This window comes from Castor canadensis, chromosome 13 (assembly GCF_047511655.1).
Source record: "Castor canadensis chromosome 13, mCasCan1.hap1v2, whole genome shotgun sequence".
NCBI lineage: Eukaryota > Metazoa > Chordata > Mammalia > Rodentia > Castoridae > Castor > Castor canadensis.
Window position 1 is genome coordinate 1,184,880 of NC_133398.1, and position 124,769 is coordinate 1,309,648.

The window sequence follows — 124,769 nt, forward strand, 5'->3', positions numbered from 1 at the left end:
TACAAAGATCCCCTTGCAAGAACCTAGCAAGCCCCTAGTCCTGACAAGACCCATGGTGTTTCAGAACAAGCAGGTGAGAGGCAGGTGGAAAGGGCCGACAGAAGTTGTGTCCATGAAGACAAGCTGCTCTTTGGGGGCAGAACGTCAGTGGATACTCATCCTCATTTTCCCCAAGTGTAAGTGATAAAAGTTACAGCAGCCCTTACCTTCTAATAACAAAGACAGCCAAGCCGACAGTGATGTTCTGCTTTCTGTAATATCTCTCCAGGGGCTCTCTGTTGAAAGTGCCTTCCCACAAGACTGGGGCCAGCCAGTCCGTGGTCGTGATGACATCCTGGCGGCTCCTGTGGGACACACAAGAAGACGTCAAGCAGGGGCCATGGTGTGCCTTGGTGGGCGCCCAGTGACAGCTGCTAACTCTGAAGTCACAGGCAGACTCTGGGTGCCAGGCAGGCATGCTGGGCACTAGGTCACTTTCTTGACCCTGACAATGTCCCCCTCCCAGGGTGAGCACCAGGGCTCTGCTGGATCTTTGTATGGGGAGCCAGAGGCACAGATGGTCTAGCAAACTGCCTAACTGCACCCGGCTAAAACGTGGCTGAGCCGGACTGACGCCCAGCCAGTCTGGCCTCAGGCTTGCCTCTCCTCATCCTTCCTGACTTCTGAGCCCACGGCTGCTTAACTTAAGCTTCGATTGCTGTTTAAACAATTTTAAGCTTCCCGCGGTTAGCACATTCTTGGTTATTGCCCGACGGCGGCAGCATTTGCGGAACCTGCTCTGTTTCCCCTCCTGCTCCTTTTCTTCCTCTTGGCCTATGTGATAGTCTCACACATGCTTTATGCTGTCTGTGTGATCCAGCAGAAATAAGACAATGAGTCCAAAAAGGAAAAGAGACATTAGATTTGCTTTTAATAATAAGTAAATAATGACAGGAATAGATAATTCAGGTTGGTTGGACATATTTTTGTGTGTTTGCATTCAGGACTTTGCACTTCCTAGACAGGTACTCTACTACTTGAGGCTCATCTGCAGGTGGTCTGGTTATTTGGAGCTAGGATCTCACTTTTTGCCTAGGCCAGCCTAGCCTGGACTACAGTTCCCCTGTTCTAAGTTTACCATTGTCGCAGGGATGACAGGCACAAGCCACCATGCCCAGCTATTGGTTGAGATGGGGTCTTGAGAACTCCCTGCCCAGACTGGCCTTGACCTGCAATCTTCCACATCTCGGCCTCCAAGTAGCTAGGATTACAGGCATGAGCCATCATGCTGGGCTTTGATTCAACATTTTTCAATCAACACAAGCCATCATATCCAAAGCTAAAAAGCAACTACATGCCCATATCAAAAGCATTAAACAGAGGCCAATACCCACTCAGGATAAAAGAAAAACTCAGAAAAAATAAGAATGGAAGAATTACCTCATCTTGATAAAGAATATCTACCAAACCCCTATTGCTAACACACTTAGTGGTGAAAACTGAATGTTTCTGCCCTTAGATCAGGAACGGGCAAGGACGCCCACTCACACTCTTATCCAACACGGTGATGGAAGGTCAAGCCACTGCAATAAGGCAAGAAAAAGGACCAACTGCATCAGATTGGGAAGGAAGACAAAATAACACTGTCCATAATACAATCAGCTACTCAACTGGCTACCTGAAAACTCCTGAGCAAGCTAAGAAAAATCTCTTGGAACTGATAAGTGAATGCAGCAAGGTTTCAGGATACCACAACAGACAAAAAAATTCTAAAATTAGAGACAATGCTGTTTATAGCTGCTCCAAAGAAAATGGCATACTCTGATATTTCTCTGCGCCAAATGGCGCCACGTCTCTCCCACCTCCCTGCAACCCCCGTAACAACTCATCTACTTTCTGCCCTTGTAGATTTGCATGATCTGGAAATATGACTGAATAATTAGTGTTCCACCCATGGCTAGACCACATTTTGAGTTATGAATAATTCTGTGTGAACATTCAGAGATGAGTTTTTCTGTGAACATATGCTTTTAATTCTCTTGGGTATATATACCTAGAGGTGGAGTTCTGGGTTACTCAGCTAGCAGTTTGAGGACCTGACAAACTGGCTGTACAATTTCCATTCCCATGGGGGACGACAGGGGTGACAGTTCATATTTCTCCAGACCCTAAGCAGCACTTGTGGCTCCGTTTGTGCTCTGGCTGTCCTGTAGTCTTTCTGTGTTGCAGGGGGACTCCCTGTGGCTTTGAGTTGCATGGCCCTATGACTAGTGATGTACAGTGTATTGCTTGTGTTTCTTGGCCACTGGTGATCTCTTCTTTGGGGAAATGTTAGCTCAAATTCTTTGTCATTTTTATTGCTCTTTGTCTTTTTTCTGTGTGTGTGTGTGGTACTGGGGTTTGAACTCAGGGCCTTCACTTTGAGCTACTCTGCCAGCCCTTTTTTGTGAAGGGTTTTTTCGAGATAGGGTCTTGTGAACTATTTGCCGAGCTGGCTTCGAACTGCTATCCTCCTGACCTCTGCCTCCTGAGTAGCTGGGATTACAGAGGTGAGCCACCACACCTGGTTTTCTTGTTCTATTTTGTCTGGCATTACTTGGTGTAGCCATCCAGCTCTCTTTTGATAAGTTTTTGCCTGGTACATTTTTCAGTCCTTTAGTTAAACCTGTTGGTGTCTTTGAATCTAAAATGTCTCTTGCAGGTAGCATGGTTGGCTCCTGTGTCCATCATTCAAATGATCCCTGCCTTTTAACCGGAGAATTTTATCTTTTTTACAAACTGTAATGGCAAGAGAGTCATTCTGTCATTTGTTTTCTGTTTGTCACACATTTTTGTTCCTGTTTCTCCTTTAATGACTTCTAATGTGTTCATAGTTCTCATAGGTATTTCCTAGAGTGCTACTTTATTTCTTTTACATATAGAAACATTTTATATACATTTATACACACGCACACACAGAGAGAAAGAGAGAGAGAGAGAGAGAGACAGAGACTATCTGGCCTTGGCTGGCCTTTAACTCACAGTTCTCCTGCCTCAGCCTCCCAAGTACTAGGATAACAGGCATATCCCACCATGCCTGTGGCTCTGACCAAAATACCTGACAGAACAACTTAGAGGAGCAGGGTTTTTTTTTTTTTTTGGCTCACGGTTCCGAAGGTTTGGGCCACCGTGGCTTGCCCCATGCACTTGGGCAGAATGTCGTGGTGTTGGGAGGGTGACGCAGAGGAGGCTGAGCACCTTGTGGTGGACAGGAAGCAGGGACAGGGACCAGGGACCAGGTCTAATCTTCAAAGGCACACCCCAGTGACCCTCTCCCTCCAACTAGACCCCACCTCCCAACGTTTCCTGCTCCTCACAGCTGAGGACCAGACCTTCAACATATGAACCTGTGGGAGCATTTCATGCACAGACCATGAAATCTCACAACAGTCACTGAGACACAGCACCCACGCTCAGTTGAAGAAAACACTGTCTCCTCCCTCGCGCGTCTCCCTCCCATCCCTTAAGCTGCTATTGTCAGGCAAGTTACACCTTGGCACACCTGCGGGCTTTATGCACTGTCTTGTCTTTTAAATAAGGTAGGATAACAGAGCTCAAGCTAAACCACACCCGGCCTGCCTCACCTGTCTACCGGTCAGCCTGAGCCCGCTGCAGTGCTCCTCGGCAGGCTGCTAGCGATGGTTTTCTGTGTTGCTTTTCTGGAAATGCTGGAATGTTTTTTCCTCTTCTAAAGGGGCTTACACTCTGGACTGGTGGTCTTTTGTCTTTCAGCAAGCTGGATATTTCGTTCTCACTTCAGGTCTTTGCGATGACTGAGGAAAAGACAGCTGTCATCTTTCTGAGGACGACAGATCCCTCCTCTTTGGCTAGTTTGATGACCTGGTATCTGTAGTGGGTCTCAACTCACCCTGCATGGACGTCACTGAGCTTCTGGGATCACCGCTCTCTCTCCTGCCCTACACCTGCTGCTGAGGCCCCCATGTAATATTTAACCTCAGGTTGTACACTTTTCAGCTCCAGATTTCCTACTGGGCTCTTTTTTATGATGTCTGTAACTTTATTGATTTTTTTTATCCGGTCCCTCAGTTTTCTGCATGTATTTCAAATAGCTGGTTTAAACTCTCCGTCCAACGTCCGGGCTTCTTCAGGGATAGGTTCTATCGTTTCCCTTTTTCCTCCTGTACACAAGGCCATATTGTCTTGTTTCTTGGCATGTTTTATTTTTGAAGGTTGGGTATTTTAAGTAACATGATGAGGCAACTCTGGAGACCAAATTCACCCTCCCTCCCCAGGGATTCTTTGTTTATTTTACTTTTGTTATTAGGTTTCTTTGCTTTATAACTCTTTTGAATTAATTTGCAAAGTCTGTTTGTTCATGATTTATGGCCACTGAGGTCTCTGCCCAGTTTACCTAGCAGTCTGCAACTGGTCCAACACATTTCTACAAGTGACTGGAGCCAGTAAGTCCCCCACTCTCTGAGCGGCTCTGTGCATGAGCTGAGCCATGCCCTTGTCACTCGGCCAGGCAGTTGGCAGCAAACCCTGCCTTAGCCCTCACCTCCTGCTCGCTTAGAGAGGTGAGAGTCTGGAGCCTTCCTGGGCCTTATTTGAGCATGCACACCGCCCTGCACATGGTGGCTTTCTAGATTCCCAGCTATTGCGTATCTGGCTTTTCAAAGCCCCTGTGGGTCTCTCTTTCCCCTTAAACTTGGTTCTGTCCTTTACTTGCTCCATCACTACCTGCCTCTGACAGTGGTGAGTCAGACAATCGCCTGTACTTGTTTTCAACAAATGCCCAGGCAAGCTCCTGGTTCGGTCAATGCAGTCAGACTAGCAGATGGGGAGCCACTGACAGGTCAGAGCTTGACTTTTCTGGGCTCGAAGGGCTCCAGGCCCACTGCACTTCCACCAGGGCCTTCCAGAATGCGGATTTTAGCCAAGTGTCCATGGTTGGTCTTCAAGGGCACAGCAGAGGAGGAGGGTGGTTCTGGGACCAAGGCAAGTTAAACACCAGAAACCTCACTGTCCTCCAGATTGCTGCAAGCCTTTGGATAATTTCCACAGTTGCAGAAAAGTTGGTTCCATTTTTCTCACTGTTCTCATTGTTTTTATGGAGAAGAGAGGTTAAGAAAGTCGTTACTCCATCATTTTTGCTGATGTCACTCAAGAGATACTTTCTATGGCCATTGTCTTGATAGTATCTACTTTGGGAATTTATACTGGGGTTACTGCTGGGGAAAACTGTTCCCCACTGCTATGGACTGAATGTTTGCATCCCCCAAATTGCTATGTTAAAACTCTATCCTCCCTGTGATGGTGTTTGGAGATGGAGCCTGAGAATTAAGTCAAGAGGGTGGATCCTTCCTAGCAGTGTAGCAGGCAAGGGGGGAGAGAAATGAAACAGATGGATGGGGGAGGGGATGGCAAAGCAGAGAGATAAAACAAAGAATTGAATCATGAAGGTTACAAAACACTGGGGAAATGAAATAGCCAGTGAAGTCACATGCAGCCCTATGTGGGTTGAGCTTTGCTTTTTGCTTCTGTAACCTGCTTGCAAGGGTCTATAAGGTAAGAGCCCTTTGCTCTTGAGGCTCAGCCTTTGGACATGAGTCACTGAGTCTGTGCCGGCACAATAAACATTGCTTCCTGCCAGTCTGCCTCAATGTCCCATATCTCAGCTCGTAATTTCCCACAACAGTAGGATTCATGCCCTGGTAAGCAGAGGGTTTGCTCTCTCCCTGTGTGTCTCTGCTGTGTCAGGACAGAGTGTAAAGGTGAGGCAGGAAATTCAGGGAAAGTAAGTATCCAAGTCAGGTCATGGGAAACACATGGCCTCCTTGCAGATCGTCTCGTGGGGGAACAGGTGATCTAGCTCCAGCCAAAACCACCCCCAAAACGCCCCTTTTAAAACACCATTTCCATCTGGACCCAAACTGGGACATGCTCATTGGATTCACACGCACGGTCCACCCAATCTCCTCCCCTCTCTGTGTCAATGCCCATCCAAACCAAGGCACTGGTGCTCTTGATCTACAGATGCTGCCCCTAAAACCACTTTCCTCAGAGCCCCCCTTCCATGAGGAGTGTTCTTTCCTGCTTTCACCCACTCTCTCTTCCTCTTAACAAACTCTGCCACTACTTTGCAATCTGTGTCTACTTTTTTAAAGTAATTTTTATCAGGATATTCATTATATGGGGAGATTCACAGTGACAATTCCGATTAGACTTATATTGTACCTTAGTTACATCGCCCCCATCGTCTCTCCCTATCCACCCCCTCCCCACCCCACTTAAAGCAATTGCAAGAGGTTTCTTAGTTCTGTTTCATATAGGTACATGAAGTCCATCTGCCATATACCATCACCCTTAATCTCCTTCACCCTCTCCACTCTAATTCTTTTTTAGGATGCCAAGGATCTGATACCCCAACCAAGGTGTTGTGAGACGCCCACTGGTAGCAAAGGTAGCTGTCTGCAAGCCAGAAAGAGAGCCCTCACCAGAATGCACGCTCCCAGAACATTGAAAAATAAATTCCCTGTTTAAGCCACTAGTCGGTGTCTTGTTAGAGCATCCAGAATGGACTACAGCCAAGTCCTACCTCCTAGGCTGGGCTGTCCCATCTGTTACTGCCCAGTGGGTCCAATTTCACCCAACACTTTACCCAGGAGGTGTGTGTGAGAATATTCACAGCAGTGCAGGTCCTACTAACAAAAACGACTCAAGGTCGAGGAGCAGGGCGCTGGGCGGATAAGCTGGTGTATTTCCACACTGCGTGGTTGCACGGGTGTTGATGTATTACAGTGATGTGAGGTCTTGGGGGACTCTTATCACATTAAGGAAGAGGAAAGTTGCAGAAGATTGTTTAACTACAATGTCCTCTTTGTAAAGTCATAAACTGTCACCTTTGCAGAATGCAGATAGATGAGGTGAAATTACATAAAATGGAAAGGAAAGCAAACTGACCAGGATCATACGATCAATTATCAGGATCGAGGATGGCGATTAGTTCAGAGATGGGTGGGGGTTGGGGGCACACATGGGGAAGGGAATGGGAAGGACAGGAAGCCAGTTGCAAGTATGGGAGGCTGTGGTTTTGGCTTCATTAAAAATAAGCAAATTAGTAAACAATACGAGTGGGCTTTGCATGAAACCTTGATGAGCCACAGGTGATGATTATTCTGATTCTATGCATCTGAGGTCAAGTTGAAGTACATTTAAGAAAAAGGAGTCCACAAAAGATGAGGGATACACATACAAAGAGTCCAATCCTCTCAACAATTACAGAAACGCACACTGAATGGAGACTGTTTAGCAGATGTGCCAAAAGTAAGAGCTGATTAAACTTTAGTTTACTGACTGTAAATAAGAAAATAATGTGTACAATTACTAAAGGGAAACTTAGCAACTTCACATCAAAACTTTTAATGTCTACATTCTTTGACCTAATGGCTCCATTTTAGAAATTTATCCCACAGCTAAACACACATCAACGTAAAAAAAAAAATGTGTAAGATCAGTCACCAACTGCAAACAACCAGAGACCACAGGGAATTGGCTAATAAATTGCAGTTGACAGCCCAAGGTGGGGCACTGGAGCACTGGCACTAAAACAAGGTTCCTAGTGGCCTTTTCCCACAGCATCCAAATGAAGGCAAGGGAAAGCCTGAACGAGCCTCTAAACCTTGCTTCTTCTCCTGCTCTCGATTACAGGCTTTTTAAGAGCACCTCTAATGTGCGGGTTGAAATGGTGATAGCTGGGGACTTGATGACACTGCACAACACTGGTAACTTCTTTCCTGATCTCCAGTCACTCACTCCCCCTCCCCCAACCCCGCCCCAAGCCCACAAATGTCCCCAGACCCTGAATAAACTTTCCTCTGCAACACTGTCGTCTGGGAGGTGGCATCCATCCCAAGTGCAGGGCAAAATGGGCCTGGTTTGGTAGCCCAGAGGGTCTCTTGCACTGGAGAGCTTGGGATGAAAACCCAGCCTTCTCCCCACTGCGCCCCTGGGCTGGGAACGGCCAGGTTGTGCACACTGCTGGGAACAAACACCCAGCTCTGGATGCCCCGGGAAAGACAGTTGAGAGATGGGAAGAAAACCTGTCCCTTCAAGGTCAAATCTATTGTTTTTGAGACAGATGCTTTGGTCTTACCCAGGTTTAAACCAGTTTGAGAGCTGAAGTTCCTCTGCTTTGTGACTCCTGGTACAAAGGGAAAACTCAGTTAATACAGGATCCATTTGTTCAGCAAATACCCATGAGCCCACTCGGCACATGTCCACAGCTGCCCAGCCCTGGCCTCAGGCGGCTTTCAGGAGAGACTCCACCCCCCAGCAGACAGAGACAGCCTGAGGGCAGTGATGGAGCTGGGGGCAGGGGTGGGAGGGGGGGAAGCACATGCAAGTGGCCATTGACCCAAATAGGGTGAGGAGAAGCCACCGAGAGAGGAGGGGTCTCTACTGGGCCTGGAAGGGGACAAGCTGGTGTGGGGAGAGGAGGTCATGACCAAAGGCAGAATGGAGGGAGACGGTTGCTGGGAGGAGGAGGTTAACAAATTAAACAGATTGGAGAGCATAACAGCCAAAACGTTTGTTGATCACGCGTGGCTTTGCTGGTGTTGATGGAAAGAGGTTGGGAGGAGGAGGCAGAAGCTCCCCCTCTGATCCTCTTTTCATTTAAGTACACGTTTCTCAACTTAGGATGGGTGACATTCTGCTAAACCTGTTGCGAGTTGAAACACTGTAATTAATGCACTTAATACCCTACCTACATCATCGCTCAGCCATGCTCAGAGTGCTCACATAGCCTATGGTCGGGCAAAGTCGTGCTGAGTGCCAGTCATCCACTGTTGAACGCCATGCTCAGCGTGACGACGGGATGCCAGCGTGTGAGCCTTTGCACCAGCAAAAGGCTGAAAAGTCTAAGGCAAACCATTGTAAGCCAGCGTCCGTCCTGGACCGACTCAGCTAGCACTCTTGTACTAGTTAATTATCAGTCAGTAATTGCAAGCTAATTATCAGTCAGTAAGCTTATTACACAGCTTTCCTTCCACCCCTGGGGCTTTGTGAGAGAGAAATGCCTTCAGAGCCCATCTCTCGCAGGCATGGCCTGACATGTCCTCAGCATAGCTGTCTGGTCATCGGGCCTCACCAGGACAAATTGTCAAAACCCATTGCCCAGGCCACACTTTATCAAAACCAGTAAATGACAAGTGGGGAACTTCCGAAAAAGCAATCTTTTTCTTTTTTATGAGGCAGGGTCTCACTTTGTATTCCAAGCTGGCCTGGAACTCACAATTCTCCTGCCACCGCTGGGTGCAGGATTACAGAGGTGACCATCAGGCCCAGCTGAAAACGTGGCTGGCTGAAGAGTCACCCTGATCGAAGGAACAACACTGTCCCCACAGAGACAGAAAATGTCACACCCTGGTCCCCGACTTGTGCCAGGAGCTGGTGGCAAGTCCAAGTGCTAGGAAGCAGCAAACCAAAATCCTTGCCCTAAGGGAGCTTTGCAGTCTAGACAAAAGTGTTTAAAATTTGTGACTGGGATATCATGTCCACGAGCCAGTGGTTCATGTAATCCTAGCTACTCCAGAGGCAGAGGTTAGGAGGATCGAGGTTGGAGGCTAGCCTGGGCAAAAAGTTGAGCAGAGTTCGTCTCAAGCAATTTATGGCTGGGTGTAGCCTATCACCCCAGCTACACAGGGAAGCACAAGTAGCCTCCTATTTGTTGTGCTGGCCTGGGCGTAGAGTGAATCCCTATCTCAAAAATAACCAATGCAAAAGGGACTGGTGTAGTGGCTCAGGTGGAAGAGCAGCTGCCTAGCAAACACAAGTCCTTGAGTTCAAACCCCAGTGCCACAAAAAAGAAAGAAAAAGAGAGTTTTCAAGAGAAAACTGGTAGGTTAACATGCTTCTCTAGCAACTCGATTTTAGTCTTGTTTACATGAGATACAATGTTGGGACACTGAGATGGTTTACAATTGACCCAAAATAGCACCGACTTGGGGCTGAGGGTGGCGAGGCTCAGTAACAGAGCACTCGGCTAGCCCTGGATTCCATCCCCAGCACCACAACAAAATAAAATAAAATAAAATAAAATAAAATAAAATAAAATAGCACTCTCCCTCACCTGATGGCATTGGTTATGTAAGATATGATATCCCGGTCACATATTTTAAATATTTTTGTCTAGACTGCAAGGCTCCCTTAGGGCAAGGATTTTGGTTTGCTGCTTCCCCACACTTGAACCTGGCACCCAGAAGGTGCTCCATAAATAATTGTTGGGTGCCTAAAAAAAGAAGAATTAAAATATGTGCCCTTTAGACAGGAGGTGACTCCTGACAAATGAGTGTTATTGATCTCTTTGGACAAGATTGGCAGTTTCAACTACCTCTGCCCCTCACTGGAGGTTGTGATGAATCAATATCTTATATTTACCCGAAATAGTGCTTTGCTGTCATCAGTAATAAAAGGAATGAAGTCAGCAGCAGCAGCCTTTTTGTAGGGCTCATTCTCTCCTAGGGGAAAAGGGAGGGGAAAGTAGGTTTTAAGCTGTAAAAAAGCTACATCCCTGTCTCCTCTAGACATCTGGGCATCACCTCAGGGTTTCTTCTAGAAGGTCCTGTCCAGGAGGCAGCCAGCAACTGGAGCTGGGGACACTTCTGTTCTGCCTGAGGTGCCTGCAGAGCCTTCTGCGGGGCTGAGCACTGTGACTCGCCCTGTGTCCCCATGGAAGTCCACCTTGACCACATAAAAGGAACACAGCAAGTGTCCCCTATAAGGTTGTGACACAGAATGGGGTCGCCATGAGGAGGTTTTCCTGAACTGGGTGGATGTGCTCTGCCCCGAGTTGGCTTTTTGTTCTTTTTTCCTCACAGAGATGGGAAAATGGACTTTTGATCTGAGGTTTTGGATTGGTGTCTACATTAAAGCAAGAAGCTCCAAAGAGGACTCTGGCTTGCCTTGGCAGCCTCACCTGGGTCTGTTTGCAAGCTGTGGGGACCCCGCCCTGGTGACATGTCAGAGCGAAATGGAGCTCTCATGTCTCCTTGTTCAGCACTCAATAAACTCGTGAAATGTGGCTGCTTGGAGCTGAGGTGGGCTGTGAGAGAACAAAACATGTTGGCTTTAAAAATGTTTTCAATCGTACAAAATGACGAGTTTCCTTATGACATCTTGACACACATATGCAACGTACCTTGATCATATTAACCCGCTGTACCCTCCTTTGTCTCCCTTTCCTTAAGTGGTCGCTCTTCTTTAATGTCATTCTTAAAATCTAAATTCTGCACATGGGCGTGGACACCATTTGTCTTTCTGCGTCTGCCTTCTTTCACTTAACAGGATTATCTGCAGCTCCATTCGTTTTCTTGCAAACATGATTTCATTCTTCTTTATGGTCAAATAATACTCCTGTGTGTGTGTGCGTGTGTGTGCGCATGCCTCTCTCTCTCTCTCTCTCTCTCTCTCTCTGTGTCTGTCTGTCTGTGTCTGTGTGTCTCTGTGTGTGTATCACATTTTCTTGATCCATTCGCTAGTCGATGGGCCCCTGTGCTGGTTCCATAGCTTGGCTATCGTGGACAGTGCTGCTGTAAACAGCAAGTATCTCTTGTATGCTTAGACTCCTTCCGGTGTGTATCGGACGGACGCAGCAGGACCACGAGGTGGTGTGACTTCAGTATTGAGGAAACTCCATAATGATTTCTCCAGTGGCTGGGCTAAGTGGCAGCCCCCACCCCCACCCCACACCCTCATCCCCCGTGCTTGTTAATATTTGCTGCTTGTTTTCTTGGTGATGACCAAGCTGACCGGGGTGAGATGGAATGGAGTTTGGATTTGCATTTCCCCGATAGCTGGGGATGTTGCAAATTTCTTCACGCATTTATTGGCTATTGTGCTTTTGAGGACTGTCTGCTCACTTGCCCCTTTATTGAATGTATTATCCGTTCTTTTGGGGTCTAATTTTTGAGCTCTTTCTAGATTCTGGACATGAATCCCTTGTTCGAAAGTAACTGGCAGAGATTTTCTCCCATTCCCCAGGCTCTCTCCACTTTCTCGCTTCCTTTGCTGCAGAAGCTTTTTAATCAGATGCCATCCCATGTGTCACTTCTTGCTGTCACTCCCTGTGCTATTGGAGTCCTGGTCAGAAAGCCATTGAGGAGTTTTCTCCTAGTAGCTTCAGCCTTGACTCTTGCATTTTAAATTTATTCCTTGGTTCTGTGTAGGTATTGTATTACATTTACTCATTTGTGCATGTTGAACCATCTTTGCTTTCCTGGAATGTGTGAGAAAGCAGTCTTTTCTATCTCTGTGTGTCGCCATTTTCATTGCCTGTATTGTCTGCAGTTCCAGGTTCTTCTTTTGGATTCTTGGCTGAGCCTCTTTGCCTGTGAAAATTGCTGGTGCACCACACTGTGTATCTTAACCCCTGCCCCAAGTTAGTATAGAATTTCAGCCCATTGAGAAGATTGTGAACTTTTGATCTGGACCAATCCAGGTCAAGAGGCAGGGCCAGTCGTGTCAGGAATATAAGGAGGGACAGACTGCCTGCCCCTTGTGTACATGCTGTTCCAATGTGCCTGCACACTCTTCTGCAGAAGTAAATTTTGCCTTTCTGTGTCTTCAGTTAGGATCCTGGTGGTCTTCGGGGGTCTTATTTGTAACAAATAAAAGCAACTTGATCATGGCATCTGGTCTTTTTAATGTATTGTTGAATTGAGTTTGCAAGTATTTTATTCTTTTTTTTTTTTGTTCTATTTTACTCTGTGTTCAACAAGGAAATTTATCTGTAGGGTTTTTTGTTGTTTTGTTGTGTCCTTATCCAGTTTTGGTGTTAGGGTATTCTTGGCGTTATAGAATGAGTTTGGTAGTGTTTCTTTCTTTTCTATTTTATGGAACAGTTTGAGGAGCTTTGGTGGTGTTAGTTGTTCTTTAAGGGTCTGGTGGAATTCAGCAGTGAATTTATCTGGTTTTGGGCTTTTCTTTTCTTTTTTTAAAAATTTCTATTTTATTCATATGTGCATACAATGTTTGGGTCATTTCTTCCCCCTTCTCCCCACCCCCTTGGGCTTTTCTTTTTTGGGAGACTTTTACTTGCTTCAATCTCATTGCTTGTTATAGGCCTGTTTAAGTTATTTACATTTTGTTGGTTCTACTTTGGAAGGTCATATGTGTGTAGAAGTTTATCTATTTATTCTAGATTTTCCAACTTATTGGATTCTGTTTTCAAAATATTCCCTAATGACCCTCTGGATCTCAGTGGTACCTGTGGTAATATCCCCTTTTTCTTCTCTAATTTTACTGACTTGGGTCTGCTTCCTTTCTTCTGTTCATTTAGCTGAGAGTTTGTCAGTCTTGTCTTTTCAGAAGACCATCTCTTTGTTCCACCGATCCATGTGCTGTTCTTTTTAGTCTCCTTCCTTATTTTCCACATTGATTTTTGTCATCTCTTCCCATCTACTGATTTTGGGTTTGACTTGTTTTTGTTTTTCTAACACTTTGAGATACATCATTAGGTTATTTATGTGAGATCTTTCTGATTTTTTAAAATATAGTCACTCATAGCTATAAAACTTTCGCCTTTGCTGCATCTCAAACATTCTTGTTCATTTCATTTCATTTGATTCCAGGAACTTCTGAATTTCCTCCCTGATCTTTCCAATGACCCATTGATTATTCAAGCATATCAGTCGATCTCCATGTGTTCATCTCTTCTCTTGCCTTTGATTTCTAATCTTACTCAATTATGACATCATAAGATACATGAAATTGTTTTTTAGGCTTTAGGCCTAAAACGTGGTCTATTTTGGAGAATGTTCCACGGGCTGCTGAGAAGAATGTGTGTTCTGGAGCTCTTGGATGAATTCTCTGTGGATGTCTGCTAAGTCCATTTGACTGAAATTTGACCTCATTGGTTTCCTTGTTTAGATGATCTGTCTATTGGAAGGAGTCGGGTATTGAAGTCACCCACTGATTTGTATCTGGACCCCTCTCAACCTCTGTGTCCAGGAACATTTGCTTTATGAAATTGGGTCCACCAAGATTTAATGCATATATATTTATAATAGTTACATCTTCTTGGTGGATTGTTCCCTTTATTAATATGTAATGACTTTCTTTATCCCTTCTAATTTTGGTTTGAAGTCTGCTTTGTCAGATATGAGCATAGGTACTCCTGCTTGCACCAGGACAGCATTTTCTGTTCTTTCACTTTCAATCTGACACACTTTCTTTTGAAGACAAATATAATATGAAAGCAAAGAAATTATCTACTTTTGAATTTAATTTGATGGTACAGGGGTTTGAATTCAGGGCCTTGAGCTTGCTAGGCAAGGACTCTACCATTTGAGTCACTCCCTGAGCCCTTTTTGCTTTAGTTATTTTTCAGATAGGTCTTTTATACTGATTCTGCTCTGACACAGTCATAGTATGTGTTTAGACTTAAATAAAAATAAACATTTAAAATTAATTCACCTGTTTCTTTTTCCCCCTTGTCATGTGGCTACTAGGAAACTGGACATTACACATGTAGCCCACGTCCTGTTTCTACTGGGCAGTTGTTTATAAAACACCACCCTGAGCAGCAGCTTCAGCTGGGCACAGTCTTCGTGCCCTTGCAGTTGGAGACTGACCACCTCAAGATCATGGGGAATGCCACATGGACAGGTCAGCTGTGGTCCTTGCAGACAGCTCCCCCCCAACAGCATCATCCCAAAGGAAAGTTCCCAGAAGTACAAAGTGTACTTCTGTCCTGCCAACACCTTTCTGAGGTCAATGTCAGGGGGTGAACCCTACTGGAGATTTCACCACCATCATCCAGACATCCCTCCTTCAAGGCCCTTTACCTTGGGTTAGAGTGATGTAAAAAGGCAGCCAAAGACGTCCCACAAGGACAGGTATTTCCCAAGGATTTTATCTTTGGGAATTTGTCAGCCCCAGGCTCTGTGAACCACTTCATGGTGTGCGAGTCTTCTGCTGGCAGTGATGTCACCAGACTCCTTTGATGATGCAGTTGTCACAATGGAGGATTGCTGGCAGGTTCTCCTATTGCCAGACAACAGGACTTACTCCCCTTGGAAAAAATTAAAGGGTCTTTTAAAATACTCTTTGGGTTTCCATTTCCTTTGTTGTCGCTCTTTACTTCCTCGTGACTGATTCTTATAGAGATACTTTAAACGATGTGTGTGGCGTGTGCTGATGTGTATGACAGAGAAGGGTCACACCTTGTCCCCCATGTCCCCTCGTTGACACTCGTCAGTTACCCTGGAGAGAAAACCCCTTCTCATGACTTCTTAGACTATTGTTTACCTACTTATTTTCCTGATGATAGAAATATGTATCTTCATGGGCATGGTGGTACACATCTATAATCTCAGCTGCTTGGGGGGTGGAGATCAGGAGGACTGTAGTCTGAGGCCAGCCTGGGCAAAAACATGAAACCCTTTTAGGAAAATACTGACAGTAAAAAGTGCTGTTGGAGTGGCTCAAGTGGCAGAGCACCTGCCTAGCAAGTGCAAGGCCCTGAGTTCAAATCTCAATATCACCCAAAAAACCACCAGAAAACAAATAAATGAATATTTTCGTATTATGCATTATAGTACAAAGAAAAGAGTAACCACGTGTAGCCCCACCATCTTGAGATAGCCATGTTAATTTGTGATCTTAGTCTGAACCTTTGTTTACTTGGACAATAAAGTTTTTCTTACCAAGAAGGTAACATAGATCTTCGATGTTAGTTTCCCATGGCTGCCATAACAAACTCCCCCAAGCCAGGTGGCTTTATCCAGCACATGGACCCTATCACAGTTCTGATGGTCATAAGTCTAGAGAGGATCTGGCAGGACAGGTCCCTGCATGGTCCCTGGCTGTGCCTTCTGCCCTGACCTAAAGGACTCCTTTCCCCTCTTATAAGGACACCCATCAGCTTGGATAAGCACCCACTCTGCTGCAGGACAGACTTCTTAATTTACATCTTAACGACACCTACCATTACCCCATTTCTAAGAAAGATTGCAGGCGATGGCACGGGCTAGGGCTTTGGTGAGTCTTTCTAAGGGATAACCCACAGCATGTGGTGACAGAACCACGCTTGAGCAGTCTGGAGGGTGATGCTGTCCAGCACACAGAGACGGAGGGGCCCTGGCCATACACGCAGGACATCCAAGCCCCATCAGCACCCCGAATTCTCATTCAGCATATTGTGAAGGTCATTCTCTTACTTCTGCAAATTCATCTCATGCTTTTTCTTACAGCCATTTTATACTCTGTTATATGAACAGTCATAAATTTTAAGCCAGATTCCTACTGGCAGGTATTTCGGTTGTTCCCCATCTTTGTTGTTACAAAAAAAATACCGCTGTACCCGTCCTGGGAAGCGATCCATGACTTGTGGTGGGCTGAGCTACAGGATGGAGCTCTCCTAGTGGAACAGACGGGTGGGAGGTTGTGCCCATTTACAAGTGAGTGGCACGGTGGCACCTGCCTGAAATCCCAGCACTCGGGGGATGGGGACAGGAGGATCACAGGTTTGAGGCCAGCCTGGTATACATAGTGGGACCTTGTTTCCAAAATCAAAACAAAACTGAGGAGCTGCTGTTGAAGTTCTGTCCAGAGGCTGACAATCTTCATGCCCATCATCATGGAAGCAAGTGTGTGACAAGTACCCAGCAAACAACAAAACCAGCCATTTGTTAACTGTAGCAGTTTAACATTTTCTGTCAGGTTCTTTTTTTTTTGTACATTATTTATTGATTTAATGGTGCTGGGGATGGAACCCGGACCTTGCACGTGGAAGGTAAGTGCTTTGCCACTGAGCTGCACACCAGCCCTCGACTTTTTGGGATTGTGTCTCTCTCTGTACCCCAGGCTGGCCTCAAATTCACAATCCTCCTGCCTCCACCTCCCAAGTGCTGGGGTTATAGGTGAGCACCACCATGCCTGGATTGTGTCTTCAATTTATACCTTTTTTTTTTTTTTGGTGGTTCTGGGGTTTGAACTCAGGGCTGCACACTTGGTAGGGCAGGCGTTCTATCACTTGAGCCAACCCTCCAGCTGTCTTCATTTTAAAAGCTCCCCTCCCCCTGGTCTCCTGAGCTACTCCCATAACAGCATCCAACTTTGGAGAACCCGTCCTCCAGGCTTTCCACAACCAACAAGTTGCAGCCCTGGATGCCCACAAGTGACCTTCCGGCTTTTTCAAGGTCAGAGTCCATATTGATTGTAGTGTTCATGAATTCCTTAGCCATTTCCCATGTGTGAAAAGGCACCGCCATTTTTACCAGGTTCTTCCTTTTCCTAGTGTGTCACTGATGGAGGTTTTGAACCCTGTGCTCCCCCCACTTTTCTCACAACCATGGGGTTTTTTGTGGGCTGCTCTGCAGTGTGGTAAATTTTAGGAACTCACATCACAAGGCATCAGAATGGCTTTTACAGCAAATGGAAATATGAAACAAATCGACAGAAATACATTTATTATGGTGTAGTTATGACAAACGAGAGCTGATGACTCTTCCTAATTTAATGACAACTTGGGTTAGATTTCAAAAGCTCTATAATACAGTTTGTGAGAGATACACTCGAAAGACACGAAAAATGTAAACATTGAAAATAAAATGGAGAAAACTTGCCTGACAAATAAGAACCTAAATGATGAGGTTTTTTTTTTTTTTTTTTTTTTTTAATCTTTGTAGCTTTCAGCATGCAAATCCTAAACAGATTTAGCTAAAGCTTCATACCTAAGTATGACTTCTGGTGCTATTTTAAATGGTGCTGTTTTTAAATGTGCTTTGTACGTGTGCCTTGGAGGTGTATGGAAATGCAATTGCTTTGCATGGATCTCCATGGCAGCTACAGCCAGTGTGGTGTAATGGTGACTCCTAAATGCAGGTCAGGACCGCTGAGTCCTCACAATGCCCTGCAAAATCCCCCTCCATGGCTGCCCTGGGATAACAGGGACAGCCCTGCTGCCAGGCCCAGCCAGGACCTGTAAGGCCAGGGCAGCCACATGGCCCCACCCGCTGTCCCCCACCCGCAGCCCTGGACTGACACCCAGACCCACTGGGGAGCCAAGGCCAGCAAGTCTGCCCAGGATTCCTGGGGGTGGAGGTGTGCAAAGGCAGACTGAGCCGTGCAACCTGACAGGCAGCAAGCACCCCCCACCTGCGGCCTCACATGGCTGGGACACCCTTGCTTGGCACTTCCAGGACACTGAAGGAACACAGTCCCTATAAATGGGGTTGCCAGGTGATTCTGAGTGTCCCTCTACCCGTCCCCAGTGACTACGACATCATTCATTCAGTCAGTCAGTACTTTTCCTATTTATTGAGGCCTGACATCTGCCAGGAGCTCAGTCAGACCCCTGGACTCCAGAGGTGCCCTGCTCACCTCCACACAGAGGCCGACAGAGATGGTGATGGGCTGAGTGGGGTCTGGTGGGACGGGAGAGGTCGACTGATGGCCGAACCTCAGTGAGTGGGTCTCTTCCTCCAAAACAGATCTGTGTCAGAGAGCCCAGCAAGGAAAAGAACTGCCAATTGCAGCCAGAGAACATGGGATGTCACCTTAGTTGCAGATCTACTGCAAAGCCCCTCTTGCTGTGATCAAATGAAGGACACTACTCAGCTGGACACACTTATCTCCAAGCTCCCACCATGGAGATCCCCTGTATCAGCTGACAGCTGCCCCAACCTACTGCTGGCCCCTGAGTCTATCTAGAACTGTCTGGCTGCAGAGTCCTTCCCTGAGACGCAGAGAGGGAACCCCCAGGTGACAGGTGCCTGCTTGGCCTGCTCCCAGGTAAGGAGAGACACTTCCATGCTGCTCATTCTAAGCAGAGATTCTGCCCCCTTCTGAATGGTCAGGTCTTAAATCTCTTAAAAATACAGCAGGTGGTCCAGAAGAGCAAGGCTTCACTGGGAGAAGCCTTTGTCCAGGAGGAGCCCAATAGCTCCTTCCTGGTTGGGTCCCTCTGGGACCCATGCATCTGGGAAATGTGGCTCCCTTCAAGCTCCTGAAGCCACCAGGAAGAGAAGAAGGTGCCAGGGAGCCTTGGGCCGAGGGGCAGGACGTAAGCATCTGTACACTCATGATAATCTACTGCTGTGTAAAGCAGAAGTGTTTCCCACAAACCCGTAGCCCAGGCCCACTCACCTCCCTTCCCTGGAGAAGGACTGTGGCAGACACCTTGTTTGGGGCACCTGGACCCTCACCAGGCCAGAACCGACAGGCAGCAGAACTGGCTTCCTTCATGTGGAATGGCAGCCTGCGGGTGGTGCCTCTGGATCTCCTGGAGATGGGACTCTCAGCACAGCTGCCTGGCTCAGTTTTGCTCCCACAAAGAACAAAGACCCTCCCCCATGATCACCAAAATGCCTTGTGCCTAAGACCAGAGTGCCCTGTGACATGCACTGTGGGACTTTGCAGTCACTGCCTCCCCAGGTCTCCAGGCAGGAAGGGGACAGAACAGAGGCCAAGCCCAAGTCTGACCCCATGTCTGTGTTCTGGAGATCTTCCCTGCTGGCCCCTACCCCTGCTGCCATTTTGGGGAGGCTGCCTTCATGGGCTCCCCGTGAGCTGGGTTCTACTCCAGGAGTTTTGCAGCTATGTCCCAAATTCAGTGACAGCCTCTAGGCCAGGGCGGTGGCTCAGGGGCAGACCTGACTTGCACCCTGCACAGGTGGCTACATCAGGAACTTTAATGCCCTGGAGTGAAAACAAGGAGGCCCAGTGGGGCTGGAGAGCAGGGCTTGGATACTTGGGCTCTGGGTGCAGATGAGGGGCTGTGAACAGTCCTCCCAGCTTGGAAAGACCGAGCAAACCCATAGGGCCTGCTAAGGTCCAGGACCCCAGTGCCCAAACACCCTGCCTGCCCCGATGTCCCCTGTTGCTTTCTGCCTGCCAGACACCAATTCAAGTGGATTCTATAGCCAGCTCCAGAACAGGTTGTGAATGATCAAGGGGCTGCTTTTGGCTGCCTCCCCAGAAGGCACAGGATGTGTGTGGACAGACTGGAGACTGGGCCATCCCACGGAGCTGGGAACCATAGCGCAGACAAGGGTATAAAGGGGTGGGTGGCCAAGGCACCCACCAGAGAAGATGGCGCTGTTCCTGCTGGGCCTGGTGCTGACCATCGCCTCGGCCCAAGTGTTCAATCCCAAGGAGGTTGTGCGGAAGAACTACAACATGGCCAGGGTGAGGCCAGGCTGGGACTTCCGGGACTGAGTCATGCTTTGAAATCCCTGTCCTCCCTTGACCTGGGGTCTCTGACCTGTGAGAGGGGTAACTGAGCTACTGGGAGCCCCTCCCCCAGCTGTGACAGCAGCAAGGGCAGAGGCCCTGGGAGGGCTGAGGTCCTGGGGAGCAGATGGTAGTGGAAAGACAAAGATCTTGGGAAGGCAGGAGGAGTCCCTGTTGGGAGTTGATGCCCAATGACTGGCTCCAGGATGAGGCCCTGAGTGCCAATCAGTGCCAGGGCGTTCGGGGCTCCCCACCATCCGGCCTTTCTCTCCAGGTTTCAGGGGTCTGGTTTTCTATTTCCATGGCCTCAGACAATCTGACGAGAATTGAGGAAAACGGGGACCTGAGGGTCTTCGTTCGCAGCATCGAACACTTGAAAAACAGCAGCCTGAAGTTCAACTTCCACTTCATGTGAGGGCGGGGGGGTTCCCACGCCCCTCCCCCCCTCACACACATGCACCTGCTTGCTCTCACAAGCACCCAGCCTGGTGCATGTGAAGAGCCTCTGGCTCATCCCTTGGGGTCATGATGATGGGGCTGCAGGGAGGGGGAGGTGCCCTGGGGACGAGAGAGGGGCCCCTGAGAAGTGAGCTGACCTGCCTCCTCCCGAGCTGGGAGGACCAGGGAGGCAAGGATGGTGGGGCTGACTGGTGAATACAGAGGGTCCTGGGAAGAAGCCTGTGCCTTGGAGCAGGGATACTTCTTGCCGTGGACCCCTTGGGAGCTGGCACTCCGCTCTGAGCATCACCCTAGGCTGGCTTCCAGGGTACAGGGGGAATGCGTGGATGTGATCATGGTCTGTGAGAAGAGGAAGGATGGGGAGTACTCTGTTACCTGTAAGTGGGAGCTGATTTTTCCTGTCTGACAGCTAGGAATCCTTCTATCAAAGCCTTGTCCACGTTTTGGTGAATGTTGATTTAGGGGATTTTTCGGGACCCCCTGATGCCTGACCCCAACGCAAGAGGACCTGGCCTGGGAGCAAACTGGGGTCTCCCAGCACAGACCCCTCACAGGATGTCTCTGGCTCAGGCCCATGGTGGTGGAAGGGCGGGGGGCTCGGTGAAGCATCCGGCAGAAGACCCTCAGGGCTGCAAGTGGACAGACAGGGGACCTTGATGCCCTACTGCCAATAACGACACACAGGGGTCTCCACCCAAGCCCTCCTCTGACGGTCACCTGACTGTGGCCACCCAGATCCCATCCTAGAAGCAGGCAGGGGTGGGGGGAGCGCGGGGCTGAGTCACATCTCCATGCAGATGAGGGAGAGAACAAGGTGCTGGTCTCGGAGACCGACTACAGGCTCTACATCACCTTCTACATGCAGAACATCAGGAACAACACTCAGACCAGAGTGCTGGCGCTCTACGGTACCCGACCCCTGTCTGCTGAGGACCAGGACAGGCCCAAGCCCGGGTGGAGATCCCCCATGACCCCAGGTCTGGGGAGGTGGTCCCAGACACATCATGGGATGGGCCTTTAGGACACTCCACCTTGCCTGGCATAATCCCTGTCTCATGTAGGCACATAGTCCTCCCCTAGTCTCCCTGGGCCTCGCCACAAAGTCCCCAACCTGTCCTCAGGGCGGATCCCACAGCTCACTTCTCCCTTCCTGGAACGATTTAGAAAAATCTGCAAAAGATATGGAATGAGTCCAGAAAACATCATCTATCTGGCTGACCAAGGTAGGGCTTCGTGATTTGGGCCCAGAGAGGGACTAGAGAAGTGTTCCAAAACACCTATCTGGCTCTGAGACCCCAAGGGTCAGCTCATGGAGCGCATCTGAGAGCCCCTTGTCTATCTAGATCCCTGCTACACCTAAACCTAGAGGAGCCACCCAGGCCTTCCGGTGTGTGAGTATCCCCTGGGGCACAGGGAAGGGCAGTACAGAGGGAGCTGGGCGGCATGGCATGGGACCCTGTCCTGAACCGTGTGAGTGCCACTTCTGAGAACCCACCCCCGTCCTTCGCTGGGGGTTCCTGTTGAAGTAATAGAACAAGGCGGTCTTTGAAGTCATGCAAGGCATCCCTGAGCTGGGATTTTAATGGGGTCTTACAGGGTGGGTCTGAGCAGCACACGGAACCTGCCCCATAGGAGCATCCTGGGCACAGAAAGGGTTTACTGTCTTGCAGCCCAGAAACCTGAGACCTGGGCATCACAGGGCCATGGCTTCCCATCACCTACCCTGAGGGTTCCCTGGAAGGCCTTCTGGGCCCCTCCATCTCTGTCTTCACCTGGCCTTCTCTGTGTCCTTCTCTTCTGTCTCTTGTGATGTCACTTGTCATTCAATTGAGACCCACCCAGGAATCCCAGCTGACCTTCTCAGCTCCCGGTCCTTAACTTGACTGCGTCTGCAGACTCTTTTCCAAATAAAGTCCTGGGCATGAGGACGGGGTCTGTCTTTTAGGGGTCGCCACTCAGCATCCCCCAGATCCCTTCTTGGAAGCGGGCCTCAGCTCTGGTAAAGACCACCCTCGAGTCCCCCCTCTCTTCACAGAGACTGGCTCCCCATTCAGCTCGTCTGGGAAGCAGGATCCCAAGGGCACCTCGGCATGTGGGTACATGAGGTTTTAAGGAGGCCAGGGGCCTATAGGGCCTGACAGTCCCAGGATGAGCAGCAGGGAGGGGCCAAGCCTCCACCCAACCCCTTTTCCAGGCTCAGACTCCTTCTTGGGGGATGATTGACAGCACCACAGTCTCCAAGTTTTGGTGGAGGGAGCAGCCAAGCTATGGTTATTAAAAGTGGTTTTCTCTGGGCATTTATCAGACATATGAAAACCAGGCCAACTCAAAATGCAGCTCTATTTATGGCCTCCAAAACCTGGGCACAGGCAAAGTCCTCCAACAGGTGGGTGGCTAAGCAAACCATCCATCCATGCCAGGCCCACAAGTTAGGAACTGCATGGGTGGATTCCAGGCAATTGCCTAGGGTGGAAAAGCCAGCCCAAAAGGGTCTGAATGGCACAGCTCTGTGTTCACAAAATCCTGAAAATGGCAAAACTAGAGGAAAGGGGGATGATTGGAGACTTGGGGGTCAGGAAAGGGAAGTGGGTGTGACCAGAGGAAGCAGGGGATGGTGCTGCAGTGCTGGAATGTTCTGTGTCTGGACACACCACCCTGCACATGTAGCAAAGTGTACAGAACACTCACACACACCCGCTCACACGCACACGCACCCAGTCCAGGTGAAACCAGGAACAGCATCACGGCAGGGCCATGTCAATTGTGTCTTGTGGGACGCTGTGCTGAGTTAAGTGGGCTGGGGGAGCCTGGGCCTCTCTGCATTCTTTCTCACACTGCTTGTGGATGGATCCCAATTATCTCCAAATAAAAGGTTAGAGTGAAAAAGCATTTGTTCTCATATTCAGCCAAGGAGTTGGTGCTGACCAGTGCATCCCCTGCCAGTCTCCCCTTGCTCTGCACTGCCAGGCCCAGGAGCCACCATCAGCCACTTCTGTTTTACCAGGAACCCAGGTCCCATGGGTCAGGGGTTGCACATCCTGCCGTGTGCTGGGTGGCTGAAGGTGGGGCAGCCGGGAGGATGAGAAGGGACTCCCAGTCCATGGAAGTCTGAGGAACAGCTGGATACCCCAGAGTCTCTGTAATGAGGGTCTGGGCTGTACCACCTGGCTGGAGTCAATCCAGACCAGCCCTCAGTGGTGGACGCAGGGGTCACCTTGCACCATGAGTCTCCAGCACCAGTGACTAGCAAGCTGCTTCAGGTTGGCTCCAGAGGCTGCCCCATCCCTTGGGCACTCTACCATGGGGGCAAAGACCTAGCAGAGGTTAGTACCCATTCCAAGGAACCGGTCACCTGCAGAGGGGTTCTGTTGAGACACCCAGCAATCCCATGGGCTGCCAGCCCCCTGTTCTGACCCTTGGTCCAACCTGCTGAGCCATGGCAGAGGACACCCAGGAAGATGGCCATGCAGCTGGTTCAGAGAGGTGGTATTGGGGAATAGAGTGGTGGCTGCCCAGAGGAATGGTGAGAGGTGGCTGACCAGCAAACAGCCCCATCCCAGAAGATGACAGGAAGGAGCTGATACCAGGATGTGGGGCAGGTCCTGGCCTGTGGGCTCTGCAACCCAACCCCATGGCCTCCCTGTGGAAAGGGCTCAGAGCAAAAGGACACTAGGGGGAGTAATGAAAGCCACCAGAGTGCATCACCACTGGTGTGGTGCCATTCACTTAGAGGCTCAGCAAGTGACTCAGACAAGAAAAGAGGGGGTTCAGCAATACCAAGTCAGAGTACTTGTCCAGAGAAAGTCCCAGAAAAACCCCCTCACCCCAGAGCACCAGCAAGAGCCACTCATGTCGGGAAGGACCTGCTGCCTGTGCCCTGCAGGATTCAGCCCCAGCCGAGAGGGCTGCACATTGGGTGTGGTAGTGGGCTGAAGAAACTGCTAGTGTTTGTCAAAGACTTGTGGGGACCAAGGTGGAGGCCAAGTGAGCTTCTCAGGGAGCCTGACTGTCCAGGGGAGGGGGGTCTTCATCACACACACCTCCGTATTCAGAGCCTGTCCAGGCGTGCCTGCCAGGACACCCCTAAAGTAAGAACAGGACAGAATTTCTCCCCAAGGAGGCATGGCCCAGGCACTGGAGGACAAGGTCACAGCTGACCAGATCCCTTGCTGACTGAGGCTTGGAGGGGCTTTGGACCTCGAGGAGTCCCCATCAGTGGATGCATCTGAGCGTGGATCCGTCCCAGTCCCTCACCTGCTGCAGAAGATGTGAGCAAAAAATATCAACCTGCCCTTGCCCTGGGCCCACGGATCAACACCAGGCACCTGAGAGCAGAGAACCGGCCCCCAGGCTGCTCCCGGCTTCCTCCACGTGCCTGGCGAGTGAGCACATCGCCAGGAGAGACCACCATCTGCTTCCTCCAGTCCTCAAGGGTCTGTGACCCAGAAAATAAGCTTCTGCACATTTCAAAGGTTTGCTAAACCTTTAAAAAATCTCAGTGGTGGGTTTCTTGCTTTTTTTTTTTTGTAGAAATATAAAATCCCATCCTAAAGTTTGTATGGAATCTCAAAAGACCCTGAGGGATCAAAATCTTGTAAAAGAACAAATTGAGAGGACTCGGACTTCCTGACTTCAAAACATATCACAAAGTTACCATACGTACCCAAAACAGTATGGCACTGGTGTGAGACAGACACGAAGACTCTGGAATAGGACAGGGAGCCCGGAAAGGCCCCAACAAAGGTGCTAAAGCCACTTGTGGGAAAGGATATCCCTCCATGGATGGTCCCTTCAATCCTCACATGCAAAGGGAAGAGGTGGGACCTTTATTTACACCATATCCCAAAACTTGACGTGGATCAGAGATAGAAACGCAAACACTAAAACTATCAAAGCCTTAGGGAAAAAAACCAGGAAAAGCTTTGAGATGTTGGGATTGACAATGATTTCTTGGGTATGACATCAAAAGTGCAGGCAATGTTTTTAAGAAGCTGAACTGGATGGACTTCACCAAAATTAAAAGACATGCGTGAGAGGACTTGAACCCGAGGGCAAAAAGATGACTCAATGACTGGGAGGGAACATGTACCGTTTGTGTCTGATATATTCAGAACATATAAAGAACTCCTACAACTCAACTGAACACCCAGCACCCTCAAAAACGGGCAAAGGACTTGAACAGACATTTCTGCAAAGAACCAGTGACCTATGAGCCCCAGATGCTGCCAGTCACTGTTACGGAATGCAAATGAAATTTGACTTCACAGCCATTCTGATGGCTATTTCCTTAAAAACTAATTCAATTAAAACATTTAAAACCAAAACCAGCACGTGTGGGTGAGGACATGCTGCTGATGGGAAGAAAAAGTGACACGGCTGCTGTGGAAACGGCACAGCGGCAGCTCAAAACTTAGACACGGGATCACTGGTGCACCACCCTGCATCTGTGCATATAGATGCCCCAAAATCAAAGCACTTTGTAAACCCATGTTCTCGTGCTGGCAGCAGCATGGGTCACAAGAGCCAAAAGTGAAAGCACCCGAAAGTCCACAGACGGATAAACATGGATAAACAGAATACCCAGCGCTCTCTCACACACATACAGTGGAATATTAGCCAGCCTTGAAAAGGAGGAAAATTCTGACAAACACTACCCCATGGATGAGGGCATCACAGTAAGGGAAATACATCAGCCACTAAATGACAAATCCAGAAAGACAGGACTCTTCACTCTTGATTCTAGACACAAGGCTGAGAAGCAATGGAGGGACAGAACTCTTACCAGCAGCCGTGAAGTAAACACAGGTTACTCCAGAGGCACCTGCACACCCATGTTTATTGCGGCACTATTCACAATAGTCAAGTTATGGAAACAGCCAAGATGCCCCACCACTGACGAATGGATTAAGAAAATGTGGTATTTATGCAGCCATGAAGAAGAATGAAATCTTATCGTTTGCAGGTAAATGGATGGAACTAGAGAACATCATTGTGAGTGAGGTTAGCCAAGCTCAGAAGACCAAAAACCATATGTTCTCCCTCATATGCAGACTTTAGATCTAGGGCAAATGCAGCAATGTGGTTGGACTTGGATCACATGATAAGGGGAGAGCACATTTCGGTGATATAGAAATAGGCAGAAAACCCAAAACATGAAAGCATTTGATGTCCCCACTCCAGAGGAGCTACTACAGAAACCTTAAAGCAACAGAGGTTATCATGAGAAGGGGATCAGGAACCAGGGTAAAGATCAGTTAGAGATGAATCAACATGGATCATAACACGTGTACACAAAAGCAATGCTAGGAATATTTCTGTATAGCTAGCCTCAACTCAACGAGCAAAAACGCTTCATCTTCCTTATTAGGCTTGTCTCTTTTCTTCAACAAAACTAGTGATAAAGGCAGAACAGGACCTGCCTGGAACTGAGGGAGGAAGGGGAGAGAGGGTCGGGGAGGGGGACAGAGGGGAGAAATGACCCAAATAATGTATGCACATGTGAATAAAAAATAAATAAATAAATATAAATTAAAGAAGAAAAAAAAAAAAAAGGGACTCAGAAGCAGGCATGGTGGTGGTGCTCCCCTGTAATCCCAGTTACTCAGGAGGCAGAGGTAGGAAGGGTCAAATTCAAGACCAGACAGGGTCTCTCTCACTTAAAAACCAAAAGGGCTGGGGGTGTGGGTCAAGTGGTAGAGTGCCCTGGGTTTAATCTACAGAAAGAAAAAAATAATAATAAAAGGAAAGGAAAAAGGTAACCAAAGCTGTAACTCCCGAAACTACTCACAATAAGATACAGTACACGTCAGTCCGGCCAGCCTCACAGGTGGGTGAGAAGCTGGCTTTCCTGTGTCTGTCACAGTGCTTCAGGGCTGGAGGTGAGCAAGGTCTGAGGCCACCATCCTGCTAATGAGTGGGAGGAGGAGGAAGAGACAGGGGTGGAGCGTGACCACCTGGGCTCCAAGGGGAGCCTGCAGGGCTCCTGAGGTGACCTCCTGCCTTAGGTATGAGCTGGCCCATTTGACCGCGGGCCACAAGTGTGGGGTCCCTGGCTGAAGAGGTGTGTCTGCCGCCCTGAACAGCTCCTGACCCCAAAATTCCTCTCCTGCCCTCATACCTGTGAGCTCCATCAAGCAACAGGAGGTGAGTGAGGCAAACCCAACATAGGTGGTAAAGTGCTGACCAGGACCCCCCAGATGCTCGCCACATGCCTCCTCTCAGATGGGCAAGCAGCCCTTCCGCCCTCTAGGGCCTGGACCCAAGCCATTAGGAGACCCAGCCCCAGAACTGAACAAGGACAGGGCCAGCTGAGCCCCAGGGATCAAGGGATAGTGGAGCCATATGACGGGGGAGGGTCTGGAGCAGCATGGGGACGAGGGGAAGGACATGGAAAGCTTTAAGAGGTGTCACTCGCCACTGCCTACCTGGCCATCTCAGGTGACCACAGCACCTGCTTCCACATCTGTGTGAAAATGGGAAACTGGAGGAACCAACACCTGGAAGTGCCCTCCCTCAGGCAATCGACTAACAGGAGCCTGGGCTTAAACAACAGGAATGTCTTTTCTCCAGTTCTGGAGGTTGGCAGTCAGAAATGGAGGCGTCTGCAGGCAAGGGTCCCTCTGGAGACCCCCAGGGGGACCCATCCAGCCCTTCGCAGCTCCTGGTGGCTCCCACAGTCCTTGATGGCATCACTCATGACTCCCTGCTCCTCATCACATAGTCTCTCCTTTTATAAGGACACTTGTCATTGGATTTACAGCCACCTAACTCCAGGATGCCCTCATCTTAAGATCTAACTAATGACATCTGCAAAGACCCCACTTCCAAATAAAGTTCCATTCAGAGATTGGAGGAAGGTGTGAATTTTGAGGGCCACGTGAACTTTGGGGACCACTGCACCACAGAAAGGCAAAGATGCCCACTGGCCTTCCAAGCAGAGCAGAGACAAAGGGCCAGCTCCTGAATGTGGGGCTCAGGTGCAGCTTCACAGTGCCTGCCTGTAGGAACCTGGCCACCGCTGGGCAGTGAGGACTCTACACAGGGGTCCCCTGGGACTCCTTATAACACAGGGCCTCAGGTCAGACCCAACATGTCTGCTCTGCACACACCCCAGGAGCTGCAGGTGTCCAGGAGCCCAATCTGCCAGATTAGGTGAGAAAGAAGGGGAGCAGGAAGGACATGGCGACCATGGGCCCCAGAGACCTGAGTGACCACCTCAAAGGGATCCCTAGAAACACCATGCATGCCACAGGCCCCTAATCAAGGGCTGTGGAGGGACCTGGAAGGTAGAGCCAAATAAACTTGGGAACAGAGCAGACGGAGGCCCAGGGCAAGGAATGCCCAAGGTTGACACCAGCTGGTGGCCCAAAGGCAGGATGACCAGGCAGCCCAGGGATAGGGCGTGGCACTCAGCTCCACCTGAGGAGTCTAGAGCTGCCAATAGCCAGCCACCAGGACAAAGCCAGCCACCAGAACCCTTGAGGCAGGGCAGCATGCTCCCGTGTACACACCCTCACCCCTCCTCACCGAGGGGCACACCCTGAGTCTCCGAAGACTCGGATATCCACTCCTGTTGGTGCCTCTCAGGTAGAGGCGGGTGTCTGGCCCACAGTCCCCCAGGGCTTCTTGTCCTGAACTTCCTGGGCAGAGGCAAACCTGGGCCCTTCCCCACCCCATCTCCTCTCTCTGGGTGCCATGTACAAATCCAGTGCGAATGCACGGAAAAGGATCCTACTCCCAAGAGGGCAGGTGGAGCACTGGCATCATAGTGCTGGGGCTGCCAGCACCTGGTAGGGGACACGACAACCTGAGCTGCCTGCAGTTCATGGGCTGTAGGAAGTGGGGCACACTCATGTCTGCACCCCCTTCCCTGAAGCCCATGTCTGCCAAGACCCTGCAAGATGGGCCTCTGGGACCCCACTCCCCACCACACCGTGACATGACCCAGCTTCCCTGACCTGGGCATGGCATCTCCCCAGGAGAGCCCTGAGCCCCAAGGGCAGAGGGATGACAGCCGCTGGTCTCCTCCAAGGAGTCCCCAGGCACTAATGAGCCTGAACACGCTAGGCTGAGGACACAGAGACCCTGCCCTTCCTGAGTCCTGGAGATCCACAAAAGGAGTCCTGGGATCCAAGAGGCTCTGGAAGAACAGTTGCTGGAGGCAACACATGTAAGACTTGAAGGGTGACCCACTGGTGACACATGGCTCCCGGAAAAGTGTGAATTGCAGCACTGACCCTCTGCTCATCCAATGGCCTGGCCACACCAAGCTGCTTAGGCCCCACCATGGTACAAGGCTGCCCACTGTGCACCCTGAGACTACCTCCATGCCCCTGAGCTCAGGTGCCACTTGGGGGATGACGGTGGCCATGCTGGAAAAAATCCAAGACCAGCTGTCCACTCCCCAGGGTTATAACAGCCAAAGTCCAGCCTCCAGGGCAGGGGCTGCCTTTCCCCTGCCCAGTTATCCCTATAGGGTGGGTGCCAGTGTGTGTGTGGGTTTTGGCGAGAGAAGCAAGGTCCACTCTCACTGGGGCCTAGGCAGGATCTGGGTGAAGATTTGTTGCTGCCCTACTTCCCAGGCCAACTGGATGCCCTAGGTGTGGGAGAGTGGGGAGGGGAGAACAGGCTGGAGCCCAGAACCAGTCTGGAAGGTGGCTGTTCATCTCCTAAACCAGCTGAACTGGTTGGCCTCTTGCAATCTGGACCAACAAAACCTGTACTTGGTTCAGAAAGGAGGTCCCAGAAGTAGAGGGGGCAGAGGAGAACTACACAGGAACTTACCCCCATAGCTCCTCGGAAGCAGTGGCCTGCACAGCCAAGCCCCATGGCTAGGTAGCCCTTTCTCCTGTGCTCCTGGTGAGAAGTAGATCGCAAGTAAATCTCCAGACCTCCACCCTCCAGTTCACCTGGACTGCCTGCTGTCACTGCCTGTAGGGATGACAGACACTGGCACAGCCAGCCTGCAGTGGGCCCTGGAGACCCTCCGCCCAGCTGCAGAAGGACTGAGAGCAGATCGTCCTCAGTCTCAGGGTTCAGGAAGGGGTTGGAACTCTAGGAGCTGGGGCCCCTGAAATTCCAGGCCCCTCTGATCTCCCACGGCCTGTAACCAGTCACTGCCCTTGTTCACAGCCAGGCTAGGTCTCAGAACCTTTAACACTGGCTCAGCAAAGAGAGCTGCCTGCCTCCTGGAATGGGGTCCAGGAGGACCCCACCGCACAGTGGGAACTCTGGGAGGGCAGGCCAGGGCCCCCCTCACCCAGGGCCTCACAGTTACCACAGGTAATGCTGGATCACAGGTGGACTGTTCGAGGCAGGTTTCACGTCAGCTTACCTGGAACAAAAGGCTTCCTGGAGGTCACCAGGGGCTTTGATGGGCTGTGCATCTGACCACCATGGGAGCATTTGGCTGGGCCAGCCTGCCTATCTGCTCTGAGGGGTGGGTGGCGCACACACAGCTCCAAATTTTTCTCTGAGACCCTTTAGGCTGTCAGAACCACAAACTCCCAACAGCAGGGTAAGAACCTGCCTCAGCCCAAGGCCCAAGTCAATCACAGACTGCGCTCGCTCGGCAGGCCGGGCCCCGGGACCAGCGTCAGGGCAGTAGTACAATGAGTACGATGAGTCGACCTCACCCCCAGGGACGGTGGGAAGAGAGCAATGGGGGTGTGCATATTAACACCAAGAGCCTACAAAGTCTACCCTCCAGACACAGCATGCCTGCAATTAGGATGCACACACACCAGCACATACGTGTGCCCACACACGCACACATGCACAATCCAACACGCGTGGGTGCACACGCCAGCATACCAATATGCAAATGCACACTGACACGCAGTCTTCCAGGAGACGAAATCCAGTTACTGGAGGACTGATGAGCCAGAACGGTACAGACAGACCAGAGAGCCCCTGAGTCCCCGAACTCTGGGAACCTGGTGTGTTTCTGGGGCACTGGCAGCCAGGCCCTGACCCCTGCTCCACCAGAGCCTCCAAGGCTCTTCCCTCCTCTGCTGAAGGGTCTTTGGCCCTGTGAATTCCAGTCAAGTCCTGAGGATGGTAGTAGCCAGCCTCACCCTGGTGTCCATCTGCACCTGGGTCCCCTCCCAAGGGACACTCGTGGACAGTCCAGAGCCTGTGCCTTGTGATGATTTCACTCCTCACAGCTCCCACGTGAAGCGCTCCTTCCCACGCCAGCTGCTCTTAGTCTTTGTCTGCAGTGACTCACGGAGAATGAATGGGACATTCAGCCGGTGTGGGGGTGGGGGTGGGCACATATGGGCCCAGGGCTCTGAGCCCACACTCAGGACTCTTCTTCTCAGGGGAGATTGTTCTGCCTCCCGGAACAGACTGACCAGGAGGAGGGGTCACACTGACCTAAGCCTTGCCTCCAGGTGGGGGCAGCAGGGAAAACTCCCACCCCTGCCAGCCCATGAAGGCCCGATGCCCATCTTCGATATGACAAAAAGGTAGGTGGGGACCATCCCTCAGTGATGTCCATCACTCAGTGCCCAGTCTTTCCCCAGATACTGAGGACGAGGGGCCCAGACACTGAAGGGCAGGTGGCCTCTGTCCAGGATCCCCTATAAACCCAAGCAGACTTCAGAGATGCCCGGAAGCAAAGGAGGAATTTGCCCTTCCCCTGGGGCACCCTGGACTGGGAGACGGGACACCAGGGTCCTCCTGAGCACATGCAGTCCAAACACCTGGCCCTATAGCTTTGAGGGACAAAAAGAAGAAAGGAGTGGCTCACAGAGCACGAAGCTTGTGTTCCCGCATGACTTCTCTGGGGTGTGTGGCACAGAACTGGGTTATTTAGGGATTCCACAATGCTAAGAACCTCCCAGAACAAGGTCCTGGGTAGCTGCCTGTGCTCTGAAAGGAGGTGGCGCGATCTGCCCAATGAATCAGATTAATTACACAAAAGCTACAGAAATTCTGCTTCCTCCAGAATTGCTTTTCCTCTTTAATATTCAGCCTCACTCAAATTAGAACACAGCTGCAGCCCAAACCCAAAGTAACACACCACGAGCAGGACAGGAGCACAGGTCGCTCCCCGCCCAGCCAACGGAGGCTAAGAGGCAAAGAAGTCGGAGAAGATGCTGTCCACGTCATCCCTGAGGGCCAGGCCCCAGCTGCTCAGGTCTGACACCCACGGCTCCAGAGAAGTATCTTGGGTCTCTTGGGAGCCAGACTCAGGATCCCCCAGAAAGCTCAGCTCTGCCCTATCCACTGGGCTGTTCCTGGCTGGGGCTGCACCTCCCCTGCCCTCCATGGGCCCTGGAAGCAAAGGACATATCAGCGCAGCAGGCAGGTGCCCTGGACGGTGATCAGCAGCAGGGTCAGAGTACACAGGGGTCATGAACGTTGGGGGGACTCCCGCTGCTGTTTCTGCCTGCCCCATCCTTCTGGTACAGAGCCCTGTGAGGAGAAGAGAGCCCAACCCTGTGGCTTTGCCCCCAGGCTTGGGGGATCCCCATCAGGCCAGAAAAATGACAGCATTCCTCCAACACCAAATGCTACAGAAGGAGATCGACACACCCCATGTGACGTGTCTAGACGCCTTTGTGAGCCAGTGCAGCTGGCACAGGGACCTAGATGATAGAGGGACACTGGGTGTAGAGAAAAGGCACTGGACTCTATGTAGTGAATGGCATGTCACATACACTCACATTACTTCTGACTCTCCCTGTCGGTCATCTGATGACCACCACCAGAAGAGGTGGAGGCCCAGAGACATTGTGCCATATAGTCATCTCCCCCAGGTCCACATCAGAGGAATGGAGGCCCCAAAGTCTGGGCTGGTGTGGATGAAAGTAGCCTGGATTCACAGTCCCCACTCACCCAGCCACCAGTCAGGACTGGCAGTCAGCAGGAAAGATGTTCCATCCTCTACGTTGGACCCTGACACAGACCTGGAAGTAAGGAGACTCCTGAGTGGCACACAGGTGGACCCAGGCCCTCAAAGCTCATGGGAAACACCCAGGCCCCCCGACCTGAAAAGACTACCTTGGATTTGAAGGCACGGGAGGAAGTATAGAGGCCACCTTGTCACTATAGGCCAGGCTTAGCCACAGAACCCAAGTCCTGTCCTCCTGAGCATCTGTTGGTTTCTCTCCAGCCACAGCCTCACTCACTTGCTCCCTGCGCCTCCCACGCCCCAGCTGGTGTGTGCTCCCCAAACACAAACTCATTTTATCATCAGCCAAAACAAGAGACAATTAGGAGACAAAAGTGTTTTCAGAAACACATTAGAAAGCCACATGGCGAGCTGGCTTGGGCTCGCTGCCTGGGCCTTCCTCCCCAATGCAGAGAGACAGAGGCACAGATGCTTCCAGATGCAAAGAAGGGAAGGGTCTGGAGCAGCGTGGAAGGCAAGCATGTGCCAGTTCACACAGGGGATCACATGAATGCACACTCCGTCAAGGTACCTACCTTGCATCCAGCACAGGCATCAGACCTGTGTTGGCCTCTTCAATCATCCCACCTGGAGACTCAGTGCCCCTTGTCAGAGACCCCACCTGGCACAGCCTTCCAGGGACCTCTTCCCTCAGCTTAGGGGAGGCTGACTGTAGTGGGTGAGGTGGCCAGGGTGGAGGCCGGGACACCAGGTTGGAAGGCTCTGAAAGGAGGAGGCAGAGATGGGGTCAGTTCTCTTTACCCGGCCTGCAGACTGCCCATAGCCTCATAATTCTGACCACAGGGTAGCCCTGCCACATCTGCCCTGCAGCACAGACATGTAGGGGAAGCCCAGAACAGGCATCCAACAGGTAACCTAGGCAGATGACCACCCACAGACAGGTGCCCAACACCTGAGTCAGGGAGACTTCTAGGAGAGGTGCCCACTCTGCCTTGGGTCAGATGTGGGGATCCCCTTGGCACTGCTCCATCACCTTGGGCTCCATCCTCAGACCTGCTTCCTGACCGTGACCTCATCTCTGCCCCAGCCCTGCCAGCAACTACACCCCTCCCGAGGTTGGCCCTGGCAGTCAGCTCCCATGGGTTTTTCACAAACAGAAAACAATATAAAACTTTGAGCCTCCATTCAGGAACAGACCCCACTGTTTTCAGAGTTAGAGGTTGCCTAACTCCCCCCGGACATGGTCACTGCACTCTGGGTGCTCACTCAAGCATACCAAGGAGGGAAGGCGGCCTGTTCCTCTCATCCACATGGAGCACTGCACAGTGCACAGGGTCCTGCCGCCTGGACAAGGGGAAGACACGAGGCAGAGCTCTGAGCCACGCAGCGGCAACAAAACCAAGTACCGCCTTCCCTCCAGCACCTCAAAGGCTTTGGACTCAAGTGTGAAGCCCTCAAGGGTCAGCTTGGCGACCATCTGAGTGAGCAGGAATGGTAACACCACTGGTGTGTAACAAGCCCTCAGCAAGCTGTGAGTTGTGGAGACAAAGCCAGGCCACCAGATTCCCCTCCCTGGGATGGGCTAGGGGCTTGGTGTGTGCTGCCCCTGGGGTCCCACGGCCTTGCAGGATGGGCCGTGGCAGACACTAACAGATTCACACCCGACACTGCTGTCCCCAGGTCTTGTCTGCCAGCTGGACTCCGACTCGCCAGGGTCAACTGCAGAACATCCTCCTGCCACGCATGCCAGGTCTTCCCAGAGGAAGTGGGAACCTGAAATTTGAACAAACACATTAGCTGGATGACCAACTGCCTTACCAGGTACCTGGGGAACCAGAGGTTCATCTGAGCCTGGTCTATGCTCTGCTCAGGATGACGGGGCAAGGGGGCAACCGAGGCCAAAGACTCACTCCTCATCCAGGGGCCTTGCCACCGACATTCAGCTCGGACCCTTACAGACATAAGGTCAGTTCCACTCACCAAGCGCAGGCCCATGAGACACCCCTCACAGGCTGTGCCTTCTTGGGAGACCAAGATACAGGGAAAGGACCTAGTGGTACTCAGCTAAGGCAGCGCAAGGGGGGTCGACTCTCCCCATAGATTGCATGGAGCATCAGGGTGGCTGATTAGTCATTAGGATTGTGGGGATGTGACAGCCATCAGGGCAAGCTGTCTCCTCCCAGAGGAGGAGGAGTGGCGAACAATAAGTGCATTTTGAACACATCAAGGAGCACCCTGCAGAAGGAACGCACAGCCAGCTTGGGCTCAGGAGGACAGGGGCCCAAGGAGGCAGCAGGCGAAGCTGGGAGGGGACCCCAGCCGCCCCCAAGCAAGGATGCCAGATAACACCGACCAGGTCCACCTATTGACAACTCACACTGTGCTGCTCCCAGCCGGGCACCGTGGTGTGGACAAGCTGGAGGAACTCAACAGCCATCTCCAGGATTGAGACCATGTCTTCCCGCCGGCCGTCAAACTGTGGCAGCAGGGCCCGCAGGCGCTCACAGCTTACAGAGATTCGCTTCCTGCTTCCCGACAAGTGACAAACATCCATGACCCCATCTGGCCTTTTGCCAGAGGCACAGCAGCTGCTGGAGCCCCCACCACCAATAAACTCCAGGGCTCCTGGGGCAAAGCTGCTGGTTTCCAGCAGTCTGAGTCCTTGGATTCTGCATCGTCAACTCTGACCCCTGTCACAGGCTGTCCACGTGCCCACCCAGCCTCACATCCCAAACATCACTACTTTGGGGTGTGGTAGGAGGGTCTATAGGATCCCAGATACACAGCTTTTAGCTCGAGGGAGCTGCAGAGGTGGCCCCTGAATGACCTCCTGAGTGGGTCTGGGGACTCGCTGTTAGTCCCGTCCTTGCTGCGTAAAACCTAGACAAACCACAAATCTGAGCATTGTCACCAGAGAGAACTAGAAGTACCTGCGCTCCCTCTCGCTGAGCACATTCCTTGGCAGGCAGGAGCCGGTTCCCTTCACCAAAGTAAGGGTCTTCTCTGGTTCAGACACCCGGGAGGGGTCCTTGAATCTGGCCAGGGCCTCAAACATTGAAGAACCGCTACAGAGAACAGAGCCAAGAGCGCCAGGCTCTGTGAACCTCAGAAAAGCACCAGGAGCCCCAAATTAATTGAGCACCTTTGGTGGGATGCTGGGGAAAGTGGAAGATAAAAGCCTGGGTCACCAGGACCAGGACCCCTCCACCCCTCCCACCAGCTCGACCCCCCCCCTCCTTCTCCTCCCCCGGGATATGGAGGGGACTCTGAACCAGAGTGAAGATGGTAGTCTGGGAAAAGGACCTTAGGCCTGATACCCTCAGAGCCCCCACCCAATTTCCTACCTGCAACCCTCTAAGCTGGGGACTTGAGGTTCCTCCGCGGCAGGCTTGAGGCCCAGGGACGCCATGGACGCAAAGTAGAAGTGGGGAGAGCAAACTAGACCCCACGCAGCCAGCCCCAGCTCACCAACCTCACACTCGCACGTGCTCTCCAGCCAGCCCACACCTGGCTCCCCACCCCCACTAGGCCACTTGCCCTGCAGGCTCCGCCCCCACCACGTGTTTGACGCCCTCCCTGCGCGTGCCCTTTCTCCCAACCCCCCTCCCTCGCAGTGACCACCTGAAGCCAAATTCCTCTCCCAGAGAAGTTGCCATTAAGTGGCCAGGTGGTCCACCCACCCTGGATTCCCCAGCAGGACACCCAGAGGCTGGGTGGCCCTGCCTCCACTCACCCTTCCTGGGGGTCAGCTCAGCTCCCACTCCAAATAGGCTCTGCTGCTCACTGCCCTTAGGGGGCCCCCAGGGTAATTTGGAGCTGTGGGCTCTGCCCTCCAGGAGCCCACAGCCTAGCTGGGAGCAGAAATAGTTGAGAATTTTCTAGTGGATACCTATGCCCTGGGAGGGCTAGAGGGCACCCATCTGTCCTTCCTGTCCCCAGGCCCACCCTCCCCAGATCATTCCCTCTGGCGGGTGCTCCACCCCAGGGCCAGGCATCTTTTGCCCTGCCACCCTGTGTCTGGCTCACCTAGTCAGCACCCAGCAGAGTCCCCGTCTACGGGCCTCCTTCATCTTCTGGCCCCGCCCGGGCCATGTGCCCTCTGCCTGCATTCAGGTTTAGTCCCAGCTGCACAGCCTGGACCCCCTAGCCAGCCTCTCTGTTGTAGTGTGGGTCCTCACTTGTGCGCCCTCCCTGCTGCATCTCAGTTCCCTCCTTGGTAGGTAAATGGCAGTTGGATGAATGCAGAAGGGGAAAGCAGAGACCCTTCTTTCAAGGAGAGGGCCCTGAGGGGAGCATGGCAGTAAAGGGGAGTTGCTAGGGTTGTTGGCATTCCAGCTAGGCCCATGTCCCTGGGCTTGTGCTGGGGACAGTTGCTGGAGGTCACAGAAGTGGGGGACACAGCTCCAGAGAGGTGGCCAGAACTAGGTAGGGCCGGTGCTACAGTAGAGGGGAGTCTGCCCTGGGTGCCAGAGGTCCTGCCTCTGACTCCAGAGGGCCTCGGTCTGGGGTCCTGGAGAGACTATGGGTGCTCTTTGTGTGTGTGCTGGGTGTGGCAGGGGATCCCTTTCTCCATTCCTGTTCTGCTCAGGTTCCAGGGGAGGCAGGTAGTCAGCTCAGCCAGGGTATAGGATAATAAGGAAGGTTGGGAAGGTGGGTGATGGCAGGGATTTGGGCACGTGACCTCAGGCCACCTAGGCAAGGAGGCAAAAGCCTGAGGAGCCACAGCCTGGCTGGCTCCCTGGGAAGGGATCTGGCAGGGGACAGAGAGTGGGGAGGGGGCCTGAGGCTGGTTCTGGAAGCCAGAGGGCTAGTTCCTATTTCTACTGGAGGCTCGGGGCCAATCCCCCACCAGACCCAAGGGACAGCTTCAGGGTGCATGTCGAGGCTCACATAGCCCTGTGACTGTGGCTTCTGTGAGTGAGCGAGTGTGTGTGTGTGAGAGGGAAGGTGGGAAAGGGGGGAAGAGAGTTAGAAAAAAAGAAAGAAAGAGAATGTGAAAAGGAGCCAGGAACACTTGGGACCTTTAGATGTGGCATTCATGTGGGAGGTGAGGACAGGGCAGTCCTGCCCCTGGAGGGTCTCAGTGCTCAAGAGAAAGTTATGCTGGGGAAGATTCAGTAGAGCAGCCTGGGGGTGGGGGCATCAGGATCACAGTGGTCAGGAGATGCTGCAGCAACCCTGTCTAGGGGACTGCTCTTTGGAGGAGGTGGACTAGAAAACAGGACCATGGGTCCTCCCTCCCTGCTCCTGGCTGGGAGAGGGATGGATGGGCAGATGCTCTGGAACCTGGCTCTTCCATGGTAGAGTGAGACCAAGTTTTGGTCTCCTTCAAGCCCTCCCTCAGAAATGTCACTGAGGTTGTCAGTTTCTCCCACGGCTGACACCTGACAATTATGTCTGATCAGCCAGCAGTGCTACCTCCCTCCAGGGCTCCTGTCAAATGGTGATAGACCCAGGCAGGGTGTCCCCTACATGGCCATCTCTGAGTTCCCACGTGAGAGGGGCCTGACAAAGGAACAATTGGCTACCAGGCAGGTGAGGGTCCTGGCAGAAAGACCAAATCCTTCTGGGGGCAGTGCCTGAACAGGGAAGGTGAAAACCAACAGCAGCATCTGGTGACAGAGACATGGGCCACCTGGATCCCTTCTGGATGAACAGAACACTCCTACCTGCCTCAAAACCATTTATGTTCAGCTTGCTGTGTCCTGAAGGCAGATGGGGAAGGGACCATCACACCCAGAGCTGAAGCCTGGGCCCAGCTCTGCCCTGGGGAGCCCCTCATACTGACCACAGCCCCCAGGGGGAGGCTAGTGCCCCAGGCCTGGGAATTGAGGTTGGCTTAGGGTTCACCCCAGTCTGATTTCTAGGCTTCTCCATCTCTGTGTATCTGTTCCTCTCCTCCTCTGAACAGCACTGGACAACAAAGGGTCCAGTGATCCAAGAGACCAGACTCTAGTTTTCATACCTGAATCAAGACGTCGTGTGCACCACACGCGTCCCTGATGTCTTCCTGGGTCCTTGGGGTATAGCACCTGAGGGTGGTACACCCCCCCCCCACTAGCTGTTTAAATGGTCTGTGTCCATGTGGCTGAGAGTGGGGGGTGAGAGCCAGTTCCACAGGGGACCAGCTGCAGTCACTCTGCTGCCTGTGGACTAGACAGCTCCCCATCCTGGTGAGTTCCTGGCAGTGTGGTGCCCTAGGACAGCCGCCCAGGGGCTCTGGGTGCAGGCTTCTGTGTAAGCGACCAGTGCCCAGCACGCATAGCAGTGGTCAGGGGACGTGCTGATCCAACACTACGCAGCAGCAGGGAGCTGGTGGGACCCCCGCAGCAAAACGGGTGCATTTATGGTGCTTCCTCACTTTAAACCTGAAAGGCCCCAGATCCCTTGTGTCCCACGGAGGCCCCTGTGGGATAGAGCCCCCTCCCACTAGGAAGCCCCCAGGGGCGCGCAGCCGGGTGGCGTGTGTGGGGTTTCTAGCCATTAACAAGCCCTCTCCTGCTTTTCGGATGTGGACCGACCCTCGACCCCAGCTGGGTCCCAGTCCTGGCGACGCCATCGCGGTGCCGGCTCAGCCTGCAGGGGGCGCGCGCGGACAGGCGCCCGCACCACGACCCTGGAACCGGCTGTTTATCCCCCAATCCAAGAGAAAAAAAAAAAAAAAAAATCTCGTTTCGGGAGCAAACCGAGAACAGAGGCGGCAACGGCTCCCGACTCGTTTCTGCCTCGACGCGGATCCGAGCCTCCCGGCCCTCATGCCACTCCCGGACGGGGCGCGCAGCCCTGGGGGCGCCTGTCCACCTTGGGGGCGCGCAGCCCCAGGCCGCTCCAACCCGACCTTGGAGAGGGAAGTGGGCGGACGCGCCCCCAGGTGCGGCCTGTTGCGTCTCCTGCTCAGGGAGACCGGGGCTGGACTAGCACCACCCCGTGAGGACACCCCCCGCCCCCACACCAGGACACCCACCACCACTCCGCACCCTGCAGGACCCCCAGCCCCGGGGGCCGCTCATCCTCGGGACTCGCGAGCGCCCTCCCCGGCCGCCATGGGGAACGGCGCCGCAGGTCCCAGGCTGGAGCGCGCGGCTACGTCCAGGTGCGGGATCCGAGCTCCTCCAGCCGGGCGGGGCTCCTTGCCCCGCGTGCAGGCGCCTCCCACTCCCTGATGCCCAGCCTTCGGCGGGACCCGTGTCTGCTCCCACATGACAGTGGCAGCGCTGGGACAAAGGCACCCCTCCCCAGAGGAGCCCCAGATTTGGAAGAGGGTGTGTGTGCGCTGTCAGAAGACGACAGTCCTGGGTTGGAACCCAGGAGATTTTCTGCTGGTCACTTCTTTTGGGGTAACTGATTGCCATCCCTGTGAGACAGAGTCAACTGAGAAGGGCTTTCAGGTGACCTGGACACCAGCCTTCCCTGTGCAGTGTCTATGATACCATACCACTCCTGCCCACCCAAGTAACCAGTATCGGCCCAGGGCAGCAGCTCTGATGGAGGGGCTAGGACCAGTGCTACCACCTTGTCCGCTCTGCCCTCTTTCTTACCCTGTCTGCCTGGAGGACAGGTATGAGTGTCCCTTACTCTGGTATGAGTGTGCCAAGAGGCCAGACTCCAGGGACCTTAGATGGAGTCACCTCATGCCTACTGGGCAACCACCTTTCCTGGGTGCAGCTGGTCTCTGGCTGTTCTAAGACCATCTTTGGTCTCAGAGGGGTGACAGAGCATGCCTGAGGCAGGAGACACCACTGTGACATTTTCTTATGGGACTCAGTCTCCCATATGTAAAATGAGGGCTAGACCATCTAGGTGGTCTTTAAGGACCTTTTCTAGTGGGGGACCAGGCTCAAGAGGGCAGGTTTCCACTTGGTGCCTTGAGGGGCACACTGCGGGGAAGGGTGCCAGAGGACAGACTGGGGTGAGGAGCAGCATCACTGAGAAGTAGGCACAGCCTGAATGTTCCATGACTGCTCTGGGGTCTACCAGGTGATGACTGTCAGGCACAGAGTAAGTGACTCAAGGAGGGCTCTCCACTTTCCGTCATCTTCCCGGTCTGGGTGTCCTCTGCCATCTCCTCTGTGGTCTGGTGTCACCCTCCCTGGCCATTCAGCTCCAAGTCCCTTAGCTGCCCACTTGACCTCCTGCTCCAGTCCAGGCAGGAGCATTATGTATGAAGGCTTCAGCCCCGGGCCTGTTGGCATCTTCCTTCTGGCACTGTTCACCCACCTAGGATGGCCCTTCTTCCCCCTCTGGTCTGAGCTGGCCTCTGATCCTGCAGAGGTTCACTGTCACACTGCAGGTAGAGCTGCTGTCAGACAGACTGGGCAAGGACCACCAGGAAAGGACAGGCGGGGATGGGGAGGCTGGGGAGGTTGGGGAGGTGGAGGCTGGCCACCCACAGTGACCTCAGTGTGGAAAAGGAGGAGCCGTCTCAGGTAGAACTACCGGACAATAGACTGGAGTTCTGCCAGGCAGATTCCTGAACTGGGCCCCATGGGTGGGAGGCAGCCTTGTGGTAAGAACCTGGACCCAGTAGTCCAGCCACTCTGATGCCTGACTCTGCACCCTCTAGGGCCTTGTATGCTTGTCACTTATAGGTGTTGAGAAAGCATACCTCAATATCTTGTCAGCCCACAACCCCAGCCCTGTCCAAGAGAAGCCTAGGCCCTCAGGCTGGGAGGCTGAGAAACGGAAGTCCAGAGAGGAGCTCCCAGTCTTCCATGCCCCCCGAAACTCTTTCCTGTCTCCATGCTTCTCCACCCTGTACCTCCTGCTATGTAGTCCCAGGTCCCAACCACCTCCTCAGAGTCATTGGACACTGTCCTTCTCAGCCTTATCTGTTCTGCCCATCCCTGGGTCTGGAGTGCCCTGGAGCTGACAGCTGCTGTGGCAAAAGGAGGGGCATGGCCCAGCTGTCCCAAAGCCAGGAAATCTCTCTCCCCTACACCCAGCGCACTTCCCTCCAGAGCCCCAGCCTTTCCTGGAACTGCTGGTTCCCAACAGCCCCACTCCCAGGGGTCATGTGATCCTCTGTGCCCTTATGGCCAAGGCACAGAGCTCAGCCCTGGTGTCCTGCCAAGGTACATGCCTGGAGCCTTCTAGGCCCATATTAGGGAGCCGTGCCTACAGGGCAACAGGAAACCCACGCCCCATGGGAAAGGTTTGAGGGCCCAGTATAGCCCAGCCCTGGCCATCAGGAGGGACAGCCACACTGCTCCCTGGGGGACTGGAGGGAGCCAGGGCTCTGCCTTTGCCTGGGGAAGGGGAGGCTTCAGCAGCAGATCAAGAGGACAGAGGTGAGTAAGCAGGGAATGGCAGGGCTCCCAGGATTCCTGCTTCTGTGGAGTGCTGGCCATGGGGATTGCCTTTGTCCTTATCCAGCAGCCTCTGAGTGTGCTGGCCTTGGCTGCCCACCATGTGAGTGTCTCAGACCATCCTCAGTCTGGATCTTAACCACCTGATCACTTGGTAATGTCCCTTGGGCAGTCCTGGCATGGCAGCATTGTATTTTGTTGTCATGACACCTGGTCTCTTAGGAGACTTTCAGGATGGAGTCATACCTTCTTCCCTGAGATGACTTGACCTGCTTCCTGGGATGGTTTTAGGCCCTGCCCTGACACTGCTCTGTGTCCCCACAAATAATCCAGGTTTTTCTGAACTGAGACTCCACGTGGATGAAGGAGATGTGTGCCCCATCCCCAAACACACACGCTGAATGTTCATATATACCTGTATATCCCTGTGCATGCTGGCTGCCTGGTGTGCACACTGTGCAGCTGGAACCCACCAGCCAACTGTGTGACCCCCAAGGAAGGTGGGAGGGTGTCACCCTCCTGGTGTTGGGCCTAAGAGTTGATTTGGCTGAAGTTGGTGAGGCTGGTGCTAAGTGTCAGCACATTTAAGAAGAGGACAGAAGCTGGGTATGGTGGCCCATACCTGTGGTCTCAGCCATTTGGGAGGCTGAGGCAGAAGCATGGATTGAGTCCATGAGTTTGAGAACAGCCTGGGTAACATAGCAAGACCCAGTCTTAAAAAAAAAAAAAGAAAGAAAAGGACAGAGGCACAGAGGCAGCAAGGGCAAGGGGCGAGCTCCCTGGGGTGGGGGGTAGGGTCCCTGAGCCTTTCTCAAAAGGGGGCCTGGAGCTATCTGTAGAACAGGGACAAGGGGAAGGTGAATGAGGAGGCTGGCCTCTCAGGAACAGAGATGGAGGGGACGAACAGGGAGTCTGGCCTGGGGTTGGGGTGGGTGGAGCCTCTTGAAAGTCACTAGGAACTAGAGGGGTTGGGAGCCTGGAGGGCCTTGGGAGGTACAATGCAAGGCTGGCCATGTGAACCTGGCAAGTCATGTCACCTCTTGGGACCCCAGTGCCCCCATTTGTAAGATGGGAGCAATAACTCCAGGCATGTGGTGTTGAGGCTTGATGGTAGCAAGAAGATCAGCAGTGTTCACAGAGCCATGTTGACACTCCTGCAGCTAGCTCCTGTTATTTCCAGTAGTTCTTCAAGGCCACACCTGGAGCTGAGCATTTACCCTGTTATTTTCCTTGGTTTGGGTTCTTAAGAAAGAGGTTGGTAAGCCCAAAGATTTGATTAAACATTGTTAAGGTTTTTGCCATGTGGCCTGGAGGTGGGGCCAGCTGCCCATCCTCCAGGATACAGTGGCCTTCAACTCCCAAACCCAGGTGTGAGAAGTGGCAGCTCCTGACCAGGGAAGCTGGGCCCACACACCCGTTCCCACAACCTCACAGGAATGCTTCTGATTTTGTAGTTTGCACCAGCTATAGATGGTGGGCAGGATCTCTTTATTACTTTACATTTTTCTTTGATCACAGGTGAGAGCATATCAGATTCATGTTAGTTGATCTTTAGCCCCCCCTTTTGCAGTTGCATATCCAATCCTCTTTTGATTACCCTGGGTAGGTCAGGCCACCCATCCTGGAGCCATCTGACCTCCCAAGCATGACTTGAGCCAGTGAGAACTCAGAGAAGAGCCTCTGTGTCCTTCCATGGACCCCTCCCAGGGCTCTGCCTAGGAACTTCCTCCTCCATAGCTTCCCTGCCTTTGAACCTCCTGTGGGAGGACACTCTGGAGCAGTGTGGTCCAGAGGCCAGAGGATGTGCTGACCAGCCCAAGCTTCCATCTCACGGAGGGGCTCCCAGTAACCTAAGCATCCTGTGACACTGCCAGTTGTATTGAAAGTGACAAGGCTTATGGCTTCCTGCTGGGGTCTTGGACCACAGCTGCTGCTTTGGGAGAGTAGGCTGGCTGGTGAGGGCTGCCCAGGACACCAGGGACCCAGCTCTGGGCAGAAGGCTCAGAAGGGAGGTTGGGCTCAACCTCTGCCTTTGGCATCTCAAACCACTACACAGGACAGTATAGCATAGGGCACTGTGGCAGCAATAAGAGGTCCTGATAGTCCTCATCAGGCACCAGCTGCCAGAGATCCAGAGGACACTGGTGGCCTTGGGGACAAGGGCAAGGAGGGATCCTTCCTTTGCACTATGGCACAGACACACTTAGGCTGTCACAGACACTCCCACTCCTGTGTACTTAGGGGACACAGTGAAGCCTGGAGAGGGTTCCGAGGAGGGGACACCCCATTCTCCTGAAACCCCCAGCCAAACTCAGGTGGCCCAAGGCCCTGAGAGGTGGCAGCCTCACTGAGAGCCCTCTGGAGCCATTGGGGCACCATGGCGATGACTTGGACTTTTCCATCTCTGGGGATGACAACCTTGGGGGCACCTAAGGAAGACTGTGACTCTCAAGTTGTCCTGGAAGCAGGTCCATTCCCCCCTCAGCAGGGCCACAGGATAGGGACCCCACATAAGCCTGTAGAAATCTATGGAGAGACCCCTGTTGCTGGATGGAAGACCAGAGACTGTTGCTGGACAGGCTTCTCTGTAGGTGTGAATCCAGACAATTGTCAAGTCCCACTCACTGGCATGGGAGCCTTTTGCTGAGGGAGGGCAGGGCGATCAGAGTGAGTCTGGGACCAGGCAACAGGATGAAAGATAACTGGGAACACTCTCTGGGAGGGACAGTGGAGAGTTAACAGATCAGGGATGGCCAGCAGTGTCTGGACAGGATCAGAGTGAGAGTGGCATAGAGAGGCCAATAGGTAGGCCGTCACCCCAAGCCTTCAAGGCAGGCCAGATGCAGAGAGAAGAGACGAGTCAGGCACATAGGGTTGGGGCCACAGATGGTAGTAGGTCTGGCCACTAGCTATGGGAGAGGGGCAGAGAGGGTCAGGCCTGTGGTTTCTCCGGCTGTGATGTGCGTGTGCAAATTGGCATTGAGGCTCCTTTGACTTTTGGAGCTGGGATTCTGTTGGATGTAGAGGGGCATCTGCTGCTTATGTGTAATGAAGCCAGGTTGTCAGTGAGTGTTGCACATAGAGGTCAAGTTCCAGGGAGGCTGCTCTGCTGATGTAGGGGTGAGAGTTAGGACTGGATGAGGCAGAGAGTCCACAGAGCTGGGAATCTGCTGGGGCAGAGGTGGTGCAGAGGCTGGCACAACCAGAACCCCAGTTTGAGGGGCAGACACTCCTCTTGGGAGGTGAACATGCACCAGGTGCCTGTTGGTCACCTGGATGGAGCTGAGGCTCTGGTACTGCAGCTCAGGGCCTAACCAGAGCCAGGGTTCAGGTGAGAGCTGCAAGAAATCCACTGCAGGGGCCCCAGGTCCTCAGCACCTGGAGCCTTCATGGGAGGCCACAGAGAGGAGTGAGGAGGGACAGTGCAGGATTGCCAGGCTGGACTCCAGGGAGGAGCAGCCCAGCCGATCCTCTTTGGCCAGCCCTCCTAAGCTGGGTCATCTGGGTCCTGCCCTAATGTGACTTGGACCTTGAAGGCTGAGATTCAGCTGGCTTGTTTGATGGCAAGGCTTCAGCCCACCTCTCAGCCCCAGCTGTCCCTCCTTGTGTCTGTTTCCAAATTAGATCCAGAACACCTGTACAGGCCAAGCCACTCCTCAGATGTGTCTGCAGCTACCCAGCATGGCTAGCATGGGGGGCACCATGGGTCTCTGTGGACTGAGCAGGGGCATGGCAGTGGCTCCCATGTGTGAGTGGGGCTCTCCAGGAGCAACCCCCACTGAACCCCATCCTCAGGCTCTGTGCTGACAGGGCTGTCTCTAAGGACACCCTGGCCCTGGGCTGGGCTACTTGCTGGAGTTGGGACTTCCCAGAGGCTGGCTTGGCTCTGGTGGAAGACTGGGAAGACTGGGTATCTGCATGTGTGGTCAGCAGGTATCTGTAAGCAGTCACGGCATTAGGCTAGAGTGGGGCATGTGGTCCGTATCATCTGCAGGCCTGTGGGCAAGATCATCCAGGGTCCTGGACACTCAGGGTGACCAGGATGTGAATATGCTGTTCCCCTCTGACTGGGGGGAGGGTCAGCAGGGAACTCACCCAAGCCCAGGACAGGTCTAGGATAAGAGCCACAGTCCCCTCCCCACACCCTTGGGGGTGGATCCAGCAGTGAGTAAGGCCCCCAGATTCTCATGAGGCCTTTGTGTAACCATGGCTGGTGGGCCTTCTCTCTTCCTGGGATGGGTGGTGCACAGAGACAGCTGACCTGAAATGTCAGTCCAGATTGACTCTCCAGTGCAAGTGCACCTCATCTGTGAGCTCTGAGCTTCACTTTGGAACTCGGTGTGCACGTCTCAGGAGGCAGCAGTGAGCAGCCACCTGTGATGTCGATGTACAGGTCCATTCTTTAGGAAGAGAGGGCGTCGCCCAGTGTTATCGAGCTGGGCAGCTCGAACGGATCTACCTCTTAACTGTTCTGCATAGGAAGCAGTTAGTCTCTCTGTTGTGGTCAGCAGAAAGTTTCTGCCACTTCCCACTCATCAGACACCAAGCCCAGGTGCTCAACTGTCCCCACCACAGTGATGCTGTGGTGCTGCCTGTGGGATGGTTCTAGATGCCGGGTGGGGGATGCCCAAGAGCACACAGGTGTACGCACACACAAGCATACACATGTCCATGCAAGTGCATGTACACTTGTATGTGCACACGCATGTCCATGCATGTATACACATGCGGGTGCACGCACACAAAAGTACACATCTCTGTGTGCATACACGTGCACACGCATGCACACATCTGTGCACAGCTTACCAACACCCGTGCACACTGCATAAGCACACATGCGCAGTTCCTACGCATATCTGGGCACATGCATGCACCTGTGTGAGCATTCATGTACAATGCCATGCTTGGACACGGCACATCCTGACCTCTCTGCCGAACATGTCTCTGCAAGCTCCTTGACACTTGTGACCTGAGTGTGAATAGAGGAAAGGTGAAGCTTAGCAGAGGAATTGCTCCCCTCGGTGGAAGGTGGTCACACCTGAGTTGTTGGGTTGGCCACTCTGAGCACTAGCAGCCATCGGGTTCTTAAAAGGAGTCCTGTCTGGGAGAACACATTTGCCTGGATTCATCTGCCCGTCCTGAGAAGCAGGTCCCACCTGCTGTGAGACCCACCTGGGGCCTGGCCTGGTAGGCTGACTATTCCCATCCTTGCTCCCTTCTCAGGCCCAAATCCCAATGTAGATGGAGCTCGGTCAAGAGCTCTTTGGTGCGGTTTGTCTTTTCTTGTTCCAGCCTGGAGGGTCACTGTGGCTGTAAATCTGTGCTGACAGCTGGCAAGACAGGTCCCTTCTCTGTGTTCTTTTTCGAAGCCCTTGTGGCTATTCCTGCCCATTTATTCTTCAGTATGAATTTTTGAAACAGTTTGTTAGATTCTGAAAAGAACAATGCTGTGCTCTTCCTTTTCTCCTCCTCCTCCTCCTCCTCCTTCTTCTTCTCTCTCTCTTCCCCACTCCCCCTCCCCTTCTCCCTCTCCCTCTCTCCACTCCCCTCTCTTCTCACTTGATCCCCCAACCCAACATGCTCTTGACTGGAGTTGATTAGCTCAGTTTGTTGCAGAATGGGCTTCTGAGCCCACAGGGACCTGACCGTTGCTTTCTATTAAGCCCATCTGCGGGGAAGTTGTGCGCTCCACAGGCAAGAGACAGAGGAACCCTGGTTCAGTGCTCTGCAGCTGCCATTGGGAGGATTTTTTCTCTGGTCTCCCTGTGGCCCTTTCTCTTGGTCCGTGGTTAGCACTCAGGGCCTGACTACTTCATTGACAGAGGCCTGTATCTGTTCTTATCATTTTTCACTTGATTCCTCATTAGATGGGGACTGAACTCCTGGTGTCTTTGGCAGAGAAGCATATTTCTGACCACCTTGTTGACCCCGTGGTCAATAACGGGAAGGGGGGTGGGCACAGAGAAGAGGCTGTGCTGGCCCTCAGCAGAGATCCACTCAGCTGCCCAAGGACAATGCAGAGAATTGGCTGAACTTGTTCCCAGTAGGGGCCTCTGAGAAGCTCCTGAAGCTCTCTGAGCCCAAGAGTCCTCAGCTAGCATTAGGGCCGGTGACAATCCTGTGTTTGTAGGATTCTGTGCCACCATATGGCTCTTCAAAGTGTCTGGCACTGTGCACAGCTGCATAGGGGGTTGGAAGGTCAGGGCATGTGATTCCATGTGCCCAAAACTGCAGGGTGGCTTATCTGTCCTGTGTGCCAGGCTGTGGACCACCTCCTCAACATGGCCTCTCTGGACCCTGTAGGCCTGTGCTCCAAGGCCAAGCTTCCCAGAGGGGCCTCCAGCTGACCTGCAGAGGGCTCTCTTGGGGCCTGACACTGAGTCGTGGCATTTGCACACCAGAGCTCAGCCCCAACCTAAGAACCGTCGTAGATCAGGCGCCTGTGTTCTGGGCACTGCAACTTGCACCCCATACCTCATGCCTTTCATCTTCTTACTGCTCAATAATCACCACATAAGGATAGAAGGCATCAGTATATTCTTTTCCAGATGGGGAAACTGAGGCTCAGAGAGGCGAAGTGACTTGCCTGGGGCCACCCAACCTGGACTGATGGCCTAGAACTGAACCATGCTTGAGCCATCAGGACCCTCAGCTGCCACCAGTCCTGGACAGTCCCTGAGAAGAGCAAGGGGATCTCTATGCCAGCCCCTGGGCTGCCCTAGGCTTGCCTGAGGAGGATACTCTGTCCTGTTGGCACTGCCTTGGCTTTGTGGCAAATTCCACAGGTTGAACTCTCCACACTTGTTCTGGAGGCGCCGTCCTTAAACCACAGAAGCACTGAATTCTTGTGGAAATTGTCAGTTCTTTCACGGATGTCAGGAAGATAACAGGTGTGATCTCATGGGTTTCAGGCTTTGTCCTGGGGTTCACTTGGATCACATAGGAAAGAGTGGGAAGAGGAGTAGTAGGCGTGGGCCCCTGGGTCCTGGCAACTGGATCAGAGCCATGCTTTTGCCCCACCTGGTCCACCTTGGGACACCCCCTCTCCTTCCCCACCCCCTGCATGCCCCAAAGCTCTCCCTGACCTGCCACCTGCCTTGGCAAGCTCAGCACTCTCCACCAAGCCCCACCACCCAGGGAGCAGCAGCTTAGTCACGTCCCTCCTACAACTGGCACCTTTCCAAGAGGCCCTGGGACCCCTGGCCCCTGTCCTGCATAACAAACAGGCAAGTTCATGGGTTTGGGGGTTGGGGCTGTGCTGAGGGAACAAGGCGGGATGCCAGGAGGTCTGTGGGAGGCCATTCACAGTGTGTGCTCACTCAGATATCACAGCAGGTCGAGAGAGCAAGGGCAGCTTGCCCTTGTCACTCATCTCAAGTCACATCTGGGGTGGGGGAAGGGACAGGTCTCTGAGCTCCTGGCACCCTTCCTTTCCCTGTTTCCCCCTGAGGCACATGGAGGCCCCATGTGCTGAACCAAGGGTGGACCTTCAGGAAAGAAAATCCTGCATGTCCAAAAGATGGGGGCAGCAGTGCCTGGGGACTCAGTGGTTTCTCAGGGTTTTGCCATCTACAGGGATTTTCCGTAAGAAAGGGGCAAAACTAAGAAGATAGATCCCAACCCCGGGCCACGTGGTTCCCCACCTGCCGACACCTCCCCATGAGCCAGCCAACTTGTGACTAAGGAAAAACAATAGCCGCACTGATGCAATTAGGAAAATGTTATTTTTCAAATGCTGCCAGATCCCTGAGGTTGGACCTGTGACCTGAGAAACAGGGGAGGTATTGGGCTGGTGCCTTCTGCTGGCAGCCATGGTGTGGGACAGTTGCTGAGGATGAGGTGCCAACCTCGGCCTGCTGTTTCTCTCAGGGTGAGTGCTTGGGGAGAGCACTTGGTGAGGCTCAAGGAATGTGCCCACCTGGTTGGTGCCCAGATGAGGGGCTTCCCGGCCTAGACTCCCAGCACCACACAGTGTGGAGTCTGATCAGCACACTTCTGCACCTGCCTGAGTCGAACCACCCTCCCTGTCTTCCTCTGCCCTCCTGCCGGTTGCACGGCCTATGATTCACAGGGACAGGTCTGGAAAGGGTGGAAAACTTTGAGAGAGGTGTCCCTCTGTCCTTCTTCAAAGCAGCTTAGGGCCCAACAGGCTTGTCCTAAGTCCACCCAGGTAAAGAGTCACAGGCTGCCCTTCTGGGGCTCCTTGCTGTTGGAGGAGCCTGGTGGGGGTGTTGCTCCATCAAACAGGTGAAGCTGATGGCTGAGGGGATTCCTGCCTCCTCCACCTCCTGTGAGCTGTTGGAAGGACAGCACCCAGGACAGGATGGCCTGGGGGTGAGATTCCCCTGGAAGCGCAGCCAATGGCAGAGGATGGTGAGCCCCAACACTGGTTGGGGTTGGAGCCCAGGGCTGAGGCCACAGCTTCCCACCTGTGCCAATTCCCAAGTCCAGGGTGGAGTGAGAGTCTGCTCACTTGGTGGATGTAAATGGTGCTGCTGTGTCCAGTGCTGCCAGGGCAGGGCTCCACAGGTGGCTGGCATGGGTAGAGCAGGCTTGGTGCAGGTGGCCAGGGGCTGCTGTCCCAGGAGGGTGAGAACGGGGAGCCTGGGGCAGCTCCTATGGTCCCTGCTCTGGGTGCTGCATGTGATTACGGTAGCTGATATGGAGCCGATGTGGAGATGGAGACAGGAAAGGTCAGAGGCTGGCAGATGAATTCTTGGCCCCAAAGGACTGGAGACCACCAGGAGCCTCAGGTGTAACTGGGCTGCACCCACAGACCTGCTCTGCCGCTGCTGGGCGTCTGTGACTCTGGTAATCAGGGCAGGAGTCTCTGTGAGCCTAGAGTCCTGGCGACATGGCAGGGTAGCTAGGAGCCCAGAGGGCCTGGACTCCCCCTACATACACACCTCAGGATCTGATCTGACCTGAGCTGCCTGGCCCTAGGGAACTACAATCAAGGGTCTCTTGACCGCCCCAGGGACGGTGTGGACGCCTATCCCGGAGTTTGCCATGACGGCTCCCACCTACAAAACGCCCAGGGTCCGCTTGAGCAGGAGCCCCGCCCCGCGCCGCTAGGCCCCGCCCCGCGCCGCCAGGCCCCGCCCCTCCGCCCCGCCCCCCGGGGGTCGCGGAGGCCGAGCTGCGCGGCTCCGGCGGGGCGGGGGGCTGCGCGCGTCCGGCGAGGGCGCGGGCGGCTGAGGGGCGCGGGCGGCTGAGGGGCGCGGGCGCGTGCCCGCAGGCGGCCCAGCGCGGGGGACGGCGGCCGCGGGGACGTGCTCCTGGACACCGCCAGCCTCACGATGAACGACCTGGACACGGAGGTGCTGCCCTTGCCGCCGCGGTACCGGTTCCGGGACCTGCTTCTGGGCGACCAGTCCTTCCAGAACGACGACAGGTAGGTCAGGCCCGGCCGGGGTCCGGCCGCGGGCCGCGCGGAGCTGTCCGCGGTGCTGAGCCCCGCGCGTCCCCGCAGCCTCCGCGCCCTTCAACTTTCCCGGAAGGAGGAGAAGTTTCGGGTGGGCTGGGGCAGGGGGAGCATCTCTCCTGAAGGGGGGTTGGAGGAGGGCGCGGGATGCTCGGTGCTGGGGAGTCGTCCTGGAGGCCGGCTTGGGGGTCCCTGGGGTCCGGAGCGTGCTTCTCCCAGCCACAAACCCCAAGGCTCTGCTGATTTGGGGGCTATGCCAAGGCCAGAAGAGCCGGGTGGCGGAGCTTGGCAGTCTGGCTGAGGGCCGGTGTCCTCCAGACTTAGGCTGTGATCGTTTATTAATTATTCACTGAGGGACAGCGTCCTTCAAACCCATGCGTGGTCACCTACTTAGAGTGACAGCGTTCCCTTGCTGCAAACACTCTGGTGCAAGAAAGCAAACTGCACCCTGTCTTTCTGTAAAGGACGCAGATGAGACCGTGGGAATAACTCATGGGCTGAGGGGCTGACAGGAAGCTGGAAAGAAATGTTGCTTTTCTCTGCCTTTTCTCCAAATAGCTGTCTTGGGTAAACACCCAGTGTTCTGGCTCTGTCAGCCTCCAGGGAGGCAAAAGGCTTGCATGCCTGCAAGTGGAAGACTCGGCAGACTGGAGCTTCGAGGGTCTGGGATCAGAGCCTCTCCTTCAGTGTGTGTGTGGGGGCCCGTCTGTCATTCTCTGAAAGGCTTGATCACACACACACACACACACACCCCGTCTTGGCCTGGGCTGCACTTTCCTCCAGCGATGCACTTATTCAACTTAGCACAAAGCACAGGAAGCTGCAGATTGACAGGGCACAAGCTGAGCTCTCAGAACAACCCACTGCCCAACTGCAGCTGGAGAAGAAATCGTGCCTGTGAATAGGTCAGTGTGTGGAGACTGCTTACGGAGGCTAGCTGGGTGAAGAGTGATCTTGAAAATCGCTTTGCCGGCTGGAAATGGAAGGTCCTGACAGACCTCCCGTGGTGTTCGGTTGTATTAATCCAGTCAAGCCAGGAGGAGAGACAGATCCCAAAGCCTTTATCCACTTAGAACCTAGGAGTCAGTGATCTTTTGTCTACTGAACTGAGTGCGGTAATAACAAACTCATCTAAGAACAGATTCCCTGGTGAAGAGATTAGTAACTCCCTTCTCAAGCAGAAGGAGAGACCGACAGGCTGGCCCTAGTGTTTGTGACTAGGGGCTCTTCCGCCTTCCCATAAAGGGCAGGGTTGGGGCTTTCCAAGGCCCAACCCATGTGCTGGACATCTGGCCATGTTGGCATTAACCCCCTGGGTGACTGCTCAGCCAGGATTTGGTTAATTTCTGGGAAATTCCTCTGAGGCCAGGAAGAAAACGTGTTTTCCCGATGATGCCCTGGTTTCCTGATCACTGGTGACGTCCAGGAGTGGAGGGCAAACATTTCCACTACCAGCCATAGGGTGGCATGTGTCTGCCTGGTGAGAACTGTCCCTTATTCCAGGGCATGGGAAGTTGCCATTGACTCTGTCTCTGAGTCCTAGACCTGTCTGTGGTTTTTCAGTTGTGATAAAACACGTGAAACATACAATTTACCCTTTGTGACACTGAGTCCCTCACAATGCTGGGATGACTCCAGAGCATTGTCGTCACCGTGAGAGGAAGCCCCTGTGTTTTAGAACTTCCTGGCTTTCTCAAACCATCCCCTCCCCTGGGGGCTGCTGGAGGACCCTGCCAGCACTCCTGCACAAGGAGCCTCATCCATCTTCTCCTCGCTCTCCTTTCTCATCCTTGGCACTTGTCCCTTTACCCTAGGTAGCATCACTGATTCCCAGAGTGAAGGATGTAGTCTATACAGTCCTGTCTGGCCTATAGGACCTCTCTATAAGTATGGCAATGACCTGGGCAGCAGTGGTGGGAGGTGCTGAGGACACTTTGCCTGGGATGGGGAAGGGGCATGAATTCAGCATCTAAGAGGGCATGGGGAGCCAGAGGAGCCAAGAAAAGCCACCTGTCACACCTGCAGGTGAGCCCAGTGTGCTCTTAGGAACTCTCCAGAGCTTCCAGGAGAGTGAGAGGCTGGGATGGGGCCATTGTGCTAAAATAGAACAGCACAGAACCTCTCAGGACCCTGGGCAGTGGTCTCAGCCAAGGGGGTGTCTGGGGAAGTGAGCTGTGCTTGTTGTCTCTCTCGCCCTCCCCCCCAGAGGCAAGGGGCAGAAAGACTCCTTCCCTCAGCACAGTGCAGGTACAGAGTGAATGCTCAGCATGGAGCTAGCCCTGTCCTCTCCCCTGCTGTAGCCCAGGGTGGGTTCTGTGAGGTGTGGGGGAGCAGCACCCCAACTCCTGGCAGGTTGTGAGCAGGCGGCAGGGCCGTGGGCTTCCTGTTCTCCAGGGGAATAAAGCCACTTGCCATGAGTCACCACAGCCTCAACGGCCTTGGGGAGGCAGGAGCTCAGCCGCCCACGTGGGCAAATGAGGCCGGGCTGCCATGCTGGCCTCTCCTGAGGGGACTGAATGCTCCACACAGCCTGTGATGGGAAGTGTTGAGAAATAATCACCTTCAGGAGGCTAATGCAGTCCTAGGTGAACCCTTGTCAGTCGGGCCCTGTCCTGGGACCTCCCGGGGAGCAGCAGTCGGAGGAAGCTGACTGGACCCTGCAGGGTCAGGGCTCTGGGGCCCCTGCCCTTCCTAGACATTTCATCACCCTCTGCCCCACAAGCCCAAGGGGCAGTGTAAGGAGGCCCTAGCCCCCTCCCTGTCTAAGCTACCCCTCCTGTGTACCCTGGGGACCTGCAGATCATGGGGACTATAGAGCCACAGATAGAGGTGAAGTCAGGGTCCCCCTCCAAGTACAGGCCAGGAGGGTGGTGGGGAGCTCTGCCCACTGCTGGGCTCCAGGCGGACGAGAAGCTTGTCCCAGGATTTGCCCTATGTGCTGCCCCAGGGAAGCTTCCTCAGGGGTCTGAGTCCCCCAGGAGTTAGAGCAGGCCTGCAGATGGGACGCAGTCCCAGAAGACCCCATCCCAGCTGTCTTCAGCACTCTGACAACAGAATAGAGCTTGACTCACTCCTCTGGAGGTGATAGCACTGAATATTTCCTTGCAGCCAGTAAGAAGTGGGAAGACAGGCAGGGCCAACATTGTCAGGGGCAGGGCCAGCAGCCCTGCTGATGCAGGAAGGAGCAGGTGGGGCTTGAGAGGTCCTGGAGCCCCTCCACTGGCCCTGCTGGCACCCTAGCTTACTGCCTGGCTAGTAGAAACAAAGTAACTCAGACTGCCCCACAGGAACCACCCCACCCTCTCATGGGATGAAGGCCTGCCAGGCCTCCAAGCAGGAGTCATAGTGGGGCATCTTGAGGGACAGCCAGCTCTCAAAGCCACTCACGATTGTTAATAACGAACAGTTTCAACACTAGACGTAGCTGGGTGTGGAGAGGAACTTGGTTCTCTGAGGCCTGCCAAATGCCTCAGATAGCTGGATGCCCATTAAGTGCCCTTCCCACCCACTCTTGCCTGTCTGCCTCTTGGGAGCCTCCATCATCCTGGCCATGCCCACACCTCCTCTCTGTCCCCACCCCTCCTGCACCATCCTGCCCCATCCCCAGTTCAGCCTGCACCAGAGTGGGGAGCCTGGGCCCTTCCTTAGGAGAGCTTTGCCCAGGCTCTGCCTCTGCTGGGCAGCCCTGCTGGTGCTCAGCTCTCTGGACATTCCCTCAGGACAGCTAGCTGGTATCAGGGCCTCAGAACCAGCCCCAGGTGCCCAAAGGATGCCAGGACCAGAGTGTGTGAAGGCCTTCACAGCTCTGGGGGGCGGGGGGCACTGTTGGTGATCCTTTGGATGTGCTCTGGGGATGCTGGGGGTGGGCCAGTCTGCACCTGCACCATCCCGCCAGCCTTGGGCTCTGGCTGGGAGCCCACCTGCCCCCAGATTCCCCACTGGTAGGTGCAGATTATCAGGCATGGTCTGGGCTTTGACATGGAAAAGGGACTGGCAGGAGGGAGGACAGGGGTGAGGGTAGGATGTGGGGGAGGACACACAGCTGAGAGCACAGGTGGACAGTGATGATTTTAGGGGTAGTGGAGGTTGGAGAACAAGTCACAGAGTTGCAGGGGGTGAGGGCTGAGGCAGGTAGAGAAGGATAGAGGTACGGGATCTGCAATGCATGTCCTGTCCTGGGGACCCCAGGAAGGGCTAGAGTGTCCCTACCACAGTCTGAGCCTGAGGTTCCCAGTGGCCAGAGCCTCACATGTGCCATGGCATAGTGGAACAATGGGACCTGAGATGGGATCTGTCACAGCAAAGGACAGCCACGGAGGGTGACAATATGCCAAGGATCCAGGGTAGGACTGGAAGCTGAGGTGAGCTGGCCTGGGAAAAGGCTGAGTGTCCCTGTTTCTGCCCCTGTGGATGGCACCAGCTCCCTGGCTTTTATCCCACCAAGGACTGCTGAGCTCAGGAAAATACCAGGTGGTGTGACCTCCCCAGGGGTTATATTTAAAACTCTGCCTAGGACCTTCCTCTGCTCTGCATAGGCCTGACAGGCAAGGCAAGGCTGGTGGCTCTGCCTAGATCACCCCAGGAAGCCTGGGAGCAAGGTAGAATCCAAATCCTGACGCTGGCCCTTCTCACCTGCAAAGGCTGAGGCCTGCCCAGTACAAACCTACAGGCCTCAGGGACTCAGTCAGCCAGGGAAATGGTGTGGGAAGGCCCAGGTGAGGCTGAGGGTTGCCTGGTTGGAGGATAGCCTTGCTGTATGGACTCTGAGAGCTAACCCTGTGTGCCCTGTCCTGCCGTCCTTCTTGGATACCCTCTTCGTTTAGCCTGCATGATTGAATCAAGGCCCAGTTTGAGCAGGAAGAATGGGTATGTATGGGTCTGAAATGCTCTGGACTATTCTATGTGTTCTCAGGCATCCTGAGTGAGTGAAATGTGTGTCAGGACTTTTGCAGTCACTCTCCAGGTCCAGGGCTGATTCAGCGTTGGGGCTGTGTCTGTCCTCCATCATCCCCTGGGGCCTTAGCAGGGAGCAGGGGCTTGTGGGTGGGCCTTGGCTCAGGGCGGGGGATGCAGAGGCCATGTAACCTCTCTGATGTGGAGTTGTGGAGTATGGGCCATCGATTACCTCACAGGGCTGTGGGCACTGAGCTGTGCCCTGGGACCCATGTCCTCGGTTGCTGGGAACCTAGGAGGTGCACAGAGCATACTAGTGCTTCTGTGAGGGGAAGCAGCTCTGGCTCCCCCATGTCCACTCTGGGGATGCTGAAAGACACCTTGAGAGGGCAGATCCTGTGTCTCTAGGGACTGTGTTCCTCATCTCCTCCCCTGGGGTGATGCAGCTGGACACATCACTTTGCTCCCTAAGCCCACACCCCAGGGACTCCTGTGCAAGATTCAAAATCAGATTCCTCCTGAATTGGCATAGAACAGAACTCAGGTTCCTCCGGTGAGAGGGGGGCCGGCATCTGCCAGGTCATGGAGACCGTGATTGGGTGTGGAAGTGTAGCTCCCATGATTCCGTCCTGCAGAGTTCCATCTGCACCATCCTGGGCTCCTCCATTTGGAATACAAACAGGAGGGGACCATCTCTGCAGTTTGTCTTAGTCAGCTCGGGTGCCATCACAGAATGCCACAGGTGGGTGGCTCTACCACAGACCCTTATTCTCATAGTCCTGGAGGCACAAGTCCAGATTGGGCAGATTGGGCTCCTGCCACCTGCTGGCTGCACTACATGGGAGAGACTGCTCTCCCGTGTCTTCCCTCAAGGGAACCACCTCAGGACTTCATCTAATTCTAATCACTTCCTAGACTATTCCATTGGGAGTCAGCACTTTGGCATATGAGCTTGGAGGGACACAAGTCAGTCCGTAGGAGGCCCCAAAGGAGAGACAGGACACCACAAGAGAGCTAGTGGGAACCCCTCGGGACTGTGTAGTGCTTTGGTTTCAAATCCTTTGACCTCACGGGCTCTACCAAATGCTGCCTAATCCCAAGAGATCCTCCAATTATAGCTCTCTCCTCCCCACACTGCAGCAGTGATCAGGTGGCCCAGTGTTGGCCCCACACTGGCCTTTATTAAATCAGCCACACACATAAGGTCAAGACTACAAGCCCTCTTTCGGGCAGCAGCCTCTCGGGCTGCTAAGGGGACAAACACAATTGCCAGCATAGGGACCAGCTCTCTGAGGCAGACCTTGCTGAAGCCATGTAGCTGAGGGCTGCAGAGCTAGAGTGGCCTGAACCAGCTAGCCTCTCGATTCTGGACCTCTGACCTGCAGAACCAGGAGAGAACAGTCCTGTTGTTTCAAGGCATTGGGGTTGGTAGTACTTTGTTATGGTGGCCCCAGGATACTGAGATACCCTCCATCAAAGGGTGCAGTGTCTTGGGGGGCAGCACCGAGAAGCTGGTGACCCAGGGGTCACTAATGAGATTTCCAGCGTGAGGCTGTGGGAGCGTGCTGCATTAGACACCATGCAGGCAGTCCTTGCCCTTGCTGGGTTTGAGATATAAATCCAGTTCTGGGAGATAGCATCTACTAATGAGGCAGCCCCGTCCTTGGGCTGGGCTGTCTTCCTGGGTGGGTTCTAAGTTGATTGGAAATACACTGGAAAGCAGAAAAGAATGAAGAGAGGCCTTGGAACTTGCTGTGGGAGTCAGGAGAAGGGAGCAGCCTGTGCTGGACAAGGTCAGATCAAGCAGGAGTCTCCCCCACTGGCCACCTCATAGGAACAGCGGGTGAGGGCCACCCTGCTGGGGATGGAGGCTGCATCCTCCTGACCTTTACCCCGTGATAGTCCTGGAAGGAAGTTGTTCTGCAGCCAAGGAAAACCCCCATTCCTTAAACCCCCAGGGCCTTCCAGGGGGTGGGGAAAGGCCTGCAGTTGGGGCGGGAGGTCAGGAGTTGTCCAGGCTTGGAGGGGAGGGGTAGATGGAGGTGCTATAGGGCAGACTGAGGACAGACACAGGACTCTCATCTCCATAGCTCTGTGCTGGGCAGGGCAGCCATCAACCAGTAGGTCCAGGGTAGACCCCAGCCTGGCAGGGCCCTGGGTAGCTGTCCCTAGGCCTCAACCCCAATGAAGAGCTAGACACCCAGGGACAGGAGTCCCCTGAGAGCAAAGCCAACTGGCCTGGGAAGGCTGCCAGGTGAGGATCTGAGCCCAGGAGTTTCCCCCCTCCCAGCTTCTGTTGCTTAGTACATGGGTAGGGCTGCACTCTGGGACCCCAAGCCTTTGAGTGCTCCAGTCCGAGCTCCACCTTCACCACTCCCCCATGCCAAGCCCAAGTAGGCTCCTCTTCCTATCTGCATGTGCCCACCTCACAAACCCCAGGAAGGCAGGTAAAGCTCTCCTCCAAAACCCTGGTCAACTCCAAAAGCCTCACCCCAGCCCTGCTACCTAGTTAATTAATTCACTATTTAACTCTTTCCTCCTCGTGAGTCCCATTGTTCTGCAGGGGCCTCTTCCAGAGAGACTGACCAGGACCAGACAGAGGGGAGGAGAACCTGGTCCTATGTCCCCTCCTGTGCCTGGCTGTGACTGCAATGCCCTTGGAGGGACATGTGGCATCAGGCCATGCAGCACCCCCACCCCCACCCCCATCCATGCAAAAAGCAGCTCTGCCTTCCCACCTCACTCCCCATAGCACAGGGTGCCTAGCCCTACAAGGTACCCTCCTCAGCAGGTCATGCCCTAACATCCGCCTGCAGCCAAAAGCCACCCAGGTTGCTGTGGAATCTGCCTAGGACCCTTCCCAGGTCCCTGAACAATCCTTAGAAGATGTCCACATCCCTAATCCCTGGAACCTGAGTCTGTGACCTTGTATGACTTTGAAGATGTGATTCAATGAAGGATTTTGAGATGGACAGATTACCCTGGTGGGTCTCAAAATGCAGTCACAAGTGTCCTCGTAAGAGGGAGGCAAAGGCTAGGGGTGTCTCTCAATGGTAGAGCACTTGCCTAAGAGGCATGAGGCCTATCCACAACACTGAAAAAAAGGGAGGCAAAAAATGTCTCTAATGGTAAATTCTATGTTATACATATTTTACTCCAAAACAAGTATGAAAACCTTAAAACAGAAACCAGGGAGATTTAACACAAGCAGAACAGGAGGCACACTCTGAGATGGTGATGGATTTTGAGGCCTTCTGACTTGGGTCAAGCCTTGCTGCTGGCACCCAGGTTTTCCAGCCTGCAGATGCCTGTAGGGGAACTCAGCCTCCATAATCATGGGAGCCAAGTCCCTAGCAAACCCCTGTCGTGGGCCTGTGTACTACACATGTGCTGACTGTATACTCTGGCCCAGGAAAGTGGGTTCTTCTCCAGAGTTCCTGGCACTTGAACTTCAACCTCATGAGACCCTAAGCAGAAACCCAAGCTTAGCCACACCTGCCCTCTGAGGACAGATCCATGAAGTAACAGTGCCTGCTTCAGGGCAGGGAGAGGTTTGCTATATGGCTGTGTAGCAAACGCTCCAGCCTCCAGCCCTGCAGAATGTCCTGCTGTCTGTGTGTCGAGTGGCCTCTTCATGGTGGTTCAGCTTGTTCCTCTGACTTCATGTTGGACCAAACTTGCCTGATTAGGCAAAAGAATATTGTGTGATCTGCACATTGCCTCTGGGCCATTAAAGATGACAGGATGGGCTCACTAAGCAGTTCACCTCAAGCTGACCAGTCACTGTGAGAACAACCTGTTCCCTCTCCACCGTGCATCTGGGGATTTTAGCTTAGCTCCTTTAAACATCCTTATCTGAGCCCGCCATTCCCCAGAGGCCTGAGATGCTCTTGGTGTTTCTCCCTCCATGAATTTTAGCCTTGTTTTTCTGGAAGTAGTGCTCTGGCTTCCTCAGGGAGAAAGTGTGCACCCCCAAAATGTAGTTACTCCTGAAACACCATCCACCCTGTCTTTAATAGCTAGTTCTCAAAGAAACGACGTTTAGTGACCACCTCACACTGCAGCAAGAGGTGTTTTTCTAGATTCCTCTTTCAGAGCATCAAGTGTTGACTCTGGAGTTACACAGAGTGGTGTCCATGTGCTAATCCTGCAGACTTGTGAGTCCCTGACCAAGCATGGCAGAAGCACTTTGCAGTGGATTAAGTTAAGGCCCTTGAGATGAGATATCACCTTGGACCCTCTGGGTGGCCCACTGCCATCATGGGGACCTTATAACAGGGAGGCAAGAGGGTCAGAGCAGAGTCAGAGGGGAGAGGTGACAATAGAAGCAGAGGTCAAAGTGAGGGGAAGCAGGGGCCTCAAGCTGAGGAATGCAGGTGGAGACTGGAAGCTGGAAAATGTGAGAAACTTTCTCCTCTGAGCCTCGGGAAGAAGCCAACCTTGCTTATACCCAGATTTCAGAATTTGTGACCTCAGAACTGTACAATGTACATGTTTTGTTTTCAGTCACTACATTTGTGGTGATTGGTTATAGCAGCCAGAGAGGCCCGTGCGTGAGTGAACCATGTTTGAGTCATTGTCTTCTCCCACGCTCAGTTGTCCCCACCTTGGCCAGTGGGGGCCCTTCCAGCTGGCCTCTGGACCCTTCCACAAGTCCCAGTGCCAAGCTGAAGCAACGCCCTTGCTCTCTGGTGAAGCTCAATCATCCGTGCCCGCAGATCTTCCCTGCCTGAGTATCAATCAGCCCTTCCCCAAAGACTGTCCTTCCAGTGGGGAGGGTGCTAGGTCCACAATCCTGGCTCAGAGCATCTTTAGTTTGGATCACAGCACCCTGCACACCCCCAATGTTTGCTAATTATATTGTTCTCTTTACTCCGCCAAGGCTTAAAATCGTTACAATCTGTTCAGTAACCAGATTCTGTATAATTATCTAACACTTGCTGTAAATCCACTTACACGAGATCCTGCTGACCACACAGCCATTCACCATGCCTTCTCCATCCTGGAATTCCTTGCTTTTGGTGTTTCTTTGAGTTGGCTATGACTCACCTGGGAGGTTGTTTTTCCCCCCACGAAGGGCATCTGTGTGTGTGCCTCATTCTCGTTTGTTACCCCACTTCAGATATCTCCTTGTGTCTATGAACTTGGGTGACATCTTGGCTGGGTATAACAGTCCTCGTCTCACCTTCCTTTTTCTTAGCACTTGATCCTCCTGGGACCATCATCCACTTGTGCTTAGTTCCTTGCAGCTCACGCTGCCCCTCACAGGTGATGCCTCTTTCATCTTGCTTCCCTGAAGCGCTCTTTCTTTTTCCCTGGAGCTCAGTAGATTAAGGAGAGTCAATAACTTTGAGTAGTGTGTCCTGCAATTTATTTCACTGGAACTCAGCACACAGTTCTCCTTTGCTTCGTCAGTATGCTTCTAAATGCTTTCTGAATGTATTTGAAGTGCTTCGAGCCCAGAGGACCCTTCAGCAACAGTGGTCTCCACTTTTCTGTGGTGCCTGGATCAGTGTCTGCCTCCACTGTGTGGTCACAGCCATCTGTCTGTCTGAGTCAGTAACACGATTCCAACTGTGTCTCTTCTGGTTCTGGTCTGGATTCACATGGTGATAACAGGGATGACGTCTGTGCTCTCCTGGGATCCGGGGCGCTATATAGTCTTCCGTATACCTGGGTCCGTGGCGATGAATGCACTTAGCTCTTCTAAGTGCTCCTTCTATTGAACCTGGAGATCGTTGGGAATTTTCTTCTGCCTTGGGGTTAGATTTTACTGACAGCCTGGTTCTCCGTCTTTCCCTTTTCTCTTCTTTCTCCTTTCCTTCCTCTCCTCCTTTTCCTCCTTCCTTCTTTTCTTCAAATATATTTATCTTAGTTAAGGCAAAAAACAGAACATTTTAACCACTTTTAAATGTACATTCAGCGCATTAAGCACATTCAGTGTTGTGCAGCCACCACCACCATCCATCCGTAGAACTTTCTGAAATCTTCCCAAACCGATGTCTGTCCTCATCAACACTGACTCTCCCCGGCCCCTCCCCAGCTCTTCCTGTCTCTGTGGATTTGAGGACTCTGGGGAGCTCATGTAAGTGGTATCCCCCGGGGTTTGTCCCTCTGTGACTCACTCATTTCTCACCATGATGGCCTTGGGTACATCCCTGTTGGCTCAGGTGTCAGATTTTCCTTCCTGCCTTGGGCAAGGCACTGATCCATGGTGTGGATGGACCCCATTGCCTGTCGTTACCTATTATGGCCACTGGGATTCTTCTACCTCTTGGCTGTTGTGTCCCCACCTCTGTCCCTTTTCCTTCACCACAGCCTGCATGTAAGCGCACCACCATCTCAGAGCCTTGAACATAGGGAAGGCTCCACACCATGCAGCCAGGAACACCCTGGAGCTCCATGCCCTTTTCTGGGGGTGATCTGGGATGTGGTCTTATTCTGAGGAATAGCCCAGATGTCTCCCCAGCAGGATGAAAGTGCAAGTCAGGACATGCGGTTGTGAGTGAGGATTGCCAGGACCCTAAGTTGTTCAGTTTGGCCTCCAGTGGTGGGAGTGGGGTGGGAGCCATATAGCCTGCCTTTCCCCTATGTCTCCTAAATGGTTTGGGGATGTCTGTGACACTGACCAGGCTGCGCTGTCCTTGCTGGCGTCTGAGTTACTGGTTGCTGTCTTTTACTACGTTCATTTATCTCCTGTGAGTTTGGGAAGCTCCTGGGGCAGATCTTACACCTGGGGATGTCACACCTACTCTCACACCTGTAGCCATTATACTGCCCAGCCCTGTGGTCCTCACCCACTTGGGGCAACACCAGCTGCCTTGGGGCTTCCTTCCTATCCCAGTGCTGAGCAGGCGATCAGATGGGTCCCTCTCCAGCACAGCAGTCTCAGGCATCCAGCAGACACTGGGAGAGTGTCCAAAATGGATGCCTTGATCCACCTCATACTGCTCCCGTCCTCCCCATTTTGTTGCCTCTGTCATCCACTTCCTCACAGGACAGCCTGAGGCTGTCCCTCCCTACCCCATCTACAGGAAGTACAGTCAGTGCCACCTTCCCATGTGCTACAGTTCCCTGCAGCTCTGTCCTCCACCAGTCCCCGTCCCCCTCAGCACAGGAGGCTGGACAAAGCTGCTCCCTGTGGGGCTCATACAAGGGCGATTAGCATTTATTCCTGGGCCTCTAAGACGTCTTGGGGAGCCTTGGGGCTCAAAACTGTCCAAGGTCCATGGACCTCAAATCTGTGGCCGGATGCCTGCCCTCCTTCCTTGCCAAGCTCCAGGCTGCGTGCCCTGCCTGATGGACACTCCCCACTGTGCCCAGATGCCAAAGAGTCTGAGGCCACTGCTTAAGAGAGAGAGAGACAGAGAGAGAGAGCTGACTCTGTGGCAAGAGGGGGCAGTCATCTTCAAAATAAACCAGGCCTAACCCTCATGATGCAGCAGTAAGTTGAGAAGGTCCCCCATCCACCTGCCCCAGACTCACCTAGCCAGCCCCATTGGCCAGCCAAAGAAATGTCAGCCTCCTCTTCTCATCTGTCGCTTGACTCTAACCCCAGACCCATGAAGAGCCATTGCACTCTCAGAAAACAAGATGGAAAAAGACAGCACTCCATCATGGACAGGCCAGCTGAGCAGACCCTCTGGGGACAGGTGGTCGGCCGCTACCCTCCTGTGCTCTGCAGACATGGTGTCCATGTCCATGGTGGATCACTGCTGTTGCTCAGAGATGCAAGCACATTCTCTTTGTAAATGTGGAGCCCTGCAGTGCTGATGCTCTCACACATTATCCCCCAACCCTGCTCCTGGGGTGACTGTGGGTGAGCACCCTAATATCCTTCGAGCGTTTTCTCTGCACTGCAGCCCCATGTAGACAGTGCTCTTGGTTGTGCCAGGCTCTGCTGTCTTTCAGTTTTGTTTATGTATGTCATAGTGTGAGTCTCATTGAACAGCACACCATTGGGAGGCCCCAGCTTCTTTGCTCCTCAGAAAGTGTGAAGGGGGCCTCCCTGTGCTTGGTGGGCACAAACACCTCATTCCTCTGGGGCCAGCAGGAGCCATAAAGTGCCTTCTGGGCAATGCACACATGAGTTTTTGCTGACCCCAAGCAGTGGTTTTCCAGGAGGGAACCTGGAGCTGGGCCAGGTATTGGGAGAGCCAGCTAGTTGGTCATTTCCTGAACACATTGGTAGCACAGTGTATGGGTCCCCTGATGGAACAGAGCACAGCCTGTGCCTGGATCTCCTCACAGGAGCCCAGCTCCTGCTGGAGTGTTACAGCGGGGGTGACCACTCCTTGATGAGCCTGAGGCTACACTCAGAATCCTTTCTGGATGTATGGGCACATGAGGAGAGCTCTGGGCTCTTGTCTGGTTTTGCACAGACCCTTGGGGCTCAGGGAGATCAGGGATAGATGGTCCAGCTAAAGGTGAAGCATTTCTGGGGGGGAGTGACCCCCATTTCTTGAAAGCTCTTGGTGTAAGTTTGTGGCCAGCCAGGACACTCCCCCAGCAGTGCAGTAGTTGTTGGCAGGTCACAGGGTGAGCCTGGGGTCAGAGTCTGGGCAGGTTAGTTGTGCCTTGGAGCTGCAGCAGCCAGCTGTGCAGGACAGGTGTGGATCTGTCGAAGCTGGTTTTCAGGGCAGCCAGATCTCCCAGTGCTGACACCTGCTGGTTTTTACCTGCCTGTTACCTGGGCAAGCCACTTGGAGCCTCACCTGTGAAGAAAAGCCACAGGACAAGCCATCTCTGAATCAGCCAGTCCTGGGTTCAAGTCTTTGCCCTGCTCCTTCCCGCTTCAGTTTCCTGGGGAAACCAGCACCTGTTTCTCCACTCTGCAAAATGGGCAAAAATCTGTATAGCCTGCTCAATCTGCTTGTGTTAGTGGGCGGCTCTGCTAGGTGCCTCAGAGTACACCAGAAACTGAGTCGTCACCCCCCACCGCCACCCCATCCCCATCCCTGCTGGGTGCTGGACAGCTCTGGGGGTAGGAAATGGGGAAATGGTGAGGACGCTGAGTGCCTGTAGGAGGGAGGATAGGCACCCCCCCCATTTCCCACCTGGTAGGGATGGGAGTACCCATCTCACCTGGGCAGGCACCCAGACTGGGGACTCTGAGCCTCCCATCATGAGCAGCAAGACCTAGGGCCCACAGGAGGGCTGTGATGTGAGCACATGCCAAGCAGGCATGGCTCCCCCCACTCTCCAGCAGCTCTTGCTCCTGAGGTGGGCCACCAGTTGTCACCTGCCCCATTCCTCCCATTCCCCCAGTGAGGTAACTGTCATTATCACCATTGCTGTTACTCCTGGTGTAAGGCGGCCAGGTACCCGGTGCCCCTGGTGCCGCGTCCTCCTTGGAGTATCCTGGTCGGGACTGAGTCTGGGGCCTGCTTGGGGGCACAAGATACGGAGCCGGCGCCCTCCCCACCCCCCCGGACTGTTCCACTGCGGCGCGGGGGGGGGACGCGTGCGGAGCGCGATGGTTGCGCCCGGCGCCGCCCCCGCCACCGCCTCCCGTGCCGAGCGCTCCCGCAGGATGGCGCGGGCCAAGCTGCCTCGCTCGCCGTCCGAGGGCAAGGCGGGCCCGGAGGGCGCCCCGGCCGGCGCCTCGGCCCCCGAGGAACCGCACGGGCTCAGCCCCCTGCTGCCGGCCCGCGGCGGGGGCTCCGTGGGCAGCGACGTGGGCCAGAGGTAGGGGCGGGCCTGGGACCCCGCAGCGCCGCGCCGGGAGGGGCTTTGCATCTCGCTCGCAGCATCTCGCTCGCTCGCTCTCGCAGGGTCTCTGCTCACCTCACTGCACCTGCCGCTCTGCCTGCAGCCTAGGAGGGGGTGGGGTGAGGCTCGGATCTGCCCTCCCAACCCTCACCCAGGTGCCTTGACCACCTTGGCTCCAGCCAGTCCTGGGGAACCTCTGAGACACCCTGCCCCCAGTCCCCTGCTTAGAGGCTGAGCACAGTGGGCCTGCAGGTAAGACGGGAGGAAGTGGACCTGAGTTATGTACCAGGTGGCTCGGACCCTGCCCGTACTCTGTCCCACGGGAGCCCCACTCAGGTTGGTTCCAGGGCACTTGGTGGGGAGACAGGCACTTCAGAGGTGAGCAGCATAGGCCCAGGCAGAGCAGGGGGCTTGCAGAAGGCTGCACAGCAAAGGGTGCTAGGAGGCTGTCAGGCATCCTGTGGGAGCCCCCAGGGGCATGCCCAGAGCCAATGCCTGGTGCCTGGAGCCTGCAGCAGCCAGAGTGGAGGAGGCCAACCTGGGAGGGGGCCCACCCCACAGAGACAGGGACCACTCAGCCCCTTTCCAGCCTTAGGCAAGCACCTGACAGGACACAGCACCCCATTTCACGGATGAGGACACAGAAGTCTCATCTGCAGCAAAAAATCCCTAGCCAGCACCTGCCTGTGCCAGGAGCCCTGCCGGATGCTGCGGGGGAAACGAGAATGAATCAGACCTGGCCTGGTGTGGGCACATAGTGGCATGAAGTCTGTGCCTGGTAGAAAGGAGAGGCCAAGCCAAGAGAGTTGGGCTTCCCTGGTGCTGGTCCTTCAGGAAGGAGCAGGAGTTGTTAGGGCCTTCCAGCCACAGGGACAACAAGGGACAAAGCTGGGGTGGGGGTTTGCAGGGCTGAGTCAAGGCTGCCAGAGGTTGGCAGAGGCTGGGCCTGACAGATGGCTGGACCAAGGGCCTGGGGCGCCTCTCTCCCCTCCCCCTGCCCACGAGTGTCCTGGCCTTCCCCATCCCGTACACCCAGTTTCTGATCTTCACAGCACCTTGGGAGGAAGGCTGCTTCCCCATTTGCCAGAAGAGACTGTTCAGGGTCTTCCCACAGCTAATGGATAGCTTAGGGCAGGAGAGCAGTGAGTGCTGGCCAAGGCCCTGGGGACCCATTCCTCTTCTCTCCCTCCTTTTCCTGGACACCATGGGGCCAGTGATTCCTAAAACTCCACTGATGGCCAGCCTGGCTCTGGAAGGGCAGGCCACAGGGACTGCCATCCTGTCCAGTCTGCATCTGAGCCCCCAGTGAGCATGGAAGCCTCCGTCACCTCCCCCAGGAAGCCCTCCCCTCTGCTCACCCTGCCCTTGTCCCTATGGACCACAAACCATGCTGCTGACCCTTTCTCAGGGGTGGCCTCTTTCCATTCCCAGCAGCCACCAAGTGCAGGGCCCTTGCCAGCCTCCTTTTGAGGGTAGAGAGAAGGGAGCTGCTGCACAGCTGGGCTGGGGAAGCACCTGCCTGAAGTTTGCAGCTGCAGTGTTTGCACTGGAGATGAGCAGTAGAAAGCCAAGGCAGGTTCCCAGCATGGGAAGGACTTCGTGCTTTAGGAACTTGGCAGTTTCCAGGCCAGACCAGAACAGGGAGGTTCTGGTCCTGCTGCTGCTATCCCTGTCCTGCATGCCTGTGTCACCCTTCAGGACCAGTCAGGGTTAGCGTTCCCTACCTAGTCACAAGTCCTTGGCCCTTTCCACTAATGGAAAGGCAGCAAGGCAGAAGGAGGTCTCTGCCACCACCAGGACTGAACCACTGGTGGATGGGAGGAGCCTGCTGCCTGTGTATGTCCACAGTGAGGGACACAAACCTGCCCAGAGTGCCCCTAGTGGGCCAGCCTTGGTCTCTCCCACCTCCCCTAGCTGGGCTCCCCAAATTCTTGGATCTGCACCTTGCTTCTCCGTCTCCATGTGAGACTGAAGAATAGTTAGAATATGTGACCTGGGTGGGTGGGGGCAATGAGGACCCTCATTCTAGACAGAACTTTAGAGCCCAGGAGCCTAGTGGGTAAGGTGCTAGGGCTCCTTCTAACTCCTCAACACCCTGGGCCCAATGGCTCCTTTGGAACTGGCCAGGCAGTGAGGGGTGCAAAGGAGACATTTCCAAGCAGAGGGAGCTGGGGAGAACCTAGAGGGACAGAACCAGTGAATAGGCAAGCCACACCTAATCTGTGCCCATCTAAGCTGCAGCCCAGAGAAGGCAGGTGAGGGGATCCAAGGTGGAGAAGGCCCTGGGCACTGCCCTGCAGAAAGACCTATGAGGTGTACTCCTGGGGCTTTGAGGTGGGCCCCTGGCGTCTTGAGCTCCTGAGCAGAGGGTGGGCTGTGGAATGAAGATTCTACAGACCAAGTTGGAGGCACCTGGAGACCCAGTCGGGCAGTTTCAGGGATAAGGACCAGGGTCCTCAGATGTGCCTGGGGGTCTTAGAAGGTCTAGAGGTGTGGCAGGGCCTGTTATAGATCTGGCTGGGGTTCTTGAGCTGTGCCAGACAAGCGCTACAGAAAGTGGCCACTCCCACTGCTCATCCCCAGCCCATCCATGCAGCCCCTTCGAGCCTGATTTGACAACAGCTCTGTGTCCACTGAGGATGGACCCGAGGAAGGGCGGCTGGCGGGGAGGGGGGAGCAGTGTCTGGAGGGCCTCTCTCCGTGGCATTCTAGCACCTGTCAGCCCATGCCCTCTGGGCTACTCCAGGATCAACTTGGCTTCTGGGCCGAGTCTGCCCTACACTTGCACACCTGCAGCAGCTGGCCCAAAGTGTTCTGAGGACAAAGCCCCTTTCTCCATGGCTTTGGACACCCAGGACTTCCCAGGGCCCTTTCCCCTGCTGCCTTCCCACCAGCCAACACACAAGTGCCCTAAGCCTGCCCTCTGAGAGCCCTCCTCAGCCCCATGTGACACCTCGGGAAGCTGTCCACTTGCTTTCTGTCCACTGTCTTACTCAGGACACTGCTGCTTTAGCCTCCAACTCAGCCTCAGCCTCTATGGGGCCTCTCCTCTTACAGCCAGCCCTTGACTGCCTGTCACACCCCTTTTCCTCCCGTACTGTACTGTGTCCTCTTGTTTCCATTCCAGGCTATCAAGCCATCTGCTAATATCTCCCCCAAAGCCCGAGACCTCTATAGGGTGGGTCCTTGGGCTTCAAAGTGGTCCTGTGGCTCTCCCCAGGACCCTGGGTTTCTTGGTGACCCTGGTCTGGCATAGCCCAAATGCTGTGGGCAGAGCCCCTCCCCTTCCCCAGACACTTACTTGCCCTGGTATTTGTGGGCTCAGGAGACGGTCTGCTGAGCCCCCTGTCCCCCTTGCCAGGACCCTTCCCCCTCTCTGAAGCTCTGGACCCTTCCAGCAGCCCCTGTATCCCCCCCCCAGGGGCCTGTCTCTTCCCCCTGCCCCACCAAAGTGGACTCAGTCCTCCACACTCCCACACAGAGCCTCTCACTCCCTCATGCCCCAACATGCTGGCCTTTCTCATGGTTTTCAAAACCCCACTTTTGCATGCCCCACTCCACCCAGAGCACCCCTGTGGAGTGCACTCCAGTGGCTCTCACACTGAGATGGCCCCCTGAGTTCAAGTCATCTCTGAAGTGCCCCATCTCCATCACTATGCAGCTTCCTGCTTCAGTGTCCTCCCCACCCCTACCTCCACTTCCAGGATGGGCCTGTCTGGATGGCTGGCTTAACCTGATGGGTGGGTGCACTCCTGCTCCTTTGGAGAGATACAGGGCTCTTCATTAAGTGGTGTGTGAGTAGGCTGAGGCTGCGTGGCTGGGGGGCCTAAAACACAGAAATTTATTTTGTTGTAGTTTTGGAGCAAAGTCAGGGAGTGGGCAGGGCTGGCCTCTTTCCTCAGCCTGCTGGCCATCTTCTCCCATGTCCTTGTGTGGCCTTCACTCTCCATGCCTGATGGTGTCCTGAGCTCTTTCTACCAGCACTCTATCACAGTGGGTTGGGCCACTTACGGGACCCCATTTCAACTTAACGACCTCTGTAAAGATCTGTTCTCCTATTATAGTCACTGTTCTGGGGAGGGGGTCAGTGCTGCAGTATGGGAACTTTGGGGTACACAATTCAGCTCAGAATAAGCAGATTCCTTGGTTGCATGTGGGACCCCACTGAGACTTGCAACTATTAATCAGATGTTCACTGTGCACCCCCAAGGCCCGGAATTTGGAAGTTCCCAGACTCAGCACAGAGCCCTCTTCCCTAAAACATTTCTTGGGACTCAGGGCTCAAAGGGTACAGAGGAAAGGGGACAGCCAGGCACTCTGGCCCTCACTGGCTCAGAGAGGTTCCTAGAGAAGCTGCTTCTCTAGGGCCTGGTGACTGAGCCTGCTTCTTCCAGGCACAAGTCCCTGCTCTCCTGGGGTCCTGCTGTCCCCCAGTTCAGGCTCTGCTGGATTCAGCAGAAACACAGGGCTCCATCCTGAGCCTTCATCTGGCTGCTGTCACCGGCTGCTCTAGGTAGGGATGAGACCTTCTCTTGTAAGCCCAGTTTATGCTGTGTGTTGACCCAGCTATTGGCAGAGAGAGGAACCCAAGGTGAGGCCCTGGCTCTGAGTCTGAGTTTGTTAGGTCTGCACTGTGGCCAAGGGAAGTTCCAGGTGGTTTGTGGGTCACTAGTTGCTGGGACAGGTCCCACTGGGCCACGGGCTTAGGTGCTCCAGATGGAACCCCATTTCTCTTTCCTCACCTCCTCACTCAACTGGTAGGGTCAACCCAGGAGGCTGACCTCATTCTCATGGGTCCAGTCTGCAGCTGGGGTCTGCATGGGTGGGGGCAGAGCACTGTGTTCCTTTGCCCGCAGGCATTTGCATTCCTGGGGGGCACTTGGGCCCCTTTACCTGTTTGCATGGCAGGCCCCTCCCAACACGAGCCTGGGCCAGGTAACATGGCAGAGGAGGGGCCCTGTCAGGGCAGTGCCTGGTAGAACTCCATCCGGGCTTATGGAAAGAGGAGGGATGTGCTCGGGGGAGGGGCTCAGCTTGGTCACCCCCAGGCACTGCTGTGAATGCAGGGGGGGGCTCAGGAGGAGATCAAAGTGGCCCTGTACAGAAAGGCTAGTCTGTCCTAGGGAGCAGAACCAGGGCTGTGGGCAGGACTTCCCCTCCCAACAGACCTGGACCTGCAAGCTGGCAAGTTGGTTCCTTGTAGCAATCCACACTATGCCAGGGTCTTGCAACCCCAGATCAGTGCTTGGTCAGCACTGAGGCCAGTGAGAGGAACCCCAGCCAGACAAACATGAAGAATCTGCTGGAAGTACTCAGTGGCCCTAATGCTCAGGTCCAGTTAAGCCTTCCCTGTGCTGTTCAGAGCTGCCAAACCACTGCCACACCCAGCCAGGGCCTCAGTCCTCCTGGAGTGTGTCCAGCCTCTAGTTTGCTCACCCAGGGACCAGCAGCTGCTAGGGCTGGGGTGCTAGGAGGGAGCCTGATCCCGTAGTGAGGGCCCAACACAGGCCACTGCAAGATGCTGATTGAACCCTGCAGGCCAACTCCTTCCTTCCTGCCTGAGTGACCTTGGGAAGTCAGTGGTCTTCTCTGAGGGCCATGGCTCTCTGAGTGGTTACTTTGAGGATTAAAAGAGAAAGGCCCTCTGAAGTCTTCTGTGGAGGAGCTGGGCCAGGACAGCAGACAATCAGCAAAGGCAACCTTGCCCTGACTGGCCTCTGCATAGCCTAGTCCTCCAGAGTCCTTGGTCCCTTCAGCCTCTCCCTGGGCTCCTGATCAGTGCAGGCCACACCAACCTTGATGTCAGTGCCCCCTGGCCAGTCTGAGAAAACCCATAGCCAGGATGCCTGGGGCTGGCCTAGTGGAGGGGTGTACCTTAGTCCTCAGGAAGCAGAGAGTCAGGAATGAGGCTCCTGGCCATGTGTCCGACGGGGATAGAAGAGAAGTCTGAGCTTTGTGGGCAAGAAAGCCTTGTGCAGGCCAGGCAGAGGTGAGCCTGGTGGGTTGTGTCCAACTGTACAACCCTATCAACCCTATGCAAGGGCTGCTTTTGCTGCCCTGAGTTTCCTTGAGTGATCTGTGGCTGACAGGGCTATTTCTGGATGCTGAGGTCCCACATGGGCCTGGGGCAGAGTGGTGACTCTCCAGGTGTACCATTACCTGCTGCCTTGGCTGCAGGCAGGAGTCCTGTCCTCACTGCGGTTGTTATGTCCATCTGGCTGAGGTGCAGGGGCTGCATGAGTGGGTTGCTTCCTCAGTACTGAGGGAGAGGGCCCGGCTTACACCCGCCCTGCATGCTGGGCTTCCTGTCCTGACACCAGCTGCTGTGGCAGGGGCTCCACAGGTTAGGGGTGCGTGGGAGCCAAGTATGCCTTGCTGCCCTTGGACTCTGCCTGGACCGCCCACCTGGTCTCAGGGCCCAGCCCCTCGGCCCACTTGCCCACACACGTGTTCTGTGATGGGTCCACTCTGCATCCCCAGGCCACACGTGGAAGATTTCAGCCTGGACTCCTCCTTTTCTCAGTAAGTGCTTCATGGGAGGGGGCTGTCTCAGGTACAGATGTGTCCTCACACTCCTGGGCGATCAGTCCCTGTGGGACTGTCCACTCTGCCCAGTACCACAGCCCTGCAGCCAAGCAAGGGAATGGCATAGCTGGCTAGCACCTCCTGGCACCAGCAGGTGCTTCTGGGTCTTGGGGGCTTGGGTAGAGACAGGATGATAGGGGGTCCCTGGGAAGGAGCCTCAGAACAAGAAATTGGCTACCCAGAGGTGGGTTCCCCAGGCCCCTGCAGTGGTGGCCAGGCCCTTAGAAGCAGCTGGATGCAGGATGCAGGATGGAGACTGGAGACCTGCCACTGTTCCCATACAGGGACAGGCGTGCAGACAGCTCTGGCTCTCAGGGCTCTCAAAGGGAGCAGTCCTCCCCGCTGTGAGTCCCAGCTGGGGCTGGGGGGCTCTGCTGTCTGTCTGTCTGACTTCAGCTAAGATTTAGGTCAAGTGGAGGGAGGCAGCCAGAGCCCGCCCCCCCCCCCCCAAGAGCAGTTGTATCCTGGCATGTTGCTGGCGCCCAGGTTTATCGTGTTCAGCATGGCCTCAAATGGGGCCTGTTCTTTATTGGTTTTATTAATTAACGTTGCTGGTAGCGGTAACCACCACTCTCTCTGTGCTTCCAGCTGCTGAGCATTCAAGACACTTGCCTGTGCTGTGTTCAGGCTTGTAATTACACTAGAGTCATGGCCTGAGCCTCCATCTCTGGCCTAGCATTCCAGTGGCACGCCCCCCCCCCCCCCACACACACACATAGGGCTTTCCTGAACACCCCCTGCATCTGAGGAGTTGGGTCTCACGTCTGTGGGAGGATATAGACCTGTGTGTGGCCTCCTGAGTGCCCAAGGCCATGTCACTAGTCAGAACAGATGTCCCTGGCCTTGTTCTGGTCCCAGGGGTCCAGGAGGGCTGGCTTGTCAGGGGAGGGCCAGGCCAGGGCCATCTGCTAGACTGAGAAGTCTAGACTCCCTGTCCCCTCCTCCCCACAATCCCAGCCAGGCTGCTACTGTTTTCTAGCCAGGGCTCACAGGGCCCTAGCTGCCCTGCCCCTCCAGGCACTGAGGAAGGATGGATGACTCCCAACTCCCCTACCTGCCCTGTGGAGCCAGGGCACCCCGGCCATGGGCTAACCTGGGACAGCAGGCCCACCTGTAGGAGTAGCCTCTGTCTCCTAGGAAAGTGGGTGAGGAACTAGGAAGGCCTTGGGCTCTACCCTGGCCTTTGAGCTGGATCCACTGTCACCCAGGTTCATCCCCAGAAAGGGGGTTGGGGGAGAACTCACAGATATGGGTCTTTGCTTAAGCCCCACAGGTGAGGTGAAGGCTTGGGGCTAAGGGTAGCAGGCCTCTCCCCACCCCTGCCAGCCCCAAACAGCCAGCAACCTTGGGCCGTGTGTCTGCTCTGTCTAGGCCCCAGGGCTGGTCATGTGCTCTACCCAGGTTCAGACTGGTGGTTGGGCTTGGGTCCTACCCAGGTGGATGGCATAGCTGGAGCTGTCAGTTACAAGGCTATAGGTTTGCTTCATGGAGCCCTTAGCAGCCCAGGCCTGCACTGGCTGTCCAGGCTGCCCTGACATCCACACGATCCCAAAGGCAGTGCAGACCACCTCCATACTAAGAACACTGTCATCTCACTGCATTCCTCCAGTGGGCGTACACAGAGGGAGAAGCCTGGGTCACAGCAGGGGTCATTTCAACCTCAACATTGACAAAGCCCCTCTGCCTACCAGGCACCCTTGGTGACACCCATGGGGGCCAGCACATGTCATTGTTCCCACTCCCCCATGAGGAAGCTGAGGCCAGGATATGTAGGGGACAGGGTCCATGTCTGGCTTCCCAGTGGACTCCAGGTCTCAGTCCTGGGCCTCTGACTGCCAGGCCAATACGTTTCATGGCCTGCTTCAGGCAGGCTGAGGGTGCCCATGAGCCCCAGGCGCTGCTGGAGATCAGGGGTAGCTCACAATGGGGTATTTCCTCCACTCCAGCAGGGTTACCCAAGCTGACCCAGCCAGGTACCCTCCAGGGTTCTGCCTCTGCCCATGTGTGATTCATCAGAGCAAATCTCACCTGCCTCCGTAGATACTTCAGTGGACAGTTTTAATCTACTGCTTGTGGTGGTGACGGAAGAAGTGGGTGGCTGCAGTTCATTAAAAATTAAAAGTGAGGGAGCTTCATTAATTACTTTGGCACTGCAGGGCTCCAACTTTGAGGGGAGCCAAGCTGCCTGGACCCACAGGCTCTGCGTGGACAGCGCCTCCCCCAGTAAGTGGGCAGTGTCACTAAGCACTTGAGGACTGACTAGATGCATGTCAATATCTCATCCTGCTGAGAGGCAACTCGGTACTATGTGGGGTGTCAGAGCAGGGCCAAGGCAGGGTCAGCAGCCCTGACCCCACAGTGCTTGGATAGGGACAGAGACCTTGCTCCCCAAAAGCCCCAGAAAGGATGCTAACAGGAGCACACTTGTTTCTTTGCTCCCTGGCTATGAAGACAGAGCAGCACACTGGCTCTCCATGGCTTTGTGGTTTTTTTTTTTCAGGAGCCTGCATTTTCTGAGCTCAAGGCCAGGTCCTGGATAGGTGAAGGATAGGAGTAGGCGTTGGCTCTGAGGGGCCTGAGACACAGCTGGAAGTGGGTGTGGGTATGAAATGGAGGGCTGGGAGCTCCAAGTGGGGCAGGGTGGTCAGGGAGGAGCCAGGTACCCACCCTAGGAGGGGAGGCCAGGCCCCCTCAGGCCTGATGGTGGAAGGTCAGAGGTGATCCCAAGTTGGAGACAGGGCAGGTGGACAACAGGAATGTTCCACAAGGTGGCATGTGGCTGTCTAGTGAGACCAGGCAGGAAGGGCTTGAGTTCTGGCTTCCCTCAAGGTGGGCCACTGGAGCCAGTGGTTGGTTAGGAGGGTGGGGAGGTTGAAACCCCCAAGGTCCCCAGGGTGTCCCAAAAGCTGAGCTGACTCTGACCTGGGGAGAGAGGTGGGACCAGAGTCTTGAGGGTCTGATGTGGGTTCGTAGAGGATTCTGCCCAAGAAGAGTGTAATGGTCGTGTTTCTGTTGCAAACAACACGTCACAGACTGGCCAAGTTGTGAAGACTTGGTATTTATTTTGGCATATGGTCCAAGGTCAAGGATGCATCTGGCGATAGCAGGTCTAGCTGGCAGAGTATAGAGGTGGCACAGGGCACCACATAGGAAGAGATAGAAAGCACATGTGGCTATCCTGTTCTCTCCCTCTGCCTGTAAGGTCATCAGGATGCAATCATGGGGTCGCTACCTGATGACCTTATTGCACCCAGAGGCCCCACCTTTTAGTACCTCACGGTGGGCATTAAACTCCCACACATGCAGCCTTGGGGACACTCAATCCTCATCCCCACTGTGGCCAGAGGACAACAGAGCAGAACCCAGCTGGGTTAAGTCACCTGTGGAAGGTGGAATTTAATGCCTGGGGCTGGCAGGTTACAAGAGGCATCTGGGACCCTCACATTTTGGGTGGGGACAGAGCCATGGAGGATGTGGGAAGAGAACCAGAGTGGGGCAGAAAGGGTGTGTGTGGGGGTCATGGCCAGTGATCTGAGAAGCCCATGGGAGAAGAAGAGAGACTGGGCTACTACACTGCCCTTGAGGGGCCCTTGGTCACCTGTAGAGGACCCAGTGGGGCTGAGACTGAGTGAAGAGGGTGAGGGTATGAGGAGACCTCTGTAAACCCTTTGCTATGGAGGAGGCAGGCATGTGGGAGAGAGTTGCTTATGAGCTCCACACATGACTTTAGGACCGAGTGGTCCCTGGGGACCCCTGATAGTGAGAGGAGGTGGACGCTGGGGGGAGGCCCTGGGCCCAGGCCTGAGGGACACTTCCCCACCTCCACCCCTGCCCTGCCCCACCCCACCTAGACGAGACCCAGCATGTCCTTGGCCTCCAGCCCATCCCACCCCACCCAGCCTCGGGGTCCTTCAGAGAGAAAGGGATTCCAGACTCCTTGGGGCACCGCATGTACAGAGCCTCTCCGGGCTGGGGCTCATGGCCGCACAAGAAAAGGAGAGTGTGCCGGGTACCGTGGGCTACGTGGGGGGGTGTGGGGGACAGTGGGGTGTTCTGGGGTATGGTGGGTTGCAGTAGGACATGATGGGATATGCTGGGGTGGAGAGGCGGTATAGTTGGATGGTACGTTTGGGGGTATAGTGGGGCATGCTGGGCACTGGGGGTGCATTAGGGTGTGCTGTGTGCTATGGTGTACAGTGGGATGTGCTGAGTACTGGGGGTGCAGTGGGACATCAGGGACACTGTGGGGTGCAATGAGGCATGCTGCACACCCTGACACTGGGGTATACCAGCCACTGGTACTGCCTCGGCCCCACTGGTCTTTGGGAGGCTGAGCCTGCCACCTGGCCCTAGAATCCAGAATGAGCCAGGTGACCACCTGCATCGGGACCCAACCAAGCCTTGTCCTCAGGGAGGAGGGCCTAGGCTCCCCCAGCCCTTCCCGGGCTCTGTGACTATCAGAGCCTCTGTCACTAGGCCCCTCCCTCCAGCCCACCACAGGGCGCACAGAGAAGGCTGCTATGCACACAGTGGGTCTGCACCACTTACTTGGTATTTGGGAATATTGGGGTGGCCAGCCCCAGCTGGGCAGTGACAGACTTTCAGACTGCCTTGATGGAGCCTGTGCCTACTCAGAGCAGATGTCCATGGCCCACTGCCCTAGTGGACAATCACAGAGAGAGGAAAGGAACAGGGACCCAGGCCAGCAACTCCACCTATGCCTCCTGCATGCAGTCCTCCACGATCCTTCCAGGCAGCAGGACTCTGCCTGCGGGGCACTTGTTCCTCTGCCCTCCAGCGTCATGACCCTGCCCTGTACTGTGGTACCTGGACTGTGTGTTGCCCCACACCTGAGGGAGGCTCAGCCTGTGGTAGAAAGTGCCAGGGATCACATCTGAGGGTGGCCCATCACCAGGGAGCAGCAGGTGCTTTTAGGGGACACATGACTCCCCCAGTTCCCAGAGGGAAATACAGCAAGCTGGTCACACCTGCAGCTGGACCTTGTGTCCACGCTTAGTCTCCTGCCACCCTTCATGTGTCAGCACAAGCGCTTTCAGTTTGGTGGGACGCGAAGCCCTGCCTGGCCCAAAGTTAGGCAGAGTCAGGCACAGGAGACCCTGAGTCCAAGGCTGGTACAGGAGAGGCAGTGGCCTGTCCACCCTCAGGCACCATGTTATTCTCAGTGACCATATGGCCCTTCCTGGGTATGGAGATGGGGCAGCAGGTGGTGGCCAGGTGCTCACCCCTGTTGGCAGCCGGGGGACTCCTGCTGGGCCCTCAGTGCTCCGTTCACGGTGGGGAGACCAGGCAAATGAGGGGCTTGTAAGCAACAGCATGAGGAAGGGGGTCAGTAGCCACAGGGGAGTCTGAGGAAAAGAGCCTTGACTGGAAGGGCTCCCCTGCTGGCCTTCAGGGTGACTCGGGGTGACTACTTCCTGCCAGTCTCTCTGGCCCTACTGTCTATCCTTGAGGCTGCAGTGAGTGCAGCCTCAGAACACAGCCACTACTGGATGCCACCAGGCACATCATTGACCACCAGCTCCTGGACATTTCGTACAGGTCTGTGGCATGGTTTGAGAACTTGGTTCTATAGCCCTAAGCCTCTTTGGGACCTGGAGGGCCCTGGACACCAAGCAGGTAGTAGCCATTGGCTCCAGGTATGCTGAGGGAAGGCTTAGGGAAGGCTTTGGGAAGACCACAGGCAGGTGAGCTGTTGTCCAGGGCAGGCGGCTTCTTTGGACCCAGGCCTCCCAGGTCTGAGGTGTAGGTGCTGGCCCTTCTGAGTCCATCTGTTGCTCTCTCCCTTGTGAGGGAATCAGATTGGCTTGGGCTTTGGGCTTGCCTCTAGGCTTGAATCCCATAGCTCTCTCCTGCCCCCAGGGTCCAGGTGGAGTTCTACGTCAATGAGAACACCTTCAAGGAGCGGCTCAAGCTGTTCTTCATCAAAAACCAAAGATCCAGTGAGTGGGGGTCGGGGTGCTCCCAGGCAGGGGTGGGGGCAGGGCACAGGAGTTAATGCAGGGAAAGGTCCTGGCCACACAGCTGGGGTTTTGTCAGAGTGATAGAAGAAGGGGATGGTTCATCTCAGCTTCACACTGCCTGAGAGCAGCACACCCCCAAGATGGTGAAGCCAGACCTGTGGGGACCCTGCCCCTCATGCTGGACACTGGGCTGGGCTAGACCTGCCATCCACAGGTGCCAGCTGGGCCTCCTCCCTCTGCAGCACCCTTCCAGTTTCACTCCCTCCCAGTTTCAAGCTTCGCCATCCTGGACCACTCCTGAGATACAGGAAGGGGGCTCTATGTCCCCAGTATCCCCCCAAAGAATGGAGTGGCCTCAGGAATCCCTACACCCTGAGCCTCAGGGTTGCATTTGTATGGTGGCTGGGATGGGTACTGGGGAGGAGGCTGGCTCAGATGCACCTGTCCTCTCCCTCCAAGGCAACCCAGGATGGGAGGGGAGGCCCAGCCAGGGAACTCTAAAGAAGAGCTATTAAGAGAGACCCTGGTGGGCCCTGCTCCCCACAGCCTCTGCCCTGACACCCACACTCCCACAGGCCTGAGGATCCGGCTCTTCAACTTCTCTCTGAAGCTCCTCACTTGCCTGCTGTACATCGTACGAGTCCTGCTGGACAACCCAGACATGGGCATCGGCTGGTGGGTGATCCACAATCTGGGGCCCAGGGTCCTGAAGCCAAGCCTTCCTATCTGGGTCCCACAGTCATTACAGGGTCAGTGTGTAGGACTGTGACCAGCATCCAGCCAGGCCTCTAGGAAGCCGCATGCCCAGGTTCTTAGGGAGTCCTTCCTTCCCAAGTGTAGCCCTGGTACCAAAGCCATGCCCGGAATACTGTCCCCAGGCTCCCTCTGACTGACTCAGTGTAGGGAGAAGGGCCTCCATCATACAGGTGCACACACAGCTGCTCATGGACACAGAGGTCATGGTAAAGCTGGAGGGCCAGTGCTGCCCGCATGAGAGTGGGTCTTCCCATTCTCTCCAGCCCCTGCAGGTGGAAGCAGGGGACACCTGGCCTCTGGGGAAACTCCGTGCAGCAGGAAGTCAGAAAGCTGGCACTCTGGGCTTCTTTCTGGAGGCTCCACTTGCTCCACTTGCCCCTCCTGGGCCAGTGGTGTCCATTTCCTCAGTTGCTCACTTACTGTCAAGTTGTGCACATTCCAGCCACTCTGAGCTGAAGACAACTGCTGTCTGAGGTGTCCTCAGAGGAGCCTACCCAGGGAGGGTTGGGCACTTAATTTTCTGAAGTCTCTGTGGTCTTCCTGCTGCCCTTGCTGCTTGGAGATGTCGGTATTGTTTCCCACCCCTGACCCTTGTAGGACATGCATTTTTACTTCCCTGGATTCCGCTGGGCTCTCTGTGCCCAGGGATGACTTGGTGTGGCTCCAGCTCATCTCTGGCTTGGTCTGGTGGCCCTCAGTGCTGGGATTGTCTTGAACTGCATCCTTGCCGATGGCTTCCCCTCAGTCATTTGCTCTGGGCTCCCTGGAGTTTAGAAGCTGGGCCTTGGGCCACCTGCTTGCCCCTGTTCTCCCAACTCCTCATTTTCTCTTTCCATCCTGCTCAGGAGTTCTAGAAGTCTCCTTTCTCAAGGTCTGAGTCCTTGCTCCTGGCGAGCCTGGCTTCCCTCATTTCTCTGAGGATGCTGTCCCCTGGCCCTTACCTCTTTTACTCAGTCTGTTTCTTCCAGGATCACTCATGTTGGCCAAATTCTCACACCAGAAGATTTCCTCAGATGTCTGGCTATCTGAGGATAAACACCATGGGGCTCCACAGTCAGGGCCTGTGGTGTGGGTCCTACTGCTAGGCCACCTGTGGACCCTGCCAGAATTTGGGTTTCCTCTTGGGCCCCTCAGAGCAGGATCTTCCCTGACTGCTGGGTCCTGGACACCAAACCCAGAAGGAGACAGGACCCTGAGCTTGTGCACAAACTTTTGTATAATTCCCCTTTTATGTCTGTTACCCATTGTCAGGGGGTACCTGGTGTCCCCAGGTCAGCAACCCTCACCTGCTATTGAGAACAAGCCCCTCTCTTTGTCCAGGTCAGAGGAGGGTAGAATGTCCCACAGTGATTTGAGAAAAAGAAATGGGGGCTATCACTGACTTTTCCAACCACTTTTCTGGGTCTCTCACACCTCCAGTTCCCAGAGGTTCCTGGGCTTCTGGTTCTAGCACCCCAGAGGACCCAGGTCCATTGTATTCATTACTTATCCCTAGCATGGTGTCTGACACAAAGATGGTGGGTGCGAGGATGGGCAGATGGGTAGCTAAATGGATGGTGAATAGGTGGGTGAGTGGTTGGATGGATTGATGGACGGATTGGTAGATGGAAAAGTGAATGGATGGGTACACGGATGTATCAGTGAATGTTGCATAAAAGAGGATGGATGGTAGGTAGGTGAGGGGTTGGATGGATGGGTGATGAATGAGATATGGATGGATGGTTGGTGGGTGGATGAATGGGTGGTTGGTGGGTAGTTATATAGATGGATGGGCAGATGATTGGGTGGATGGATGGAGAGATGGAAGAGGATATGGATAGGTATATGGATGGGTAAGAGTTGAGATAATGTATGGATGTTAGGTAAAAGGAAGGGAGGATAGGTGGGTAGATGGATGGAGGATAGATGAGATGGTGGATGAATGGGTGAGTGGATCGATAGTAGGTATGATGAGTGGGTGTTTGATAAGAGGATGCATGGGTGAATGGATATAGTAGATGAGGTCACAGATGAGTGATTGGTTGGATGGATGGATGGATGGATTGATGGATGGATAGCAATGAGATGAATGGATGGATGTTGGGTAAGACGATAGAAATGTAGGGGAGTGAATGGATGGGTGGGAAGGTGGATGGATGGTTGGGAGGATGGAACAATTAGACAATTCTGTGGGCATTAGTACAACAACCCCAAGAAGGCTCAGGAGGAAAGTAGGTCAGTGAAAGAGGAGAGGGGATAAGCTGCCCATCTTGTGGGCACTGTGAGCAGTGAGGTCCCTTTAGTGACTGTGGAGCTGATTATGGTCTGAACCAGAACTAGTATGTCAGCTGTGCCGTGCCGCTTCTCATCAGCTGGTTCTAGGTGACTTGAAGATGCTTGTCCTCTAGAGTGGCTTGGGGACCACCATTGTTCAGTTAGCATTTTAGGATGGGAGTTTTGTCTATTTCTCAAACATTGTCCCACCTTTGTCAAGGGAGCTCTGGCTTCTAGGAGGCCCCAAATGCCTCATGTTTTATCCCTAACTGCACAGGGCCTTCCCTATGGAGCTTATCAACACAGGAAGGACCCTAGCTTTCTCCTAAGCAGTATCTCACTATTGGGCCCAGATCCCCAAGACCTGGGATAGGTTCCCAGCTCATCCTCTGGCTGAGCAGGCAAACCCTCCTCAGTTAGAGACACACCCTGTGGGTTACTACAGCGTGGGTCAGGCTCCTCCTGTGAAGTGTTAGAGTCAAAGCACCTGGGGTGGGCCCTGGGTGAGCAAGTAGGTACTCCTCCTGTGCACCCTGAGCCCATGGCAGCCCCAGAAAGAATCTTTGGAGTCAGCACTGGTGGGGTTGTGGCCACTCTGCCTCTGTTTCTTCACAGCTGGGGCTGCACAAAGTATAATTACACTTTCAATGGTTCATCCTCTGAATTCAATTGGTGAGTTCACTCTTGGCTTCCATTTGCCAGGCTGCTTGGGGTCAGGGCCAGGTGGGGGTGGGCAGAAGGGAAAGAGGAGAAGTTGGGGGTGAACGGAGACTCACACTGCCCAGCTCCTGAGGGGCAATGGCCAGCCTCAGCCTGAAAGCCTGAGTTCCCTGAGGACACATTCAGCTACACTGGATCCTGGCTGGGGTCAGTGCCAGAGACGGTGCTTTCAGAGAACAATATCTGGCTGTGAGGCTTCTTTTGCCTTTGACACTCTTGCAGACCCTGGCTGGGCTGAGCCTGACTGAGGGGAGTGCTGGCAGCTGGGGCCCTGCCCAAGGCTCACCTCCCTTCTCTCCACAGGGCCCCCATCCTGTGGGTGGAGAGGAAGATGGCTCTGTGGGTGGTCCAGGTGAGTGCCCCACCTGCCCCTCCTCCCCTTTGGTGACTGTGGAGCCGATTATGGTCTGAACTAGAACTAGTGTGTCAGCTGTGCCCTGCTGCTTCTCATCAGCTGACCTCCCCACGGTGAAGGGCTGTTCACTTGGCCAGGCTCAGTGAGCACTTAGGCTGGAGCTAGACTTAGTAAGCGGGGAACCCAGGCCCAGTGACTTTTCCTACAAATTTCCCAGAGACTACTGAGGGTACCCTGTCCCCTCCATGTGTTTCTCAGTCTGAACCTCTCCTTCCTGCTGACATGCCCTATCCTTGCTGTCTTCCTGCTAAGACCTTCGTGGGTGGCCCCTGCCCTTGGCCCCAGATCCACCAAAGCCTCTGTTTTCTGCACTCAGGTCATTGTGGCCACAATAAGCTTCCTGGAAACCATGCTCCTCATTTACCTCAGCTACAAAGTGAGTTACTCCAGAGTCTGCCCCCAGCACTATTGCCTGACCTCATGGGTGGGTTTTCTCCATCTCCTGCCCTGGGGCCCCCATCCTCCCCACACCAGCTCTGAAGCCCTCTCTGGCCCCCAGGGCAACATCTGTGAGCAGATCTTCCGAGTTTCCTTCATCCTGGAGATGATCAACACACTGCCCTTCATCATCACGGTAGGTGAGCCCTGCCCCAGGAGCACTGCCGCCCGAGCCCAGTCCTGACCTGTCCCCCTCCGCAGGTCTTCTGGCCGCCACTGCGGAACCTGTTCATCCCCGTGTTCCTCAACTGCTGGCTGGCCAAGCACGCACTGGAGAACATGATTGTAAGTCAGAGTCCATGGGCTTCTCCCCACCCAGCCAGGCAGCCTGCCAGGAGGCCAGCCATGTGCAAGCAGAGGTGTCTCTGCCACACTGATGTGTACCAATCCAGCCTTAAACTTCCTCTTTTCAGGAAGAGAACTTTTCTTGACCTGGGAAAGAAAGGCTGGGGAGGGGACAGGACAAGTTCAGGTGTGAGCGAGCCCAGCCCTGAGGACAGAACCAGGGCCACAAGAACCTGGGTCCCACGCAAACTGGTGTAGTAGTCAGACCCTCTGCTGATTGTCTAAGCAAGGTCTGTCTCATTAAATGTCAGCACCAGAGGGACAAGTGACCCTGTATACATGCTTGATGTCCATTCTTGGGAGGCCAGTGGGTGAGCCCAGACCTGTGGTAGCCCCTCGAGGAGGGTCTCCTGTGAGTTTGTTGAATAATGAGGAGGTGCTTGCCAGTAAGCACTGATGGAGCCCCAGGATTATAGGTTCTTCCTTCCAGGGAGACAGAGGGTGTCCAGGGTGCAGAGGACTGTGGGGATAGATGGTAGTCCTGTTTCCTGACCACAGCTGAGCACAGCCCACCATGGCCTGCCCCTCCTAGTCAGGCCCTTGACTCACCCTCCCCCAGTCCTGTCCTAATTGCACAGCGCAGTTAAAGTAAAGTACCTCTCAGCCTTCTGATGTGAGCTTGACCCTCACCCCTAGGGTATGGGTGGGCAGGGACCATCCTGAGAGGGGAAGTTGAGGCCAGGGTGACCTGCCCAGGTCAAGGGTGCCCATGGCCCTCACCTGGGATGGAGTTGTGGCCAGGAAGTTTAGTTTCCAGCATTTTTCTCTGTTGACTTGTGGCAGGACTACAGGCCCCCCGCCACTGACAGCTTCCTCTTCCGCAGAATGATTTCCACCGTGCTATCCTGCGGACACAGTCAGCCATGTTCAACCAGGTCCTCATCCTCTTCTGCACCCTGCTGTGCCTTGTCTTCACGGGGTGAGTACCCTGGACTCTGGGTGGGCTCACTGGCAGCCAGGAATAGCCTGTTCCTTGGGCAGACCCAGAGCTTGTTGCAGACCCTGCCCCCAGACTCTTGTGTCTAAGAGGTCAGGGAGCAGGAGGATCACAGCATCTGGGCTTCCAGGTCCAGAAAAGCCCCCAGTGCACAAGAGAGCCATGAGTCTAGCTCTTCTATAGGCTCATCTGTGCCTGTAGTTCTGAAAGGGGACCAGCCCCTGGCTGGGCAAGGCTCTTGGGTGTGAGGTCCCACTGTGAGCAAGGTCTGGAAGCAGCAGGGTAATGTGTAGGGTAGCCCTGGATCTGAGAGCCTCCAGTTGTCTGAGCAGACCCTGCCTGACCTCCTGCATCTGCCAGAGCTCTGGTCCTGCTGCGGATCCTGGAAAGGCCTGGTCACCACCTACTTTTCTCTACCAAGCCCTGGGCAGAGGAAGATCATGCTGGATGTTTCCCACGTCCCATTCCTCTGCATTCCCCTCACCCCCACACGCAGACCTCAGGGAAGCTGGGCAGGACATCTGAGGCTAAAATGCTCTGGTGACTCAGTATGACTGAGCCTAGCTATCTCCCAATAGTCCATGTATCCACCTGTCTGTCCATCCCCCTGGTGGTGGTGGGGGGTGCTGAGCACTGCTGTGCCAGGCATCATGGAACCAGGGAGTGACCCTAGGCCTCACTCATCAGACCCACCAGTCTTGAGCTCTGAAAGGAGGCAAGATCTGTACTGGACAGGAGCCTAGGAAAGGGCCCCTGGGTGCAAGGGACAAGGCTCTGAGAAGTTGGGGCGCCGGCCTCACCAACCCAGAGTCCACAGCTGAGAGCCCTGCTCTCTACCCGACTTCTGGTAGCTTTCCAGGGTCCTAGCTACAGCTGCCAGGAAAGCTCAGGGGGAGAAGGACACAAACTGAGTCCCAAGGTCAGGCCAGGGGGACCTGGGGTATCAGCCAGTGTCAGGCTGGGAGATGGCCGGGAGGGCTTGGGGGCAGATTAGCAAAGCCAGGGGCTAGGTCCCACTTGGACCAGGGGTTGGCTGAGTGGCAGCCCCCCATACTTGGACTCAGACTCATCATCAGGAAGCTGGGGTTCACCTGTGGGTAAAGAGCATCTGGTTTAGCACCCACCCTCATCTGGGGACGATCCAGGACATGTCATTCAGATCCCTTTGTGATGGGGTCCCGAGCGCTGGCAGGGCCCCCTGCTCTGCTGGAAAGGGAACGAGGTCCTGCCTCCCTGGCCTCAGTAGCAGTTCCCCAGCAGTCCTGCCCCTAACCACACCAGCCCCACCCCCTGTACTCCCAGGACCTGTGGCATCCAGCACCTGGAGCGAGCAGGAGGGAACCTGAACCTGCTGACCTCCTTTTACTTCTGCATCGTCACCTTCTCCACGGTGGGATACGGTGACGTGACACCCAAGATCTGGCCATCCCAACTTCTGGTGGTCATCATGATCTGCGTGGCCCTTGTGGTGCTCCCACTGCAGGTGCGTCTCCAGTCCTAGCTCACAGCCAGCCCCCCCAGCCCCTGAGCAGTGACAGGCAAGGGGACAGGAGGGAGCTATGAGGGCTGTGTATACATGCTTGATGTCCACTCTTGGGAGGCCAGTGGGTGAGCCCAGCCCTCTGGTAGCCCCTCGAGGAGGGTCTCCTGTGAGTTTGTTGAATAATGAGGTGGTGCTTGCCAGTAAGCACTGATGGAGCCCCAGGATTACAGGTTCTTCCTTCCAGGGAGACAGAGGGTGTCTAGGGTGCAGAGGCAGAGGACTGTGGGGATAGATGGTAGTCCTGTTTCCTGACCACAGCTGAGCACAGCAGCCACTGTCAGGGCCACAAGGGGCCCCCAGAGGTGCCACTGCTGGCTCTCAGCTCCAGTCTCAGCCCTGTCCCTCTTGCATCTCCAAGTCCCCAGCCCCAGCTGGCAACACTCTGCTTCTCTTGGAAAATGCTGCCTGCCTCCCCCTGCCCCTTGTCCAGGCTGTGCTGAAGGCCTACCTTGAGTCAGGATACCTAAGGTGGCACGGGCCCTCACCACAGCTGGTGTGGGCCTGGGTGATCCTTGGCACATGGCACCTCCCCTCCTGGTATCCAAGGCAACGCTGCCGTACTGGCGGGTCCTCCCTGCACCCCACCCGAGACAGCACGCAGCATTGGCAACTTTCTAAGTTTTTCTAGTCTATGTTCGTCTGCTTTCCAGAGAAGTCACACCTTTTCATCACACCTTTTCATTTTGAGATGCTTCTGCTGGACCTCCTGCTCCTCTCTTCTGCTGCTTCCCTTCGGTGGTTTCTCTCCCTCACCAACTCGCTCCCATTTTCCTGTCCAGAAGCCAGTACACATCCCTCTCCTGGTCTTTCCCTCAGTGCTTTGCTTGTGGAGTCTTCCCAGCAATAGGCGGCATTGAGTTAATGTGGTCACGTGTGCTGATCTGGCTCTTTATGGCTTCTGTCTTGCGTGAAAGATTGTTCTCTCTTACTGCCTTACAAAACGTAAAGCTTGTTTCTCACTTGGAGGACTTTGGCCCACCCAGAATGGACTTGTGTGTGGTGGATCCTAGCCCCATCCCCTTTCCTCAGTCCTTGGTCCTTACCGCACTGGATCCTGGGAAATGGGCCCCCACCTTGTCCCTCAGGTCCCCTGGTTTCTTGGCTCTTCACTCTTCCATTTAAAATTGCTAACTTAGAAGCCAGGCATGTTAGTACATGCCTGTAATGCCAGCCTCTGGGAGGCTAAGGCAAGAGGATCAGAAGTTCAAGGTCAACCTAGGCCACATAGCAAGACCCTGTCTTAAAAAAATCTAATTCATTTATCAAGTACTTCCCTTCCCCAGGACTTGGGATTTTTGTCAGAATCATGTTGATGCACATTGATTAAGTGGTGAGGACCTGAGTCTTTGTTTATTCGGGCCGTTCACATCTCCCAGCAAAGCCTCCAGCTTCCTCGTTGTCTCGCACAGATCTCGTTAGATTTCTTGCTGGCCATGTTTTGTTTCCATTGCTCTTAGAACACTGCCTTTCTCCTTCCAATCTCTGCTTGCTCTGTATGCAGAGCACGCGTCTGGCAGGCCTGTGCTGCTCGTCGGTCAATCCTCCATGTAGTGCTAGTGTTATCCCTGGATAGTGACAGTTTTCTCCTATGGTGTCCTTTCCTTACTCTTCCCCTCCTTTTCCCATCTCCTCTCCTCTCCTGACACTTCTTGTAGTGTCAGTGTTAGGGCCCACATCAATCTTCACCATAACTATGTCTGCAAAGACCCTTTCCAAATCAGGTCACATGCCTAGGTTCCAGGGAGTCACCTTCAAATAAAGCATGAGCAAACTTTTTCTCCTCTGTTTACTCAGAGAGGCTCTAGGCACTCAGAGACCAAATTATTCCCAGAGCCCAAGGCTGCAGCCCAAGACCTGACCCTCCCTTCTGTAGGGCCTGCTTGCCTTTGCAGGCTGAATTCACACTGTAGCCATTACACCCAAAAGCATCTTTCCCACCCCAGCTGAGATCACTGGCCAGAGAAACCCCTACAGCTGTGTGTAAGGAACCCAAATGACACCAGTTCATTCCCACTTCATTAGATTCCGAGTCAGAATGTGGGCACCAGCTCTGTGTGTCCCTCTGCTATGTCCACACCTCTGAGCCAGGGACTGCTCCTATTCTGTCTTGAAGCATTAGAGAGCTCCTGTCTTCCTGATCTTCATTGAGAAGCAAGACCAAGTTGTCATCCAAGTTTCCCCTCTTCAGGGAAATTCACAAGTTTGCCCGAATGGCGGGAGCTAGTGACACAGGTCAGCTTTGCCTGAACAGTAGACCCACCCCAGCAGCCCCCACAGGAAGGTTTACCTCTTGCTCAGGGTGCATGTCCACTGTGGGGCCCTTCAAGTCAGCTGTGGTCAGCCTGTGTACCTTCTCTCTCCTGTGACTGAACAGCCTCTTTGGGGACATGCCCTGCTCACAGCAGGAGCAGCAGCCACAGCTCTCAAAACTGTTGTGTGGAACTACATGACATCCTTCCTGCTATGTCCTACTAGCCAGGCCAGTCCAGGTACCCAGACTTACAGGCAGGCAGGGGCTCTGATGAGGGACATCAGGAGGGCATGTACTCTGTCCGCTGCAGGGCTAGGGGAATGGCCAGGACAGATGGTAGGCTGAGCTCAGCCTGCTCCCAGTGCCTCAGGAAAGACCGAGGCATCCCAGGTATGAGAAAGGGGTGGTGCTGATTCTTACTCCCTTGAACTAAACTCTGATCCCCGCCCACGATCGTCCTTCTGGAACGTAATGGCAGCTGATGTCTGTAAAGCACCTTCTCCTGGCTCTGGGCCAAGTATTGGGGCATCAGTATCCGTGTCTGGACTGACACTGAACACATCACCTCACCAGGACCCTGGAGGTCAGATGTGGTAGGGCTGATCCAGCAGAGGCTTTGGGTCCCTCACCAGCCTCCGTGTCCAGAAAATCCTGCAAACCTGGTGACCTGCCGACTACGTCACTCCAACCTCTGCCCATTGTCAATCCCGTTGCCTCTTCTGTGTCTCCTCCTCTCCCTATAGGGACTCTAGGCATTAGATTTAGGGCTCACCCTCATGGAGGATGATCTCACACTAGGAAACTATATCCACAAAGTCCCTTTTTCCAAATCAGGTCACATCCTGAGGTTCTGGGAGGCTGTGAATTTTATCAGACCCTTTCCTCAGCTTGCTCCTCACGGCAGCCCTGTGAAGCAGGCACTGCCTGACACTTTTCAGATGAGGAAACTGAGGCTCAGAGCCACGTGGCACATGAGTTAGAACACAAGCCCAGAGGCGTCCTGCAGCCAAGCCCCATGCCGCCCTTCTTTAGGGGACTTATCTGTTCTGCCCCTGGGGGTCTGAGGCACCTCCTGGCCACAGGTCTTGTCAGTGGGACTGAGTAGGCGCTCAGTAAATTCAGGGATTCAACCTTGCGGTGAGGTCACACGTCACCTGTAGTCAGCCTTCTGCTGTCCATTCAGAAACCTGTGTGTTGACTCAGTGCCCCGGTGGGAACAGGCCCCAGGCCTTCACCCTCAGACCCTGGTGTAGATAGAGCTCCAGGTGAGGACAGCACAGGGCCCCCACAAGCATGAACCTGACCCTTCCAGCAGTGAGGACTAAGCAAGGGGCTGCTACATTAGGCATTTGATTGTCAGTGTAACAATTTCTGACCCCATAGCTGAGAAATTCCTAACAGTCAGTTTACTGCAAAATCACTCAGGAGCTGATGGGAAGAGAGAGAGCTCTTGTGATTATGTGGATGTCCAGAACACAGCTCTGGCACTTACTCACAGCCACTTGGCTTCTGCAGCAGGGAGCTGCATCTTCATGCTGCCCACACACTGGCCAATCTGTCGTCCACTCTGCCCCCTCCAGTGGCCCTGTGCTCATATTCCCGTGGTTTCCAACATGGCTCCAACCACGCCGGCTCCTCGTCCTGCTCTGTCCTCTGCTCAGGCTGCCCTAGCCATCACCCTCACACACCCTGCCAACTGGCCAGGCCTGCTCTGGGCTGTCCGGGTTCTCAGTGCCTGCCATTTCCACATGGGACATTTTCCTCCCTCATGTCACCACCACCCCATGGCCAGAGCTGCTTCTGGCTTGGCCACCTGCACTCACCTCTCTCTCCCTGCAGTTCGAGGAGCTTGTCTACCTCTGGATGGAGCGGCAGAAGTCGGGAGGCAACTACAGCCGACATCGGGCCAAGACGGAGAAGCACGTGGTCTTGTGCGTCAGCTCTCTCAAGATTGACCTCCTCATGGACTTCCTGAATGAGTTCTATGCCCACCCCCGCCTCCAGGTGAGGCCACCTGGTGCCCCTCCCAGGCCTGGGGTTCCTTTCTGGCTCCCAGAGCAGTCACCCTGTCTCCAGGCCTGCCACATGCCTGGGCAAGGCCCCCCCGCCGCCCCGAGTGCTCTAGGAGCTGCCGTCTCATCCAATGGGGGTGGCAGCCTGCCCACTGGGGATCCTGTGGGAGTCCTAAAAGGCCTTGGGCATTAAGCACCAGGAAAGCAGATAGGCCAGGGTGGGCAGGAGACTGCTCTGAGTCTCTGACCCACAGCCTGGCCAGCAGGACTACTATGTGGTCATCCTGTGCCCCACCGAGATGGATGTCCAGGTGCGCAGGGTCCTACAGATCCCCCTGTGGTCTCAGCGGGTCATCTACCTCCAGGGCTCTGTCCTTAAGGATCAGGACCTCATGCGAGCTAAGTAAGTTCGGGCCAGGGTGGGTACAGCCCCACAGGGAGCTCAGGTGGGCAGGTGGGTCCCCAGGGTGGAGGCAGGGCTGGTGGGGATGGGCCAGTGGGGCCCAGGCCCAGGTGAGCACAGCCACCCGCTGCTGGGCAGCCTGCAAGTCCACCGTAGCCAGGCCTCCACCTCCCTGCGGGAGGTTTTCCTCCCCTGCTCCAAGTCTAGGAATTTTCTAATTTTCTATGTCAAGTTTGAGGGAACTCAAAATAGACCAGGGGCGGAAGAGCCGGCTGCTGTGAGTTGGTGGGGAGTCACGAGGGCTGAGGGTGGATCTTGCTTTAAAGACAAGCTGACAGAGTGACTTGAGGTGACAAGAGCATGCCACTCCGTGGAACTTTCCAGAATGTGCCAGTGGACGTTGTGGGACTCTCTGCAAAAATCCCTCCCACCCCATTTCCATCCAGGAGTTTCCTGTCCCCTTCGTCGTGTGGCCTGGGTCATTCAGAGCCGAAGGGAGTCAGGGCATTTGGGAATGCACCTGCCCGTTTGCAGCTAGCTCCAGGCTGGCAGGCTGAGGAGAGGAAATGCTGGCCAGGCAGGGAGGAGCCCAGGGCCCATGGAAGTGGTCAGTGGTGCCGGGGGTGTGAGGAGCCAGTTTTGGACAGGCTTTCAGCAGGACTGAGCTGATTCTGCATCAGGCTGTTGACTCAGGGAGGGTTGCTGGGTGTGGTCACTCGTCCTCCACCTGTGGGCAGAAGAGAGGACAGGGTCTCCATTCTGCTCCCAAGTGCTTGTCCCCTTCTGTGGCCAACCCAACAGGGGCACAGGGGATGGGCCCCAGAAGCTTGAGGTGCACAGTCAGGTGGAATCTCAATGGCCTCTAACCCTGGGCCCTGACAACTTGTAGCCCAGGCCAGAGTGTGGACAGATCTGGCAGAGTGTGGTTCAGAGCTCCTTACATGGCACCCATCAGGCTACAGCCTAGAAAAGCTAGGTGTCCCAGAATGCACTGTGGAGGGGGACACTGGGAGGCCTGTTGAGGGCAGGCCTGACCACCTAAGCAGGGCCCTCTGCCCGGCTCTGTCCTTCCCTCTTCCCCTTACCTTCACATGCTTCTGCCTCTCCTGGCCTCCTCCTGGGGAGGCCTCCCCACTGCCACCTCCCTGGCTGTGCTCAGCAGCTGATGCCTTGCAGGATGGACAACGGGGAGGCCTGCTTTATCCTTAGCAGCAGGAATGAGGTGGACCGCACAGCCGCAGTGAGTCCAGAGCACAGCCCCGCCCCAGCCTGCAGATGCCTGCCTACTCGCAGAGGCAGATGCTCCAACGCTCCCCCGCCTCTCCCCAGGACCACCAGACCATCCTGCGAGCCTGGGCTGTGAAGGACTTCGCCCCCAACTGTCCCCTCTACGTCCAGATCCTCAAACCTGAGAACAAGTTTCACGTCAAGTTTGCCGGTGCGTCTGGGGGGGTGTGCGTTGTGCAGGCTGGGAGGGGCAGGCACTGGACCAACACCCACACAGGCTTGAGAAGGCGCCCATGGGACGCAGACCCTCCACGTTGCTGCATCTGAGGATGGGGAGCCCCTGTGAGTGGGGACTGCAGATGACCAGGCCTGCACCTGGGGCCAGGGTCAGTGAGGGCGGGGGTAGGGAGGTCAGCAGGAGCAGCGTCTGATGAGCATCTCTATGGGCAGGGCTCAGCTGGGTACCCAAGGTGTGTTGGATGAGCAGGGCCCATGATGGGCAACTGGCAGGTCATGTGCTGGCCTGGCCAGCCATGGAGCTCTCAGTAGAGCTGCACAGACTTGAGATGCTCCATGGAGGTTCAGACAGATTACTGGGCACCCAGAGGCTCCTGGAGGTGCTGAGCCAGATGGGTTGAGCAGGAGTTTGCCATGCAGAGGGGGCAGGGGTGCCTGTGTATGAGGATGCTCAGGAAACCGTGGGTGCTGCAGGAGAGGAAGGGTGCAGGAGGTACTAGTCTGGACCCTGACTCTGTCTCCTCAGACCATGTGGTGTGTGAGGAGGAATGCAAGTACGCTATGTTGGCCCTGAATTGCATCTGCCCGGCCACCTCCACTCTCATCACCCTTCTGGTGCACACGTCCCGTGGCCAGTGAGTGCCCTACGCCCGGACCGACCGCCAAGCCCCTGGCCATCCCTGGGAGACAAGGCAGGGCCCGTATGGGGCGGGGCTCACTACTCTGTGGGCGGGCTTCCTGGAAGAGGAGGGCATGCAGTGGACAGAGGTGCAGCACAGTGAGGGGCTGCTGGGGGAAATGCAGGGCTCATTTTGCAGACTGGACAGGTGGGAGGGGCAGCCCTGGCCGAGGGTGATGGTCCCCTCCCCCCACCCCCCTGGCAGGGAAGGACAGGAGTCACCGGAGCAGTGGCAGCGTATGTATGGCCGTTGCTCTGGCAACGAGGTCTACCACATCCGTATGGGCGATAGCAAGTTCTTCCGGGAGTACGAGGGCAAGAGCTTCACCTATGCAGCCTTCCACGCCCACAAGAAGTACGCGGTGGGCTGTCCGCGGGGTGGAGCCTGTGTCTCCCACACACCTGTCCGTCATCCTCATTTGGGTCCAGACCAGGACGGGCAGGTCCCTGGGTCAGGGGACTACAGAGGCCCAATGGGGACAGGGCTGCTTGACTGTGCCCACCTTGTGGGGACAGCCAGGTCAGGGCATCTTGGGGTTGGGCATCACGTGAGAACCTGCCACGTGGTCACCCCTCTCCGAGGCTCTCAGGAGGCTGACCTGGGTCCTTGGTCCCTGACCCATGAGGGGAGGACTTGGCCCTAAGTGGGATCCTGGAGTCGCCAGCCCCAGAAGGCTGAGGAGGGCGGCCTGGGCCTCCCGCGGCTGGAAGTCGGGGGCGGGGGAACGGCAAGAGCGGGAAGCGGCCCGTGGACCTGCTGTGGCCACGTCTGCCAGGTACGGCGTGTGCCTCATCGGGCTGAAGCGTGAGGAGAATAAGAGTGTCCTGCTGAACCCGGGGCCGCGGCACATCCTGGCCGCCTCCGACACCTGCTTCTACATCAACATCACCAAGGAGGAGAACTCAGCCTTCATCTTCAAGCAGGAGGAGAAACAGAAGAGGCGCGGCCTCGCGGGGCAGGCACTGTACGAGGGGCCATCTCGCTTGCCTGTGCACAGCATCATCGCCTCCATGGGTGAGCCCCGTAGTGGCCCAGTCAGTGCCTCCCGGGGTGGGGGAGCAGGAGATCCGCCACCACCCAAATCTTCCTCCAGCAAGGCGAGTCTCCCTGGGTCTTGGTTTTTTAATTTGTCCCATGGGGCAGCACCTCTACCTGTGGGGCCTCTGTTGGCATCAGTCTGTGTATCCAAGCACCTGCCTGAGGTCACCTGGATAACTAGAAGTCTCTGGCCATGGGGCGCACAGGCCAAGTGGCTGTCCTGGTGGGTGACCTAACTGACCAGAGGCTCCCGGTGGCCTCTAGCCCAGTGGTTCCCTGTGTACATGGTTCTTGACCAGGCCAAGGCCCCAACGTCCACTGGGCCTGAATGGTATCAAAGCTGGCAAAGGCTTTTTGGCCTTCAGGGCTCCTCCCCAAGGCTGCTGCAAGTGTGCTGCAGGGGATGGGGATGGGGCTGACTCTGCCCAGACTCACCTCCATCGGGAATGTGCTCATCACCCCCTGGTGTTCCCAGGAAGCCTTTACACCCCACCCCACCCCACCCCAAGTTCTTGCCCACAGAGGCCGTGGGCTGCATGCCTAGGCCATCCCCCGGCCCCACCTGGCAGCCATAGGCTGTAGTGGAAGCAACAGAGACCAGCAGGTGCAACACAGCCAGCTGCTCCTGTCATCTCCAGTGTGGACACCCTCTCCCGGCACTGTCCTCAGAGCAGACTGACCACCTGCCCATGAGCCTGTGAGCTCTCAAGAGCTCTTTCCTCAGGCAGGGGACACTAGAGCCTCAGCAGCTGACACAGGAAGTGTCACCCAAGAGCTGGAGGCTCCTGGGTCTGCTCAGCATCACTGTCACCTGGAAGGCCACTGTTCTTGTCCTGAGGGGGAAACTGAGGCTCAGCGAGGCACTGACACACCAGGGCTAAGAGATAGGACATCAGCTGGGGATGTCAAGGCCGGCTGTGGGAGCTGCTGGCCCTGGACAGTGGGCGTGGGAGGGGTCATGGCCAAGCTCAACCGCTTTCCCCAGGGACAGTGGCCATGGACCTGCAGAATGCAGAGTGCCGGCCCTCGCAGGGTGGCAGTAGCAGTGGGGGCAGCGGAGACAAGTTGATGCTGCCTACGGAGAACGGGTCTGGCAGCCGGCGCCCCAGCATTGCCCCCGTCCTGGAGCTGGCGGACAGCTCAGCCTTGCTGCCCTGTGACTTGCTGAGTGACCAGTCGGAGGACGAGGTGACGCCCTCAGACGACGAGGGGCTCTCTGTGGTGGAGTGAGTGCTGATGCCAAGTTGTGCGGGGGAGGGAAAAGTCCCAAAGGTGAGGCTGGCTCAGCCTTGTGGAAACCCTTGCCAGGCAAATGGGGTCTTCTGGGGTCCCCAGTACACAGGCATTCAGACATGTAGACATCAGAGCTGGACACCCCTCCCCCAACACCGATGTCAACACTGGGTGTTCCCCCCCCAAACACATGTAGATATCACAGCTGGACATCCTCCCCATGCAGACACCAGCGTTGGGTGCCCCCCATACACAGGCATCAGAACTGAGTACCCCCTCTCCCCATACAGGGTGCCCCCCTTCCTCCTCCCTTCTCCCTCCCTTCTCCTTCCCCCTCCCTCCTCTCCCCTCCCTCCTTCTCCGCCCTCCCCAGACCTGGTCCCTGGGAGTCCCTTGAGCAGCGCCAGTTGGGCTCACGGATTCCATGTGGGGCTCTCAGAAGCAGGACCAGCACTGTGGCCTGTCCTCGTTCATCTTAGTAGCCCATAACTGTTTGGCCAGCTGAGGTCTCTTCCTCATCACCCCACAAGTCACTGTGAAGTCAGTACATGACCCACAGTCATCCCTGTGCCCACATCACGGCCGGTTCAGCCTCTTCAGAACCACAGGGCACAGCCCACCTGGCTGGGTTGGGTGCCCTTCGAGGACAACTTCTGAGCAGGGTCTCCAAAGGTCACCAACAGGTGGTCCCTGGAAAGACCCTGCCCAGGACTGGAGGTCACAGGTCCACCACAAGTGGCCATGTTGGCCTGAGTTTGGGGGCAGGTCTTCCTGTTTGGGATCAGCACCTTGGCCACCTGGCCTAAGCTAGGACATGGCAGTTGTCAGGAGCCACTCTACAGTTGAGGGATCACTGGCTGAAGCTCCTAGATACCATAGATTAGCCCCCAAGGCCATGTCCCTTAAGGCACCTGGTGGCAGAGCTAGAGGACTGTGGCCTAGTGGCCTAGCCATAGTGTGGTATGTGCTGGGTGACACTGGGATAAGGAGAAGAGTTGGCAGCCTGCTGGGGTGACCAGCCTGGCATAGGGAGGTCCCAAGGCCCAAGCATCTGCCTGTCACCTTGGCAGGTGTCTGGGTAGTCAGAGCCCTTGGGCCCAACACTTGGTGTCCAGGTCTTATCTAGGGAGCGAGCGAGAGTGAGTGTGCATGTGTCCACTTCCGTGTAGGCATGTGTGTTGTGAGCATACTGTGTGTTGCATTTTCCTCAGGGAAAGCATGGCTCCCAGAGTATACTCCATTTTCTTGTCTTACCCTGAGTAACTGAGGGCTGACCATTGGTGGGTCCAGCACCATTTATTCCCTAGATTTGGAATCTAGGGAATAGATTTGGAATCTGTGTACCCTACTTTTGCTCTGAGCTGCCCTAGAACTTGGGTGGGAGCTAAGCCCACCATCCCCCAGCCCAGGCCTTGCAGCAGCCTGTGACCCATGAGGCAGGGACAGGTCCTTGAGGTCTTGTCCCCCATATGGCTGTCCTGGGCTGGGTGCCTGAGGCTGCTGGTGGCCACAGGCCTGTCTCCAGAAGTATTTCCTCAGGTGCAAGTGGCCTAGGGTAAGGCAGGCTACCTCTGCTGGCGGCAGTGGGTGACCTGGGGTGGGGGTGAAGTGGACACGCTTGCATCCCCCAGCCCTGCAGAGCTGAGGGCCCCCATCTCCACCCAGGTACGTGAAGGGCTACCCCCCAAACTCACCCTACATCGGCAGTTCCCCCACCCTGTGCCACCTTCTGCCAGCGAAGGCCCCCTTCTGCTGCCTGCGGCTGGACAAGGTAAGGCTGGGCTGTCCTGCCACTCTGTGCCACTCTGAGCCTCTGGACATTGGTGCTGGGCCCACCACCTCCCCACTTCCATTTTGGTGGCTCACTGCAAACTTGTGGAGGAGCTGCAAGAACAGAGCCTTCATACGACTCTCCAAACCTGTCCTCTGCCACACCTGCCACTCACCTCCTGATGTCCGCCTCAGGGGCACGCTTTATCTGGGCACTGTGCTCTTCAGCCCAGCCACATCCATGTGTGCTCCCGAGAGTGAGGACTTGTCTCGTCACCATGGCCTGGCGTTGGTGTCTAATTCAGCCCACATGGTCTTTTCTTTTCTTTCTTTTTTTTTTTTTGGTTGTACCGCGGGTTGAACTCAGGCTTGGCGCTTGCTAGGCAGATGCTCCACCCCTTGAGCCACTCACCTCCAGCCCTTTTTGCTCTATTTTGAGGTAGGGTCTCACTTCATGCTCAGGCCAGCCTGGACCTCAATCCTCCCATTTGTGCTTCCCTTTGTAGCTGAGGATGACAGGCGTGAGCCATGGGGTCCAACTGTTGGTTGAGATAGGGTCTTGCAAACTTTTTGCCCAGGCTGGCCTCAAACTGTTATCCTCCCAATCTCTGCCTCCCAAGTAGCTAGGATTACAGGCCTGAGCCACTGTTCCCACCTTCTGTTTGCTTTCAGTTTATTTTTCAAATAGGATCCCTGTAGGCCTCAAGTCTCCATCCTCCTACCTTTGCCTCCTAAGTAGATAGGACCACAGGTGGGTCTTGTTTTTCAGATAGGGCCTCAGTAACTTTTGCTGGGCCTGGCCTCAAACCACAATCCTCCTGTCTCTGCCCAGTGGTCTTTGCCATCCTTTGTGGCTCCCAATGGGAGTCACCCAGCCTATGTGCTGCAGCCTGTAGCTGCCTCTCTGGGTCTGGAATGGCCTCTTCCTCCCCTCCGGCCTCCTGACTCAGACTTTTGAATAACTCAGGCCACAGTCGGTGATAAGCCTCAGTCCTGATGAGGAGATCCAGCCTGACCACTAGGAGGCGACATGGGGCGCCTGCTGGCCCCATCACCGGCCATGTTGCCCCACTGTGAAAATCGCCCCTTTGTAGTTATGTCCCTGAGGGGGACTTGGTGGGAATAGGGTGAGTCATTCAACCTGAGCCTCTACCTGCTGCTTTTGGTGTCAGCTGATGCTCTTCTAGTTTCAAAATCCAAATGGCGCTTGTTAGCACACTGCCGTGAAGAAGGCGCCCCTGCACCCGTGTATGCTTTCCCTCTCTTACACGTGGTGGTGTGGCACACACATACTCGGGGCTATGGGGTGTGCCTGTCAGCATTTGGCACTTCCTCACCCTGTGTGTCCAGCACCAGTCCTGGAACTAGGCTTCTCCCCACTGAGGCCTGTCTGCTCTCAGTGGATAGGGTGTCAGGAAACGGGATCGGGTGCCTGTGCTGGTGGCCCTGCTTCCAGGCTTCCAGGTGGGTAGAGGTAGAAATTGGTGCACACACCCTGTGTCCGTCTGCATTTCTGTACCTGTAGTTAGAACTATGTACTCACAAAGATGCCATCTGCAGGGGCTCTGGATCCTGCTCTGCTCTGTGCGGCAATGATTTCCTGTAGCCCTGATGTTGGTGGAACATGTGCCTGGCCAGGGCTCGCGTGGGCTGTGGGCTGAGCAGGGGCCACATGTTCTTGGGGTTGTCTGGCCCTGCTGGCTGCTCCCATGGGTAGGACTGTGACCATCATGGACTCTGCACCTTCCCAGGGCTGCAAACACAACAGCTATGAAGACGCCAAGGCCTACGGGTTCAAGAACAAGCTCATTATCGTCTCGGCGGAGACGGCTGGCAACGGGCTGTACAACTTCATCGTGCCCCTGCGGGCCTACTACCGCTCCCGTAAGGAGCTCAACCCAATCGTGCTGCTGCTGGACAACAAGTGAGGGCGCCTGGCCTCTGTGCACCCCACCCACAGCCTCTGCCCGGCCCCACAGCCCTGCCAGAAGACATGCCTCTTCCTCCCACAGCCAGCTGCCTCCTCCGCCAGCCCTCGGCGGCTCCTCTTCTTCCATCTCCTTCCTTCCAGTCTCTCCCGTCCCTCTTTACCTCCCAGTCATCCATGACTGTGAGTCCTGCGTGGGAGGCCAAGCCCCTTTTCCAGGGGACCCCAGAACCCAGGGTCCAGTCTTGGCTGTCTGACCTCAATAAGGTCCTTCCTTGGACCTCACTTTCCCCATGGGCAAAATGAACAACAGCACCTTTGGCCCTAAAGGTCCTAGGTCTGATGGTTCTGGAGTCCCCTGTGCTAACCAGCTTTGTACCCCGAGGGCATGGGGAGGGCAGGCCATGGAGCAGGTATTGCCTCCAGGCCCCACTGTCCCCACAGGCCTGACCACCACTTTCTGGAGGCCATCTGCTGCTTCCCCATGGTGTACTACATGGAGGGCTCCGTGGACAAGTAAGACACTAAGTGACCATGGCCAGGGCACCTGCCCCCCTCCCGCCCCGGCCCCGTCAGCTCACACACTGGGGAGAGGAGAGGGAGCCCGAGGTCCAGGAGGGCTAGGTTGGGAGAGAGTGGGGTCCCACGGCCACTCTCCTGCCTCCTGCACAGCCTCGACAGCCTGCTGCAGTGCGGAATTATCTATGCGGACAACCTGGTGGTGGTGGACAAGGAGAGCACCATGAGTGCTGAGGAGGACTACATGGCCGACGCCAAGACCATCGTCAACGTGCAGACCATGTTCCGGTGAGTGCTGGCCTGTGTGGCCCATCCTCACAGCAGAGGGACCACCCTGACCACAGCAGCCACAGGACCGGCCTTGCCCTTCCGCCAGGCTCTTCCCCAGCCTCAGCATCACCACGGAGCTTACCCACCCTTCCAACATGCGGTTCATGCAGTTCCGTGCCAAGGACAGCTACTCCCTGGCTCTTTCCAAGCTGGAAAAGGTGAGTGGCTTCTGCCTGACATGACAGTCCCTCACCGAGCCCAGAGTGAGCGGGAAGGCAGGGAGGGGTGGACACGGGAACTTGGACTCTGATTTGCTAAGAACTTGGGAGACAGGACCCTCTTCTCTGAGTGACAGTGGGCACTGGCCAGTAGCCTGACTATATCTAGATGCTGAGGCTGTCTGTCCTGGATGGTCAGCTGGTCAGCAGAGCAGACAGCTCTGTGGGGATCAGCCAGATGCTGCCTCTGTCTTGGACACAGCACCCAATGTTCACTCTAACTACAACCCTGGTAGAGGCATGGGACAGAGGGTCAGAAGAAGGGAAGAACCTGTATTGGTCACACAGTGGCTAAAGCAAGCTACAGAGCTGGACCCAACTTCCCCTGCCACACACACACCGAATCTGGAGCCTCCTCAGGCTCCATGGAGGGTTCAGCTGGGATTGGCATGGAACCCAGAGACACAGGGACCCACCCGGGTGGGGATCCTGCCATGGATGCTGCAGTCACTGCTGTTCCCTGGTGCATGCTGACTCTGACCCCTACTGCCCACCCAGTGAACCTGTTCAGGCCAGTGACAGCAGTGCACTCTACACGAGGGACAGCAGAGGTCAGGTAGTGGGCAAGCTGGCAGTAGAGGAGGCTGTGGCCACCTTGGTCAGTGGCTGCTGATGCTGGCTGTTCTGCGAGAGCCTTGAGCTCACAGCAAGGGTCCAAGTCCTGATTGTAAAAAGGCTGGTCCTATGCGGCTGACCAGAGAGAACCCATGAGCCATTGCCCAGCTGGGCTGGCTCTGACCATTGACATCAGGCAAGGGACACGCACTGGGGTTCCTTCCTGCACATGGACACAGCCTTGAACACCTGAACCTGGATGGAAAATGGAAGTGGGCTCCACTCATCCAGAGTGCCCATGGGGTCTGGCTACATCAGAGAAGTAAAAGGAAGCTGGGGACAGCACCCAAGCTGACAGTGCAGCAATTGCCTCATCTGGTCCACTGGGGCCCCTGGACTCTGCCCTGCCTGGATAAGCCCAGCTCCTCACGGGCCTTGCGTCTCCCTGCGCCTCCCCACACTTCAAAGCAAACTGGAAGTTGGCAAAGTCAGCAAACACACAGCCACTGGCTTGCACTGCCCTGCCCTCTGCAGCAGAGGTCACCAGTCAGTTGTCCTTTCCTGCCCTGGGGTGAGGCCCCCGCAGTGGTCCCTCTGTGCAGCTTGGCCTGGTCAGCCGACTCTCTATCTCAGGGAAGTGACAAGGATGAGTCAGGGAGTTCAGGACATCACTGTGTGTGACCTCAGGGGCTGTGAAGCCCCCAGGAAGCAGCCTGGGGCTCCTTACACTGGTGTGTAGTTGGGGGCCCTATGGGACAGATTTCCTGGACCCTATGTAGGCCCGGCCTGTATGGAGACTCAGGCTGAGGAGGGATAGGCTGGACTGGCCACTGATGCCCTCCCCTCCCTGGATGTGGTGGGATCTGAAGTCATAGCCACTCCCTGGCCAGTGCCATGCCTTCAGGACGTGCCTGGGTCCTCAGTTTCTTAGTTTGGACAGACTTGGCCTTGGGTCCCCAGTGGGGCTCCCGGGGGCATGTCAGGCTCCCTGAGGCTTCAGATAGAGTACATGGGCAGCATGAGACCCTTTTAAAAGAAATTAGTGATGTTTTGTCTTACTAAAAATGTACACTTATTACAATGTGTATTCCATGTCGAGTAACACTGAAAAGTATAAAGAAGAAAGTAAACACAAAGAGGTTACCCCGAAACTCTGCGATCAGCATCTTCCACGCCGGACCCAGCAGCAATATGAAAACAGGATTCCCTAGAAGTAAGAACGTGGAGAGTAAATTGTGCTACATATGATCTGAAATATGACGTAGTGAACTTATCTTAAACTTAATGTAAAAAATGGAAATTGTAAATATTTCCTGCACTGAGATCAATGTCTTGGTGAGAGATAATAGTTGTAAAAAAAATGCACTAGCATTTTTTAAAACTTAGAACACCTGAGGCAGGTGGCTACAGAGCTCCCCGTGAGGCCCTCCTCTGGACATGTCTGACCATGAGAGGCGTGCAGGTGTCGCCCTTGCACCTGGATCCTGGCTCCGGCACCCAGGCTCTCCTGCGGCCTGCTGGTGACAGCACTGTCAGTGTGACTCTCTTCCAAGCCCTCGCTGGGTTGGCTCAGCCATCCTGGGTTGCTCCAACTCCACCCTGCTGCCCCCTGGCCGATGGCTTTCTGACTTTGCCACCACAGGTGAACTTGAAGACCCACGCATGCCCACTGAAGCCCACGTATTCCTCAGATCGAGTTTCGCAGGGCTCCGTGCAGAACAGGTGTGCCTCTTGTCCGTCAAACGGGACAGCTCTGGAAAGGAGCTAATGTTTCAGCCCTTCTTTTCCTCTGGTCTCTCTGGGCCTGTCCCAGTTCTTATTCCCTGTCTCGTTTTGTTCTGAGTGAAGGAAATGATATAGTAATTACTGAAGGCCACCTTTGTGGGGTGTAGGTAGGAGGGTGTCCACCAGGAATGTGGGCCTACCATCTGGCACAATCCACAGCTGTGGCTCAGACACACTTTGTTCTTTGCAGGACAGTGAAGTGTCACACATCCTAGCACCACTGCTTTTGTTTTGCTCCCCAACAGACATTTCTTCTGCCCACGCTCTCCGCCTTCAGGTCATTGGGGAGCATGGAAGAGAGCAGAATAAAAGGAACCTTTGCTGTACCGTCCTGTCTTTCTGCTTCCTGGGTGTCACTCCTGGAGGGAAGTGGCTGGCACAGTCAGCAGCACACTTAAAGAAGGCTCCCTGGGAGGAGAGCCACTGTGAGTGGGCTACTGGGATCCTCACACGGCCGCACCATTGTTCTTGGTCTCCACGGCTGTCAGAAGCACTGTCACTCCACTGTGCATCTGAAGGAAATCCAAGTTGCAGTGGGAAGTGTGACCTCTTGGGCACCAGCGTCAATGAGTCAGCCACAAACATCCATGCTTACCTGAAATGCCATGCAGCCAGCTGAAGCACGGCCTGGAAGATGTCCACATCTTAGCCCCCAGGGCCTGCACATATGTGCCCTCCCATGGCAGAAGAGACTGTGCAGCTGGGATAAGCTAAAGGATCTGGAGTTGGCAGGTGGTCCCATGCACTTCAGGGTCCTCATAAGAGGGAGGCAAGAAGTCCAGAGATGGGAAGAGGCTCACCGCTGGCTTCCAAGATGGAGGATGAGGCCACAAGCCCAGGAATGTGGGCGCCCCTGTGAAATGGAAAAGGCAGGGAAAACGGGTCTCCCAAGAGGCTCCAGAGGGAGCAAGGCCCTGCAGCCCTGGGTTCCAGCTCTGGGAAACCCATTGCAGACCTCCAACTTCCAGAGCCCTAGGAGATGAACCATGCCGTTTTAAGCCACTGAGTCTATGGGAGCTTGTCCCAGGAAGCTCATAGAGCAGATTATGGGGATCCAGCCCCAGGGCTTGGTGGTCAGTGCACGGGAAGGGGCAGTGAGCACCAGCAGCTTCTCCTGCCCATGTGCCAGTGTCCATGACATCACTCACAAGACACAGTTCGTGAGCTTGTTCAGAGTCTCAGGCTGGGGGTGTGGCTCAGTGGTAGGGTGCCCAGCATTTGCCAGCACTGCCAAAAAAAAAAAAAAAAGAGCAAGAGGGAAGAGAGAGAGAGAGAGTCGCAGGATGGCAACAGCAGAATGTCAACCCGCAGCGCAGGGTGGTGTGTGTCACATACCCTGGGAGCAGGCCCTAGGTCCCGCTTGTCAGAAGCCCAAATCGTTCCTCCCGCTCTCTAGTCCTGAGTCTGGGGAGATGCCGCCGGTGCACACACACAGGCCCAGACGCACACACACCGCGCACACCCCCTCCTCTGCGCCCCCACGGCTGCCCCGGCCTCCTGAGGACCCTCCTTTCTTGCAGCGGGAGCGAGAGAACGGCTCCAACCTGGCCTTCATGTTCCGCCTGCCGTTCGCGGCCGGCCGCGTATTCAGCATCAGTATGCTGGACACCCTGCTGTACCAGGTCAGCAGCGGGGGCGGGCAGGGGCCCTGCGGTGTCCAGCGGGAAGCCCCGGCTGTTTTGTGGCCAACATCTAGGCCCAGTCCTGAACACAGTGCCTCCCTCTGAACCTTCAAGACTTGCTCCCCCCAAATGCCACGGGCTCCCCTTTGGAGCCTTTGGGTTTCACCCCTTTCCACCTAATGTGCTTGGCCACGTGGCTTGCTGAACCCACAGCAGGCTTCCCAGCCTGTCTATGGCCACTCGGCTGGGAGCAGCAGGACAGGTGGCGGTGTGCACGCCCCACAGTGTGGCAGCTGGAGGCCGGCGCGTGGGGTGCCACGGGGTGCCCCTGCCTCACGCAGCTCCACCCCCCCCAGTCTTTTGTGAAGGACTATATGATCACCATCACCAGGCTGCTGCTGGGCCTCGACACCACACCGGGCTCTGGCTACCTCTGTGCCGTAAGTGCTGGGCCGGGGCTGGTACTACCCTGTCACACAGCGCAAGGGGCTCCGGGCACCATCGCAGCTGCCTCTGGCTCGGGGCTCCTGGCAGAATGATCTTCACCGCAGATGAAGATCACCGAGAACGACCTGTGGATCCGCACCTATGGCCGCCTCTTCCAGAAGCTCTGCTCCTCCAGCGCCGAGATCCCCATCGGCATCTACAGAACGGAGTGCCACGTCTTCTCCTCCGAGGTGCGGGTGGCCCCCACTTCTGTGACTCCCAGTGGCCCAGTCCCAGTTCTGGGGTCCAGGTTGTGACGACTCCACCTTAGCAGGGATTGCTTCTGGGTTCATACACTGCCTCCACTTAGGGCAGCTGCCACCCAAGGGACCATCTGAGAGCTGCAGGATGTGGGCTGGCACGGCGCTAGCAACTTGCCCGCGGTGGGCAACCTGCCTAGCAGCCCTCAGCATGTTCTGTGAGGACCGGGAGGGACGGAGGTTGTGTGAGGGGGTGCAGAGATGCACCCTCAGGTCCCTGATTTCCTTTGCAGCCCCACGACCTCAGAGCCCAGGTGAGCACCCTCGGAGCCCTCGCGGAGTTCCTGCTTCACATCAAGGCACTTGTGTTTCATGGAGAGAATCCTCTGAGACCCCTGCCCCAGAGCCCTGGGGAACAGGAGGGAGTGGGGCCCAAGGATGTGTGGGCCACAGGACAGCTCAGAGGGGGCTCTCCATAGTTACCATTCTCCTGTGGAGGTGGGGAAACTGAGGCTGGAGTGTCACCTATGGGTTGGATACCAGGTGTGCCCCCCCCCAACCCTGGTCCAGCTGTCCCTTGCCTGCTCCCCTAGCCCCATGTGTCATCAGCATGTCATGCTGGAGCTCCTGACTCTGGCAGGTAACCCCCTTGGTCTACCTGACCTCCAAGTCCCCTCCAAGGTGCTGCTTGGTGGGGTCCCCAGATTTCCCCAGCACCCCTTGTGCTCACTGAACTATGCACAGCCTGCCACGCTGTCTGACAACCCCCCCCTAAGGATGTGACTGAGGTACTGCTGCCCTGTCTGCAAATGGGGAAATTGAGGTACAGAGAGGTGTCCACCATCCCAGGATGTGCGGGAGCCCAGAGGCCTCTAAACTCACAGAAATGGGGGTCTGGGGAGGTTAAAAACGAATTGGGAGCAGGGCTGGGGCCACGCAGTTTGGGACTCAGGAGGAAACTTGGGGCCTGTGCTGGAGAAGGCGGGTGCAACCCCTCTCCCCCCCCCCACCCCCTCCACACCATCCCCCTCTTCCCCACATCACATGGTGCCCTCACAAAGGCCCCAGTCCACAGCCCTCCCTGCCTGCCAGTCCCAGATCTCAGTGAATGTGGAGGACTGCGAAGACACACGAGAGACCAAGGGGCCCTGGGGCACGCGGGCCGGCTCGGGCAGCGGCAGTGTCCACGGCCGCCACGCGGGGAGTGTGGACCCGGCTGAGCACCCACTACTGCGGTGCAAGAGCCTGCAGTGGGCCCGGAAGCTGAGCCGCAAGGGCTCGAAGCACACAAGGAAGGCGCCAGCGGCCACTGAGTGGATCAGCCAGCAGCGGCTCAACCTGTACCGACGCTCTGAGCGTCAGGAGCTCTCCGAGCTGGTCAAGAACCGCATGAAGCACCTGGGGCTGCCCACCACGGGCTACGGTGAGGGGCCAGCGGGGGTGGGATGGACACTGGCAGGTTGGGCCAGCGGGAGGAGCTGGCAGCTGCACCTTCCTGCACCTTCATCAGATTACCTTTCTGGTGGCCATTCTGCAGGGCCAGCTGCAAGGCCACCAGGCTCCACTCACTGGAGGGCAGAGTGGCCACACATCCCCTAGTGTGGGGAGGGCACAGGATCCCCCCAAGAACTGGCTCACCTACACTGCTGTGGGGTCTCAGTTGTCCTACCTGAAAAGGGGCTGGACCTGGCTGAGCATGCAGCCTGGAGGTACCTATGGGGTGGGGAAAGCCAGGCTGGCGCCCCAAAGCCCATCGTCTCCTTTAGGGACAGACAGGCTAGCTCTGCCGATGCTTTGGGGCAGTGAGAATATGTTCTCAAAGAGAAAAGGAAGATGGCAGGGAGACCCAGGCCCAGCCCACCCTGCCCTGGCCTCTCAGCAGCCAGTGTGGGGGTTTCTTCATGGGGACAGTGAATGGTCCCCACCTCTGTCCTTCCCAGGGCACAGTCACCCCAGGTGTCCCTTGTGTGGTATGAGCACATTCCTGTAGCCCCCTTCTCTTTGTGCCTTGTTTGGGGGTGGCATGCATGCAACTTTGACCATGAGTAGCCCAGCTGGCAGGAGAGAAACACACACTGCCCCTTCCTCTGGAGCTGCTGCCTCAGCTGATGAGCCCAAAGGGGGCCTGGGCGTTCCAAACCTGGCCTGGGCCACTGCCCCTTGTTGTCCACCTTCTGGCATCTCAAGACACAACCATGGCTCGGGCCCACACTGCTTCCTGCTGTCCATGATCATCTGGGCAGGGCCCTGAGGGCCCCTTCCAAGTGGAGGGAGCTGTCCAGGGGTCACTGGTCTGGGCCGTGCCAGCCATGCATGCCTGGCAGACTCACGGCAGCAACTCTGCTTGGAAGATGGTAGACAGGGGTGAGACCAGGGTTTGGGAACAGAGCAACCCATGAGAGCCTTTCCCAGTCCCAGCCCTGTGGACGGTGTAGAAGGCGTCCCCAACTGCTGTCATCCTGTCCGAGGAGTGACTGACCACTAAGGCTCAGAGGGGGGTCCAGTGTTTGCTGCCCATGGAGAGTACCGGCAGGTGGAGAGGCCAGCTGGGCCTGGCTAAGCCCAGAGCTGGTGCCTACCCTGAGTTTCCTTCAGTCTCTATGACCTCCCCCAACCCCGATTATACACCAAAGCTTGGCAGAGAAGGGGCCGGCTTCCTTTTGGCAATCAACTAGCTTCTGAGGTGGTCGATGGCCAGCACCTATCCACCCAATGTGGACGGTGTCCCCTGCTGTGCTGGCACTGCCCACCTCACCGCTGCTTGCTGACCTGTCTTTCTCTCTCTGTTTCTGTCTGTGCCTCTCCTGTGTGTTCTGTAGAGGACGTAGCAAATTTAACAGCCAGTGATGTCATGAATCGGGTAAACCTGGGATATTTGCAAGGTAATTCTGCTCTGGCGGGTACCGGCCGCCACACAGGGGCCATGCCAACCCTTCGCTGCCCAGGCTGGGCCAGGCAGTGACCAGGAGAGATGAAAGAGGGTCCCAGGCCCTATTAGGCAGGGCTCATGTGCTCACAGACTGCTCCCTACTGGACTTTACTCTCTGCAGTCTGCCGAGGCCATGGTTTGTGTTGGTTGAGGTCTGTTGGGCCCCAGGAGACTGCCCACCCGGCCCTCAGGCTGACTCCAGGTTCTTCACCCTGCTCTGTTGTGTAGGTTAAGCTCTGCTATCTTTGCTCTGACTGGGCAGGAAGACCATCCCCACCACAGCTGGCCTCTCTGGCCAACCCTATGAGATGTCCCAAGCCTCCAAGTCCACCCAAGCCAGGGCCCCAGCCTGAGGTCCGATGGGCCTTGGGTGAAGCCTGGCCTGGAACCTGCCATACAAGAATGTGGAGATTTGGGTGTTACAGGAGCTGACAGGCTGTGGGTTGCCCAAGCCAGGTGGGCAGTTGACATCCCCTGTGGGGGATTCAGGAGGGGTCCTTCCATTCAGCTTTCATCTAGGTGCTCAGTGCTGCTGCCACCCCAGCCCCTTGCCCCACCCTACCCGAGACCTCAGGCAGAATTCAGGGCAGAGTCCAGGTCAGGGGCTCCCAGTGCCAACCCCTTCTTCTCCTGGGGCTCCTGGCAGCCTTGGGGAGCACAGAGCCTGCACCCCAGTGCTGCCCTTCCTTGCAGGCAACTGGGAGCCCCCGGGCCTAGGTAAGCGTTGACTCAGGTGACTTATTTGCAAGGATGGCAGTGGACGGCCACAGAGGCGAAGCGTTGGCATCTCCCGGGTTCTTGCACTTTTCCTCATCCATTCAGGGAAGACCAGCCCTGATACAGAATTGGCGGCTTCCAAGAAATGGCTGCATTTGCACCCTGCTACCCCTGCTTCCTGCCACGGCTCCCAGGCGGGGTGGACAAACACAGGCTTGGGCAGCGCAGGCTCGCCCATAGGGTCATACAATTTGATTTGTGAGTGTTGGCTGAGTGCCACCTGTGTTGGTCAGGGAAATGACACAGGGCTCTGGGAGGGAGACTCACAGCGCTGCCCATGTGCAGGCCCAGGAGGACAGGCCGGGGCGTCCCATTCTGCTAGAGGGAAGGCGACCATTAGCCTAGCGCACAGGGTGGCCCCCCAGAGTGGGAATTGTCCCCAGGCAGTCGTCACATAGGTGAGGTGGGAGTCATAGCACACACCCTTGCCTTATGCCTTTCTCATGGCCTCCCTCCGAGACTTGTCAAAGTTATCCCCAGCTCATAGATCAGGAAACTGAGGCTTGGGTATGGGGTGGCTCAGACTGGAAAGAGTAAGTGTGGACACCCAGGGTCAAAATCTGGGGGTCCCAGGTTGAGGGAGATGGAAGCACCCTGGAGGAAGCAGGAAGGGTCCTGGCCATGGGCGAAAGCAGGAGGGTAGAGGCAGAAGCCCCACAGAGGCTGTGGCTGACGGCCAGGCAGAGGGTCAGGATGTAGGGCTCCAGAGATCCCAGGGGCCATGCTATTTTTGGGAGAGCCAAAACCAGCCCTTCCCAGCCTGCACCTGCACCTGCTGCCCGCCTTCACCAAGCACATGGACACTGGACCCTACCCCAGGACAGTAGGTCTTCTCTGCCCGGCTAGGGGCAATTAAGAGTCACTGCTATGTGACTGACCACAACCCCACCTCAGGCACCATAGCTAGGGCCTGGCATTCCCCTACCTCAACCCAGCACCCCAAGGAGCACAAAGCCAGGTGTGACCTGGTCCTGCCATGACCTTTGCTAGTCTCAGAAATGCTTTGGTGTGACCCCCACTGTGGGAAAAGTGCAGCCCAAGAGCCCAGACCCATGAGGGTAAACCTAAAAGTTCATCCTCCATGGCACAGCTGCTGGGCTTTTGGCAGGGCTGGTCTACCCCATGACAGGTGGGGGGGTGACACATGGTGGGCCCAGTGTCCTGACTGGGTACATGGCACTCTGCTGGTGGCTGTGGTTTGGGGTACAGGGTTGGTGAATGCTCAGGTGCTACCTGCATCCCCAGCTCCTATGCAGCCCCTGCTGTCTCTGCATGGCCCACCCCAGAGCTGCCAAGGGATCTTGGTCTGGGGAGGTTGCACCTCCCAGTCATCCTCCAGCGTGAGTCACACCCGTTGGCCCTGGACAGGCACTTCCAGCAAAGGGCCTGTGGGGACCAAGCCATGGGGGTTTTTTTGGAAAGAGCAGAAACGGCTATACTCATGGTGCAGAATGGCACCCCCATGCTATGGAGGGGCAGGTGGCCAGGCCATCTGTCCCACAAACATGGACAAAGACACTGGCTGCAGCTGACCTACCTGAGGTGGGGCATGTGCCAAGCTCAGCTGGTCTCCTGGCAAGACTGCCCTCCCCCACCCCGCCGCAGCACACAGTGCCCACGCTTCCTCCAGCCGAGGCCATGGGAGCTGTGGGTTTGGTGACTGCTGCAGCCCTGCCACTACCAGCTCTGAGATGAGGCATGTCCCACCCTGGCCTGGCTGGCAGCTTCCCCAGCTTCGCAGACAACTCAGCCCCTTTCTTGGTGGCAATGGCCAGCATGGTCCCCAGGGAAGAGGAGAGAATGGGAGGTAAGGGCAGGGGATGCTCTGTCCCAGGTCACCAGTGTTCTGTTTGTCCTTGAAGTCCAGGGGGTGCCTTTAGACGTCATCCAATGGGTGAGCTGAAGCCAGTGGACACAGGGCCACTGCTAGCATGGTGGCCACCCATCTGTACATTTGGCCAAGGTTCCCTGCTGGCAGAGCACAAACATCTGTGGGATGACTAGATGCCCCTGAGAGCCACTCTAGCCTCTGTGGGTTACATCCCACAGCTGCCCTGGGAGCTGGATGCTGGGCTGTCTCCCAGGATGGGAGGCGGCACGACCCAAGGGACACTTTTAAGAACGATGAGTTCAAAGCAACAGATTGAGCCAGCGAGTGGGATGACCTGCCCAGGTCCCCAGGGTTGATGGCACCTGCTGGGCACTTCAGGGAAGGTGATAGGACAGTCTTAGCTCTTCCAGCTCCTGGAGGGCTGGGGTTAGGTGCATGTGCAGGTGTGGGTGTGCATGTGTGTGAAGGTACGTTTGGCTATGCACCTGCCTATGCCAAATATAGGTATATAGGATGTGCAGGCATTTGTAGGTGTGCTTGTTCACAGGTGTGATGCAGGTGTAGTTTGTGGTACATGCAGTACATGAAAGAGTACGGGGGTGTGTGTAGGAATTTGCAGGTTGTGTAGGGTGTACAGGTGTGTGTAGATACGTGTGCAGGGGAGCTGAGTCTTGTGTAGGTGTATATGAGGGTGTGTAGGTATGTGTGGCTTTACATAGGAGGTAGGCTTGGTGCCTCCGCTCAGGGTCCCCACACTGGTGAGATGTCACCTGATGCTGGCTGCTGGGCTGATCAAGTTGCCCAGCGTAGGTTGGAGCCAGTGTTCTGCCGTGCCTCATGGCTGACCCCTGCCCAGTGCAGGGTGGGGGCAGGGACAGGTGTCGGTCAGAGAGGACCGGGCCTGGCTAGGCAAATGGCCAGGGCAAGGAGGCGTCTCAGTTTCCCTGGCTCTTCAGGCCCTCGGATCTGCAGTGACGCCCCTGGCTGTGTCCTTTGCAGACGAGATGAATGATCACCAGAACACTCTGTCCTACGTCCTCATCAACCCCCCGCCCGACACCAGGCTGGAGCCCAATGACGTCGTGTGAGTATACCCTTTCTCTGCCCAAGCAGGCCCAGCACCTCACTGGGCCCGGGGGGACAGACCTGGGGCCCAGCCTAGACATGTCAGTCCACAGAGGTCCCTCCCTGGTGTCCTCCATAGGTACCTCATCCGCTCTGACCCTCTGGCCCACGTGGCCAGCAGCTCTGAGAGCCGGAAGAGCAGCTGTAGCAACAAGCTGTCGTCTTGCAACCCCGAGACCCGCGATGAGACCCAACTCTGAGCTGGCCTGAAGAAGTCCATGCCAGGGTGGGTGAGCAGACACCGTCACGCTGGCCTGGTGCAGGGAGGCTGCACTCCGCTCACAGTGGCTCCAAAACTTAAGCCCAGAAAGGAAATCCTCACACTGGGGACAGATTTGAGACCACCCTGGTGATCCTGAAGTTGGCAGGAAGCATTTTTTCATCTCTTTTTTACAAATTCGTAGGATCCCCATCTCTTTACACAGATGTACCGCAACTCGTGACTGGGGCCTGGCTGAGGTGAAGGGCAGGCAGCCAGGACAGGACGGAGCAGGGACTGGACACCACCCTGGATACGGCTACCCTGCATGGCATGGCCATACCCAGGCCTTGCTGGAGGGGGTCTGGGACTGCATGAGGAGCTGAAGAGGCCATACCTGGAACCTGGGATTCCCACAACACATCCCTCTACTGGGAGCAAGCTGTGTTCCCATGGCTGTCCATCAGTGCTTCATTCTGACAACAGCTTCTGCACGGCTCGGCCACACCAGGGTCTGTGGGTTGAGCCCCTGGAACTGTGCAAGGCCAGCAGAGGGGGCTGAGCCCCTCCAGAAGGCTAAAGGCAGAGGAGGGTCTTGGGAGCTTGGCCAGGAGGCCCCTTCCTGAGTCGTGTGTGGAGAGGCTGCTGGTGGATCCCAGAGGTCCCATAACCATTGAGTAGAAGTCAGAAGACACTGTTTTGTTCTTGCACGTTCTCTCCAGCCATGGCACCTGGGGACATGAAGCAGCAGGCAGACCATGTGTCTCCATGGACCGTTTTACACTCTTTCAAAGCAAAGCTTTGTTTCTAAACACCTGATCTGAGAAGCACAATTAGCCCTGGGCTGCTGGCAGCTGTCCTCAGGATCCCCAGAGGCTCTTTCTTCTCTGGGGCAGAGACTCTGGGCAGGCAGCCTCCATTTCTGTTTGTGGTTTGTACTGTCAAAGCCGGAACCTTCTATTAAACGGATGCATTCTGTAGGCACGCGTGGTAGGAGGCAGCCTGCCTGATGCTTTGGGGCTGGTGGGTCTAGCCACCTGCGGCTCACCCGTTTCAAGGGTTAGAACTGCCCGTTGTGGTCGCCATCCTCCAGCCTGGCCAGCACAGCCCCACCAAATCAAAGGAACTAAATCCTGTGTGGCTGTGGGTGGCCAGGTCCTGGCAGCAGGGAAACTTGGGGGATGTCCGGAAGGCTGCCTGTCAGCCTTGTCTGTAACCCAGGATGCCCCTGGTGGGCAGAGACCCTACACTGGTGGTGTGGGCACAACGCCACTGAGACCAGTAGCTGTTGGGGACCCCTGCCACTGGGGAGCAGGTACCCTGGGTGGGTCTGTGTGTGTGCCTCACTCATGTCCGTTTTGGGCTAAAGGGCTCCACACAGCCTCCCTCCCCATCGGGTAGACAGAACCCCTGGTGGGCAGGTGTCTCAGAGACAAGGCAGTTTCCTGACAGGTGTGACACAGCCAGAGCCCAGCCTCCCATTCCCTGGCCATAGGTCCTGCTGGGGATCTGTCCTAGTGAGGTGTTGCTGGGACAGAGCGGGCAGGCGGGGAAAGCTCTGGAGGCTGGGTTGGAGTGGCAGTGGTTGACACATATTGGGTGGCCAGGCTCTGTGCACAGCAGGAAGGCAGAGTTGACCTTGCCAGGCAGTATGTACTCGGTACCCTCAGCCACCCGCCTGCTGCTGGGCCCACAGCATGGCAGAGCCACTTCAGGCTCCATCTGGGTGCACTAGAGCCCCAGGAGCCCCACATGGGAAGCCTCTGGGAGGGCATCTTGGGGAAGTTGCCTGACTCACGTTGGGGTCATGGTCGGCCCTCTCCCATGGACCCGTAGCACAAGGCCTTGGCCTTTTGCTGAGGCACGTTCTCGTTCCCAGTCTCTGGCAGTGAGGTTGGCTGTGGTTGCAGCCAACACTGGGGGCCGGGAGAGTCTGCGTGGCATGAGATGTTGGTCACCAGCCCAGTTTTAAAAGCTGCCTGCACACCAGACCCTTCCGTGCTCCACTGTGATCACAGTCCTTCATCTCCAGGTGTGGGGGACGCTTGAGCCTCTCTGGTCATCCTGGGTCCATTTACCAACACTCCTGGCTTGTACAGTCCTGATACCATGGGCCCAGGGCCCAGCCATCCTTGTCCACCTCAGTCCTCCCAGCCCTCCCACCTGGCTGGTCCACAAAGCTCTCATGAGACACTTGCTCCAGCTAAGTGGACAGGGACCTAGACTGGCATCAAAAGCTGCGCCTGCCCAGGATGAGCTAGAAGAATTTAGTCATATTCCTAATTAACAGAAAACCAACAGTGTCTTGGGTGCTGTAGCTTCCAGACAGACGAAACAATGACAGCAGTGAGGGGCAGGTGACAGGACCGGGACAACACAAAGTCCTACTTGCAAATGGACTTGGATTAGTTGCAAAAATATACTGCAAATTCCAGGACAACCACTAAAAAATACACTTAAAGTGTAGTGGCTGGGGTGGGGCTCAACTCATAGAGTTCTTGCCCAGCAGGTGTTCAATCCACAGTACCACAAAAAAAAAAAAAAAAAGTATAGTTGGCATGCTGAAAGGATACAGAATCATATAAAATGCCCACTTAAACCCAGAGAGGCAGGACAAGAGGCGGGGACAGAGACAAAGAACAAAAGACATGAGCATGGCAGACACTGATCTGACTGTACCAACCGCCACCCTGACTGTGGATGGGCTCAGCTTGCCAACGACAAGACAGAGGCTGACAACAGAAGCAAGACCCAAAGTCACCAAGGAAGCATGACATCAGCCCACCCCACCCACCCCACCCACCCCACCCACCCACATGCTGGTGGGACGTGCCTGGCTTTCAAAGTAGGCCAGCCTCATCTTTGACTTCAACCCACCTTCAGCACATCCAGATGACCGCAAAGGTTCAAGTCAGGATTCTCACGTGCACACATGGTAGTTGGCGCTCATCTCTTCATAGAGTGTAGCTTTTCAACAAATTAGTCAGCTAGGAGCTGGGCGAGATGGTGCACGCCCGTAATCCTAACACTCAGGAGGCTAAGGCAGGATGACTGCGAGTTCTAGGCCAGACCAGGGAGCACAGTGAGACCCTATCTCAAAAAGAAAAGCAAGAAAGGTGAGACGGCGCTGAGCCAGCGGGCGTGGAGGAGGAGTGGCCCTCAGAGAAAGAGTTGCTTCAAGTCTAGACGGGACACGGTCATAGAGCAGGATGGACACCACCAGTTTGTCCAAGCACGCGCGTAAGCTGCCCGAGTCCAGGGCTGCAGCCTCCACTCGTACTGCCACACAGGGCCTGGGGGCTTGACTGGAGCCCCGGAGGGCAGGGACTGGGGGAGCACCTCCCATGTGTTCCCAGGCCTCATTTGCAGCTTGAATTCAAAAACAAAAACACCCTTGGTGCTGGCCATACCTGCCCTTATTCTCTGACATTGACAGGAGCTGGGGGCACTCTGGGCTTGGAGGCGCTAGGTGGTCTCAGGTACGCCCGAGTAGGGCTGCATCTGCAGATGAGTCAGTCTAAAACACATTTGCTCGCCAACCCATACACAAAATGGGGCAGCCGTCCTTCACATGGCTGGAGGCTGTGCCTCCCTCAGACACAGAGGGCCTCTTCACTGCCTCGGTTCAGCATGGCCCAAGCCCTGACTTCCAAACTAAACTTGCAAAGGATCCTCCAGCCTCCCACCAGATTAGACAACCCCAGTGCCCGGCCAGGGCCTCAGAACAGACAACCTACACTCAGCGTCGGCACTCGAGGTGGAACACGGCTCGCTCGGTCAGTCCTCAGTGGTCCCTCGTCAGGAGGCAGTGGATTAGCCCCGCTTGCAAACACCGGTTAATCTGACAAGCTCCTGGTTTCCAGAGTTGTGGGTGAGGAGGGGGAACACCCACATAATCCCTATGACCCCAGCGGGAACCCGGCGCCCACCATGTTCAGTTAAGACGCCAGGTCTGGCTGTGGCTAAGCCCAGGCTTCACTGGGCTTGCATGGCTGCTTCGCCATTCTCTTTTCCGTCCCAGCATCCCATGGAGGATGCCACACAGCACGGAAGGCTACGGAGAAAACAGGTGCAGGGGCCTCAGGCAGTTGTGGGGCCATGAGTGGGCAGGTGAACATGGGCCATAGCCACTGTCTTTCTCCTGGCCTCTGAGTCCATGACACATGGGTTGGAGGGACATGCAAGCTACAGAGTAACATGCTGGTCTGACTGATGGATGTGGAGAAAAGCCCATCCCCATCCCCGCTCACCTCCCCCAGCAGCCCAGGCACATGGCTGCCCAGGCGGAAGTAAGGGTGGGAGGGTTGATTTGTTCAGGCCTGGCCGTCTTCTCTCTGAGAAGTGCCACTCTGCATTGCTGGCCAAGCCAACCTATTCCAGGTGGCCATAGGTGGAGGTATGGGGACAAAGAGAGCTGCAAATACACACTCGCTCTACCATTTAAAGTATGAACTCCACCAGCACCAGACTCTGAGCATTTGCTAACAGACTCACTTCCCATTCTGTCCTTCTGCTCCTTGGTCCTTTTCTTTTTGGTGGTTCAGGGCCTCAAGCTTGCTAAGCAGTCACTGTACCACCTGAACCAGCCCTGTTGCGTTGGGTATTTTTTTTTAAGATGGGGTCTTGCGAATGATTTGCCCAGGCTGGCTTCAAACCTCAGTCCTCCTGATCTCTGCCTTCTGAGGAGCTAGGATTAGAGGCGAGAGCCACCAGCCACAGGCTTGTTGGTCCTATTGAAGGTAGAGGCTGTTGTTCACTGTCTCCTCCTTGCCTGCTGGGCCTGTCCGCCTGCAATGCTCAGGCCCTGCTTGGTGTTAAGATGCGCTTCTGTTTGGCCTTGACGTCTTCTGCAGCTGGGCCACTCCCTCCCCAGCAACACCATCCCACTGGGACCCACTGTGGGTGGTGAGGGCCACCATTCCCTGCCGTTTCCCTAGGGCTGCGCCTGTTCCTCCAGGTGAAGCACCCTAGGGACATGGTTAATCCCTTTCCTGCTCCCCCCACAGCCCATGAACTCTAATGCCCCCTGGATGCTCTGGATTTAAGCCAGCCACCCCTGGCTGGGATCCCCATACCTCGATTTCCAGTCCAGTCCTGCAGCTAGCATCTGACCCAGCCCTGTTCCAGAATGAATGAGTGAATGAATGAATGGACGGATGAAAGAGTTAAAGGATGGGTGGGTGAATAAGCAAATGAGTGAATGGTCCTTCCTCTACTTAAGGAACAAATCTCTAAGTCCAGATGGCTACTCACGCCCAGGAGGCCCTTAACTTTAGTCTTGTGTCCCCCACCCCACCCCACTGCCTCCCTCCTGAGGCGGCCATCACTTTAGAGGACACTGAGTAGCAAGTACCAGCTGAGACCCTGGACTGTGCTGGAGCTCTTGCAGGTGCTATGGTCTCAGGTCAGTATGGGGTAGACTGCCACCCCACTACCCTACTGGCCAGGCCTCAGTTGTTAGCACTTGTGAGACCCAAAGGGTGACCAAACTTCCTGGGTCACTTGGCCCAACAGACTTATCCTCCTGTACGGATTACCGAATCCCAGGTTCTTCCACAATCCCATGCCAGGCACAGACCAGGTTCTCAGTGCCCTCCACCCTGCAGTGATGGAAGCAAAGGAAAAGGAGTGCGTCAAGCGGGATCATGAGGGAGCCCAGTCCCCTAGGGTGGTGTCACAGCCCCATACTGCCTCTGCACTACACGTGGCAGACTGGGAACTGTGCTCTTCCAACTCGCCACGTTCTGCTTATTGAGCTGACAGTGCCCTCTTCCTACTTACTAAGTCACGAAGCCCTGCTTTTAACAAGGTCCTTGTTTATCCATCTCCTCTTACTTCCTCCACATTTATTCCCACGGCATCAACTCTGCCCAGCAGTGCTTCATGTGCCTGACACACTGATTGCTTGGTCTCCTAAGCATGGATGCAGGCCACGCCTGAACTAGTACCGCTGCAGGACAGTCCCTCTCACTCATGGCTCCCAAGAATCACCATGCTGGGGCACGCCTGTGATCGCAGAACTAGGGAGTCTGAGACAGAGGGCAAGTTCCAGGCCAGTCTGAGCGATGTGGTGAGACCCTGCCTCAAAAACAAACAAAAAAACCACAGTGAGGTGTGCTAACAGTACATCTGAGACAGAGAGGGGCAGCTGGGGACAGGTGGGCTCTGCTCCTGTCCCTAGACACCCCTGAGTCCTGTTGCCTCAGGGTGCCTGCCTTGCAGGGCCCCTCAGCTGCACCACAGGTGGGGCACACAGGTGAGACTCCATCCTTCTCAGGCAGCTTTCCTGAGCCTTGCGGACTGGTTCAGGATGAATCCTAGGCGCCTGCTGTCCCCTGCTGCCTACCTGTACCAAATAGATCCACTTCATGCAACTTGATCTGGGTGTTCTCTCTCATCAGCTGACAAACAGAGCACAGCAAACCTGCACTGCAATCCCCATCTTACAGGCCAGCAAACTGAGGTGTCCACTGGCCTGGCATTTGGCTGCAGAGTCTGGGTCCAGGACTGCATTTCTGTGTCCCTGCCAGATTGGATATTCAGTGCATGATCACCACCCGCTGTGGCCTGCCCTCTACCATCACCTCCTGGGTTCTCCCATGTAAACTCCTCAGCATCTCAAAGTCCCTGCACCCAAGACTTCTTAACCACCCCCAACCTGTGATCAATTCCGTTAGGCTGGATAAGGCCCCACTGGGCCCACCCACCTGATGCCTCTCTATGGACTTCTCCAGCAAACCACAAACTTCTGACAGGGACGTTTGCTCAGCTCTGTGCGCCCCCTACAATACTTGATTCTATCCCAAGCTTCTCAAAAAACATGGCACCCTGGTTATGTACTTAGAGATGACCAAGAAAAACTCAACTTTCCAGGTTGTGTGGCCTATGGGAAGTGACAGCCAGAAGTCCTTATGAAATGAGGGAATGAGCTTGTGTGATTCTTTCCACCTCTAGAAAGCGTGTTTATTTGGCCATAATGGGACTTGAACTCGGGGCCCCAGTCCTTTTTATTTTTTGGATAGGGTCTCAAGACTTGTCTGTGCCAGCCTCAGACTGCCACCCTTCTATCTATGCCCAGCCTATTTGTTGAGCTGGGGGTATCACTAACTTTTTGCCTGGGTGGTTCTTGAACCAAGTTCCTCCCAATCTCTGCCTCCTGAAGAGTTGGGATTAAGGCATAAACCATCCCATCCAGTCTGTTTGTTACTGGTTTTGAGACAGGGTCTCACTATGTTGCCTGGGCTAGCCTTGAACTCATGATCCTCCCAAGCCTCCCAAAGTGGCTGAGGTTACAGACACATGGCACCATGCCTGGATCGCTCTCTGGCAATCTTGTTATGAAGCTACTGTGCATTGTTTTTGTTGTGGTAGTTTTTTTGGGTTTTGTTGTTTGTTTTGGCTTTTTGAGACCAGTCTTACTATGTAGCCCAGGGTGGCCTCAAACTTGTGATCTCCAGCCTCAGTCTTCCCTGTGCTGGAATTACAGAGTCATGCTCTGTAATGTTCACCTTAAGATGAACATCTGCTTCATATCTAACACATGTTACTCTGCTCCTTGGGCAGCTTCAAACATTTCGTAAAACAAAAAGGGGCGACATCACCTGAGGTCAGTCTGCCTAGGGAAACATCAGTTCTGCAAGTAAGAGAAAGCCTGACTGCCGTGGATGGATGTATCCCCAAATTCATACATTCAGGTCCTAACCCCAGTCTTCAGGGTGTGATTATCTTGGGTGATAAGGTATGGAAAGAGGGAGTGAAGGTAAAAAGAAGCCATGGGGTAGCCCTAATCCTATGTGACTGATGCCCTTAAAAGATCAGGCACAGACACACACAGAGGGACGACCACACGAGGACATGGCAAAAGAGAACGCCTTCAAGAGAAACCAGCGCTCTGACGCCTTAATCTCAGGCATCAGCCTCTAGAACTGAAGGGAAAATGCCTGTTACGTAGCTGCCCCAACTGCGGTGATCTGTCTTGGACCCATACATTGCTAGTGCTGGCGAATTCCACCGTAATTCAGGAACAAATAATTACAAACTGGCACAAACCCTTCTCAAGAAGAGAAAATGAGGTATATATATACCACCTGGATTATTTTGTGCTCTTTTCACACACTTGACCTTGGACCAGAAAAGAACCATATCAGAAAACAAAGCACAAGGCATAAAAACACTAGCAAATATTGAACGGTGTCAGCAGACTGAAGCAATCAAATACAGAAGGGGACACACACCGCATTCAAGCTGGGCTCCCTCCAGAAACACAGGTTAGCCTGAATACTGGAAAAGCAGTCAGTTAACTCACCGTATTGACACATCATCATTTCAGCAGACATAAAAAGCACCTGGGAGCTGGTAGAGTGGCTCAAGTGGTAACCACCTGCCTAGAAAATGTGAGACCCTGAGTTCAAACCCCAAAACCACCAAAAAAAAAAAAAATCTAATAAAATCCAACACAACTTCAGCATACCAAGGAAAGGGGTCTCTAAGTCACAGAGGACACCAAACTCAGCACAATGGAGGCAGCATGCCCAGGACTGGACAAGGAAGACGCCTAGCCACTGTTGCAGCTCGGCAGTTGTGGTGGGCTACAGACCCTGCCAAGCTAGAGAGGCAGAAAATCAAAAGATTTACTAATTATAAAGTAGGGTCAAAATCATCCCTTTTCACAGAATGCTAACACAAGAGAAATTAACAAGAGTTTAGCAAGATTGCTGGAGACAAGTTGGACAAAAATCATTTGTTTTAAGGGCTGGGCATGGTGGTTCATGCCTGTAATCCCAGTTGCAAGGGCAGTAGAGATCAACAGGATCATGGTTCAAGACCAGCCACGCAAAAAGTTATTGAGACCCCCCCCCAATCTCAATAAAAAGCTAGGTATGGTGGTACGTGCTGTCATCGGAGCTACGGAGGCAGGAGGAGGACTGCAGTCCAGCTTCACCTGGGCAAAAACTTGACACCCTATTTGAAAAATAACTAAAGCAAAAAGGGTGGTAGAAGTGGCTCAAGTGACAGAGCACCTGCCCAGCAAGAGCAAGGCCCTGAGTTAAAAAAAAGAGAGAGAGAGAGAGAGAGAGAGAGAGAGAGAGAGAGAGAGAGAGAAAGCAGAAAAAATAGCCAAAATTTATACAGATGTTTTACAAAACGGGAACATACAAAGGATCAACAAAGATGTCTGACCTCACCTGTGACCAGGGAAGCGCCACCTGAGATGTGTGCTGTATTTCAAATGCCAACAACGAGTTCTGAAAAAGTCAGTCTGGCACAGCTGCTGCTCACACGTGAATCCTACCTACATCACGTGACGGTTTCCTGTGAACCAGAAAGCGATAGCCACGCAATGGAAGTAACCGAGTTAAGAAAGGGCCGAGGAAAGAACGGGAATCTCACAGGAGAGAAGGCACTCGAGGCCCAGAACAGCTGACTTCACAGCAAAAATGGCTGACAACCACATCACACTCACTGGGAAAGCTTCAAGTCTGGACCTGGAGCATTCCACGTGAGCCTACTGTGCACAAGCACCCGGCCAGTTGGTCCCAAAGCCTGGCCCCCCGCAGGACACGGGCCACACGGCAGACAGATGCTCAAGCTCCCGGGAAATCCAGGCCTTTTTCATGAGCCATGCAGGGAGGACCCGGAGCAGTCCCCAGGGCCCAGGTGCCACCCAAGTGGGCGACAGCTCCTCTCCTCCTGCTGTTCTCTCGAGTCCCCAGGTTCTTCGCTGGCCCTGAGGTGCACTCCTCACCACTATGACCATTTTAACATCTTTGAAATCAGAATCCATGATATGGAATAGTTTAATCGGCAGCATCTCCTTCTTAGAGGCACAGAATAACAGTGCATCTCAAAATTAAGGACTAAGTCTTAGGTACAGTGAAGTCCACAGCTGCCGCCCATTGCTCCTCAGCCCCACCTGTCTCCACACTGGCCAGGCCAAGCTCAGCAGAGCAGGCAGTTTGTCTGCAGTGCTGGCCAAGCACCAGGTGTGCGACAGCACAGGTAAAGGCTTGCTCAGGTAGCATCTCCTCTGTGGAGACGTTTAGAATGGTCCAGGTACAAATGATACCTGTCCATTGACTGACTATTCATCTGTCCAGGTGCAGTGCTGAGAGGAAATGTAGGATAGGCAGCTTTCCATCCCCACCTGCGCACTTTGGACATCTGACAGTTTCAATGAATGCCATTTTTTAAGTAAATGAATCTTAATTGTCTAGAAACTGGGGCTGTTTTTTCAATGGATCCAGCTATAGTCCAGGGCAAGAACAACTCCAAGGCAGAAGGTGCCCCGAGTTCACCTCAGGGTGGCGTCTGCAGGCCGCATGGCCACAGGCAGCAGCAGGCCTGGCTCAGGAGAGCCTGCCCGGCCTGCGCACACCCTCGTTCTTGTCTTGCCTCTGGGTTCAGCAGGCCTCTCCTTTTGGCTGATGCCCCACCTCTGTCTGTGGGCTCTGGGACCTGCAGTGCCCGTGAGTCGGGACCCAGCTGCTTGGAAGCTCAGAGTACAGAACCGTACGGGTGGAGACCTCCAGAACCTGCTGTCGGGTACTTCCATGCACATGTGCATGGACGCTGCAGAATCAGCACCTCTGGATCTTCTGCATGGCACAACTGTCCTGGTGTTGTCTCTGAGGCACTGGACACAGGACACGCAATCCAGTGCACGGCCATGACCGCCAGCCTCAGGGATGTCCACTGTCCCGAGCAGCCAGTGTGCGCTCTGGCTGTGACAGTCTCCTGGAGACCACACCAGCAACAAGTCCGGTAAGGTGGCTGCTCTCTACGGCAGCGCCATCCCTAGCAGGCCTGCTGTTTAACGATGCCCCATGAACCTGCTTCCTCCCCTTGGACCCCTGTCCTTGGGTCTTCCCCTCCTCACCCCACTTGGTATCATCACTCAATTAGCCAGGCTATCCAAGCCACGCACACCACGTGCACACACAGGTCCAGCCTCGGTGAACTCCTAAGTCGGCAGGAGGCTGACAAGGCAGGCCTCCCCCGGTGTGCCCAGCCCGGGCTGGCACTCTCCACCAGTTCTCACCTACTGTTCCCGGTCCTTCCTGGTCTGTGAGTGCCCACGTATTTCCAGGAGATGCTTACTTCCACAGCCTTCCACACTCCTTGAGGGCAGGGCCAGAACCTGGTGCTCAACCAGAGCACGGCGGATGTTTGATTCGTGGCTTAAAATCCCTTTCTGTGACCAAATGAATTACACACGGGCCACAGTTGTTTTTCTCGTAAAGGATGGCAACCACTGCTCGTACTTGTGAAGTAATCTTTTGTGAAAAGATTAATTTTGTGTGACTTGCCTACGACTATTGCCCCTCCCTGAGAAGTGCACTCACCTTTCCCTGTGAGCACCCAGTATGTTTGCTTAACAGCACCTAAGGGAGCTTCCACCGGCCTGGGTTCACACTGCCCTCCTAAATTCAGCCCCTGGGAGACTCTGCTCAGGCCCCTGCCCAGCCACGGTCAACCAGGTCCAATCACGCCAGGCAGTGAGGCTGCTCTGACCCCAGGAGCCCAGTGTCACCACCTCCCTTCCGCCTCCCGACCCCCACCTCTGCTTGCCGTGGCATTCAAACACACACAACCCTGCTGACACACACTGGACCTGGGGACAACAGCGCGGTATCCTTGACCTCAACGCAACAGGAAGTTTTAACTCAGCTTTTACCGAATGTCCACCCAGCACCCACAATCAGTGGTCCAAGGTTCAGTAACAAGTGACAGAGAGATGTCCCCACTGTCCCATATGGAGAATCTAGCTGACGTGTGCCCCAGACCTCCTCACCTGCCTACTCACACCTCTGTTCTACTTTGTCCGCTTTGCCCCTTTACACACTGTACTTCACGTGCAACCCAAGAGCAAGAGCAAACTCGTCCTCACCCAAGCCAAACTCAGAACCGCAAGCCTGTGCGGGACAGAGCCCATGCTGTTAGGCAGCAAAAGGCACCTACGAGTTTATGCTCTCCTGGGCCGAGAAACTCACCAAGCAGGAAACAAGAGGCACTGTGAGCTGAGCAAGAATTTAATTTGAAGAAATACATATAAAAATAGCTTTAAAATAATGTCCTTATAAAGTTTGTTGGGTTTTGTTTTTGCAGTACTGGGGGTTGAACTAAGGGCCTTGCACTCGTTAGGCAGGTTCTCCACCAAGTGGGTCACTCCAGCAGCCTAAATAATGTCGTCATGAAATAGCAATGCCAACACACACACATCACATCGCAACCCCAAAACTGCAGCAATGGTTACTCAGCAGGCCAGCCTGGACTGGCAGCTGCTTACCTACTAAGACCGGATAAAATAGTTAATTCTAAATAGAATTTAGAGCAAAAGACTCAAAGGGAAATCGGTGACAAACCTAGGGAACTGTGCTCATTCAGAAAGTGGAACAAGCTGTGTGCAGTGATGTGTGTCTGTCGTCCCAAGCTATGCTATGTGGAGGCTGAGATTGGGAGGATTCCAGTCCCAAATCCAGCACGGGTAAGCCAGTGTGTGAGACCCAATTGTGGAGAGCGGAGTAAGAGAAGCCAATGAGGGCATAACCACAGTTGTAAGATGCAGAGCAGCTGCTTT

General features: G+C 55.0%; 4 protein-coding genes across 18 annotated transcripts in view; 2 read left to right on the forward strand and 2 right to left on the reverse strand.

The window, feature by feature from the left end:
- Glt6d1 (glycosyltransferase 6 domain containing 1) overlaps positions 1–8,914 on the reverse strand; it is a 9,706-nt gene extending 792 nt beyond the window's left edge. Inside the window, exons 1-3 of the mRNA XM_020163997.1 lie at positions 8,862–8,914; positions 8,135–8,179; positions 207–344 (exon numbers count right to left, since the gene is read on the reverse strand). Coding sequence (XP_020019586.1) covers positions 207–344; positions 8,135–8,179; positions 8,862–8,914 — 236 coding nt within the window. The remainder of the gene's footprint in view (positions 1–206; positions 345–8,134; positions 8,180–8,861) is intronic.
- An 11,159-nt stretch (positions 8,915–20,073) lies between these two features.
- Lcn9 (lipocalin 9) lies at positions 20,074–22,896 on the forward strand. The gene is made up of 7 exons (XM_020163998.1): positions 20,074–20,169; positions 20,489–20,625; positions 20,980–21,050; positions 21,471–21,581; positions 21,795–21,896; positions 22,709–22,765; positions 22,868–22,896. The coding sequence occupies exons 1-7, from the start codon at positions 20,074–20,076 to the stop codon at positions 22,894–22,896; spliced, it is 603 nt and encodes a 200-aa protein (XP_020019587.1).
- A 9,850-nt stretch (positions 22,897–32,746) lies between these two features.
- Sohlh1 (spermatogenesis and oogenesis specific basic helix-loop-helix 1) lies at positions 32,747–37,034 on the reverse strand. The gene is made up of 7 exons (XM_020163999.2): positions 36,877–37,034; positions 36,463–36,597; positions 35,910–36,057; positions 35,194–35,305; positions 34,108–34,294; positions 33,517–33,587; positions 32,747–32,952 (listed from the first exon to the last, which is right to left on the reverse strand). The coding sequence occupies exons 1-7, from the start codon at positions 36,939–36,941 to the stop codon at positions 32,747–32,749; spliced, it is 924 nt and encodes a 307-aa protein (XP_020019588.1). The 5' UTR covers positions 36,942–37,034.
- Positions 37,035–42,683: 5,649 nt separating this feature from the next.
- Positions 42,684–113,172, forward strand: Kcnt1 (potassium sodium-activated channel subfamily T member 1). 15 transcript variants are annotated; one of them, XM_020164002.2, is made up of 34 exons: positions 42,684–42,819; positions 49,386–49,727; positions 49,912–50,707; positions 52,076–52,231; positions 79,331–79,410; positions 80,007–80,106; positions 83,056–83,112; positions 83,464–83,512; positions 83,892–83,951; positions 84,075–84,149; positions 84,215–84,298; positions 85,183–85,277; positions 86,598–86,778; positions 90,929–91,093; positions 91,368–91,504; positions 92,681–92,744; positions 92,834–92,942; positions 93,495–93,603; positions 93,853–94,002; positions 94,424–94,662; positions 95,672–95,912; positions 97,585–97,690; positions 99,441–99,613; positions 100,061–100,132; positions 100,289–100,423; positions 100,512–100,623; positions 104,544–104,645; positions 105,002–105,085; positions 105,197–105,322; positions 105,625–105,645; positions 106,424–106,754; positions 108,151–108,213; positions 111,868–111,952; positions 112,073–113,172. In XM_020164002.2, the coding sequence occupies exons 4-34, from the start codon at positions 52,137–52,139 to the stop codon at positions 112,191–112,193; spliced, it is 3,621 nt and encodes a 1,206-aa protein (XP_020019591.1). In that variant the 5' UTR covers positions 42,684–42,819; positions 49,386–49,727; positions 49,912–50,707; positions 52,076–52,136; the 3' UTR covers positions 112,194–113,172. The 15 variants fall into 15 exon arrangements, 14 of the variants coding, with proteins under 14 accessions (XP_020019591.1, XP_020019594.1, XP_020019590.1 ...); XM_020164005.2 differs by having other exon boundaries at positions 49,948–50,707; XM_020164001.2 differs by having other exon boundaries at positions 49,386–50,707.
- The last annotated feature ends 11,597 nt before the right edge of the window (positions 113,173–124,769 follow it).

Bases quoted from the DNA above. Each gene is read 5' to 3' on its own strand.
- Sohlh1 (XM_020163999.2), bottom strand. From the start codon at position 36,941: ATGGCGTCCCTGGGCCTCAAGCCTGCCGCGGAGGAACCTCAAGTCCCC. The intron at 36,058-36,462 runs GTACTTCTAGTT...GTCGGGAAGCAG, and splicing joins CTCAGCGAGAGGGAGCGCAG to GAAGCGAATCTCTGTAAGCT. The intron at 35,306-35,909 runs GTGAGTTGTCAA...TTCAAATTTCAG, and splicing joins CCGGCTGGGAGCAGCACAGT to GTTCCCACTTCCTCTGGGAA.
- Lcn9 (XM_020163998.1), top strand. From the start codon at position 20,074: ATGGCGCTGTTCCTGCTGGGCCTGGTGCTGACCATCGCCTCGGCCCAA. The intron at 20,170-20,488 runs GTGAGGCCAGGC...CTTTCTCTCCAG, and splicing joins AGAACTACAACATGGCCAGG to GTTTCAGGGGTCTGGTTTTC. The intron at 21,582-21,794 runs GTACCCGACCCC...ACCTGTCCTCAG, and splicing joins CAGAGTGCTGGCGCTCTACG to GGCGGATCCCACAGCTCACT.
- Kcnt1 (XM_074052811.1), top strand. From the start codon at position 66,687: ATGGCGCGGGCCAAGCTGCCTCGCTCGCCGTCCGAGGGCAAGGCGGGC. The intron at 86,779-90,928 runs GTGCGTCTCCAG...CTCTCCCTGCAG, and splicing joins TTGTGGTGCTCCCACTGCAG to TTCGAGGAGCTTGTCTACCT. The intron at 111,953-112,072 runs GTGAGTATACCC...TGTCCTCCATAG, and splicing joins CTGGAGCCCAATGACGTCGT to GTACCTCATCCGCTCTGACC.